At 34.5% G+C, this 144179-nt stretch overlaps 2 protein-coding genes across 2 annotated transcripts; both read left to right on the top strand.

The window, feature by feature from the left end:
• The first annotated feature begins 23219 nt into the window (after positions 1-23219).
• LOC145667801 (cytochrome P450 6l1-like) lies at positions 23220-97895 on the top strand. The gene is made up of 6 exons (XM_081735234.1): positions 23220-23312; positions 39025-39078; positions 44949-45888; positions 47071-47292; positions 66803-67054; positions 97741-97895. Exons 1-6 carry the CDS (start codon positions 23220-23222, stop codon positions 97893-97895), a joined length of 1716 nt encoding a protein of 571 aa, XP_081591360.1.
• Positions 97896-122752: 24857 nt separating this feature from the next.
• On the top strand, positions 122753-140491 carry LOC145667802 (cytochrome P450 6l1-like). The gene is made up of 5 exons (XM_081735235.1): positions 122753-122860; positions 128095-129055; positions 129523-129735; positions 135563-135814; positions 140295-140491. Exons 1-5 carry the CDS (start codon positions 122753-122755, stop codon positions 140489-140491), a joined length of 1731 nt encoding a protein of 576 aa, XP_081591361.1.
• Positions 140492-144179: the final 3688 nt, after the last annotated feature.

Genomic DNA, 144179 nt, shown 5'->3' on the forward strand with positions numbered 1-144179 from the left:
TATAAAAACGATCAAATCACATTAAACCAGGCACAAAAAATTATATCATTATTACCTTTATTCTCCAGACTCCATTAATTATACTTTTCTTTTTCAGTTGTCATAGCAACGTTTTTAAACAAGCAACTATCTGCTGTTAAGGTAACAAAATGTAACAATTATACACATAAAATGAACATATATTTTCAACTACTAAGATTAAATCTTATTTCTTTCTTTTTAGAATCAACAACATATTCTTCTTTCTTCTTCTTCTACACGACAGATTGCGTACTTTTATGCACCGTTGCCCAAAACCATGACATAAAAATAGAAGACATTACAAAAAATATATAATATCGTTGTATAAATGGCTCCTGAAGAGGACTTCTTAAATTGGTTACAATTTAAGAAAGAATCCTGGACCGTTACCTATCTTTACATATAAGGTTACATTACTTTTCGAATGGCCTTTTTTTATATAAATTACAATACATATATATTAATTTCATCTCATTCTTATATTCATTTAACAATTAATTCCATTTTAATTGTTTAAAACTATCGACGACGAGGATTAATACAAAAATATCATCAATTTGTAAATTATTTAGAACATAAAATAGATTCTTAAATCAATGTTATGGGAGCTCATCGACGGACCTACTTAGTATATGTTGACATATTATATAACCTATTTCTTCTAATCGGAGAAAAGTAGAATACTAACAAACAATATTTTTATCAATACATAGATGTAAATTGCATAGAATTCAGAAGAAGTACGAATTACAAAGAAATTATAACAATACTCTAAATGAAATAAAACAAAATTTTATCAATATCATTATCAGTAACAATACAAATAAAGAAATTATTATATTAAGAATCAGCAATTTTTATATGGGTTAGAATACCGTATAACATGTTTTATTTATTCAAGCATATTTATCTTAACTTTTAGTAAACGATATTCGTATTCATATCACAACGTGTTGAAAACTAGTATCCATCATTTTTATTATTTGTATAAAATTCAAAGAAAGTACAAATGACAAATGAAATTATAATTGTATTCAGAGTGAAAATAAACAAAAACCCATTGAATTTATTTTGTCGGACGCCATAACATTAGCTTAAGTTCATTGCCAAAGAGTTCGGCTAAGTTGCATTGTACTGGAACGACATCTTGTATTTTCAGTGTAATTTTAAATATCTTTTCTTATGTTTCCGGGCAATGTATGATTTTAAAATATGCACTAACCAGTTTGAAGAAGAAGAAAATACGAAAAAGAAAAAGAATCAAAATTGATTCTAATATGATGATTTTTGATGAGTTTTTGTCTTTACGTTGTCATAACAACGTTTTGTAAATAAACTATATAATTCACTAACCATCATATAAAAAGATGTACGCATAATCATAAAGGTGTGTACTTATTTCAATAAGTGTGCTACAATAAAAGCCAGGAAAGCTAAACGCAAAATAGACTGTTTTAAGTGATTTTAGTAATATAATCTAGCTATAAATATGATTGAAGACCTGTGTGAAACGCGTTACGTTATAATACGCCACAATTTTGAGTACCATCATGCCTATTATGCACTTCAACAGTATTCTGATTTCTATTTTGCGAATTCGTGTCACCTATGGATGTATTACGAAATCCATTTCGTGGAAAATTACATCTATGCTTCTCTTGATTCCTACATGTATTACAATTATTGTTTCTGTTTCTCCTAAAATTAGATTATGTTGTATTACCGGTACAATTAGGTTCAGTTCTATTATTGTTAGCATGGAATCTGTTATTACTTCTCACATTAAAATCTCTTTCTTCCCTGACACTAAGATTACGAACAGGTGCATAACTAACTTAATTACGATAAGTATTGTTTTGATTACGATTACTATTAGCCTGTAACCTAGATTGACTTTCAAAATTTTGCACTATCATAATCAGGTGATTGAAATTAACGCATTGTGCAGAAATCAACATTTATTGCAACTTAAAAGGTAACAAGATTCGGATTGATGCTATTATTCTTTATTCCTGTTGTTAAGGATTAATTAACTTGAATTCATTTTATATAAGGATATTGCAAAATCAGTTAGACTCTTATCAATTTTCGGATCAAACCGTCTGTTTTGAACCAAGGCGACTCGATTTGCCAACATGAAATCGTTCTCGAAATTAGAAAGGAAAGCATTTTTAAAATCTAGATAATTACGTAAATTGCTTCAGATTGCTTTGAACCATACGGAACACGGTGGTAATAAAATATGAAGCAGGATTTTCAACAATTTAGATCTGTCTACACCCATTAAATCACACTCTTCCTCGAATTTTTCAAAGAAAGTACTGGCCGGGTTTTCTTTTGTACGTCCACTAAATTTTGTCAGGGATCTGATTTCACTAAATCGAAAATGATTATTTTTACCAGTAGGCTTACGATGTTTGGAATTTACGTAGATGTTTTTCCGGCGGTGAGATGAGTAATTTCTTCTACCATGTCTCTCTAGACTAGCTTCACTATCGTCCTTTCTTAATACCCTTCTGATGAATTACTATTCTCCGCTACTCCTCTGCAGTCATATTGTGTGGGTTCAATATTGACAGCCGGAACTCGGTCAACATTTGCCGTACTAAAGTTTTCTTTCATCGCATTTACTTTATCTTGTAATTCCCGTATCTGATTGGTATGCTCATTCACCTGTGTTTCAACCACATCTACTGCACTTTGTACAGTTGTAAATTTGATGTTAAATTGCAGTGTTATCTGATCTAATTTATTATCCATTCGCTGAGTAATAACATGTGTAATTTGTTCAAATCTAGTATTTATTTGTTGAAATCGAGTATCCATTTGCTGAAATTTTTGTTCAAATTTAATGTCCATTTGTTGCATTAGTTGATGTGTTATGGATTGAGTTATTTGCTGGGACATTTACTCTAGCTGTTGTTGAGATGTTTGCTGATCAAGCTGTCTTATAAGATTAGCCACGTTCGTTGAAGAGTTCATACCTGGTAGCTCTACATCACCACCTTCCTCATTCAGATTTTCATTTCCAGACACACTCATTTTTATGTTTCTATAGATTCTTTTCCCACTTCTTAGTAAATTATACTCCGTGTTGAGTTCTATGCTGAGACAGCTTTACTTCACTTCAAACTAATATCAATACACCTGGGCGAAACCACCATCTATAATGTAACGTCGCGGGCGAGATAACACCATCTATATGTAACGTATATTGGAACCACAATTTAAAATATAACGATCAATTTATATTATACATATATTTCACGTTACATTCCAACCCATAGTCCGTGTATTTCTTAAAATACATAAAAACAATCAAATCATATTAAATCAGGCACGACAAAATATATTATTATTATCTTTATTCTCCAAACTCCATTAATTATACTTTTCTTTTTCAGTTGTCATAATAACGGTTTCAAACAAGCAACTATCTGCTTTTAAAGTAACAAAATGTAACTATTATACACATAAAATCAACATATATCTTCAGCTACTAAGATTAAATGTTATTTCTTTCTATTTTGAATCAACAACAACATATTCTTTTTTCTTCTTCTACACCGCAGATTGCGTATTTTTATGCACCGTTGCTGAAAACCAAGATATAAAAATAGAAATTACAAAAATAAATATACAATATCGTTGTACGTGGTCACTTTTTCTTGCCCTGTAACACGGACTTTGCTGTAGTAAAGAGAGCTGTCAGTCGTCGTGATAGAATTTATTTGTCTTTGCAATGTGACGAAATCATCCAAATGACAAGGAAGAAAGATCCACAATTTGAAGTGAAAACAGTAGATATTCAACAAATATTCAGCTACAAGGAATGGTAGCCCTCCATTTTTATGAAACAAACAAAAGGCACGCAAAATCGATCTGACTTTCACATAAGCAAGTTCAGACATCTCATTTACACGAAAGATCAAAGCGGATATGTGAAAGCCTCTGTCTACATTGATGGACTGCAAAGTGATATTTTCCACCTTTACAAGGGTCGCGAGGATGTAATTCTGCCAGCAACTCCTTCATACAATCATGATATTCCTATAAATAAGAAGAAAATACAGGATGTAGGAAAAATAGATAAACACATTCCTCACTAATACAAGTTCTATAACAGAAAATTACTTTGGCCCACAAAAAGTGATGATGTGACAGACAAGATGGCTATGATTGAATGAATGTGCAATGTGTGTGCATTTTTGAAATGTAGTATTTACATGTTAAAATGTATCTAAAAAAGAAAGTAAAAAAAGAAACTCAACAGAAACATGGAAATATTTTATACTATATCATAACATTTGTAACATTGTGTAAACATATCAATAATATGTACCACACAGTAGGTACCAATAGCATTGATAAAAATATAACTTTTATAATATTTTATAGCATTAAATAGCAATTTCAAACAAAAAATAAGAAAATATATTTCCCGAAAAATTAACAGAGATGTAAAAGGAAAGTATTCCAAACACTTCCAGCATTAATTACGGCATAAATTAACATTATCTCGTACTGGAAAGTCCTTATAGAATATGAGGAATAACTAGTACTACAAATCATCAATTGTAAGCTTTTCCTAAATAGCACCCAATTACCGATGCGTATTTTTTTATTATGATTCTCAAAATCACTCGAAGTGGAATGATTTTCTTTTGCATCTCACCGATTCAATTATAAGTCATTCTTGGCTTCTGGGATTTTTTGGGGAAAGCAGAAAAGTAATTTTCCAAACAGTTATTTTCATTAAACGTGCGTCCATTTTAGTGTAAAGGAAAAAACCATGGGTCATTAAAATTTAAAAATTTCTTTCTTTCTTTCTTTTTATTTTTCTCTATTGTTTCCCTTTTGTTGTCTGTGAACAGAAAGCAACACGGAAGAATGTTAATCAAAGGAATTTAGTATTTCGAACAACGGTTCAGTATTTCCTTATGTCAGAAAATAAGATTAACAAAATAAAGTAAACGTAATAACTATACATATTTCATTGTATATTGTTAAAATTTGTGGAGCTATCCGCTCGACCATTTTCAGGAACATAGCGCATACCCACCCTTACACCCTCTATTACACACTAATTTAAGGTGACTATATACGAACTATAAAAATATTTGATGAGTACACGCCGTATTAGCTCTTTTACATTCGTGGCACCAAAAGTAAGTGAGACGTGGATATATATCTTAACGTTGAGTCAGAATCACATCATATCCCACCCAGAATAGATATCGGGTCTCTTGGGCGAAGAACCTGTGAGTAAACTATACAACTTCACGGAGAAACTTTTTTTCATGAAATGAAAGAAAAAGGTACTAATAAGCATGAATCTAAAAACGTCTCCTTTCAGAGTTATTTCATAATTAATAACACAGTCCGATCACGATCGTAATCAAACGAATAGTTGAATTTCAACGTATCATGAAAATACTATCATGTCTTTATGTAAAAGTTACTAAATAAATAACGTATATAAGTAAAGAAAGTACGTAACTTTTCACAATCACTTGGTTTTTCGTATGGTCTTAATAAGTATCTGTATGTATCCAGATTTTAGAACAATTGATTAAGAAACCAACATAAAGATACAAATTAAGCAGTGTTGGAAACATGCATTATTTTCCACTTCTTGAATCGTTTGAGTTCTTTGGAATGAAATGGAATGAAATCTTTAACTCTTTAGTGCGCAGCTTTGCATATATGCAAGGTTTACTTTGAAATTGTATTGCACCATGTAGTTTCTAGTTCGGGCATAGTAAAGCAGCTTTGCGTGTTAGCGTTCGACTCTGTCTTATTTTCTGAACGGGGAGTTGTCATCTTGTCATTTTTAAGATTTCTTCGCTCGTTTAGGTGGACATATTTTGAATTGTTGATTTTTTCTCTGTTAAACAGAAGAGTAATGAGTGCAAAAATGCAAGTACGCTGACAATTCGTCGCGTTTTATTGTTTTTATCTGTTTTTAGTCGACTTTGCAGATGTCATCGCGCACCTTTGCATAGATCATATATGCAAACACCAAAAAATGTCCCATAGACCCCATAATATTTGCATTATTTTTTTAAAGAATCCCCCATTTCCTACACCAAGACTACTACAAATTAAAAAGAAGTCAGTCTGGTTGGTAAAATTCGCATTAAAGGGTTAAATTTTACGTCCCGGCCGGTTAGGTTAAAGAAAAGGTGATGATGAGAAATGAAAGAAATGATGGAATGAAGAAGGTGGGAGGAAACCGGAGAACCCCGAGAAAACAAATGCGCGCATTGTTTGTCCACCACAAGGTTCACTTGGCGCGAGCTGAGATCGAACCAAGGCCCCCAGGTACCAGAGGTGAACGCTCTATCACTGACCCACCGCCGCCTCTTGAATTTTTAGTTCTGAGTAAAAAAAATGAAATTTAAGTTCAGGAATTTCGTACATAAGACATGTACTGGAGATATGAATGGACCCTATGCAATGACAAATTCGTTGTAATTTTTTCTGTAATATTCTTTATATTACATCAGAATTGAAATAATAACTTGAAACTGAAAAATCACGAAAGGCCTCGGAGGTGAAGGTGAAATTTCAGGTTTTCCGCCACTGCCGATGTGACTTTCTTCGCGCAGAACTCTGCAGCCTCGGTCTTGCAGTTTGTGCAAGAGTCTTGAATGCAAGACAAAGACCAAGAACAAGGAATGCAAGACCAAGACCAAGACCATACCTGCAAGACCAAGACCAAGACTCTTGCGCAAGCGTATTGCACAAGTACCGGTACTACTTGATTTCTTTTATAGAATGTAAAAAGGGGGAAAATCATTACATCTTTCACTTGAATTTCTTGGCTTCAGTAAAAATGCTATTGGAGTGAATGTGTTCCTAATAGTTTATGTAATCTGCGCCTGTAGCATATAACTACTGTATGTCGTTTTCTGAATCTGCTATTCGCGTTTTCTGTAGTTATTTCAAGCCACAAAGCCATTCTAATCAAAGCTTGTTGCACACAAAGATATGTGTCATTGGTGCACCGCCGTGCTGCGAGGGAGGCGAGCGGGGCAACGCCCCCGGGCCCCAAGTAAGGGCGAAAAATTCGGGAGGAAAAAAGAAAAGAAGAGAGGAAAAAATACTTGGAATATTTGAGATGAAAAGCATCATTTTTCAATCTAATATTTAATTTGACCAGGATCAAAACACGTATACTTTTTGCGTTCCTAGACACTTGCTAAAAGCGCCCCACCCATTTCTTTACACCCGAATCATTGGGGAGGGGGGAGCTTACCTCATTGCTATTCTTGAGTAAGATTTTGATGGCTGTATTTAATCACTTCTACTACAGCAGAGGCAGTTACTGACAATAATTTGCCTATAAAGGTCTGGGATTTACTGCACATTATGTTGTAAAAAGTAATAAAAAGTGTTCAAAATCAAGGAAAAGCAGGATTTGTTTTTGAAAATTTTCCTACCTTTTGCACCAACTATGGTGGCGCTTCACTGCTCGTCTGTCAACATCACATATTAATATGTACGGAGGCGCAGTCGTATACTCTCGCCCTGGGCGCTGATTTTCTACGGCACGGCACGGCGTTGATGCTGCATTACAATGCATTCCTGCGTTTTTAAACAATGAGGATTGCTTATCCAGAAATCAGCACTATTCAACAGGTGTGTGTTATCTGGAGTAAACTTAGACCTTCGACCTTCGAGCTGGTAAAGTTTTGTCGGCTCGTTCTGGGATAAATATAGCAAAAGAGGGATTTGTTTTTCACCCTTCAACTGCTTTGCATCAGGCTGTCTGCTGATGAAACGCCACATAAGTCCAGTAAGGAACTGAATGCGAAATTGAAAAATCTTTCTCATTCCATACTGAATAGACATACCTACTTCTCTTTAGCTTCGAAACAAGTGCATTATTTTTTTTTCTTTTAATTAACATCTTGGGGGAAAAAGTGAAATGAAATCTTTGAGTTTTACGTCCTACGTTTATGCCGGTTAGGCTAAGGGAGGCTGTGATGATGAAGAACGAATGAAATGGTGGAATGAAGAAAGTGGGAGGAAACGGGAGAACCTCGAGAAAACCCACGCACACGGAGTTTGTTCACCACAAAGTTCACTTGGCGGAGGCTGGGATCGAAACCAAATTCATAGATCGCATTCTGTGATTAAAGATTTCAGCATACAGCTACGGCTGACATCGAATGTGCTGACGTTTGAATTCATGATTTCATCACAATTGCTGACGAAACCAAATTCACAGATCATGCTGTGTACTAAGTTCATATTGATTACTTCGACCCGAGAATCCTTTTTAGCATAAAGATACAGATCCAGTGTTTAAAAATCGTAATAGTTCCTCTTGTTTTGAAGCTTTCATGGGTAAATATCTTGCTGGTAAAATAATATCCTTATTATTTTCAAGCTTCACTACAATTCTTAATCCAAAATTTGATGGAATAATTTGGCTAGCTAAGATTCTATATGGTACATTCTGTTGTAAATCAGTAATTTTGGTGAATGATTTCATCTCATCACGTGAGTTTAGAAACTGCAGACAAGTAGCCATGATGACGTTATGAAGAATATTATCTCGAACGATGATGCAAAACTGATGACGTTGCATTACCATGTTCTGACGTGTACTATTGCATCATGATAAACAATGTTGCCAGAGGTTTGACCGCTGACACGAATATCTTTGCTTTCCGCTTACACCTCAAGTAGATAGAAGACTATGTTCTCCTCTTCAACTCCTTGTGCACGATGGTGAGAAACTCACTTTCAAAGCTTTAGTATGCTCTTCATGGAAAAACTCAGTTCTCGTGGCAGATATCCAATGAACAATCTACGTTCTATGCGAGCCCTAACAGGTCCTTTTGCCAACGTTTTCATGAAATCAAGTCTTGTCATCACTGCGGACTTAGCTTAGACTTGATGCAAGGCATACGCATTGACACCACACGCAACATCCACCAGCATAAAGAAAATTGTCAATGGCTATCGTCTTGTTCGACGACTTGATGTGTAATCTGTACATTTTTTTCTCTAGAGTATCCATTTCGCCTTTACTCGTGTTATAATAAAATATGATTATTTTAGGTTTTCCAGTCTCTGGGTCATTATTTGATGTGTGGTGCAAGCCGTGCCACACGGTAAGACACAAAACTGCTAATAATCAGTAGATAACGAAAGACAACTGAACAGAAAAATACTCACGTAACTACTATAGTACGTCTGTGAGACCGCTCGCCCCCTCAGCGCCGCGCACAGGGGATCAATTATAATACGAACTTCACAATGCGTAACCACTTGCTAGACAGGTAGGTAGACGAAAAGATCCACTTGTAGTAGTGAGACTGTGGAAGATATAATGATACGAAAAGTTGCAGCGGTCTGAGAGACGGTCCATAGTACTTACGGGTTAAGCACCCTCCTTTAATATGTCACATGTTTCATTTTTTTAAATAATCCTATTATTTCTGAAATTATTTATATAGATCAAGTAAGGAAAAGAAAGGAGTAAAGTTCGCCCTTTTCCGTTTGTATTTCAGCTGTTATTTGTGCCTTTCATTTTGACGAAGAATCAAAGTACAGAATTGTGCTGGAAAAATTGCGTTTGACAAGGGAATTAAATGAAGATTGTTTAGAAAATTGAAAGGATAACAATTGCGGTATCGACATTTGCGATACTGCAACATTTGCTGTACTTCGAGTATTGGTATTTGTGGTACTGGGACATTTGCGATACTATTCGAAATAACTTCTCATTCTCCCTGCTGAGAGAGAATATTTTCGAGTGTTCAGTTGGAGGATAAGCACGCAGTATCAACTGCTACACAAAGACCAAATTTTATAACATTGGTGTAGCCAGCACGTTGTTCTAGGGGAGCATAACATGACTTTTTAAAGGAACTCGGGGGATATTTTGCATACTAAAAGCAGACTAAAAATCTTTCACAATATGAAACCAATATTAACTCACCATGCATACATACAAACTCTTCTCAGAACACTAAGAATATGTAAACCCAAATATAAGGATAAATTATACCGAAAATTGAAAAAAAAATACTAGGATATATGGTAGACACATCCGAAAGATGTAAACAAATGCATGTTTGTGATTGGCCAAAACTGAAAAATGTAAACGAATCCTTACCTCTCATTGGTCAAACGCCTGTCCATAATATTTAAAGGGAATTTCTAGAAATACTTATATTTTTGTTCTCTTTCATACCTTTCAGAAAAACTTGTTTTCTAGTTGTACCGCAAATGTCCTGATACCTAGAAAATTAACGCGTTCAAGCAATGATTATCCGGATTCTCTAGAATTTAAGTACAGATAAGAGCGTATATAATGGAAAAGCATTCTACGGTGAAAATGTTGATGCCATTGATGAACCTTTTACGCAGCAGGAAACAGTAATATCTGCATTAATTGAAATATATACTTGAGAAACTCTGCACTGCATAGTGAATTATTTACAACAGTACTAGTGTTTAGTCACCGATGGCTCACCTGAATCGAGCCGAACCGAGTAGATGGCTTATCTGAGCCGAGTCGAACCGAGCCGGCTGAAGCCGATAACTCAGGTGAACCGAGCCGAGCCGAGCCGGTTGGGCGCAACATCGTCCTGTTTAAGAACAAAGAAAAAAAAATAAAGTTCGCTTAGAAATATTTTTCAATTATTGATAAATAGATGGAAGTAATAAAACAAAACAAGTCTCTAGATAAACACAAAGAATGCCTTTAGAAATCTAAATAGATGCTGTTACACGACCTTAACAATAATAGTTTTAGAAGTACTCGAACTTTTACATATTCGCACTTCTATTTCATTAGTTTAATGAATGATATATACAATAGATATCAAACTAGTGCCCACTGATTTAAGAGATTGATTAACAAATCAGTTACTACAAACTCAAGTAAAAAACATTTTGTTTTTGACATAACCCAACTTCGAAAATTGGCCTTTTGTTTTAACATTTCGTAGCAAGTAGTTAGCAACTTTAATCACAAATGTATTTCATTGCAAAACAACTAATTATCTTAATAACCTGCATGAAGTATTAACTTTATAATTGCAAATATTATGACAAAGTAACCAGATGAATTTGAAGACTTATGTCCAAAATACGTATATTTTATATCAATTCTTTACTTGTTACGCGAGCGCTCTATGGTTGAATGTATAACAAACCTATGTTTGACGCAGACGTCCTCAGGTTTCATTCCCAGTGGAGGCGAAAGGAACACACAGTCTTGGTGCTGGTTTCCATAACAAAAATAAAATATAATAATAATAATAATAATAATAATAATAATAATAATAATAATAATAATAATAATAATAATAATAATAATAATAATAATAATGTTGTGGATTGGCAGGTCAGACAGTATAAGAGTATAGGAAAATTAACTTAAGAATCTCTTGCATTGTTTAAAGTCCAACTTCCGTGTAAAAAAATCTGTATATACACATTACTCCATAGACTTCACAATCGGGAAATATGTAAAAAAAAAAAAAAAAAGAAAGAAACATTTGTAAAAATCCAAAGTCAGGTATAAGGAAGTCTTGCCACAAGGAAGACAATTGAGTCACCTACGAGGTAATTGTAACGGTAAAAATTTAAAGTATTGCAAAAACACAAAAAATAATTTTCAACCTTCATATAAAACTCGAGAAGAGCAGTGTTAATTAAGTTCTCGTTTCGGAAAAATTACGCAATTCGGCATTTAAGTTTCTATATCTCTACTGATTGTAATTTCAACACCTCCATGGCAGGACTGGAGTATATCAACAGCAACCAGGTTAGTAATTTCTCTTAAAATGTCTAAGTTAAGGGATTATTAACAAAACCAAACGATCGTTAGCTTCAACTAAAGTCAATTAAACTAATTGGTGTTAAAACTCTAAATTTAAGACTTTATGAAAAAATGAAAAAAATAGCTAATAGCCACACTGCCCATGCAAAGCCTAAGTCATTGTTAGTTTAATTGTTATAAAAATTTAAGATAAACTATTTAATAACATAATTACGTTAAGTGTAGTTATTTAGCTGGTTGTCTCGTTTGCCATCATCGAACCCAGATTGACCAAATCATAATAATATTAGCAGCCAATGATTAACCCTGATTATAAATCATCAACACCGAATCAGACACCACAATAATAATAATAGTTTATTTGTTATGTTTACTACATGCAAGAAAACGCGCTCCGAAGCAAGCGTCTTTAACAGCTACACGTTACTGCTGATTTGCAACGCAAGTGTATCACTCTTTTAGACTTTTGATAAAATGCTTTGATCTCCACATGTGTTTCTTTCCTATGGACCAACAGCCAGTCTCTAATATGTTTCATTCTTAGTAATTTTTGGGCCGATAAACTCTATCATTATACATAGGAAATGCAATACAAAACCCATCATTGTTTCCTCAGTTAGGTTATTTCAAAAGATTACGATTATCACTTTTTCCTGTTTAAGAAGAACTTACATTCACCTAACCCCCACCTATCCGCATAGGTTAAACAGACAACATAATTTAAAAAATCATAATTTCAGACATAAAACCCCTGTATTCTTCGTCTATTTATAAAGGTATTTAAGTTGGAAGACTGCAAGGCTCTCGCAAGTGTGTCTCATTCTTGCAAGAGTCTTGCGGACTTGTTTTTGCACACTTGATCTTGGTCTCGGTCTTGCATATAAATACTCGGTCTTGGTCTTCGAACCAGGGAGTTTTCACCCACGTCAGCACTGTATCAATCAAACATAGGACTCACGATCATATGACCTCAACTTCCAGACTGGAGATAGAGGTCGATTGATAGTTGTAGTTCGAAGGTTGAGGTTGACGGAGATTGATTGTTGGAGTTCGGAGGTTAAAGGGTAGTTGCAGTTCGAAGATTGAAACCGAACCGAGTGAAGGTCAAGGAGCAATCGGAGTGTGAAGGTTGAGATCGTAGTTTTTTGGAACTAGTGTTGTCAACGGTTCGAGTGGCTCGGCTCACGGCTGTCACCTCCTTGCCGAGAAGTGAGCCGAGCCAACAGCTCACCCAACCGAGCCCGCTCGGGCCCTCGGCTCAGTTGGGCCAAACAGCCGAGCCAGTGTCTCACCTGAACTGAGCCCATGGCTCACCTGAGTCGAGCCGAACCGAGACGATAGCTCATCTGAGCTGAGCCGAACCAAGCCGATGCCTCATCGCAACAGAGCCGGCTCGATCCGATGGCTCAGTTGAACCGAGCCGAGCCAAGCCGGCTGACATCACTAAAGAGTGCAACTGCTGACGCATATTTTACCAGAAGATGAAAATGAAAATGAAGATCAAATGTATTCATTTAATGCGCATGATCTTGAAGAACAAAATCTTATATTTATAGCTGAGAAGCTAGCTTTCTAATTTAAAGTCAAATATACACAGCTCTATGACAAAGAAACTGTTCAGGTACTATCGTGCAACTGGACAAAATTCATCTCAAAACGAGGACTAACATTTTTATTAAAGGTACTTCTACACACAATCAAAATAGCTAACGAATATTTTCTTGAATGTAATGGAGAATTTATTCGCATAGGAAAAAACATCATTAGAAAATTAAGAGGTATCATAAAAAATGAATTTGTTAGCAAGTATCAACCGGAGGTTTTAATATTTTATTCGATTTAGAACATACATAAGAATAAATTAACTAAACAAGCAACTGAAAAGTTCTTCCTTCAAAAGAATATTTTAAAAGAAAATGAAAAAAGTGATGAAGCGAGAGAATTAAAAGTACAGAGAAGAAATTCTGATTGACAAACGCAAATTAATTAGGCCTAATGGGGATACCATTTAAGGAAAAAAGAAAAACGCACCACGGACAATACGTCTAGAGTGTGGGGAAACTTTTCCAAATAGACTTTTTTGTTTGCATTTAAAAAGAAATAAAATATATTTCCATGACGGAATAAAGTTCCACTAATATAATAGGTATCTAAATTAGACATACGAAAGACAGCTGAAAGTAAAGAGAAAACAGTAATTTTACATTAGGTTTCAAGGAGAATACACAACAGCAAGCAAGCAAACAGACAACACCGTTACTCCTGCGGTCCTGTCCGAAGCGTGTGTTGAAGGTGACGTCATTTCGCGAGTAGGACGGAAATGCGTTATCTAATGAATTTACCAAGGCAGTAACTATTTACGCCACGGAGTCCGACACTCTAGTGCCTTTTAACAGTACAGGATTATGCGCGATAAACATTATAACTGTTACATTTTTCTTTCTGTTGCAAGAAAAGAATTAGCATAGGGATAAGACCTGTGCTTAAACGCAAAATTACATGAACGGTCTTGTAGTTTTAGTGAGAACGATCCGTCAAGTGGAGGTGGGTAGGCCTAAATTCTCAAACATTTAAATACATCACGTCTTATGCACCACGCAAACAGTTACTAGAGAACAAACCCCGAAGTAGGACTGGTATCAAAACGAGACAATACGAGACTACTTACAGTATTAGTCTCCTTTCGATCGACAAATAGCTGTCTCAGTCTCTTCTCGATAGTCTCGAATAAATTGTGTGAAATTATTCCACACAAAATTTGAGAGTAGTTAAATAAAATATTCCACCCATAGTTCTCCCTATTACTTCAGAATATGTCCTGGGTGCCCCATCTTCTACTAGATAAAGCATGAAATAGCAATTCATATACAACATTCAAAAATACATATGACTATTTCCATTCAATATACTCATTCTTTCTTAAATTATTTGTTTACTAATTGAAATACCCGGTGTTCCACGCGGAGAATGGGTTTATATTTTAAAGATATATTTGTGATTAGCTTTTCCCAGTACAATACGTATTTGAATCAGAATGAAATAGTACAAATTCATTTCTAGCAGGAGCAAATGAATAAACTTGCCGCTAACGAAGAATAAAGCCTTGGGCTTAATGGTATCGGGAATGTCATTATTCACTTCAGCGACTCGGAAAACTATTGAATAGACACTCATATCTTTCAACTAGGAATTTTTAATTTTCACCCATCCCATTAACTTCTATACCGCTAATGCTAAACTTTGATGTGAACGATATCGGGAGTATCATAATTTATGTCACTGACCTCAAAAGCTATGGATTTGATGTTAATATCGTTCATTTTCGATTATTTTTACATGTACCTGGGTTCCCCATGACAGTCGGGTTTCGATTCCCGGCGGGAGTCATGTAGTTCGGGTTTCACGTTAAGTTGTAGAACCATGTCTTGTATAGACTCGCAGCTGAAAGGGACGATAAACTATATATTACCTCAGAGCTCCTCCGTGGCTAAGCGGTTAGCGTACGCGCCTATGGCGTGGGAGACGCGGGTTCGATTCCCGGCGGGAGCTCATGTGGTTCGGATCCCACGTTAATCAGCAGGTCCATGTCTCATATAACCTCGCTGCTGAACTGGACGTTAAACTCAAAATCAAGTCAACTCAACTCTATATCACCTCACCTCGTGAGATATTCTACTTTTCTATAATTTCTACGAATTCTACGAATTCTATATATTCTACGAATCTTTTCAGAGATGACACTGCGCTGGTGCTTCAAATCTGTATATTTACTCCCTATACCTATGTTAATTTCCTAGTCAAAATAAAAACTCTTCAAAATAAATACAAATTGTTATACAACCATCCCTTCCTTGGAGTACGGTCACATACCCTCACGGCGATGTAAAGGCACTTTTGGCGACGAGAATACAAATACGCAAACGTCAGAAGTCCGTAAAGAATATGGAAAATTGCAACGAAACTTCGTATTGGGGAAATTTGCAAAACAATAAATGAAACGTGTTTTAATTTTTGCGAAAAAACAGTGTTGGGATCTAGGCCCGATCCGAAAAAAAAAACAGTAAATAATACCGTAATAGCGAAGGAAGAAGTGCACCGAAGCCAATGAAATTGTGTGTAGATATTATATAGACCCTATGTAAAATAAGGCCTTTCGTGTTTCTCAGGTGCTCCTATCCGCTTAGCTTCAAATTTGGCAGATCAAGAGCAAACTGGAAATAAATCGACACGTGTTTCTGTTTATGAGCAAAATCATTGTAACGGTTAAATGTGCCTCCTGAAATACTATAAAATACGCTATACTGATCGTGCGTGTAGTTGATTCGCCAAATTTGAAGAAATCAGATGAAGACACGACACTTGTGAAACACGAAAGGCCGTATTTTGCATATCAAATATCTACATACAATTTAATTCGCTTGGGTATACTCCTCGCGCCACTCCACGCCTCGGTCCAATCAAGTTTTTTTTTTTTTTTTTTTTTTTTTTTTTTTTAGAAAAACACGAAACACGTATTCTTTCATTTTACCTCTACAGTATTTGTGCACATTTCATTCACTTCGGTCCATTTCTTTTTGTTTTTCGGGGTCAAATTTCAAAATATTGTACGGGGGCTTCTGCCCCTAAAGAGTGATTTCCCAACGAAAATAAAACAACATTCGTTTAATTCTGGCCTATTGTTCATACACAAAGTTATGTTGCAATTATATATGTCCTTTATACCAAGTATTCGTTTATTTTTGCGTACCAAAAATTGCAACTCCATACCCAATCTTTCATCTGACATCCTGTTACTAGCACTTATGATATTTCGTGATCAAAGGTTTGGAGGGGTCCGGCACTCAACCAACCCTTTTTTCCAGGAAAATACGAAACCCATATTCCCTTCTTTTTTCGTAGTGGAAGGAGAGAAATGCTTTCCTCTAATATCTGTTTCTTCCTATTCACCTTGTTTGAACTGCTTAAGTAAGATCATTTTGTAACTTTTGATGTCATCCAAGTCTGTCACAATAATAGAATTGTCATTCTTAACAATTTGTTTCATTGTCTTATTTGCAGTTTGCCACATTGATATATTTGTTATAAAATATAGGTTTGGCCCAATGCATTTTGAATTCGCAACAACCTAACTGCAGAACTTTTCGGGTCGCCTGCTATTGCAGGAAAAGGAGAATTGCAGGTGTTAATGCACTTTTGAAGTCGTGTATACATGGAGTATGTATTCAAGAAAGAAATTGAAATAGAACTTAAAATATACACTCGTTTCAGACTTATTCTAAAAAATTATAATAATTGTTACAGGATTAATTGTTTTTGATATAAAATTAAACTTCTTATTTTAAAGCCTTCAAATGGCTAACGGAGTAACAGTACAGTGATGTACAAATCAATCAGTCGTTTAAGAAACCCGACTTTTAAATAAAACTCAGTTTTCGGTAAACGTGTCCTCAACTAGTCGACATTCCCTTGGATTCTGACATATCGTTATCCGTTAGAGGTATTTCTATACAACGCATAAGTCGGGCTTCTCTTGATATTAAATTTTGTCTTGTGGATGTTACTATATCATAAAATAAAACCGATTTTTCTGAATTACCCATACTTTTCAAACGACTGATCCAATTTTCAAGTAATTTTTGAAGTATTTCATCAATGACAGCCAAGAATGAAAATTGAAAAGAAATCTCTCTACTCTTAATGAAAATCAAACCCTGTGCCAATCATGAAATATTGAAATTATTTGAAGTATTGAGTTATACATATACCTTGGTTACCTTTGTAGAAATAATTGAATTGCTTTCAAGTGCAACATAGTAATATTGATATTTGACAAGAATAACATGTCATGGTCCTTTTCAGTTAGAAAACATAAAAAAGAATGACCCTTTAAAAATATTGTAATATCTGCATAATATAATTATTTTGAAATAATTTCTTGTAGAATTCACTGGAATATCTATGTCATTTGCATCTTAAGATCACACACACACACACACACACACACACACACACATATATATATATATATATATATATATATATATGTGTGTGTGTGTGTGTGTGTGTGTAGGTGCTACTCCTTGGATGGGAAACACTATTGCATCCGCCATACTCTTACGGTACGTCTTAGGTAACATATCGGTTAGAGGGTGGTGGGTGGAAAAGAGACAAAACTTTTTTCCTTACCTTTATAATATTTGTAAATTATAAAATTCAACGAAGAAAAATTATGGTATGCTGCTCTGAGAAAAAAGTGTAAAAATATTGCTTAAAAAAGCATTATGTAACTCAAGTCACCACATATTTATATATCCTTCATACATTTCGATACGTGTTTATTATGTATTCAATATAGGAAAGTATCCAATGAAATTCTTAGATTTAACGTCCCACGGTTATGTTGGTTAGGCTAAAGGAAACGGTGATGATGAGGAATTAGTGAAATGGTGGAATGAAGAAAGTGGGAGGAAACGGTAGGACCCCAAGGAAACCCACGGACACGGTGTTTGTCCACCACAAAGTTCTCTTGACCCGAGCTTGGATCGAACCAGGGATCCCATATACCTGAGATGAAGCTCTACCACTGAGCCACCGCGGACTCAAGGAACTTATTTAAAGAGTGGTCCATATTTATTTATCATATTTTTGAAGTAGTGTATATTTATGTCTTGTATGGGAACAAATAGTGAATTAAAGTAAGCTACAAATGTCTAGGTATTTATACCTATAATGCAATATTAAGAATGAACTCTGTAATATGTGATAACCTAGAACTAACTGTAGAATGAACCACTATGATATTTGAGTTTGTATTTATTAGTTATAGTGTTTCTTCAAACGTTTATTATAGTGCTCAACAAAGCATATTTGTATCGTGTGTTTAGAGCGCAACAGTTTCATGTACAATTATTAAAGTTATTAGAAAAAAGTGACATACAGGTTGCATGTTACACATAAGTACATATCAAATTTCACACTATTTTTTTCTTTTTTATTTTATGAGAATAATTTACAGTATCTGCTCATGGATGTATTATTTTCTGAAAGGAGCTTTAGCCAGAGATCTTGACTCTACAAGTCATAGTGGAACAGATATGGGTCATAGTGGTAAATGTCTGTGCTTTCCTCCATAACAGTATGTAGTTGCTAATGTATGTTGAACCCGATTGGGAACGTTCGAAGGTAGTTGTAATTCCGCAGTTTCTGCATAGATGGAACCATTAAGCGTACCGGTACGTCTGTAACTCATTTTGTTCTCTTGCAAAACTACTTTTTCACAGAAAAAATCGTGCACTGCAAAGTTAAAGATGAAACATATCCAAAGTGACCAAGAATGGACTTGATTCCCTTGTGAACTGAACAGTAATAGAAATTCCCTTCTTAAAAATATTTTTGTAATTGTTGCGTTTCAGTTAACGCACTTTTGTACACTACTAGCTGAACCTGCGCTCTCTACACAGCTCATCATTCGCATATGAGCATAAATATGCTTCTCATTTCTCACAACATCTGTACATGTCCCTTTACACATACAAGTGAAAGGAAGTATTGAAAAAATTCGGCAAGGCGTATCATAAAGGAGAGATTTTATCGATTATTTTTTCTCAATATCTCGCACCATTTGCAAGATTTGAGCCTACTTCCGGTTCGAGTTTCTAATTCATGCATGACCAGTGTTTCTTTCTTCTTGCATGCAGTATGTAATAAGCAAATACATTACATATACAATTAATTATAATGTCAGTTATAATATACAATGAGATCTCGGCAACTACAGGCTCTAGAAAGACCACGTTTTCACTGATCGATTGGAAATTTTGCGTAGATTGTCCAGTTCTAATTGGATATTTAAAAGAAAAACATGCCATTATTTCTTTATTACCTTTTTTAGGGTACGCTGGAAGCGTTGAAATTTAAAAAAAAAAATAAAGCATCATATCCTATGTGTTATACCTTCCAACACTACAAGGTTGTATATTGGGGTTGTATATGTCTCAGGCCAAATAATAGTGAAAAAGGAGGGATAACCATTTCTCGAGTCTTAAGATAAATCTTTATTTTTGAGTGTTTTGCCCAACGAACACCATATATTGTTCGTTGGGCAAAACACTCAAAAATAAAGATTTATATTATATGGTGTTCGTTGGGCAAAACACTCAAAAATAAAGATTTATATTATATGGTGTTCGTTGGGCAAAACACTCAAAAATAAAGATTTATCTTAAGACTCGAGAAATGGTTATCCCTCCTTTTTCACTATTATTTGGCCTGAGACATATACAACCCCAATATACAACCTTGTAGTGTTGGAAGGTATAACACATAGGATATGATGCTTTATTTTTTTTTAATTTCAACGCTTCCAGCGTACCCTAAAAAAAGGTAATAAAGAAATCATGGCATGTTTTTCTTTTAAATATCCAATTAGAACTGGACAATCTACGCAAAATTTACAATCGATCAGTGAAAACGTGGTCTTTCTAGAGCCTGTAGTTGCCGAGATCTCATTGTCGAAAGGATTGACCACAAACATATAAACATATTTTAAAATAACTCGGAAGATGGAAGCAGAGCTCACATGCATTGATTTTAGAGAAGGCTTATTAAAATACAAAGGCTTTGAACTATAATTTTATATCATAAACTTCATGAAAAAGGTATAGTTAACTAATTTATACTATTTACAGTACAAATACTTAAAATGTTTGTCTCTGTTAAACATGAAATCACACATAACCGTAAACGAAAGATTTGAAAGCTAAAGTTATAGGTTGGAGCTCAGGCGCTTTTAATTGCTATTGTATCATTTTAATAGATAGATATGTTAAAGTCAAGCTTAATTAAACGTTCTTCTTGCTCACTAACTCTATGGACTAATGGAAGGAGAAGGTTCACTGCAACACTCAAGGATCTAGTTTTTATTTATATTACTATTTCTGCGAGGTTCATTTTGATTTAACCTCTCATCTGTGCTAAGTATGCATTATCTTAATCTGTTTTATCGTTATTTTTTAACATTTATAAAATATTTTCTCTTTCTGAAACGTCGTGCATAATGAAGTTTCATACAGAAAAAAATGTGCAGATGAATAACATAAACAAAAAAAATCTGTTGTTCGTGAGTTTATTTAGGCATATTCTTTCTTTTCAAATCTCAGTAATAATATGACACACTCACGGTACGTGTGATGTATAGTGTATCTTTGCAGGCAAGGCCAGAATTCTGAATAGGCTAGGTAGACTGTAGGCTAGAGCGGCGAAAGAGCAAAATTTAACATTTTTTGAAGCGGTAAATTTCTTAAAATATAACTCCTGTTCTTATTTATGCCCATAAGACTGACAAAAATAGAAAATGAATAATATATTCAATTATAAGAAGACATTGTCATGTATTTTCTTATTATTGTATTACTAAACAGAAGTAATGTATATTTATTCAATAGACGACCGAATGGAACACTTCAGGTTCATTTCGTATATGCTACCGAAAAGAAATTTGAATGCATTCCTTATGTTTATACAAACCATTTTTGTGCAACCAATGTAACGTATTAGTACAGAATCGCAATAGCACAAAATAACAAATTTGCGTGTTTTACTTTCAGAAGAGGTCACTGACCACAAAAGAAGCAAAAAAAAAAAAAAAAGGACAATCACAGCTGTTATGTCCACCAAGTTATGTCCAGCATTCTAATTTCAGATATATTCATTTGTATTTATTTTCATAAAAGAAACATTATACATTGTGCAAATTTGATTTCATTTTGCTTTATTTCATTTTTATATTTACATACTAGACAGATTTTCTATAGGCGGTTCAAAGTCCGAGAAAGGACAGCAAATAGATCAACAGTATTACTATGTCTATATTGTTAAAATGGGAAAAATAAACCAGGTGAATGTTTTGTTGTCTGTTTCATAACCTTGAGCCGCCAGTAGAAAAATACTCTCCTATAGTTAAACTTGCTTACCGTGAAGTGATCACCTTTAAAAGAAAATGATTTTCTCATAAAATATTAGATACTTGAAACATTCTTTTGAGAGTTAAATACAGTGAAACCTGTTTATATTGGCCACCATCGATTCAATTGAAAAGTGACCAACTTAGACAGGTGGCCAATTTACAGAAAATAAGTGTGATTGATGTTATTTTTAAAATATTATTTCTAGTATAACTTGATTGTAAAATTTTAATCAGCAATGGCACGATAGCTACTTTTAAATAATATATACAAAGTAGTCATAACAATATACAGTGCTAGAAGAAATTACTAGAGTATGTTTAGTATACGTACCTTTCTCTTCCTGAAAACTAGTCTGGTACACTCAGTTTTTCGGATTGAAAACACAACACAAACAACCATAAAATAGAAATGTATTTAAGCAGTTTATTGAAATTGATATTGTAGTATAGGGAATTATTCAGATTGGAAACAAGAAAAGCAAAATTATTAGTTGAGCAATTTAAGTGCAGATTATATGACTTTTCTTCGACAGTGACAAATATTTTCTGTAGATATCCTTCGGAAAAAATAGCAAATCAGTTATTATATAAATTTATTCATGATGGTTCATTCTAAACGTACTTCTTTTATTCTTTTTTTTTTTTTTTGGCACATATGCACATTCTAATTTTGTAGTTAACTACCTCTTGTTAATGAGCTACAATTGTTTCCCTAGGAGTAAAATATGTTTTGAAAAAGACAAAGACCGTGTGCGTGGGTTTTCTCGGGGTTCTCCCGTTTCCTCCCACTTTCTTCATTCCACCATTTCATTCATCACTCATCTTCACCGTCTCCTTTAGCCTAACCGGCATAACCGTGGGACGTAAAACTCAAAGATTTCATTTTTCATTTTTGTTTTGAAAAAATCTTAAGGGAATTCATATCTCGAAACCTCCGATAGCTTTGGACAAGTCGTCAGGTGCCAATAGTTGACAATTGACATGGTTAGCTTTAACCTTAAGATTTCCGGAATTACTAAAGCTCACCACTGATGAAAGGAGCTGATATAGCTAATGATTTTACTAAAATAGACAGGGTGAACAAATACGTACAACCATTTCCTGAATTCCTGTACGTGCTTTTTCACATTCACATCTTCCTTAACCAAACATTTCTGAGGGTAGTGTTCTGGCCATTGACCTCCAAGAACAAATCGTGCGAGTCCATGCTTCTTAGTGTCCAGCCACAAATACAGAACATCTGCATCTCATATGAGAATATGAAAGAGTTCAGAAAAATAACAAAACGGTATTTTGCGTGTCCAGGGATTGCAGGTCAATTTATCATTATCATCATAGGGTAAACATTTCTTTAATATGGCCAAATTCCAAGATAGACAGGTGGCCAACTTACAGAGTAATAAGTAACGAATGTCTTATGGGAAAATGCAGGTTCAAGACGAAACAGGCTATGACGAGCAGGTGGCCAATTTAGAGAGGTATCCAAGTTCACAGGTTTTACTAAAAGCCCGTTTTCAGGTATTATGTATTTCCAGTTTTCGGTAGAGGACAAATCACTCGGCACTCGGTCGGGGTCGGCAAATAGAGGCAGAAAAGCCTTAAATCCAGTCCCAGATGTAGCTTTATATTACGACTAGCCTTTGACTAGCTAGGGCTCCGCCCCTAGACCATCTCGTTCGCTCGGCCTACGGCCTCGCATCTCTTAAATCCACAATTCTACCGAATTAAAGTTTCTATTCCTATTTCAAATATCTAAAAGAAAAGATTTTGTATTTAAAAAAAAAGGACCACTTATATAAGATGGAAATTTCTTCATCCCCCTTTAGACCCCTCAAAAATTAAAAGTATTCACTTTTGGCAACTTTCCTGTAGATTAGTTGCGGAAGGCTACAAACATGTCAAACTTCACCATTGTAATCCTCTCGGAAGTGACTAAAATTTAAGCGTGTAGAAGACATCTCCTATAAATAACATGGGAAAGGTTTTTCAGTTCCCCATAAAACCACTCTAAATTTGGAACTTTTTACTTTTAGTGATTTACTTAGGTAACGCTAACGAAAACGTGCATTCATACCGAATTTCAAGTTTGCATTCCAACTACAAGTACCTAAAATATGAGATTGTAAGTCAAAAAAAAGTTCCATTTAAATAACATGAGGAATTTCTTCATCTCCTCCTTACACCTCCTAAAAAATTAAAAATATTTACTTTTGGCAATTTTTCTGTAGGTTAATCCCAGAAGGCTACAATCATGCCAAATTTCATCATTGTAACCCTACAGGAAGTGCTCAATAATTTTGGGGTGTAAAAGGTGTCCTATATAAATAACATACGAAATATTTTTCAGTTCCCTATAATATCACTCTAAATTTGGAAACTTATTTTTACTGATTTACTTAGGTACGGTTAACGAAAATATACGAGTATAGAGAATTTCAAGTCTTTATTCCAATTCCAAATATGAGATTATAGGTCCAAGAAAAGGTCCGTTTAAATGACTTGCGGAATTTCTTTATCTCCTCTTTACACCTCTTAAAAATTAAAAATATTCACTTTTGGCAATTTTCCTGTATCGTTAGTCCCAGAAAGCTACAATCATGTCGAATTCCAACTTTTCAAGTCAACCAGAAATATCCCTTTAATTTATGGCAATTCATGTAGTTTTATATATAGCTAGGATTGCATATTAAATCTGTGTCAGTGTGTGGAATTACAAGTTGTGGTTGAATAAGCAGGTTTTTTTTTGTGTGTGTGTGTGTGTGTGTGTGTGGTAGAAACTTAAATATTCTGGCAGTTCATAGGGTTTGTTAACCTTACAGTATCATTTAGAAGTATACAATTATGTTGTATTAATTTAAAATTTCACAACTTCTTGGGTTGACCGCAGTGCTTAAACGACCTATACGGAAACGGGGTGACCACCGTGATCCATTGCTATGAACAACTACACTATTTCCACAAATCTCTCTCAAAGCATTGTAATTTCATGTGAATTCTTTCCACGTAGAGTTTCGATTTTGCTATAGAAACGCTGGTCACTATGTGTAATCCGACCAAGCACATACCAGAGGAGCTAGGTTCACATTCAATTTTAACACTGAAATTATCACAACACAGTCATGCAGCATGCTAGTAGTCAGGATGTGTGTGCAAAAGGGAAACAAACTTCTGTTGTAGAAACGACACTTACTAGAAACACTCTTCATATATTACGTTTTGCATTATATGTCTTTGACTATAAATAATATCTGCGAAATTTCTTATTAAACGTTTGAAATGCTACAAACGTTATACACGAATAAAAGTAATTATCTTTACTACAGTCGTATAATATCAATACCGTGATCATGAAACACTTTAATGAACATAAAACAACTATAATTGCAAAGTTGTCTTTCATCACTGGTTTTCAGGCTTGATTAGGTGCACTAAGAAAACATGTCAGAAATTTCAACAGATTTATTACTGTAATGCGAATAGTCACAGATGACACGCATTCTTTGCAATAATATTTGTATATGAAAACTTTTAAACGAAATGAAAATTCCTATTATTTAGTTTAACACATTTTTATTATTGTTATTTAACAGGTCGTCAACTCGCTGTGATGGAGTTAAAAATTGCTCTTATTTACATTCGGGTTCATTTTGAACTGCATCCTTGCAAGCACATACCAGAGGAGCTAGGTCTCAATCCAAAAGGACATTTTGCTGCTCCGAATGAAGATTCATGGATCACACTCTCAAAGAGGAAGAATAATATCGAGCCAAAAATATAAAAAGAATAATTATTGTTTGTAGGAGCAACTATTAATATGATTGTTCTAAACAACAGTGTGTATATATACTTCCTGAATCCGTAGTGATGTAGACGTTAGAGTATCATTATTCATTATTTCGTTGAAAATCGGGTGTTTAGATCGCAGCTTTTCTTCTTTCATCTAATTTTGAGTACTGACGAAAACTTTGCTACCATGATTTCCGACAGTGTAGGACTTTTATCTAATGAATACTGTAACATCTATATTTATGGTAAGCAAATTGTAATAGACAAATAATATAGTCAAACTATATGTTGTGAAAACGTCATATTATAATGTCAGAATAATGTTTTGGACCGTTGGGGGTCAAAGATGAGAATGCGTTTATTGTTATTTGGAAAGAAAATTATGAAGAAACATATCCAGTTTCTATGCGCTATAGAAAACACAAAAATCTCATCGCTGTACGACGTTTGTGATTTCTCGTCAAAAAAGCTGTGAAACTGAATTTCTACAGTCCTTTTAAAACCAACATAATATTATTCAGGGAGTTCTACCCAGATCAAAACCAATAATAGTCTTACCGTACCAGGTCTGGGCTATGTTGTAGATGCATTAAAACTTTCCAGAGAAATTCTTTCAAATTCTAGTGAGTTGCTAAAGATGTATCAATATTGTATTGTTTGTGGTGTACTACACCCTTTCTGCTAACCAGTTCCGACCGTTTCTTTTAACTTGGTAGATACACTCCCACTGTTCAACAATGCTTCTATTCGCACATTGTTGTGATTTCCACTTTTCATCACTTGTGATCAACCGCTTCAGTAAGAGCTTGAGATCATTTTCTTTCAGTAGAGATTAACAGCTAGAAATTCGATCGAATATGTTTCTGGGTTACATCATATAGCACCCAAATGTTAAGGTTTCTTGAAAAGCTTTATCGCTATTTGGTGACGTATGTTTAGGTTATTGGAAATACCATGAGGCTTACCACGATCTTGTTTGAGTTTTTCAGAATATCAGCTAGTTTTGTGATTGATAGACTACGAAGAGCATTTCAGACATAGAAATTTCCAGAGTAAAAGTGACTCTATCATTTTTGACTGTTGATCTCCCATAAACAACACAACTTTCTTCATAGGCCTCCGCCGTATTTGTTATTTTATCGAAAGAAAATTGTAAAATGTAGCTCTATTCCTTGGAAAGTTCAGTCCTTTTACGGCGCAATACTTTATGTCTGATCATAAGAATTACATTAGCATTTGCACATCTACAACAAACTAGCTTCTACTGTCAGCTGTCGAATAGCATTATTCCTCACAAACTACGACTCATATAGCCTTTGGCTTGGGACACTAGCGCCATCTAATGAGCAAAATATTCACTGCTTTTGAGGTATCTTGTTTTTGTAATAATATGTAATAGTTGCTATTTCTGAAGGACTTGATTGTAAAATGAATTTCAAACTAAATAAAAGAATAATACATGCAATTCCTTGCAAAGTTTATTGAAGCAGTGGTAAGATAAATCTGACAAAAGTTGGGTGATTTTCCCTCCCTGTGATGTTTCCTTAACATGGGTTTCGCTTTGCTATTTCTGCTTATTTTCTTTCTCCCAAGCCATCTGTAAAAACGCGAAGAGCTCCTTGGATCATTCTGAACTGGCGACAAAATCACAAACGATGAACTAAGTCGGAAAATCTTTTTGGGTTGCATCTTCTTAAAATTCGACTATACTAAATAAAATTTCATTATTGAAAAAAATAGTGTATATATCAATGCAGGGGTAAAAGTGCGGAGGAACGCGGGGGACGCCTCTCCCTTCTCCAAAAATACATATGGCGTCCCCCAGTTCCTAAAAATATACAATGGGCAAAGATAGGCAGGGGGACAAGGGCAGTGTGATGTTATGCCGCTACCTACCGTTCCCCTAAATTTTCAGACCCACTTTTACCCCTTTCAGACCCGTTTTACCCCTGTTTATTAGTTAAGAGGCTGCCGTGAAGAAACATTAGTAAATCGTAAATCAGTTCGACGAATAAGAAAGAAGCATTTATTTTGATTTCCAGTTTTGAACAATCACTGTATTAACGATTCTTTGATTTTTCTTTAAATTGTCCATATTTTTTCGTTCTAGTTACAGTTTCTATTCTTACGTGTTGCGAAATGTATTTGAAAATACATCATAAACAAGTTTTTTTTTTTTAATTTTCAATGATTACATTTTATTGTTATTTTAAGTCTCTATATTAATATTTTATAACAATAACAACAATGAAATTTAAACATGATTTCTAAGGAGCAAAGGCAATTTGAATAAATATTATGTTACAGGTGGATGGAACGATGTTTAAAGTTTAAACCTAAAACTTTAAAGTTAAATTTCTCTGACCGTTGATATATTATTTTTATTATGCTATTGTTCTATAGTAACAAGTTTGTTATTTTTCAAAATTTTAGGGTGTTATAATCAGAAGTTTTTTGGAGCGACGAGTCCCCTCTTACTGGAGTAAATCAATAAAAAACATTTTCAATTTGGTTGGTCAGAATAAATTGTTCTACATAATAATTCAATTTTCATATTTTATTTACTTATGTATTTTTGAGAAACTAACATAAATGTGCTAATTGATCCGCAGGATAAGTTCCAATCTATGAACTTCAAATTTCAGTTCCCGCTTACATCTAAAGAGATATAGAATTGTAAGCTTTCTTCTTTTGAAAATGCTGATGTTGATGTTATATTAAAAGGTATATTTTTCGGAAAGAGCAAAAAATGTGATTTAATGTTAATTATTATATATTTCTCTCATTTTACTAATTACTAAATTCATTACGAGTATTGTAAGTACAACTGTTAGACGTATACGGATCATTATTAGGAATATGTGTGTCACTGTTAGGAAGGTTTGCGTATCATCGCTAGAAGGCAAATAATTTCAGGAGAATAAACATTATCAAAAGGTATAAAATAGCAATTTTGTCAATTTTCTTGAAAAATAGGAATGAGTAGTCGCATTCAGCAACATCATTCTGTTTAATTCAATGAAATCTACCGATAGCATATTTCTTATTTTCGGACATTTTGCCTGTTAAATGTTAGCATTATTGTAAAGTTAGAGCAATCTTTCCTATTTTCCCAGTAAATATTGTCAAAAGCCGTTCTCCTATTTTAATTACACGATTTTTCTGAATGTTACATGCTAGACAAATGAAATGAAATCTTTGAGTTTTACGTCCCACGATTACGCCGGTTAGGCTAAAGGAGGCGGCGATTATGATAAATAAATGAAATGGTGAAATGAAGAAAGTGGAAGAACCCTGAGAAAATCCACGAGCACGTTGTTTATCGAACACAAAGTCCACACGGCGTGAGCTGGGATCGAACCTGGGACCGCAAGCACCGGAGTTGAACGCTCTACCACTGAGCCACCGCGCCCTCCTGTTACATGCTAGAATTTAAACCTTATTTGCTACTTTAACCCTGGAACTCCAGACATATTTCTATAGCTTTGTGTACCAGACGGGTCCGATGGACCCACAGTAATTTATTGAGAATCTCTAGCCATAAAATTAAATTTTTGGGAGAAAATGAACAACGAAATACTAAACAATGTCATTTTTGCAATGTATTTATAACGAATTAATACAATACACTTCGTACTTATCGTGGCTATATTGTATACTAGAAATATGGTAACTTAGCAGTATTACTATTTCTTTATATGAGCTCAAATAGAAGTTCTAATTTTTAGCCATTATGAAATAGTCAACCCTTTACATACACGTAATAACAACATTAGATTACAAGTAGCAAATATTTGCTTCCAAAAAAAACTTAAAATTACGATCCCTTTGCCTTTTCTTTTGCATTTGTTAAGGTAAGTGTACGAAACATTTTTCACAAACAACTCTGCTGTGCTCAGAACACACATTTGACTTGCATTTGGTACAGAAGGTTCTTGTCTTGCTATCCCGTTTTGATGGGCAGATCACGCATCGAGCTTTCTTATTGGATGACTCTTTTTTCCGTGAGCTGATCTGTTTCTGTGTGTGTTCTCTTCTGTGCAAAGTCTTCTCCAATATGGGAAAATTGTTTGCCGAGGGAAATCAGGAAGTTACGGCATTTCAATCTCTGCCTCTTGTCTTTCTTCTGTAGTGACAAGAATATAAGCTTTGAGTGCGCTTATATCAATCATGTTGAAGAGTACTATCAGAGGTCATCTCCTTGTCATTCGTGCTGTAACAGCGGGTCATCTGGTCCATAGTGTCCACGCCAGACTTTGTTTTGTTATAGTGAAGGATTAATTCTGCGTTTTTCTCTGCTGTAGAAGTGTCAACTTCAGGATAGTTATGGATTGTACACAGAAGAGTAACAGTTTTGTACTTTTTTAGACAGTACGAAACTATCATGGCATCCTGTTGGAATCCAAACAAACTGCTTCCATCAGCCCTACTTTTATCCGCTTTGGTAAATGAAGTTGGGAGTTCTGGCTTACTTTTCCGTATAGTTCCGACGTAAATGAGTTTCTGTTCCTTCAATTTACGTGCGAGAGAAAGTCTTTTAAAAAGTTATCCCCAGTAATATTTCTACCACTTCTAGCAATTTCTTCTGTCAGTTGAGGAACGACTATTTACCCTTGATTGACGTCTATTCCCTGTTCTGGACTTTTTGTGCTATATAGTTGCATCTTCCACAGAAGTTTCTGGTGCTATCACAAATAATCCAGAACTTTATTCCATATTTACCCGGTTTACTTGGTATGTATTGCCGAAAGGGACAACGTCCACGAAAAGTCACAAGCTGTTCGTCCACCGTCATGTTATCTCCGGGAATATAAGCGTCCTGTAGAGTTTTAACCCAGTCTTCAATCACTGCGCAAATTGAGAATAGTTTATCATCAAGTCTTCTCTGGCGCCTGAGCTCTGCATTATCAAAACATAGAGCGGAATTGATTTGTTGAAAACGATTCCTGCTCATAATGGAATTGAAGATTGGTCGAACGTTTTTCTTACTCCAGAACTGCCTAGTTTCTTCATTCTTTGATTTGTATACCTCAATAAATATGAGCACGCCGATATATTTCTGAAGTTCCTCAACACTAACAGGTTTCCACTCACGAGGAAATTTTATGCTACCTTCCTCGGTAGTCCACTTGCAAATTGTTTCCAGAATGTTCCTACGAAAAAATAGACAAAAAGCAGATTTCTCACCATCAACTTCCCTGTTAGCATACCGTGTAGGACCACGGTCCTTTCTAGTTACATTGGCAGCACCAGCACGCCCGCGACTGGTAGTGAAGAGTACTAAATTCCAATGTTTTAGACACTTCTAGAGCGGAAAATTGCTTCATCTTGTACATCGCTATCATTATCATCAGAAATATCACTCTCAGTTGCAGATAACAAATAATTCACAGTCCACTTCTGCCAACAGACATTGGCATAGGTCGTTATCGAAAAGTCTGCCAGGTACCATTACCCTCACACACTAAATCCAATGACTGACGTGAAACGTGCAGTGGCTGGTTTAGAAGATATTATAGGTAGAAATTTATAATATGCTCCTGAGAAATACTGTCAGGGAGAAAATACCATAAACTAGTAAACATTAAAGAAAAAGTCACAGAATATTAGCGACCACTCACGAAAACTTACTTTGTAATTAATAAACAAAAAGTCATACGGGTCCAATGGACCCGTTTGGGACTCCCAGGGTTAATTCTGTTTCTTTACGCGAAATTTCTGTACATATTAGAAATCTGTTCTAGACCTAGTTGTAATTCTGTTGATTCAGTTTCTATGGATATAATTACGCAAAATTTTCTGTACATATTACAAATCTGTTGTAGACCTATTTGTTATTCTGTTTATTTATTAATTTTTTAGAGGACTTCAATGAATTCTATTATACAAACCTAAATACTAGCATTATTCATCACCACACTTCCCAATCTCCCATCTCATCACAGAAAACTGCAAACTTTTTGTCTAATAAAAAAATCGAATAAATTACTTACTGTCTGTATTCACTTGATTTATTACCTAATGATTTCTTTATGTTCCCGCACATGATGAATAAGATTCGTAGTGAGAGATTTGTGTCCCATAAACCAACTGTTGATGCATCTCAAACGAGCGGTTTCTCAGGTATCAACTTCAGACTGGAAAATATGGTTTCAAAATTAGTTTGAATGTATGCAAAAGTGAATTGATCTTAAAAGTGTATCGATGTTCTTATACAGAACAATAAAATCATTTCCAGACCTTCACATGTGTTTTTTTATATTAATTATAGAAACGTTTTCAGTAATTCTTCTGTGTTTGTGCAGTATGAATTGTGTTTTGTGATTTCAACATCCTTAACTTTACATGATTATTATATATTTTCATATCTATTTCAATACTCCTGGAGCCAGAACCCCATTTATAGCATTTGATGATCGATTAGTATACGGGAAATGGTTCTATTATATTAGTCATGTTACGTTTTTCGTACGGAGCAATTCAGAGGCTGACTTTTTTAAACAGGATACAGAATGACGCTCCAGTGGTTAGCTAACATCAAGGTTATTTAACGGAAGCAAAAATAAGTAACTACATGAATTACCCTAGTTAAGAAGAATAAAAGTGAGGCATTCACAAGCGAAACCGATTAACTGCATTTTTTTGTTTGTTTTTTAGTTTTACACATTTTTGACTTGGAAAACATATATATTTTTTTTTTTACAGAGGCAAAATCGAATAACTCCATAGTGTAATAATTTGCCTCTAGAATACGTAAACGTTCTGATCACTCTCATGTAAATACATTGTATCTAAGTTAGGAAGATGTTCACTCTCGTTTCATGGAGTTAATCGGTTTGGCATCAGAACGGTTCAAATAGTCTCTTAAAAGTAAATTTATTTCTGCACTCATGAAAAAATTAAAACGTTGTGCATAATTTTATACAATTTTAAATAGTACGAAACATTTAAGACAGATTTTTGGTCACATCTGATAAAGTATCTCGGGTAAGTTAATTAATGGTTATATTTATTGCCTACTATTCAACAAACTTTTATATAAGTTTTGAATATTTTGATAATTAATTCCACACAGGGTAAGCGAGAATTTAAATCTATCAATAAATAAAAGACTGATTTTATTCATGATTTTATAAAAGCATTCTAAATGATATTTTTCAGTATGAAGAAACTAGTTATTTTCATCAGGCGTGTGGTCTGCTTCAAGCTCATTATTCTAACTTATTGTTTAAAGCTGAAATAGATCAAGTCTATACAATGTAATTTCACAGAAAGAAAAGCGTATCTTTTATTTAAAATGGAACAGTACGTATTTTTCTTGAAACATATTGGTTATGTGATATTTCTTTTCAGATCTCTGAACTAACTTTATTATATACTTGCGGTTGAAGCGAATTATTAAACGATAACATAGTTTTACGATCCTTTAAAAGTTTCATAATATTTCTTATGAAATTACCTTGGTTATTCCAAAAGAAGGCTAAATTGCTTCGTAGAAATTGTTCCGAAAAATATCTTTTTTTTTTTTTTTGATGAAGCACTGAGTGTGAGAGAGTGGTTTTCTCTTCAACTTTGAAAGATCCTACAGTATCATATGCCTTCATTGTGTTTGCATTGCTAATGTTAATAATGTTGTGTTGTTATGTGGCATTGCATAAAAGAAAATATTTCACATACGTTTTGACACGGTGAATGTTTGCAGAAAATATAATTTGTAGTGGCCGAAATTTGAGTTTTTTTTTTTTTAACGAGTGCCGGAAGACGAGGCTTAATATACGTTCATTTCGGGTCATTGTAGTCCAGAAAATGGCGGATTTTATTTATCCTGTTTCGGTTTTTCGGCGTTTGATTCTTTATTGATCTTTTTAAAGCTTCTCATAGGTCTTAACGTCTTCCTTTGCACTTTGTCTTTCTATATTAAATTTACTGGCCATTAGCTCGAATCACCACCACCTCTTAAACATCGTTTCTAAAGTAAAGAAAATTCGAAAGATAAGGCATTCTTCAACGACTGGACTGATAAGACCAGTTCTGCAACACTCACAAGTCAGATAAGGAGGCGTAGCAATGTCCTTCAGCAAGGCGAGGTAAGGGTGGGGAAGTTTTCCTATTTTAGTTTGTACTTCAGTTTGTGGAAGAAGGACAGACACTAAACATACCAAAAGCTTGTATTTCTTGAGCATTATATTCTTTAAATATGTAATTCTAATTAAATTGGGTTTTATTCCTACCTATTTTTTAACAGTTTTAGTTACCTTTTTTAAAGATATTTTTAAGTCTTTTTATAGGTCTTTTTTGGTAATTTTTAGGTCTTTCTGTAGGGCCTGTTTTGGCAAATTTTAGATCTTCAACTTCCGAGCCCTAGTAACTAGCAAGAGAAAATTTTACAGAACGCTTAAAAGAAAAATGAATTTATTTCTTGACTGCAAGCAATACAATTTCACAGTATTTTTTATGAACTTCCATTTAAACTTTTATCTTGTAGGCAACCCAAATTTCCAGACTAAACTATCTTGTCAATCATCAATTTCAAGCTTCAAACCTCAAGAAAGAATTAAAATTCAAGCTGGAAGCTGTCTTTCTTATGCTTCTACCTCAGAATTGTAATCATGTCTAACTCAACATTGCTACTTCTTGGTAAAAATAAATCGCGTCACACCTACCAAGCTTGTGTAGATCATTCATATTATTACACCCAAATTTGAATCTAAAACAATTCGTTAACAATTCGTTAACAATAACACATTTGTGAATGAAGATTGGAATGAAAGGTTGAACCAGAAACATATACCTTGTATTGCCAGCGTGTGAGTGGTTAGCTGAACGAAAGAAATGAAAAATCGAAACTACAAATGTGAGTAAAATCACGCACTGTACTTTCATTGCTTAGAGCCCAAAATAAAAATTGGCTGTAAATGCATATCGACATTTAGTAATAGACACATATTGTGAGTAGAAATTTGAAAATATCATAGTAGATATTTTGAATAATTTGGCTTTCCACCATGTAATTCGTTCCTCCTAGACACCAATCGAGAAGATCGAAGGTATCTGAAAATTCAGAATGTTCCACGTAACTCCGACAGATGGTGTTCATAGTCCAACCAATCGAACATCAGATTAATGCTCAGCACACTCATGTTCTCAAAGTCGGTTCCTTTCCTTGTATCACATCACCAAATAGTAATAAAATTCAGCAAATACACGTTTATTCAATGGAAAAAATCCAACTAATAATATATGATACAAGTTACTTTGTTATTATACAATTACAATATCAACTGAAAGTAAAATACAATTTTATAAGATCCGAAGATTTTGTATCTGGACTTCAAAATAGGATACATTTGTCTAAATTTATTGAAGTTAACGATAAAATATAAAAGCAATGTAAATTCATTAAAAAAAAAACAGATAAATTCTGCAAAGTGTATGAGCAGTGTGTTAATCTTGTAACTTAAGGATTAAACGGCCAATCGTTGAGACATGCAACGAGAGTGCAGAGTTGTCTGTAGGGAAGGTTATAGGTAATATACTGCAATCCGTAGTGTTTCAACACTGCAAATATATAAAATGTATCTTTAGTTACATGCTACGTATTACAAAAAAGTTATTAGTACGAGCTGGGATCGAACCAAACACCCCACATGCGCTTACTACCACTTACCTATTTTCTTATTTTCATTTGGAAAAGCATTAACAAGCTGCTATTGGTTCACATTTCATATATTCAGTACACGATATTTGTAAAAATAAACCAAATATTTTCGTTCTAGATTAACAGATAATATATGACAAACATCCACAAGGAAAGCAATATTTCTGTTTTCGCACAGACAACTCTTCATTATATAATACAGTGTTTAACCAGTTAACAATGTTATAGTTACAATAACGATATAAATTGCCGGAAGGGCATGGATATGTTGTAACTCTACCTGTGCAGGAACTAGGTCATTTACGATCGTTTGCCATATACTAAAAACATTAGTAGAAAAAGCGATATTATTAATGTTGCGCCAGAAAAAATACCAGTTCTTGTTGAGTATTGAAAAAAGACTATACTACAAAGGGGTGCGTATAAGAGTCGGGTAAACAGTTTGATATTTTGACATTGGGTACGCTTGGAGGTAGGAACGTTAGACCAGCCTTGAACGTGGTGTTGGATATACTTAGAACTTCGTTTGAAGAATGGCTTATTTGGGGGGTTGTGAGCAAGGATTGATGGAGTCCAGCACAAAAGCCATCGATGTGTAAGTGTGATATTATCCCGTATTACTTGTAATTATTCTTTAAAAAAACTCAGTACATTTAGCTCTGACTGAGATCAACTTTGGTCTCCCGAAAATTAAGGATATCACGGTTGACACGAAAATAGTACCCAACCCAGATACACTAATCTATTATGGAATTAATTGTCCGGACATACCAATCGGAAAAAGGCTAGGGCATCATATTATAATTTTGCACATGAACAAGTGTTTACATACAAGATACGTTCCATTGAGTTTGACCAGTTTTTAAGTGAGGCTAAGCATACACAAATTATTAATTTAAAAAATCGCAAATAAGTGTATATTTTATATCATTTTGATAAGAAAAAGCGTACCTAAGATTTTCAATTGATTCATAATTTCAAATTGACAGAAAGGGAGGGATATTTCACTCATTTACCACTCATGAAAAGGTAATACTTTTGTTTTATGGAAAAGAAGAAGTTCCACATTTGTGGTACATAATTGTTCAAATTGGACAGAAACATGGTTAAATTGTTGGATGGTGATACAACTAATTGTAAATATCGATTGCAGATACGGAGATAGTTTAAATAATAGAAACAGTAACAAGGAATAAGGTTCTCACACCTCTTTCTGAAAGGAAACCTGCGTAGTTAAAAATCAACTGACGCATAGCCGAACAGTAGTTATACTATATCATTGTGAGCAAATGGAGAAAAGTTTGCGGAAAGATACACGCGAGCAGTACACCAAATATAAATTCATTGGATAGGTACTTTAAAAGTCAATGAATAATAGATATATGGGATATCTTAGCGAGAGCATATTAAATACTCTTCTGTTTATGAAGAATTATCTGACAAATACGAAATTTGCCTTGAAATGAAGATTCTAAACATCCATTTATAACGAAAATTGCCTTTTGTATCTTCATTACTGAGCATTTGGTTATTTAATTTCAGCGAAGTGCTTCCAAACGTTGCTGAGACACCTCAAGCATATGTGCACGTCCAGAGAACAGCAGCATGATTACTGATGAGTACATGGCAAAAGTGAATATGTCTGATTGGTGATATTTCTGCGAGTGTCAGATGTCCCGTCCAAGTGACTGCGCATATTGGCGATTTCAAATGTGAACTGAAAATCCTGCCTGTGATGTATTCATACGTGATTAAGGTTTAATGACACAAATATGTGCTGGAATATTGTTAGAGCATAAATGTTGAGAAAGTACCAACTAGTCTGCAAACTAGTTGAAATCACCGGCAACAATAATCTTGTTCAGAACATTTGGAAATAGCGAGAGAATTTTTTCACTGTAAAATTGGTTCCAGGAATTTCTATTATTAAAGCCACATAGATATTAATGAGTGTAATGTCGTCACATGTTATGCTGATACCTCTGCCAGAAAGTAAATAAACAATATTTGTCACCTAAATGTCTATTTTCCACAAAATTCTTATATGTCTTTTGGTCTGAGCCACGTTCACATATACTTTATATTGCTGCAAGAAATCAAATTCAGTAAACGTCACTTCCTGAAGGAAGATAAATGCACAGTTTGTTTCATTCATAAAGCACTTAACAGCTGACAGTTTTTATCAATAGCAATATTGACGGATAATGAGGGATATGTACTATACAATCTAGCATTTACTATTGGAATTGCTGGCATCGGCACTGTGTTTGTAAATATTGAGAAAGGAAACAGAGTTAAGATATTTCCCTGACGGACCACTTTCAGAAGAGACCATAGCAAATGAAAACTGATATATAATATGCGTAAATAAGCTACTCCATTTGACAGTTCCTCATGTGGTTCCGATTCCACGTTAATCAGTAGGTCCACGTCTCAGCATCCCTGCTGAACGGAACGTTAAAATCAACTCAAATCAGTACAAAATGTGCACTAGTTTACCTCAAAATATGAGAAAATAAATCTCTGTAAAAGCATGTTACATAACAGTGGCCTTTATGTAACACTTGATATTTCTCTGTATCTATCTGCGCTTTTAAAAAGAAATTCTTACTAAGTAAACAGTAGTACTATGATTATGCTCCCACATTTTAAAGGCATTCACACACAATATTAGATGATCACACGTTTACGTCCACTGGGAACCGTGGGGGCAGTACTTCGAGGCGGAAGAGAGTCGCCATTGAGCAATAGAAGTAGGTAGACCCGGGAATGATCAAGCTCCTCCGATTAGCCTGTGACTCCTGGGAATGGGTTGGACTCTGCCTGGTTGTGATCAAATCGTGAGATTCGGTAGCGTTTGCATGCAGTTGAGGTTATGAGCTTGATTTATAACGCTCGGGTCCAGTGCCTGTAAACTGGCACCGAGGCTGATTTCACCAGTAGGATAACTGGTAAGCCTAGGAGTTGATTCGACAGCACATCGGTCGTATCCAACTCAGTCATCAATGAATCGGTGAGTAGAAAAAGAAGAACATTCCAAAAATAAAGGATAACATTCCACAATAACAATTTCTCTATAACTAAATACCCAATTCCATTACGTTTTTGCAATTTTGGGAAATGAAAGTTCTTAACATGCGCTACAAATCTCCCATACAGGTATTTTTACGTAAGCAATGGTATTTCCGGTAATCAGTTTTACTTTTCGTTTTTCAAAAGTAACGTCTTGGGGAATATTCTCCTTTTTCTACTCACTGATTTAATTGGGGTTACTCGCTCTAAGCGAACACCAAGGTTGAGGGACAAACTTTGAAGATGGACTAAGTGCACTAATACAGGAGACCAATGACCAAGGAAACATAGATCGGGTGGTTATCCGTAATGGTTTTTTATTAGTTTAGCATCTTACAATTATGCAACGAGACAAAGACAGACGGAAATGATGAGATGAAATGTAATGAGAAGGATGAAACGTGAAAGTCCTGAGAAAACCAACGCACACGGTGTTTGTCCAGCAAAAAATTCACTTCGCACGGGTTGGGATCGAACCAGAGACCGCACGTTGTAGAGCAGAGCGCTCCACCACTGAGCCACTGCAGCTTCTCAAGAAATATTAAAAGGAAAAATATTGAGAGAGAAAAAGGAAGTGTATGTGTAATTTGAATGCTAGAATAATAGTAACCTTAGTAGTAGGAAATACTTGGTTCAACCAAGACGTGGAAATTCCCATAGCGCTCAACAAAAGTGTTAATAGTTTGTATCATAATATTTCAAATTAATTTGCAGATAAAGGATCTCTTAGGGACAGACGTCCCTAATGACAACTCAGATTATGGATGGGTAGATAGAGTGGGCGGTATTCAGAGATAATTCGTTAATCGGTGGTTAGTCAGAGACTAGTTAGTGTCATACTAGCTCCTTACTAAGTAACGTGCACTTTTTGGTATTCAGAGTGTAATTTGAGTACAACTAAAACGTTGATTTGGGTATGATTAACTAACATAAATCCAATGCATCGATTGAGAAAAATAAATATGGCAACTACAGAAAATTAGATGAGTGCATGCGTACTCGGTAAAAATGAAAATACATGAAATACGAACTGTTGTGTCTCACGCTAAACCGTAGGTAAATGATTAGCCTCTACTCTAGATTAATTAGTCACATGTGATTAACTTTGTCAAATACTACGTCCTAATCAGAGTCTCTGAATACAATTTTGATACCCATTCATTAGTCAATCCCGTAGTATGGCGTTAATCAGACATCAAAAGGACTCTGCATAAGGCCCAGTATGTTTAAAGTTGTAACCAAGAATAAAATAATAAAGAAGAAAATATGGTAAAATAATAAAAAATGGAGAATGAGAAAATATTCATTTTGAAAATCCCAAGAATTCATTACATTCAAAATAAATTCTTACAGTTATAAATGAGAGCTAAGAGGAACTTTGCTTATGTAAATCTGCAGATGAAACCTATGATATTAGGATCAAAAAACAGTTCATAAATCATAAGTTACCTTAAACAATCTTGCAGATGATGAAGCAAAGAATGGTATGAGAAGAGGATAGTACCGAGAGAAAGATATTGAAAAAAAAATGGGTCAGATAAATGGAGAAAACTAGTCAAGTAAATTATGGACATAAATGTAAAGAGATAGAAAGATACGAAAAAAAAGAACACGAACAAAATTATCGAATAAATGGATCACTGAAAAGAATGTTAGAAAATACCTATTTAAAGTGGCCTGAGTGTGTAATCTAGATACGTTCTTTTCTTGGGTAAGATAACACGTACACGTAAGATCAGGGGTAAAAGTGGGTCTGGAAAGATAGAGGGACGCATGACGTCACACTATCTCCCTTGCCTATCTTTGCCCATTGTAATTTTTTAGGAAGTGGGGGAAGCCACAAATATTTTATGGGAATGGGGGAAGACGTCCCCCGGCGTTTCCCCACACATTTATCCCCTGCGTGGGATCAATCGTTTCTAATTTCCAAATTACTACTTTGCTTACTAGAGATATTTCACCTGAGTATTTTTCAAAGATATTATTATTTCGCAAAATACTATCCTATATCCATTTAAATTTTAGTTTTCATATTGTCCGATTGCAACTTGTTTATAATAGAAGTCAATGAATGTAAAAGTATAATATCCTTAGCTACTAATAAACCATAGATAGGATTGCAGAATTTTCAGAGAGAAAAAAAAATATGATTTTAACAGGAGAAAAGTAAATGATATTTTCACTAACATACCTAGTTCCTACCACATACTGGGGGCCGCGGTCGCTCAGTAGTAGAGCGTTCACCTCTGGTGGATGGGATCCCTGGTTCAATCCCAGCTTGCGCCAAGTTGACTTTGTGATGGACAAACACCGTTTGCATGGGTTTTCTCCGGTTCTCTTGTTTAGTCCCGCTGCATTCATTTCACCAATCCATTCATTTCTCATCATCAACGACACCTTTAGTCTAGCCGGCATACTCGTGGCACGCAAAACTGGAAGATTTCATTTCATTTTTTTCCCTTTCACATACTAACGCAGAATAATTTTAATTGAAAATTTGTGCTAATTCATTGAAAATAATTGGACCATGTAAAACAGAAAAGGCAAATTTCAATCCCCGGTGCGAACTCATGTGGTTGAACTCACATTAAATTAGTGATTCTTAACCCATTTTGATTGGTGACATTGCTGAACGCCTATAATATCACGACACATTTATTTGATTTTTAATTTTTAATAACAATAAAAATTATAACATTCTAAGCCTATACGTATCTATAAAGTACTGGCTGGGTATAGTATTGAACATTGTAGCTGCTGCTGGGGATATTGACTAGTAGAGTCTGACTCAAAATTGATTTTAACTAATTATTTAAATGTTTCAAAATCTTTAAATTAAAAAACTTCCATCGAACTGCACGATACACCAGTGTATCGCGAAACACTTCTTGTGAAACACTGTGTAAAACTATAGGTCCTTGTTTCATATAGTTTCAGTGCTGAAAAAGAAGCTAACGCAAAAGCAAACCAAGTACATTACTCAAATTCCTTTCAATTGTATGTTAATGGAGACTTCACATATCTTAATAATCCCTCATCCTTTTATTATTATTATTATTATTATTATTATTATTATTATTATTATTATTATTATTATTATTATTATTATTATTATTATTATTATTATTATTATTATTATTATTATTATTATTATTATTAAATATTATGCCTTTTGGCAGGTCCTGGAACGAATGAGTTTTTTTTCTTTTCTTCATAATTTTCAGTTTGGGCCCGGAAATTTTTGTTCCATGTTTCTCGACTTTCAGCTTCCTCTTTTAGCTCCCAATATTTTCTTTTATTTTTCAAATCATCGGTCACTTTTGTTCTTCCTATTCCTCGCTTTCTTTCCATCTTTCCTTCTATGGCGGTATGAAGAACACAATTTCTTGGCATGTGTCTATTCCAATTGGTATTTCTACGAAGGATGGTGGCTAAAAGCGTCCTCCCGTTTTAAAGACGTCTTACTCTTTCTGCCCATTTTACCGGCACCTCTATCTTAGGTAGAAAATCTAATGTAATCAAAACAATATTGCTGGAGGAAATAATGAAATTATTCCTAAACCTAAGAAAGAGGTGCCGGTTAGATAAGAAATAAAAAAGAAACGTAAGGTGTAATTCTTCATTGATTACTAAGATACAATTAGATTGGGTTGTTAGAAGTATGTGTGACAAAATTACTCCTTGTGATTATTGCTTTCACGCACTAACTTATCAAAATATCTTAAAAGTGTGTATAAAGGTAACTAAGAAAGTTTTGTAGCTTTTTCCTTTATAGCCCACCACATTCGAACATCGATATGTCGGCTAAAACGTACCTGGAAGACCAAAAATAGTCTCATCAGTATCGATGACCTTCTGCCAACGTTCTCGACCGCCATAGATTCCATCGAGGTAGAACTTGGTAAGCCGTGCAGCAAAGGAGATATCAAGTGCATTTTGCACTCCTACTAAGAATTTGAACTGGCATCCTCTAAGGTGATTGTCCGCGTAGTCACAACAACCTCAGCAAAGTACTAGTATATCTTTCGTCCTGCTGCAGCTGTGTTTGACTTCAGTTTGAACTTCTATAGCATACACGTCCTTATGACGCTCTGTGGAGGTCCCATGTTAACTCTGTCCTTACGCAAGTTCACGGTGTAATTGAACAGCCACAACCAGGTAGTATGTTGGATATACTCACACCAACAACTGACCTTCGCCTTATCTCACATTCAACTCACGATGTGAGGGCCAATTGGACACAGATCTCCTAAAAAAAAAAAAAGCGACAATACTTTCTTGGCTACCTAATAGGACGATAGTTTATTTATTAAAAGTACTTAAGAAAAATTATGTGATCGAAGCGTGTCAAAAAGACGTAAAGCTTTCGGAGGATAAACGTATGATATGACAATTCTAATCAAAGAGTAATTTATAGGATAGTGACGGTATATACTTTAATTACGTATACCTTAAGGCTTAGTAGATGGGGCTTCGTATTGCACATTGTTTTCTTTTCTACAATTTCTCGCTGACTTACCTCTGTACAAATTACTATTACATTTTCTTTCTGCAAATTATTTGCCACTACAATACTTGACACAAGAGAAGTATACTTTCAATATATTTTACTATTGTGCACTTCTAATATGAAGTTAGTGATACTTTTAACGTAAATAGTAATGTTAAATTGAGTTGACCTTCTCATTAACATGTCGAAGAAGAAAATTGCAGTGTTATTTACAGTAAACAATTTTTAATAAGGCACATTATGGTATACCAGTGCCTTAAATACACTCCTGAACATCGGGCTTAAGGTTAATCTCACATTTACAAAATTAAAGGACATTACAAAACAAAAGAACATTAAACAAATTAACATTGTAACTGCGGAAAATGTGATGTTCACCCCCTATGATTACCAGAAACGGTGACTGAACCCGGCGGGAGCTCATGTTGTTTGGATTCCACGTTAATCAGTAGCTCTACGTCTCATATAGCTTCGCTGCTGAACGCGACGTTAAACCCAAAATCAACTCAACTCAACAACTCAGACTGACAGTAATATTTTTGTCTGATTTGTTGAAATTATTTCAAGTTATAAGGTATCAACACTGTGTTGCCATCTATTTACAAAAGTTAATAAGGAATGGATCATTTCTCACAACTACTTTCTTCATTCCGCTATGTGACAATTTGTTACGGTATAAACAGGGTGTTTCAAAAGAATACCGGCAACGTTTGGGAGGGAATTCCTGATACCAAGATAAGACAAAAAGTGTAACATTCTGGGTGCACAAACAGTTATATCCAGCCGAAAACATGAAAAATAAGTTTTAAACCTACCTTAAGACTATGGAACTATGGAATCTACCGTAATCGAAACCAGACCTCACTTAGGAACTAGTATGTGCCCTATCCAAGTATCGAAGTTTCGAACAATTTTTGTAAAGGTACTTGGTGAGTACATCAAATTATATGCCTGTACCCAAACCGCCTCTATAAAAATTGTTGTATGAGTACCTTAGGATTCTGAAACATCTATTTTTGGATAGCGCACATATTAGTTCCTCAGTGAAGTGTTGATCCGGCTACGGTAGGTTCCATAGTTTTGGAGCTATAGAACTTTGAATTTTATCTTTTGATGTTTTCAGCAGCTAATAACTCCGAAAGGAAGCATTTGTGCACCCAGCTTGGTCAATAATTTTTGTCTTATCTTGGTGTCAAGAATCGCCCCTGAAACGTTGTCGGTGTTATTTTGAAATACTCTATATAGTTCTAGTTCAAATTAACCTAGCGATTACGATATGCTCTTCGTTGATAATGTGTTTCCGGACGATCAATAGGTTAGCGGTTGAATGGGCTCAAAAAAATACAAGCAGCATATTTACGCTTTTGATTCAGAAAAAAATATGGTATATTCTAACTGCGGATTACCTTAAGCTCAACATTTTTCTCATCTTTCATTAAGTGCTGTCAGATTGCATGCATGTACGTTTTTGCCTACGTTTCTCACTCTAAAACTCCCATAGCCGAAATTCTAAAAATGGTCTTTGCATAAGATTAGATGTGGTGAAGATCTATTTATATTCAACTTCTAGCTGACTGCTGTGCATGTGAAAATCTGTCCACATGTTAGGACACAGAGATATATTAATTTATTATTATTGAAGATAAAGATTAAGGTTATAAGTACTTTCTCTCATAAATTAGTCATTTCGTTACAAACAATAAATTCATGAAATTTTATTTCTTGAATTCCTTTAACGAAAACTGGGATATTTTGGCAACCGTTATTTTAACGCTATTAATTATCCTTTTTTTCATTATCTTTCTGTAATGTATCAGCTTCAAAATGGTGGAAATTTTGTTGGTGTATGGGAGGCCTTGCGTTGTTTTCATCACATAATAAGCTGTTAATTCAGGCAAATTCTCGTTGCTAAAGACAGCCGTTACCAACTAACCAATCAAATGTGTTCAACAGACTATATACGAAGTAGAATATTAAATATAACATATTTTCTTTTTGGAAAAGTTAATAAATCAAATCCTTGATAGCTCTGTTAGTTTTAATTAATTAAAATTGGTAATTAAATTATTTTACCTAGCAAGAATTTTATACGGTAATTAATTTCTTAATATGTTTACTCTCATTTCAGGCACTTATATTAGATATCGGTCCTAGAACGAATGTGCTACCAGCGACGGAAATGGTGACACTTATATTATTAGTGATGCTTCTAATACTGTTTTATTTATACATCACAAGGCATTTTAACTATTGGAAAAAGAAAGGTGTCCATTATTTAAAACCACTTCCGATATTCGGTAATTTCCTCAACTTGGTAATGTTAAAAATGAGTTTGGGACAACAATTTGCTGACATTCATGCTAAATTAAATGGATATCGGTATGGTGGATTCTTCCTTGGTTCTCGGCCATGTCTTTTAGTGCGAGATCCTGAATTAATCAAACATATTTTGGTGAAAGATTTCGAACATTTTAAAGATTGGAGTTATCGTCCGGATAGCCTAGCAGATCCTATAGTCTCAAACACACTTTTCTGGATGCAAGGAAACAGATGGAGATTTTACAGGAACTATTTCACTACATGTTTTACTCTGGCTAGAATTAAAGATTCATTTTCCTCAATTTGTGAATGTGCTGAAGTCACGATGGATGATATAATGAATAACAGAAATCCTAACAATCAAGTTGAAGTAAAAGCACTTTGTGAGAACTGTGCGATATATTCAATTTTAACATTTGCTTTTGCACTTGATGTCAAAACGTTGAAAGATTCTGATATTAAATTGTGCAAATGTGCAACAAGGCCAACTTGGAGGAGGATTTTGAATACTTTATGCATGTTTTTTAAGCCACAAATTTTACGACTATTTAGAATTACGATAGCTGAAGCATATTTATACAATGCGTTCACTATGGTGTTGAATAGCATTTTGAATATGAGAGAAAATAATAAAAAAATTCGTAAAGATGTTGCTGCTATTATCAATAAGTTAAAACAGGAAAGAGGAAATAAACACAATGATTACAGGAAAATTACTTATGAATCTCAAGAAATAGATGTTGAAGTTGGTACGTTGATGTGTATTTTTATTTCTTAAAATTTGGAAAAATAATTAATATAATATTATTCTTAAGAACAAGAAGAATGTGAAGCAGGTAACAGCCCTACACTGGTGGTAACACGGATCGTCCAGAAAACAGAAATAGACTAATTAAATCCAACGTTTGTTTAAGTTTGCTATGACATGTAGTTTCTGTTCAACGTTTCGCGATCTCAGTGTAGTGTAGGGGCTAGGCGATTAGTATCAAATAACTGTAGATGTTAAAACTAGAAATGTTAATCGTAATTATAAACGATATAATATCCAAAAACCCATTTTAACAACATTTACAATCTCTCTTTTCCTTCTCTTCATACATAGTATCTGTCTTATCAGAAACATACACGACCGAACTACTAGTAATTTACAAAAATACTGTACCACTTAAAACAGTGAAACTACACCCATATAGCAAGATCTTGACCCACATCATCCAACCCAATGCTAAATCTAAAATGACGCTAACTGATAGTAATTAGTTTTCCCTTTAACCTATACAGTTGTGACTATGCTATAATTATGCTTCTTGCACAATATACATTTAAGCTTTGTACTATTTAATACTTCTGTTACATTAGTATTCAATAAACTTTTCAATTATTTGTTGAGACCAATTTAATATACATTGATTTATTTTCCTAATATCAATTTTGATGATCAAACCATATTTAGATATCCTGGAAAATGCCTTTTCATATAATAAAAGAAATAACTTCCTTTAACTTAGTGTTAGACATGCTATGTAGGTGAGTTTTGTTTAGTGTATACAATAGCTGTAGCAACCATTACACTATTTCTTTTTTCTCTCTTTCTTTTCTTTTATTTTTATTTCTTTCTTTTTTCTTTTTTTGTTTTTCAACTACTCACCCATGATAATAATTTGTGTAAAATTAATTCCAGTGTGTTTCTTAGGAATAAGGTAGATATGACGTAAGAGTTAATATTTTATGAGTTAAATTTTTCAATTTTGAAAACAAAAATAAATTGTTAATGTATACGTATACGCTAAAGGGAAACGGGAAACTTACAGTTTGATACAACAGTCATGAATTTCACAAAAGTATTTTCGTGAAATGAGCGCTGATTGCATTAAATGCAACAATTATAACAAATAAAAGTTCCTTTTGTTTCTTTCCAAATTTTATTTAAGATTTGTCGGACCCAGTTCTATTAGGATTTGGACTTGGAATACTCCTAGCTGGATTCGAAACAACTGGAAATGCTTTGGCTTTTACTTGTTATCAACTAACAAAAAATGAGAAGATTCAGGAAATCCTACGAAAAGAAATAGACACCTACCTAGAAGAATGTGATGGTAGTATTACATACGAAGGAGTACACAATCTTCCTGAGTTGGAGAAAGTCATATCAGGTACACATTTTATTGGGATTTTTGTAAAGTAAATAAATCATTTTTATTAGCTGCGATCACCATCTCGTTTATCTCAAACGTTTTTGATTTGCTTCCTAGGCAAAGATCAAACTCAGAAAGGAATTTAGAATACTGTCTAAAAGAACCTATATAATATAGTTTCCAATATGGCACACTTTTTAAATTCGGTAAACAACCATTTACATTTTATATACACTTGTTGTTCGCTACTAAACTACTGCCAATTACACTTTGCGCAATATACATTCAGTACATAATTTCTTGAATGCTACAGCAATGGATACATTTAGCAATGGATATATACTTTCCTGTCGTTATCCAATTAGCAATTGTCAAAATCAATAAAGGACCAATTTCTTCCCAAGTAAAGAAACTTACTAGAACTAATTTATTAATCACAATTTTTATATAAAAAAAATTGCAACCAATAAATTTGGAAATTATGCGTAGGCATAATAGTGTTTCCTTTAGTTATAAATAAATAATTATCATCTTCAACTCTACACCTGAAGACCTATAATTGAGCAGATTATACGTAGTTTATGAGGGTACTTTGATGACTAGTACCTTCAAAATCATGCAACACTATGTGCCAACGCAGGTGAGTGAGATATCTCTAAGTCATTCACTACCAGCTTGATTTTGCCTTTGTTCCTGAATCAAGCTGTTGTAGTAGTGCTGTGGAAGAAAACTGATTGGGGGAAATGTATGATTAATGCGAGATTAATAATATGTAATAACTCTTGCCAAACCAAGTATTAAATATATAGATTATTAATATGAATTTATTAACGAATATAAAGATTGTCCCCAAACACACTGATAGAGTATACACAGAATTTACTAATTTGCAGATAAAGAGAAAGAGAGAAAAAGGAACTAGAGTAAATATGACTTCAAAAGACTTCCAATTTTATATCAACTATATACAGGGTGTCCCATTAGGAAGGGGCAATACTTCGGAAAATGGTAGTATGGGTGGTTCCAAGCATAAAGTTCTTATGAACATGGATCCCAAACTCAACGGTTTGAGAGTTACAGATTGTGAACCATTTCTGACTGTATATTGCATATTGCTCACCATGCAGTTATTCTACAGAGCTAAGACATAGCGGATTTGAAAGATGATGATATGGTCTTTCGAATGGTATGCAATATGTGTCAATGGTGTCTTTGGAAGAGAAGTTATTGATGTATATTTGGAAATCAGTGTTGCCATCCAATTTCTTTAAATAGCTTTAACTTTCCCAAATTACCATCAATAGCTCCCATTACAAAGATATTAGTGCCTCATAGTAGAGATCGAATGGGGATTCTGCAGACAAATTTATTAATAGCCCATTTTAACTATATGTCACCCTATCATCTCTAATAACTTCTAATCTACCCCTAATAATTTCTAGCGCACTCCCTATCCCAAATAACTTCTATCACATCTTAAATAACTTCTATCTTACTCATAATAACTTCTAATGCATTCTATCACTAAATTTAGTTACAAAAAATCACTAAATCTGGTTACAAAAAATTACTAAATCTAGTTACAAAAACAAAAAATCACTAAATCTAGTTACAAAATCTGGTTATAACCGGTTTTGACTTCAAAAATCATTAAATCTGGTTACACAAAATCATTAAATCTGCTTACAAAAAATCACTAAATCTAGTTACAAAAATAAAAAATCACTAAATCTAGTTACAAAAAGTCACTAAATCTAGTTAAAAATAAAAAATCACTAAATCTAGTTATAAAAATCACTAAATCTAATAAAATAAAATTAAAAAACACTTCTATGATATTACCATAAAAGTTAACTAAATTCTACATAATTACATAATAGTTACAAATTAGTATATTGATAGTTACAAATTAGGATATTGATAGTGAAATCTTCTGCTAACTTCATTCTCTATTGAAAATAATGATTTTTTAAACTCAGTCCATTGATCATAGTTCAAACTGAATAGACAGCCATTAATATCAAAAACTACTTGAACTTCGGTTTGCACATTTTTTACAATTACATTGAAATTATTAGTAAGTATAAATTTCTTTTGAGGATCCATTCTATTCACTCCATTTTTTTTACTTCTGACGACATATTTTTGTCCATTTTTATTATTCTTTGGATTTACATACAGAACTCAACAGTTGGATAATTATCTTTTAAACCAGTGTATTTGATTTTTATTCCATCTTTAACGATCTCATCAATCATTTTATCTGTTAAGTGTTTTGTAAATCTAGGTGGAAGAAATACCTTAAACTCTTCACACTCAACTAAATATTCTTTCCAAACTTAGTTTTAATCTTTTCCATTTTCACAATCTTATATTCTGTATTTAATTCTAATTCTCTTAATCCAATAACCTGTTTTTGTTCAAGACTTCCAAGTTTATTTAAAAAATCAACGTGCTTTGCCATATTTATTACATAGAACTTTTTCTAATAGTCTCGAATTTCGTTAAGTATGTCATTGATTCTGTTAACAATATCTCTTACATTTTCATCTGTTAATTCACCATTCATGAGCTTAATTACATTAAGCTCATCTTTAAACAGCCCAATTCGATTCACCATATTTATATAATATTCTTTCTTTGAAGCTATATTAAACCGTGTTGATAGACCAGTGATAACAGCAGAAGCCGAAGCAAATGCAGTTGTAATAATTGAATATACTGTAACAGGAATAAACACATTGATGAACCCTGTAGAAGCTGATAATAGAATTGATAACGTAATAAGAGTAGTATAAACACATTTTATTCTCTTGAACTTCCTTTTGTTTTTTATTAATAACTTCTCAAGATTTAATATAGTATCTTCAATTAACGCAATTAAATTCTCACGTGGAATGTTATCTGGAATAGCCATTTTATTTAATAAGTTTTTATGATATTGTCATAAAAACACTTACAAACTAAACAAATATAATAAACATATAATTGGTTTATATCTTCTCAATTATTTTTTCTTTCTCAACATCATACTCTAAATTTTTCTTACCAATCATAACAACATAGCAAATTGTTTTATCTGGTACATCGCTTTCAAAATTAACAGTCAGTTTCAAATTAGTTCTATCACTTACAGTTACTGATTTATGCTTGCTTGTGTTAATTACGAACATTGGTCTATTTTCTAAAAATTCTTTAGGATAATAAAACATCTCAGTATTTCCAATTGTAGCTCGCTTATATACCGTATACATTTCATAAACTTTCAAATACTTATGTTTTGCAAAATCTAAGTTTAAAGATTCTAATGGGAAAGATTCATTTCTAGAATTACGAAAATGGATATTCTGAACTTTACAATGATCAAAATAGCTTGAATCTCTTTCTTGATTATCATTTCTATTTGTTTGGAAAAAAGCAATCACAAAATTAGGCATATCAAATTCACTTGAGTTAAATTGTGTGGTTAAATCGAATTCTAAATACTTTCCACTAACTGATTTCTGCAAACATTTATATGTGTTGAATGAAATAGGAATCTTACCTTCTTTTAAGATATTAGATCTTAACAAGGTGGCATAGTTAGGTTCATAATTAACAATAGGCATTCTTAACTCCATATTTGTAATCTTAATTTTACCTGGATGTGGTTGATTTTCTTCATATGTTCCATCCTGCTTTTTTGTTTTCCAAATAGCAAATGCGCTATCATCAGAACCACTTCTTTTAAATGTATATTTCAATCCTCCTTTCCACATAATATCTTTAAAATCTCAACAAAATCCTCGCAAAAGTCTTAGCAAAACACTATTTCTTCATCTGTTCTTGCCCACGTAATTCCTTCCCATCCACATTCATCATAGTGATTTGCCTCTGGTTTTGAAATCGTACATGTGTTTACAGCTGTTGAAGTTAAACCAGGATAATCTATAATATCCAATATCTGTCCATGCTTACTAATTTGAATTTGAGAAAACAAATGTGGGAAGAAATTATTAATAAGTCTAATATTTTGACCAGTAGTATATTCTCCATCAGCATCCCTACCTCTAATTTCAAAAGTTACATAAATATCAGCATAATAAGGATGTATGAAGCCATCACCTACGTCAATATCAAATTCAATAGACCTGTTTGGCTTATTTAAATTCTCGATTGTTTTTTGATTAGGTTTAAAGGATTGTAATTCATATGATTCTATCTTATCCATATTTATTATAAAAAAATATTTGTAATCGTTTTATGAATTAAGCTCATAAAATAAACCCATAAAAACTTAAATATAACTTCTCCAAATATCCTTATTTCTATTCACCTGACTAATAATTTCTGAAAAACTATACCCATCTGTAAACATTTTTAACACTGTAATGCATAAATGTCCACAAATTACCTCGTTAAAATGTTGTATACGGCTGCTATTGTACTCTATATTATGACCAAGATATTTTACGAGTGTTTTTGGCGGATTACCTCCAAATGAATCAAACACATACTTGCTATTTCCTTTTTTCCAATAACAAATCCAATGTGTTCCTATATTATTAGACATATCAAAATTAACAATACCACGCTCATTCTTCCTTGGTTGTTTAGGCAATTCATCCCTCATAAATACACCTCTAAAGTTTCTTATCTTAAGTTTTTTAACAAGTTGTATTAGGTCTAAATTACTTAAAGGTTTAATTTCTTCTTTTTCTTTACTGTTTTGGAGTTTACGTTTTTTTGAAAGCTTACCACCTTGTTTTTCTTCCATTGTTAAGTTATGTCGCTTTTGTTCCTCTAATTCCATTTTATTCTTTTTTGCATCATCTACAGTCTTAGCAATAGCAGCCGCACCTCCAGCAACAGAACCTAGAGCACCTATTAAAGCTAAAATCGTTGGAATAGTAAATATAAAACCGCCATAATGAACTTTATTATCATTTGCCTTCATTTCTTTGTTTATTTTCTTAAGTTGTGGTATAGAAAGAGATAGAGACATACATTGCCCTTTACTTAGTTTTGCTTCCTTTTGTTTGAGTTGTTTGTTAGTTAAAATGTGATCTATATTTAATTGTTTAAGTTCCTCATTAGGAATCGTAAATGTAAAACCTTTTAACTGCATATTTATTATATAATTAAAAGTTTTTTTTATGAAAAATTTCCATAAAAAGTACACATAAACCTAAATCTAAAAAATACTTATAAACCTAAACCAAATATTACTTTTGTTACTTATAAACCTAAACCAAATCTTACTTTTGTATTCATCACTAAAACAGTTCCAAGAGCAGGTAGTTTTTCAGTTATTAAATTAGCAATTTTAGCAAAAACTCTTTCCCAAGCTTTATTTTCTAATTCCTTATCTGCAATATGTCTTGATTCTGTATCTTTATTATCCCTATAGTATATATCATGTTCTTCACAAGCCTCATCTAATGGGTTAATACCTTTATCACCTCTTTCTAATCTTTCTTGAAGTTTTGTACCCGGACCACAATATTGAAATCCTGGAATATGCAACTCAAATGGAAGTTTATTAATCAAATCATTTACTAATCCTTTTCCATACTTTTCACTATTCCAAAATTTTGGTGGCAGCGTATTCAATATCTTCAAATAACCTATACCTTTTGAATCATTAGGTATGAATTGTATGAGTTTAGAATTAATCATATCCATAATACCTACTTTCTCATTATAAAAGTTATCATTTCCAGATTTTTCTTCCCCATCATTAACAATCAAGCGATCAATCAGTTTTCTCACATCATCCATCCATATGTATTCTTTTGATAATTCGTTATATACCTTTATTCCTTCTCCAGATTTTGGTGTCCTTTTTGAAGGTGTCGGTTTTATATATTCATCCCAAATAGGTTTGATAATTTCTTTATATTTTTACCTTTACTAGATTTTTGTTTTCTTGTACTTGGATCATTATTATGAAATGCAACACTAGAATCAATTACTATTTGTTTATATTTTTCTAGATCATCATCATTATAATTTGTTGGATTATGTTTTGTCAATAATTCCCATAAACCTTCTGTTCCGGTATAATGTCGATTATTAATAACTAAATCATCACCATGAATTTTAATTTCTGCATTTCCTATCATATGTATAATTTTCCCATCTTCATCATATGGTTGTATTCCAAAACTTTTATCATCTCTAGTTGCATAATATCTTGAGGCAATCTTACCAAAATGAGTTGTTGCTAAAGATTCTATTCCTTCTACTTTATATTTAATTTGTTTTTTCATGTGTTTTATTTCTTCTGTTATAGGCGTATCACTTTCATTTATAGGACTATCATACATAGGTGGTGTTTCTAATAAGCTTGAATCCACTCTCGCACTTTTATACACAACTGGAACTAACTCTTGAATTAGATTTTTATTTTCTTCTGCTACTTTTGATATATCTTGCCCTAAATCTTTAATTGCATCAATAACAGGCTGATCTTGTTCTTTAAATTTCTCATACTTACTTCGATTACTTTGTTTAATTTCCTTAAATCTTAGTAAGTTCTTCTTTTAACTTAATATGCTTCTTAGCTTTATTAACATCCATTTATTATATAAAGAAAAAATAAAAACATAACACAACATAACATAACATAACATAACATATACGTTCACCTGCATTCATATACGTTTTGTTTACACTTTTAGAAATTCTTTAATTTTATTTCTATATTTACCATTATTCACCTTCCTAGTCATATCTATTGTTAAGAAACCACGTTCTTCACTCCAACACCTGCTACATAATAATTGTAATTTTTCAAACGACATATCAGATGCAACAAATTCATCATATATATGTTTTAAATTTACATTGTCCTGTCTAAATATACAAAGAAAGTTTAAGTTGTCCCTAATTAATTGTTTTGGTACTTTAGAATATGTTTGTCCAAGATAGAAAGAGTTCAAACCCTTATGACGACCTCGAGTAAAATATTCTCTAACGTGATTTTGTTCTTCTAATATGAAATCATCAAATACTACCACAGAATAGTCCTCACATTCATCTAATGGAATAATCTCTTCATTGTTTCCTTTTATTATTGCTACTGTATCTTTAGTATTACGTTCTATATCTCGAAAAAGTTGTATTAATTGTTGGTATTTAGGTTGATTTAAACTTTTAGAATAGATATAAACATTTACATATTTTAACCATTTAGGTGCCAACAAAAAATTATCAATCATTAACGTCGTTTACCACAACCACTAGGCCCAACTATTAAACATCTTATATCATCAGGTAACAACTCACCATTCCTCTTCCTCTTCGCCGTTTCTTCTGTTAACCTTACTTTAATATCCCAATTATCCATTTTAATTATTTATTATATAATAAATGAAAGTATTTAATTTAAATGGTTATTCATCTGTATTAAACATGTATTTGCACTACCCATTTGAAAACGATTTAGAAGTAGCTGTTGCAGGATTTTACACAACATACTTAACACCAAACATTACAGAAAAGAACAACAAATTAACATTTTGCAGTGAAGAACCTGAAGTTACAAGACAAGCCATAGTTCAACCTGGTCAATATAGTTTAAAAGAATTAGAAGAATATATTAAATCAAACCTTCCATTCTACACTGATGAATTCAAAGATACTTTTGAAATTACGGAAGACAGGAAGAGAAATAGAGTTAAAATATTTAGTGAGGTTTGTGATATAACCTTAGATACCATTAATACTGTATTAGGTTTTAGTGAGAAAAAGTTAACTAATAATATAGAACATGTTGGAGATAAGCCACCAAAGTTTCATCCGTTTGATACTATAAATATTCACTGTGATTTAGCAGAAGGTATGATTTTAAAACACAATGACACAACACACAACGAAACAGATTTAATTGCAACATTTAGAACAAATGCAGAGTTTAGAGAACCAATTATATACGAACCTAATGAAAAAATATTTTTCCCAATACATCACAATAAATTTAATAATTTCAAAGTTTCAATTAAAGATGAGAATGGTGATTTGATTGATTTTGGTGGAGCTCGTATAACTGTTTTACTTGCTGTTAAATAATTCAAATTATTATATAATAAACATGGATATTTTTGGTAATACTAAAAGGGGGACTACAAACCTCAATCATGTAAGTGAAGTTTTTACATCAAATAATATAACATGGGTTGATTTCAAAAACAAAAGACTTATTAATGTAGGTGATGCAATTGACCAACATGATGTAGTAACTTTACAACAGCTAAATTTAATAAATAGTAATGTTAATAGTCAATTGGAAGGTGATAGAAACAAATTTGAAGATGTATTAAAAACATTACAAGACACATATATAAAGAAAGAAGATTTTCAAAAGGTTAGGATGGATACTACTAAATTGATTATGCAGAAAGAAACTGTACCTCTACTATATCGATTAAGAGCTAAAAATGTTAAGGATCCAATCTTTAGAATATTTAATCTCTCTAAGGGTTACAAATTTCTCTATAATGGGAAAATAATGCACATGGAATTAAGTTTGGATAAATACTTTCTAGAGATATATTTGGGTGATATTTTGATTGAAAATTTACCTTTTAACTTTAACAAGAACGATATAATTACAATTAAACCAAATAAAAATTCAGCTATGGAAGAAGGACAATTATTGTTTGTTGTAATGTACATAGAAAGAGAGCTTTCATAAAACCATTTGCTATATTCAATCTATATAACAACATTCTAATTCAATCTATATAACAACATTTTAATTCAATCTATATAACAACATTCTAAATTGAATTATACAGATGAATTATAAATTGTTATATAGATTGAATTATTGTTCGAATTATACACTAAGTTATAGAATGTTATATTGATTAAATTATATAGATGAACAATGTTTGAATTGTAGAAGTTATTATATAGAGTGATTATAGATTGAATTATAGATTGAAGTTCATGATCAATTATAGTATTAATCAACAAATACCAACAACAGCATTAATTATAGTATTAATCAACAACAGCATTAATTATAGTATTTTTCATCAAATACCGACACCCGTTAATTATAGTGTTAATCATCAAATATCGGCAACAGCATCAAACAAACATATGCTTGAATTATAGTTTGAATTAGGTCGATCTTTAGAATGATGTTAGTTGAATTATAGTTTGAATTAGGCCGATCTTTAGAATGATGTTGTTAGTTGATATAGTGTTTGAATTATAGATTGAGGTTAATAATTTTCCATATAATAAATATTATGATGTATTGTGTTAAGTGTAAGAAATCAACAGATACAGAAATAGATAACATTAAAGTAGAACAGACAAAGAATGGAAGATATGTTAAGAAAGGTATATGTGTTGTATGTGGTACTAATAAATCCCAATTCATTAAAAAGTCCGATTGACTATATGAAGATGAAGGTATTAGAGAAGACATTATAGAAGAAATTCATAAACCATCTAGAAAGAATTATTCTAGGTTAAGTGTTATTGTTAAAGGTATAGATGATTTATGGCAAGCAGATCTTGTTGAAATGGATAGTGGTATGTTAAAAGGTGTTTCAAAATTAAATAAAGGTTATAAGTATTTACTAACCATTATAGATGTGTTCTCTAAATATGCGTTTGCTGTTCCTGTTAAAGATAAGAGTGGTAAGAATGTTACAGAAGCATTTAAATCAGTGTTAAAAGTAAGAAAACCTAGTAACTTACAAACTGATCAAGGTAAAGAGTTTTACAATAAAGAATTTAAGAAGTTGATGGAGGAAAATAGGATTAATCATTATTCAACCTATAGTGGTAAAAAAGCTTCTGTTGTTGAAAGATTTAATAGAACACAAACAAAATATGTGGAAGAAATTTACTGTTCAAGGTAATTATAAGTGGTTAAAAATATTGCAAGGTTTGGTTGATGAATATAATAACAAAGTACATAGAATAATTGGTGTGAAACCTGTAGAAGTGAATAAGAAATATGAGCATGCGATATTGAAAAAAGGTATAAGAAAGAATATGAGACTGTTAAGTTAAAGTACAAGATTGGTGATTATGTTCGTATAAGTAAAATTAAAGGTTTGTTTGAGAAAGGGTATACATCTAATTGGTCAACAGAAGTGTTTGTTATTAATGAGGTTATACCATCTAATCCACCAACATATAAAATTAAAGATTTAAACAATGAAGAAGTTAGAGGAAGATTTTATGAACCAGAATTATTGAAAACTAAATATAAGGATGAGTATTTGGTTGAAAAAATATTGAGAAAGAAAGGTAATAAAATGTTTGTTAAATGGTTAGGGTTTGATGATTCACATAATAGTTGGATAGATAAAAGTAATGTAATATTATAAATGTTATATTTTATGGTTTAATAATTCACATAATAATTAAATAAATAAAAGTAATATAATACTATAAATGCTATATTTTATGGTTTAATAATTCACATAATAGTTTGATAAGATAAGGAAAATGTTGTAGTGTAAATTTAATGTTTAACTTTTATGAATATTTTCATAAAAGGTAAATAAAGTATTTATTAAATGGTTAGGGTTTAATAATTGCATAATAATTAAATAAATAAAAGTAATATAATATTATAAATGCTATTTTTTGGTTATTTCATAAAAGGTAATAAAGTGTTTGTTAAATAATAAGGGTTTATTAAATGGTTAGTGTTTAATAATTGCATAATAATTAAATAAATAAAAGTAATATAATATTATAAATGTTATTTCATAAAAGGTAATAAAGTGTTTGTTAAATAATTAGGGTTTATTAAATGGTTAGGGTTTAATAATTGCAAAATAATTAAATAAATAAAAGTAATATAATATTATAAATGTTATTTTTTTTGGTTATTTCATAAAAGGTAAATAGGATAAGAAGGTGAATGATAATTATGATGATGAGTAAGTTTATGAAAATGATTCAGTTTTTATCATATTAATAATGGCTTTGATGAGGTGATCACATAAAAGCCCTATACTAACACAACATACTAATATATGTAGACAATGGTAGGAGTGTACAAGTATTAGCAGTTGTGTTAGGAAAAATAAGTATGCTAATGTTGGTATATATAACATGAAAAAAAATATTATGAAAATGAACTAAAAAATTTGGTAAATATAAAAAAACGATACAGTAATTTTTCATATAAGATGAGTATAAATAATGTTAATTTTACTGGTGAGGAGATGAAGGAGATGTCGATTACAAAACTAAAACTAATATGTAAAGTCAAGAAAATCTGTAACTATACATCTTTAAATAAGAGTGAATTAATCAAAAAAATCGAACAATATAAAAATGAACCAGATGAATTGAAAGTTATATACACAATGAAAGTTGATGAACTAAAAAACATTGTAAAGGAAAGGGAATAAAAGGTTATTCTAAATTAAGAAAAGCAGAACTTATTGATCGTATTAAAAAATATGAAGATGAACAAAACAGATCACAAATTAGAAACATATTTCCATTTAAACAAGATGTTTTTGAAGAATCGAAACCACAACGAATACCAATTAAAGTAGAAACAAAGGAAACAGCAATACAGAAACGATTACAAACTATCACAATTGAAAACATAGGAGGATATAAAGATCCAGTGAAGTTTTTAAATATAAGTGGGAAAGTAGTTATTAACAAAATCAAGGAAGAATTAAAACACCACCCATTAAAAGTCATCCTTGTATTCATTTGTGATTATATTAAAGATAAAGAAGTACAAGAACACAATTTTAAAACTATGAATGAAAGAATATTACAATCAACTGACTTAGACGAATATATAACCCATGCTAAACAAAAACTATGTAGAGAGATGGAGGAATTTCAAGCTAGAGGATCAGGATGGACATTACATCAAATTAAACATTTAGAAATCAGACTAAATAAATATGTACCATTACGAGCTTCTTCCTATATTGACCTTCCTAAACCAATTAAAGATAAGAAAGCAGTAATCAATATTAAAAATCAAGATAATAACTGTTTCTTATATTCAATTGCAAGTTATTTAAAACCTATTGATAGATGTTCTCAATATCAACGACCTTCACACTATACAAAAATTGTGAATGAGTTACAAGATAAATATTGTAATGGTATTGAATTTCCTGTACAATTAAAAGATATAGTAAAGTTTGAAAAGAGAAGTAACATATCCATTAAAGTGTATAGTTATGATAATGAATATAATATATACCCACTTCAAATCACAAAAAATAAGCAGGACAAACACGTCAATTTATTATATGTAAAAGATGAAAATAATAGTCATTTTTGTTGGATAAATGATTTATCGAGATTAGTAAGAAGTCAAGTAACAAAACATAAGGAGAAATTGTACTTTTGTGATAGATGTTTGGTAAGACATTTTAGAAATGAGATGCAATTACAACAACATGAGCTATATTGTAAGGAGCATGAATCTGTTAGAATAGAACTTCCAAAACCATATGGCAATCAAATACAGTTCCAAAATTATAATAGATCATTTAGAGTACCATTTGCGATATATGCCGATTTTGAATGTTTGTTATGTAAAATGGAAGTAGACCATAATTGTTCTAAAACTGTGAAGTATCAAAAGCATTTACCCATGAGTTTCTGTTATTACATCAAATATTCAAATGGTATGTATAAAAGTCCTGTTAGTTATATTGGTTGAGATGCTGCAAAGGTGTTTGTGGAGAATTTAAAACAAGAAGCAATAGAAATAAAGAAAATATATAACAAAAAAGTTGAAATGAATGGCCTAACTAAAGATGAGAACGAGATATATATATAGTAATTCCAATAGTTGTCATATATGTGAGAGAAACTTGAATGATTTACCACCAGCAATTGAAAAACAAATAAATATGTTAAATAAGAAAATACAATTCGCTAAAGATAATGATAGCATGATTGAAAAGTTAGAAGAATGGAAACATGAATTAGGAAAATGTTTAAAGGATATAAATAAAAATAAAGCAAAAGTAAGAGATCATGATCATTTAACTGGGAAGTTTAGAGGTGCAGCTCACAGTTATTGTAACTTAAGCTATCGAAATCCTAATTTTATTCCAGTATTTATTCACAACTTAAGTGGTTATGATACTCACCTGTTTGTTAAAGAACTTGCTTATGATAAGAATGAAATAAAACTAATTGGAAATAATGATGAAAAATATAGAACATACTCAAAATATGTGAAGGTTGATAAAAAGAATGGAATTAATTTACGATTTCTAGATTCATTTAGGTTTATGCCAAGGAGTTTAGCAGAACTAGCAAATAACCTTACAAAAGAACAATATAGAGAAACGTCAAAGTACTTCCCTAATGATTTGTTAGATTTAGTAATTAAAAAAGGTGTGTAACCATATGATTATATTGACTCAATTGAAAGATTAGAAGAAACAAAACTACCTTCAAAAGAAATGTTCTTTAATAAACTTACTAAAACCCACATCAGTGATGAAGATTATGAGCATGCGAAAAATGTTTGGAAGTCGTTCAATATTAAAAATCTAGGTGAATATACAGAACTTTATAACAAGACAGATGTATTAATATTAGCTGGTGTATTTGAAAGTTTTAGAGATGTGTGTTTAAAAGCATATGGTTTAGATCCTGCTTGGTATTTCACTGCTCCTGGTTTATCGTGGGATTCAATGTTAAAGATGACTAAGATCAAACTAGAAATGTTAACTGACTATGACAAAATATTAATGATAGAAAAAGGTATAAGAGGTGGAAGTTCACGATGTAGTAAGAGATATGTAAAAGCAAATAATAAGTATATAAAATTATAACAAAGACGAACCTTCAAAGTATTTAGCTTATCTAGATGCAAATAATTTATATGGATGGGCTATGAGTCAATACATGCCTTACAAAGACTTTAAATGGGTTCAACCTTACATGAACATAATGAATATTCCAGATGATTCAGAAACTGGATACATATTAGAAGTTGATTTAGAATATCCAGAATACTTACATGATAAACATACAGATCTACCATTAGCTCCAGAAAATATGTGTCCACCAGGATCGAAACATTCAAAATTATTAACAACGCTTTACAATAAAGAAAGATATGTTATTCACTACAGAAACTTAAAATTGTATATGTCACTTGGGATGATATTAAAGAAAATTCATAGAGTATTAGAGTTCAAGCAATCAAACTGGTTAAAGGAATATATTGATCTAAATACAAATATGAGAACAAAAGCTAAGAACGATTTCGAGAAAGATTTTTACAAGTTAATGAACAATAGCGTATTTGGTAAAACAATGGAAAACATTAGAAAGAGGCCATCTATTACCTTAGAATGTGATCCAATGAGGGTGGAAAAGTTAATAGCGAAACCGAACTTTGATTACAGAACAATATTTACTGAAGATTTGTGTGCGATACATATGAAAAAAGAAAAATTGACCTTCAACAAACCTATATATGTTGGTATGAGTGTGCTAGATTTGTCAAAACTATTAATGTATGACTTCCATTACAACATTATGAAACGTAAATATGATATCGATATAGACTTATGTTACACGGATACTGATAGTTTTATATATGAAATCAATACAGATGACTTCTACAAAGACTTAAAGGAAATGGTTGATCTATTTGACACAAGTGATTATGGAAAGGATAATCAATATGGAATACCACTAGTAAACAAAAAAGTATTAGGAAAGATGAAGGATGAAAACAAAGGTAAAATAATGACAGAGTTTATTGGGTTAAGATCAAAGATGTATGCCTTTAAAGTTGAGAATGAAGAGGAGAAAAAAGCAAAAGGAATAACGAAATGTGTAGTAGCAAAAGAGTTACAATTTGATGATTATAAGCAAACCCTATTCAATGATGTGAAAACATACAAAAATATAAATCTAATTCGAAGTTGTAAGCATGATGTGTATACCATAGCTGTAAATAAGTTAGCATTAGATTCGAATGATGACAAAAGATATATACTAGAGGGTGGTGTAAGTACATTAGCTTGGGGGCATTATAAGATATAGTTAAAATGTATTTATGTGTAATTTCATTTTAGGTCATATTTAATTAACTTTTATGTGTGGTTTACTTTTAAGTAAAATTTAATTAACTTTTATGTGTAGTGTAGTTGATAGGTGTTAGTGAGTAATTGTGTGGTTTAGTTTTAAGTAAAATTTAATTAACTTTTATTTGTAGTGTAGTTGATAGGTGTTAGTGAGTAATTATGTATAGTTTTAGTTTTAAGTAAAATTTAATTAACTTTTATGTGTAGTGTAGTTGATAGGTATTAGTGAGGTAAAATTTAATTAACTTTATGATATTTTTAAATTATAAAAGTGTTTTTGTAACTAGATTTAGTGATTTTTTATAACTAGATTTAGTGATTTTTTTTGAATCAGATTTAATGATTTTTTTGTAACTAGATTTAGTGATGGAATGCATTAGAAGTTATTATGAGTAAGACAGAAGTTATTTGATATGTAATAGAAGTTATTTGGGATAGGGAGTGCGCTAGAAATTATTAGGGGGTAGATTAGAAGTTATTAGAGATGATAGGGTGATATATAGTTAAAATGGGCTAATAATAAATTTGTCTGTAGAATCCCCATTCCCTATCTACTCCTCATGTTGCATATCGTTCAAAAAGCGATTCCATCACTTTTCAAATTCACTATGTCTTACCTCTGTAGAGTTAATACAGGGTGATCAATACGCAACATAAAGTCAAAAATGGTTCACAATCTGTAGCTCTCAAACCGTTGAGATTAGGACCTATATTCATATGAACTTTTTCCTTACAATCACCCATACTACCATCTCAAAAATATTACCCCTTCCTCCTGGGACACCCTGTATATATTGTGCGGTTTGTAGAAAGAAAATGTTATGTCGTATTTTGTAACTTGTAAGTAAACTGGAAAAGAAAGTTCAACATGACGCATTCCAAACAATCTTCCCCTCCCTCTGCAGGTAGTTTTCTGAAATTAAACTACCTACTTCTTTTCTGTTGTCCAATTTTAAGGAAAGTGCCATTTTAACGAAAGTGTCTTTCTACGAGTTTGATATATACACTACTCGTGATATTTCAGATTTCTATTATATTTTCTATGCCTTAAAAGTAAGAGGCGGGAAACGAAAATGCACGTACTAACGTGATTGTTTTTATAATGTAATGTAATATAAGCTGGATTCATATTTGAACAATATTTATGCTACTTTGTGTTCTCGATATTCATTTTTGCTTGGATTTATGACAAACCTCATTGTGATTATTATATGTCAACAATTATTGTGAAGCAATAAATTTACCACACAAAAATCTAGTTTTACAGCCAGGCACAAACGCTTTCTTTAACAATGTCATGGAGTTAATCTAACGGTCTGTGTCCAGCATGAGTCGTGGGAAATATATGCAATATTACCTATGATGTGATTAAACGTGGACATGTGACAAAAAGAGAGCGTATTCTTATTACTTAGTCTGAGTGAAGAGATGAGTATTAAGTTTTATAGACAAGTACATTTAACATAAAAATTTAATCTAATGATCGTGTTGTATTAATCATCTCGGTCCCGGCGTCCCCAACAGGAGATATAAAATATGACGATATTATTCTTTATTTACAACTTTAAAATCAGACTGGCAACATTGAAAACTGTATACAAGGCATTACCCATTTATGGTCATCCCCTGTAAACGGTTTTCACTGTTGCCAGTCTGATTTTAAAGTTGTAAAGAAAGAATAATATCGTCATATTTTATGTCCTCTGTGGGGGACGCCAGGATCGACATGTTTAATGGTGAAATATATAATGTTTTTGCTAATTTTGTTTCAATATCGTAGTTTCTTATGCACAGCAGAAAAGGAGAGTGGCTTGTCTGTTTTCTGCTTATTCTTCTTGTTTGCACTTAGCTCCATACACTCTATTGAGCGTTTTTAATTTTGAAATCACCATGGGACATTAGGCAATCTTACCTGTGACGTATCGCATTCGTCATAAGATAAAGTAGCTCATATGAGCAAAATATAGAACTTGTTAAAGAAGTTACTAAATAGCTTATTTTCTGTTAAACTGTTCACAAGTGAACAGAATAATAGAGCCGTGTAGAGTCAAGTTTTTATCTTACTGCCATTATAATATAGTCGTACCGACGGTTGTTGATGTATACATTTATGACACACTTGATACAATACTGTTTAACTTTTCTTTACAAGCTCTTTGAGTTTTAGAATATTTAAGATAAATAACTGAATTTAGGTTTCAGAGACGAAAGATTATAATAAATACATTTAGAGTAACACAAGCGCGCACCCAGAAACTTTTGTTTTGAGGGGTCCAAGCTTTGTGGGGAGATCCAATACTGGAAGCCACTGTGTCTATGTAGTGCTGATTGGGAATGATTCTTCACCCGAAAAGACCATAAGTAGTCGTAAAATAATTCCACTTATGTATATATATATATATATATATATATATATATATATATATATATATATATATATATATATATATATATATATATATATATATAATTATAGAACTAGATTGCTTTCATAAAAGAAAAACTACAGATGAAGTATAAGGTCAAATTTTCATTCTACATTACCATTTCCCAGTTACACAAATATAGTTTTATTGAGAAAATTTACAAATTCATATTGAATTAGGAAATTTGGGAATTCCACCCGGTGAACCCCAAGCGTTGGTGCGCCTCTGTCTTACGTAAAATAACCTTTAGGTGGAGAGTAGTTATAACAGTAAAATCTGTAGTTCTATTTAGGAAACCACAACTATTCTTATCTATTTAAAAAACAAAGAATGACAACTGTCATCGAAAAGTCAAAGGGTATTTTAGATTAGCATAATTTCATAACAAAGGATTTGGCTTCCTATTTAACTTACATTCATTTGCTTTTGAAGTTTGTTGTATTTAGTGCATTTGAAAATTCATAGCTGACTGCATACGATCTGTTTTCTTTTCATCGACGCAATATATTAGTTTAACACGATCTTGATGCTTTTTTACGTGTTTACAAAAAAGTTTAATAACGATGTTTCAAAACAATATAGAATCTGAAAGATCCCGTTTAAAGTAAAAACTATTTCTTACTCGTGGACAGTTTTACGATTTGATTTTAAAAAGTCTGACCTTCTAAGACATGCCACGCATGTTAATATGATCTACCGAAGAGGTCCAACAGTGCAAGAGAACTTGCATAAGTCGATTGGAGACGGTTTGTTAATAGACGTCTGAAATTACTCTAAACGGAGCAGACGATCAAAACAAAATCGAAAACCAAATCTTAATACCTGCTCTCCAGTCATACCATATAGTGAATCTGCGTGTCCTATACCTGCGTGAACCTGCTACGCTATCCGCTTGATCTGCAAAGGAAGGTATCTCCAGAAATCTAGATGTTGTGTGGTCTGCCGAAGAGACGAATCATATTTCGTTACACGCTCCAATTTGGAAAGCCAATGGTGGAATAAATTGTTGATTGGAGGTTTTTTGAAACGAATGTAGTACATTCTTCAGAGTCAGGATTTTTTGCTAAGTTTTTATTTTGAGAATTGAATTTTTAATTAAGATATTAATATATATACAGGATGGGACATAAGTCCCTTACCACCCCTTGTAAAATCCGTGTTCGTGGAAAATAGTGAAAAACAACCATGTACTAACATAGTAGGCCGAGGGGGAAGTCGGATTGTGATGGTGACCAAGATGGTGGCCATCTTGAAAGCCGGCATCTTGATGGATGTACGGCTGACACCACATTCCATGGACACACGACAGGTACTGCGGTGTGGTGATGTAGCAAATGATGCCAGCACTGCTACTGATGTGGCTTCATCTGTTTCGGTCGTGGGTCTTCCACACCTGGGTTTATCTGCTATGGAACCGGTATCCATGAACTTCCGGAAGAGTTGGGTGACACTAACATGGGACACAGGATGTCGATCTGGGTGCCTGGCATTGAATTCAGCTGCTACAGTCCTTGCACTCCTTCCTCCCCATGCCCTGATCAACTCCATCCTCTCTGCTGCCGTTAGCGGCATAATTATTCACCTGCAACAACAGAAACAGTACGGTAAAATTAGCAATTTGAAATGCCCGTAACTTTTGAACACATTAAGATATCAACAAACCGATTTCACCATTGTGTTTATTTTTAAATTCTAGCTTAAAATGATGTGCTTCATGACCAAGTTCCTATTTTAAAATCTTGACGTGAATTCAAGATGGCGGCTTTCAAGATGGCCATCATCTTGGTCACCATCACAATTCGACTTCCCCCTCGGCCTACTATGTTACTACGTTGATGTTGTTCACTATTTTCCACGAACACGGATTTTACGAGGGATGGTGAGGGACTTATGGCCCACCCTGTATAACATTCTTAAATACAAAAGTATAGTCAATGGCGTTTGGTCTGCTTGTAATTTGATGATAAATACACGTACATTTTCAAATGGAATCATAAATTGCACGATTTTTTTATCAGAATTTATCAAGTGCTTTCTTTTTAGAGACCCTTCGAATATATCCACCTGTCAACTTTATAGCACGAACTTGCAATAAAGAGTATACAATTCCCGGAGAAAACGTAACTGTTGAAAAGGGATCACAAGTATATATTGCAATACATGGTATTCACAGAGACCCGGAATACTATCCAGAACCAAATAAGTTTGATCCTGAACGATTTGCTGAAGGTAATAAGAAAGATAAGCAGAATTTTACATATTTGCCTTTTGGAGCAGGACCAAGGATGTGTATTGGTAAGTACGAGATAGAAATTACAATTAGAACAAACGTCTACTAGCTTTAAGTAAATTGCTTGGTTTAGTTGTTTTAAAACCTTATTAACAGATAATCTTTGGTAATTTGTGTTGTTTCCTTTAGTTATTAACAATGTCTACTTCAGTACGTATAAAGAGATTGCTAATGTTACTAGTTATGTGATGATGCGATATTATATTAGAGTTTCCTATAATAAAACGATTCATTAAAAGTAACGTCTTTCTTATATTAGAGATACCCAGACATCTTAACTAGGGAGAGTAACTCTATCTGTAAATGAGCTATTCTGGCCTCAAAATTGGATCTAATGCAATGACACAAACTACATGGGGATCAAACTGTATGTGTTCCCAAAGAATTCGTCTTTATGGAGTAATTGCCCTCTAGAAAAGTGTCTGTAATAACGTTGCCTCACTGGAAAATCTCAAGGTTGAGGAAGTATAATGTAAATAGTTAAAGAAAAAAGACATCCATTTTACGAAAGAACTTATATTTGTGCGTTGCTGCAATTAATTGAGTAATTATTCGAACTCTATCCACAATTACATTTCAAAACCCAGGAGAATTAAAATTTTAAATTTTCGGTAATATTTTAAGCTCTTCTATTAATAAATTATATTCATACCTAGAAATTCTTGAAAGCAAGTGCTGCATCTGTACAAAGTTTTATAGTACTCTCTCTTTCTCTCTCTATATCTCTCTCTCGGGTTCAAATTACATATACGTTTCAATCTCTATTGAGCATTTGAGAATTAAATGCTACCCATGAGATTGCGAAATGAGTGAAAACAACGAGTGGTAATGAGGGGTAACGAAAATTAAGCAGTTCTCACGATGAAGAGCGACAGGTAAAAAGGTTGCGAACTACTGCTTTAAAGAGATATAATCTCACTTTTTCTCAGTGAGTTCTCATAATGGGGTGCTCTTGTGGATTTATGAGGAGATCCGTTCATTGCGGGCAATAAAGGAACAGCTGTGACATATTTTGACGTTTTACAGTGTAGTACGTTTCTTAATGATAGAACGTACAAACCTCTGTCCTATCGGAAGGCTCTTCCGGAAGGACTTTGGTACACGAGCCCCTGTCCTGCCACCAATGGAAAGAATGTGAGTTCATCCTTCCGGAAGGACGGAACCCTTCAGGCTGTACGAATTTTGAAATATGCAATAGACAATATAAGAGTAGATTTAATGTTTCATAGTTGTCACCGAAATTCGTTCTACTCCAAATATTATTGGTATTTCGTGGATCAAAATCAGGAGCGTAAACGTACACATGATCACCTTTAGAAAATATCTAGTCATTATTAAACTAACAGTCGTACTAACATGATTCCTTTTGGGGATAAAATTAAGAGTTCGTACTCCTTCCACCTGGAGAACTTTCTGTCCTGCTGGACGTATACAAAGTACTTTAATTTATAGATAAATATGGTATCACTTTTAAGACGTCACATCCAGCAGGAAAGACGTGGTACGTTCTAAGATTAAGAGTTAAGTGGGTCGGTCAGAGTACAAGGGGATCAAGTGTAATTACCAAGATGTGAGAAAAATTGATTTAAAATTTCTACGGTACACTTTAACTACGTGGAAACGTTGCCTTGCCACTAGCTTTTACATTATAAAAGTTACAGTATCTAGAAATTATTTTTTAAAGCTCCGGAAGGAGCTTCAGATAAAGACTTTAAAGTAGAAATGATTGAAAGGGGACTTGATTCCTTTATGCACTGAACGCGTCAATTAGAGATTAACAAATTGTATGTATAAATTTTATTCAGACCTTCTTTTTCTTTAACAATAACATACATACTTCCGACACAACATTCTAGTTGTTCATATTGAATATTTGATACATAAATAAGTTTTAATTATCATCACAGTGTGGAAAGTATTGGATAACATTCATATCCAGATATACGAAAGAATGAATTTAAGAAACTCCAAACCAAAAACTACAAGTGTGATCTGATTTTTTGAACAAATATCATCATGAGTTTCATAAGTAAACGAAGACGTACTCGTTATATAAGTGAAGATTTCTTCGAAAGAACGTATTTTCTTATTACAGGCTATCATAATAGTGGTTGAACCGAGAAATCAAATTTAGCAACTTTAATTTAACTCATTTCCCATCTTCATACAATGCTGAGATTTAGCACACCGCAAGAAGTCGGGTAACAACACATTACATTGTTATTTTTATATCATTTACATTCAATTAATAATAATTTTAATTGGACCGTTCGCACCGATTTTCTAAAATTAATTATACTCATTCTACAACGCAATACAATGGAAAAATTTTGGACAGTGATGGAAGTCAGGTGACAATATAATTTTCCATTGTTTTATTTGTTTATTTCAATATACTTATTTAACTATTATTAATTTTTTTTCGTTGGACTGTAAGGAGATATACAATACTTTGTTAACTATAATTGTACTTGAATAGAAGTGATCTTTCTTGTGAGTAAATCAGGGAAAATAGCAGAACCACTGAAATAATATCTTGAATATAGTTGTCAGCAATCTCGGAACTGGTTTTTGTCATGTTACTTTGATTACAATACATATTCTACCTAAGGGAAGGCGAGGCTCATAACTAATGTGACCATTTTGGTAGCTCACGAACCCCTTAAACTATAAAGGTAACGAAGAAAATTCTGTTACTTTTTCATCCACCACCTTCGAACATAGATATGTCACCTAAAACACACCTGGAAGTTCAAAAATAGTCCCCATTAGCATCGACGACCTTTCGCCAGCATCGACGACACGGTAGAACTTGGTGGGTCGTGAAGCAGCGAAGGTATCAAGTAATTTTGCACTTCTACTAGGGAACTAACGCCCTCTAAGTTGATTGTCCAAGGAATGGAACAGGTGATAATCAGATGTCCGGGGAGTGTGGTGCAACGTTCGGAGAGTGTGGCGGATGCAATAGTGTTTCCCACCCAAGGCGCAGAATGGTGTCTCCCGGGTTATCCTAGTCATGTGGCGCTCAGCGTTGTCCTGTAACAGGAGAAACCCTTTGCGATTCACAAGTGCTGGCTCCAGAGTTTTGAGTTTTTTTCTTGAACACGGCTCAACTGCTGACAGTACACAGTAAAATTAATGCTCTGACCAGTTGGTGGCAGTTCCCGATGTGCGATGCCGCAAGAAGTCTACCAAACACACAGAAGAACCTTTTTCTGATGCAGTACTGGTTACGGCTGTTTTGGAACCGCCCTATCCAAAAATGACAAGCTTCCTCAGACGAGACAGCAAACAAACACAGGCGACTGTTCTTATTGCCTTCTGGAAAAAGTCGAATCATGTAGGACCCATCGATCCAACTTGTAGTGCTTACCAAGTTGATGGAGGTGCTGCCAAATGGTTTTTCGACGCACACTGAACTGTAGTCCCACTTCCTCACATGTCTAACCACTGTTCGTCTCAATTGCTTTATGAAGATCTTTATTTTGTACATATGTTGCTCTGCCGACAAATGGTGCGCCTTCGAGTATTGCGTCACCGTCCTTAAACTTGTTAAACCACAGCTGCACTGTCTATGTAGTCACGACACCCTCACCAAACGTCTGGCATAACTTCATCCCCGCTGCAGCGGCATTTGACTGAAGTTTGAACTGGTACAGCATACAAGCTCTTATGACGCTCTGTGTAGGTCCAGTGTTCACTTTGTCCGTACCCAAGTTCACGATGTAACTGAACTGCAACAACCGGGTAGTATGTTGAATATATCCACACCAACAACTGAGCTCCGCCTTATCTCCATTCCCATTCAATTCACAGTGTGAGGGCCAATTGAACACAGACCTCCACAAAAAAAGACAGAACAGTCTTGATTACCTTTATGGAAACATGAAATTTGATATATAAAATCATCATTTATAATAACAGGTTATGTCTAAAACGTATTATCGATAAACATTAACTAAAGTGTACTAAAAAGAAAAATGCAAACTATATCAAATAAGTAAAAAATGATCTTTGTCTCAACAAAATTACTCTCTAAGATTATATCTATCCATAATTAATAAGAAAGGCATTGGAGTATTACATACAATATTACAATTTACTGTAGCTCTCTCTATATAGGAATAGCATTTCCTAACATGAAATAACATTCTGCACCATGTTATATATTTTGTTTGTATATAATTCATAATTAATGAAATATTAAATTTAAGTATATTGTGTCACCATAGTAACCTTATTTTATTATTCGTACACAAAACAGTTTATAGATACATATCTTCATATACTAAGTCAAAAATAATATAACAGTTTTTGGCTATCACTTAGGTTTCGGGGATTGAGTACAACAAGCCACGAAACATATACAATCTATGTATCAATCGATTCAACTTCACAAAACAAATCAATCAATACTGATTTCGGCTACTTCCGGTTATCCACTTCTGGTTTAGATATATAGCCTAATTTAGTTAATGACTGTGAAATATAATTAGCAATGAATCATATACAATCTATATATCAATCGATTCAGCTTGAAAAAACAAATCGATCGGAGCCAATTTTAATTACTTGAGGTTACCCACCCTCAGATTACAGAGCCTAAATAAGTTACTGGGAGAGGATATAATTAGCAACAAAACATAAAATAACATAAAATCTATATATTTAGCTTGACAAATCGATCGATAACAATTTATCTACTCCCGGATACTCACTTCCGATTTTAAGATGAATATTTTAGTGGCCGAGGGAGTAGGATAATACTCTATATACCACTCGATTCAGCTTGACAAAACGAATTGATCGATAACGATTTAACGTATTTCCAGTTACTCACTCCCGGTTTACAAAGTAATTTAATTATCGGGCGTGGGGTATAATAAGCAACAAAATATATTCAATCTATATAGCAATGGATTCAGCTTGACAAACCAAATCAATCGATTCCAATTTTAGATATTAACTAGATGGAAAAGTAACCAAGAAAGTTCTGTCGCTGTTTGTGGAGTTCTGTGTTCAATTCGTACTCACAGCATGATTGAATGCGAATGGTGATAAGGCGAAGGTCAGTTGTTGGTGTGGGTATATCCAACACACTACCTGGTTTTGCCACTACAGTAACACCGTGAACTTGCGTAGGTACAGAGTTAACATGGGACCTCAACAGAGCGTCATAAGAGCTTGTATGCTATACGAGTTCAAACTGGAGTCAAACTGCGCTGTATATCAGGCTTGGGAGAGGGTGTCGTGACTACGCGGACAGTGTAGAGGTTGTTTAACAAGTTTAAGGACGGTGACGAGATACTCGAAAAGCCACAACGTGCCGGGAGAACGTGCGGATCTCCACATCGCTATCATTTCAGTATTTCATGAAACGGTTCCAAAACAACCGAAACCAGCACTGCACCAGAAGAAGGTCCTCCTGTGTGCTTGGTGGACTGCACGAGGCATTATGCATCAGGAACTGCTACCAGCTGGTCAGAGCATCAATGCAACTGTGTACTGTCAGCAGTTGAGCCTTGTTCAAGAAAAACCCAAAAGTCTCGAACTAGCACTTCTGAATCGCAATGTAGTTCTCCTGTTATAGGACAACGTAATTCCCACTTGGCTAGGATGACGCGGGATACCATACTACGCCTTGAATAGGCAACACTATTGCATCCGCCATATGCCCAGGACATTGCACCGTCCGACTATCGCCTGTTCCGTACCTTGGACAATCACCTTTGAGGACGCCAGTTTAAATAACTAGTAGAGGTGCAAAATGCACTTGATACTTTGTTTGCTTCACGGACTACCATGTTCTACCGCGGTGGAATCCATGGCCCCCCAGAAGGTTGGCAGAAAGTTGTCGATGCTGATGGGGACTATTTTGGATCTCCCAAGTATGTTCGAAGGTGGTGGGTGAAAAAGCGAAAGAATTTTCTTCGTTACCTTTATACGTCCTACTACTCACTTCCAGTTTAAAGTGTCTAATAAAGTTAAAGTAGGTAGCGTATAATCAGCAACAAATCATAGATAATCTATATATCAATAGATTTAGCTTGATAAGAACAAATCCATCAAAGACACCTTTAACTAGTTTCGGTTTACAGAGCCTAATTTAGTTACCTGGATGGTCTATAATCAGCAATAACACATAGAGATTCTATATATCAATAGATTAACTTTGACAAAAGTTGATAGATACTGATTTTAACTACCTCTGAATATTCGCTTCAATTTAAGGGAGCCTAATTTATTTACCAAGAGTGGGGTATAATTAGCAACAAACATATTAAATGTATATATCAAACGATTTAAGACAGAAACATAATTTATCAATCTCAATTTTATAATAGCTCCGGTTACCTACTTCCGGTTTTCAGATAAATATTTTAGTTACTGAGAGGGGCGAGGGTAAAATTAGGAACAAAACACATTCAATCTAAATATTAATCGATTCAGCTTGACGAAAGAAATTGATAGACACAGATTTTAAGTACGTCCTGTTACCCATTTCCAGTTTACAGATCATTTTTGTTACTGGAGGTGGTATATAAACAACCGCAAAACAGACAATCTATATATCAATCGACTTAGGTTGACTGGACAAATCGATAAATACCAATTTCAACTACTTCCCATTAACCACTTTTGGTTTACCTATCCTAATATAGGTACTGGTGTTTGGATATAATTAGCAATGGAACATGTGTAAAGTAGATGTCAATCGATTCATCTTGACAAGCAAATCGATCGATACTGGTTTTAACTACTTCCTGTTAGGCAATTCCGGTTTACAGATCCTAATGTAGCTAAAAGGGGTGATCAATAACCAGCAACTATTCATAGACAATCTCGCGTATATCCATACATTCAGTTTGAGAGAAAGAAAAACATCAACATCGATTTCAACTATCTACAGTTATCCACTTCCGATTTACTGAGTAATTATTTATCGGGAGTGGTGTATAATTATCAACAAACCATAGCTATAAAATCTGTATTTCAAGCGAATTAGCTTGACGAAAGAAATCGATCGATAGCGATTTTATCTACTTTCGGTTACCCACTTCTAGTTTACAGAGAAATATCTTAGTGATCGTGGGTTGGATATAAACAACCATAAAACTTAGACAATCTATATATCAATCAATTCACCTTGAGGAAACAAGTCGATCGATACCAATTTTTACTAATTCCGGTTACTCACTTCCAGTGTAAAGAGCCTAATTTAGTTACCACGGTTGTGGGTTATAATCAGCAACAAAATATATTCAATCTATATATCAGTCGATTCAGCTTGACAAAACAAATCGATTGTTGGCGATTTTAACTACTTCCTGGTTCTCTCTTCCACTTTACAGAGCCAAGTTTAGTTACGAGGGATGGATTATATTTAGCAACGAAACCCATACAGTCTATATATAATCGACTCAGCTTGACAATATTAATCGATCGATACCGATTTTAACTACGTCCGGTTTACAGATCCTGATTTAGTTACCAGGGATGATCTATATACTGTATCAATAGATTCAGCTTGACAGAAAATCGATCGACAGCACTTTAACTATTTCAGCTGGTTTAGAGAGTTTAATTTAGTTTCCAGGGTGAGTTATAATTAGCAACAAAACATATAAAATGTATATTTCAATCGATTTATCTTGACAAAACAAATCGATAGATACCGATTTTATCTACTTGCGATTTCCCAGTTTCGGTTTACAGAGAGATATTTTAGTGAGTGTAGGTGGTATATAATCAGCAACAAAACATAAAAAATCTATATATCAATCGATCCAACTTGACAAAACAAATCCATCAACACTGATTTGAACCACTTCTGGTTACTCAGTTCCGGTTTAGAGAATCTAGTTTAAATACAAGGCGTGGGGTATAATCATCAACAAAATATGTTTATTCTCTATATAAATCCCTTCAGCTTGACAAAACAAATCGCTCAATACCGATTTTCCCTACTTCTTGTTACCCACTTCCAGTAACAGAGCCTAATTTGATTATCGGGAGTGGGGTATAATTAGGAACAAAACATAGACAATCTGCATATATATCAATCAATTCAGCTTGACAGGACAAATCAACCAATACCGATTTTATTTATTTTAGGCTACTCATTCCCTTGCCTAATTTAATTACACAAGGGTGCTGTATAACCAGCAGCAAAATATAGAAAATCTATATTTAATTTAACTATTTCTGATTTACGGTGCTCAATTTAGTTGCTGGGGTTAGGGCATAATCAGCAACAAATCTACGTAAGAAGAGCCTCTAAGAGAACGACTTGTATATCATGATCCACGAGGGTTTCGTTTATTCCTGGGTTGGGGAGGGGAGGACGTTATGTCGCCTGACCGGGACTCCATTATAGTGGGCGGGATTGCTGCTTCTGTGACGGAGACTCGGAAGTTTGCCATGTGTGGTGACATCTTATAGAACTCGAGAACGATCTGTGGCGGGTGGAAAGTAGGGATGGCCACAAAGTTCCGGTTTCGACGGAATCGGTTCCGCGAGGAACCGGTCCTCGGAAATCCGGTTTTCAGAACCGATCCCGGACCTGGATGCGAAACCCGGTTCCAGAACCTGATCTTAGGAACCGGTTCCAGTCCTGGGTAAGGAAACCGGTTCTAGAACCGGATCTTAGGAACCGGTTGCAGATCTGGATCTGAGAACCCGGTTCCAGAACCGGATCTTAGGGAACGGTTCCTGAACTGGATCCGAAAACCCCAAGACCCGTAAAGGAGGAACAAACTTCACCTTCAAAACACTGCAAAGAGAACTATGCGCTTGTGCCCTACCCGCCCAGACCCGCTTGTGTCTCCAGAAAAAATTGTTGGTCCTATAGTGGTTGTTTAGCCAAATGAGTTTGCCAGTTTGCCTGTTTAGTCAATGAGTTTGCCAGTTACCCAGTTCATTTAGCCAAATGAGACAAGCGGCCGCCGTCTGTACGCCTGCCTGTCGCTTCCACCATTTCAACTAGCACACTGTTCACAGCCTTCCAGCAGCTCGGGTTTAGCGTAGGGATGGCCACAAAGTTCCGGTTCCAGAGAAACCGGTTTTGAGAACAGGTTCCAGGCCTGGATCCGAAGAACCGGTTCCGGAAAAAGATCTCCTGGAAACGGATCCGTTCAGACCCGAAAGCCGGTTCTGGAACCGGTTCTGGTCATCCCTAGTGAAAAGCCTAAGACGTGAACGGAAACGTTTCGTTTTCAACGGAAAAGGGGGAGAACTTCTAGAAGAGGACGCAAAGAGAATTGCTGAAGTTTTACTCTCGGTATTTTTAATGTATTGTGAAATAAAGTAAGTGAATGTAGTTTGGAAATGATCGTTTGCAAGTCATCCGCAGAAACATTCGTCGTGGGTGCTGGTGGTTGAGAGGTAACGCGAGACTAAAGGAGCTCAATCGTTTCGCTGCTAACAGTTCAGCCCTCTCAAGAGTAGCCTGTGAAACCAATTCATCAAAAAATACAATGGGTCGTTGTGCAAGCTCAACCATATATATGGGAAGTAATTCACAATGATATTCAAAAGATGCTCACCTTTGTGGCTAAGTGATTAGCGCACGCACCTTTGGCGTGGCAGACTGGGTTCAATTCCAGGCGGGAGCTCATGTGGCCCGGATTCCACTTTAATCAGTAGGTGACGTCTTATATAGCGTCGCTGCTGAAAGGATTAAACTCCAAATCAAGTCGAAAGTAGGGATGGCCACATTTTCCGGAAAAACCGAAAACGGAAAATATTTTTCCGGTAACCGGAAAATTGAAAACGGAAAACGGAAAAGGGAAAATTTTCCGGAAAATCGGAAACGGAAAATTTTCCGGAAAATCGGAAGGCGGAAAATTTTCCGGAAAACGGAAACGGAAAATTTTCCGAAAAAAAAACGGAAAATTTTCCGGAAAATCGGAAACGGAAAATTTTCAGGAAAATCGGAAACGGAAAATTTTTCGGAAAAACGGAAACGGAAATTTTCCGGAAAACGGAAGACGGAAAATTTTCCGGAAAATGAAAATGTTCACTTGGAATAGTGACATTGGTCGTCTTACATTAAGAAATATAACGAAAAATGCTACGCGAAAACAACCTGTAAATGAGGCAATGCTCTTCACCATCTAATGCTAAAGAAACGCAACTCAAACTTAACATTGGGCAGGAGAGAAAAGGTCGAGTAAATCAGCGACGAAACATTCCTTCCTCCTACATCTATTTGTACACTTGCTTAATCATGTACTTTATTTTTGTTTGCGTGAGGGCTTGCAGATCATTCGTTTGCACCGGGAAATTCCCATCATGCGTGTGTTTCGGGGAATCCCCGATTATGCGTGTACCTGAGGGCAGAACTCTGGCAGTAGAGCTGGCAGTGCGTTATTAATACAACTGGTATGTTTATATTCCAACCATTTCTTCATTGCTTATCGTGATCACGGTGATCTGTCAAGGTCACAGATCCTGGGGGGCCGGGGGCAGCCCCCTCAAAGTTCATGTGGACCCCGCATTCTATTTATAAATATACAATATTTTGCACAATTTGAATTCAGTTTGTCTTAAAACCCTCATATATACCTTCTGCATCTGAATGGATCCCCAAAGTTACAGAGAAATTGGCGCCCTAGATTGATTCTATAGAATCCACACGCAGTAGTATTGGCGGGAGTACACTACGTATTCCAACTGAGCTCAGGCGTTAGAACATCGGATTAACATTCAGGAGGCCGATGTTCGATTCGAGCACACTATCGTCCCGATGTTTTTTTTTTCTGTAAGTTTATTACTCAGTTACATCCGACCTGTGCCATAGACTTTTTAACCCTAAGATAAATTCAATTCTACTGATGTAATCCAATTTTACACTTTACCCTGGTGTTACCATCTTGCAACTATAAGCGTCACAAATTCCAAATACCGGTACTATTGAGATAAATACCATAGTATGTAGCACTACTTGAAACTAGCGCCGGCTATTCATATAATGATCTATTCCACATAATTCTCTTCGTAACTTTTTCCGCTACTTTCTCTTAAACTGAAGGACGATTCCACCTAGTCATCGATACATCAATTCAGTTCTCAATGCTGACTTATTATCTATGATTTTGTATGCATTTGAAAGTTTTACTTATTATTAGAGTAACCCAAAAGCATACAAAAGCATAAAAAGCATAATAGCTATTTACACATACGGTTGGTACATTGAACATGGTTGTGGCTGTCTAAGGGTCCAGAAGAAACTAATTTTAAAAGCATAATTTTAGAAAATAAAGCATAAAAAATAATTTAAAAGATATAGCACAATTCTTTAAAAAAATCTCTTTAACTTCAAGTTTAACATATTGTATTAATATTTTTAAGAAACAATATTTACAGTGCAAAATCATTGAGAACATAACAATGCAACAATGAAAAGCTTATTTTTATTTTTGTAAACTTTTTGGTCTAATCTTTTGACGTGGAGAAAAAAATAAAGGACAAAAAGAAGAAAACTTCCACCAACAATGAATAGTACACAAGAACTCCACACTATAATGTTACGTGTACCTCTTGAAGTTGAGCACTTTCTGTACTTATTGGTGGTATCTTTTACTTTCCCTTTCTGTATATATGCACCTCTAAGGCGCACACAAGTGATTAAAAAAAACTGACTCGAGTAAAGCCTCTCTTTACAGTGCATTAGGTAGAAAGTTCATTAAATATGAAAGAAACTGGTTGCATAAAATATTAATAAATTGATCAAGATATTTAGAATATTTAATGTATAGTAAATATTATACGTTATACACGATTGATGTAAAACAATGATTGAAATTAATAATAAAGCATAATAAAGCATAATTTGAAAAAAAAATAAAGCATAATGTGGGTTGCTCTACTTATTATTTTACATTCATGTTTTGTTACTAAATTGTGAACTCATAATGCAATCAAAGTATTTTTATTATTATTATTATTATTATTATTATTATTATTATTATTATTATTATTATTTCATAAACGTAGAGGATAATCTAGGTGCTGCTACTTCTATATCTCAGATTATCGCTTCACCTGGCGCACGCTCATATGCATCTAAAGTAACAGAAAGATAACAGAAAAAATGTTTTACAAATAAGGGAACATAGTAGTACGTAAGAAACAGAAAATAATTCTGTCTGATCTCAGAGACCCTAAACCTTGTTCTTCCGCAAGAGCAGAGGTGCTTGATAGTAAAATAAGTAATACGGTACCAAAGGATTCTTCTTCCTTTGTCTTTCGTTGAAGCAATTCGGTTTCTTGAATTTATGAATGAAGTAGAACCAAGTTACGACTCACCATCCAGGCAAACTGTAACTCGCCGTATTGAGGCCTTGTTTTCTAAGGAGAAGTGTGGCTGCAGAATCGATTGATTTGACAACAGATAGCTGGGCTTCGCAGGCTACGGAAAGTTATATTACAATCACAACCCACTATATGCTTCCATCTAAGTTCAATAAGTTCAGTCCTTCAAATAATTGAAATAGAAGTGAGGCACAAAAGGGTAAACCTAATTCAGCACTTAGCCCATGTTGCAGAGTAGTGGAATATTTTAGATAAAATACATGCAATTGTCTATGACAATGCTAGTAATATCACAAGTGCGGTACGAGAACTTCCGTATGCAAGCATATGTTGTTTTGCTCAGACCCTAAACTCTCTATAATTAAGGGACTTGCAATAGAGAAAATCGAGAAAATGTTAAGTGTTGTTAGTCGGATTGTTTCCCACTTTAAATATAGTACGTTGGCAACGTCAGAACTGGAAAAACAGTAAAGGTTATTAGGATTGGAAGTACATTTCCTTATACAGCAAGTTAAAACTCGGTGGAACAGCATACATGAAATGCTTGAGAGATTGATAGAACAAAGGAGAGCTCTTAACAATGAATTATCAGATAGAAATGTAACAAAGACGTAAGATTGCAAGAAATTTAACCCTTTAAGGATGTCCAAAATGTTAGACTTTCACTCAAACAGCTACTGCTTCCTTACTATTTATCGTAGGATCATGGTTCATACCTCGTTTCTCTCACGATAGAGCATACTTACCAACGATACCACGTGTCGGTATCATAAAACTTAACCGGAAAATCGAAAAAAACGGAATTTTTCTGAAAAAATAGCCCCTTCGTAACACTTGCGCCCCTGGTGCCCGTCCCCGGTTTCACGTAGGGATCTAAAAAATTGATAAATACCCAAAGGTAGGTCCACACATAATCCTTATGCAAGTTTCAATCTGATATCTTGAAAACTAAAGGCGTGAAGAAGTTTTGAAATTTGCCTTAAGAAAAAAGTCACGTCCCTTCGCACCACTTGGCACCGCCAAGTTGACTATCCGGTTCCAAAACGCATCTGCGGTGTTCTTTGGTCCATCCTTGACTTGAAAAATAAAAAAAAATCCCGGCTTAAATACCTGTTATAGAACCTAAATAAGCGGTCAAAGACGATAGTACGCCATGGTATATAAATATAACAGAACTCTTTAAAAGGTTAAACTTCCTACAGACTAGGGTTGACTACATTTTCAGGGAAAACGGAAAACGGAATATAATTCTTCCCGAAACTGGAAAATTAGAAACATGGAAAATTTTCCGGAAAAACGGAAACGGAAAATTTTCCGGAAATTCGGAAAACGGAAAATTTTCCGGAGAAACGGAAAATGTGATTTCCGGAAACCGGAAAACTCTTTTTCCGGAAATGGCCATCCCTAGTCGAAAGAAGCTCTGTAAATGAAAGTTCTCGAGAAAGTTGTTTACTCAAATACTGCTTAGCATAGATGTATGCAAGCAAGGGTTCATGTGGAAATTGTACACGTACTTTATACTTTTCTGCTATTGTTAACTGAGGGTCAGAACTAGAAAACTAGGCAAAAAGATTTTCTTTAAATCCGCCCAACTGAACGTGGCATGCTCATCCCCAGGTTGGTCTATACTTTTTTGTCTTATCTTGGTGTTAGGAATAACCCCCAAAATGTTGTCGATGTTGTTTTCAAACACCCTGTACATATATTTGATTTTTGCAATCCCTTAACTTTTATTCAGTAGGATCCTTCCAGACTTGGCATTTTTTCTCACCTGTGTAATAAAATTTTAGTTCGATCGGAAGAATAGTTTCTGCAGCAGTGAAGTGGGTTGGTTATATTCGTCGTTTTCTGAGAGGATTCTCTTCGAATCAATAATATAGTTATAGAATGCATTTTTGCTCCCCGTTCGGATAAAGTTAAAAATCACAAATACTGGGAAACGTGTTTATCTTTTATGGGTAGTTAAGGTGCCGCGTTATGTTTCTAGCAAGGCTTGTTCAGGCGATACTAAAATATTCGTATAAATATGGAATCCCCACTTTCATAAGTAACACGATAAAAGCTAGTTCAAAGTATAGGATAAACATATCCCCCCAAAAAATCATTTCAGTCGGTCCAACCGTTTACCACGTATATTACAAACTCAGGGCCATAGATCAATTCCATTGTGGATGAAGATAAGAAAGGAAGAAAGTTAAAAATTGTATTGGATATATGTAGTTTTTAATTCAAAATAGTGCATTTTTTCTAACCACACCCAGCGTTGGAGCCCCACAGTATAAGGTGTAAGGCGTCCATTGTTAAATAAAAATAGTAACGTTTACAGCTCTGCAGGCTGTTTTCCTAATAAACTTAATAGTATACAAAAATGAGACAGTAAATGTGCACATTGTTCTGTTATGGAACGTGGTATACATCAAAATCTATTTCCAGCAACTCACTGTGGCATAGTGTAGGTTTACGGGAACAGAGTGCTGGACAGGCAACGTTGCTTTTTCACGTTACGTAGAACGCCTTAGAAGTGTGGGGCCCAAACGACTGGTGAGACTTTAAACAATCCACTATGTTAGATTCAAAACCACTCGGATTTATTAAGTACGGCTTCGTACTTGTATAGGGAAACTTAGGACATATAGCAAGGTTGCATTACAGGATGTCCTGGAGGTTTCGAAATGTTACACTAACCAGGTGGACTATGCTAATAAGGGACATCACCCAAGTGTCCGGCTCCGGTTTCAATGAAATTTTATTTTCTGATACAGGGCATGTATGCATTATTTGCGATGACGGAAATGTTTGCCATGGTGCATGGTTTCTATTTCTTAAATAATTTTTAAGAGTTGTGATGTTATTATTAGAGATTACTGTAGAAGTTTCTTACTACCCTTTGTAAACGGAGTGTTAGTGAAAGAACAATCATGTAGATACATATAAGGCCTAGAGGGAAGTCGTATGGTATGTATGGCTTTGACAGCAGCCATCTTGGAATCCCTTATTTTGAATTAAGGTAAATTTTTTAAATGGGAATTGGGTAATAAGATACATAGTCCCGGGCTAGAATTTAATCAGGAAAACAATGGTGAAGTTAGTTTTATGATACGCACATTTGGGGAAAAGTTACAGGAATATGAATTGTCTATACTTGCTATGTGCGTAACAGCGTTTGCATACGTCCCCGGCAATGCCGGAACCGGAACCGGAGCTGCTTTGCACACACGGCCGGCGAAACCGATGCCGGATCCGGCAATTTTCACCGTATGTTTTAAGATTCCAACCGGAACTTTGCAAATATTGCCATGGGTCGTGTTTTCTAAATTTATTACGTTTGTTAAGAGTTGCGATTTGTCAGTTCATGAATTGTGTTGGGATAAGTATTCAGCAATCTTTCTGGATTTTGAAGATTTGCAATGTAATTATTTATTTCAACCTAGAATACATGAGAAGCCTATGAGTCTATGTGACGTAAAGAAATACAAATGAAATTATAACAAATTTTTGTTATTTGAACACAAAATTATCAGGGAATGTAGAGAACATGTTAAATCATAAAACATAAGGTAAAAATTAGGAGTGTTGCCAATTTGAAAAATCGAATAATGGACGTTTGGTGAACATTAGAAGCAGTTCTAAATTCATACTGGTTAACTATAGAACAAAAATAAGCATACCTATGGCTTTTTGGCAAAATGTGCTTTAAAATGAGGTGTCATATGCTATGGTTTTCATTTTTACAAAAAAAAAAAAAAAAAAAAACACTGTAATTCAAAATTCAAAATTCCTTCACTGTAATTTCAGGATGGCTGCCGTGTATGTTACCCTTACCGTACAACATACCTCTAGCTCTAATATGTATTACTGAAGCTTTTGTCCATTTGTTATCATTAATACGCGGGTTTAAAGCGGAGGTAAGGGACTTACGCACATAGTAAGTATAAACAATTCATATGCCTGTAACTTTTTCCCAAATGTGCGTATCTTAAAACTAACTTCACTATTAACTTCTAACCCGAAATTATATTTCATATTACCTTATTCCTTTTTTTTAAAAAAAATGACCTTAATTCAAAATGGCAGATTTCAAGATGGCTGCCGTGAAGGTCATAGCTACCATACGACTTCCTTCTAGGCCTTGCATATATCCACGTGGTTCTTCTTCACTTTTTCATTAACACTCGTTTACAAAGTGTAGTAAGGAACTTCTGCAGTAATCTCTAATAACCACATCACAACTCTTAAAAATTATAAATAATAGAAAACATGAACTATAGCAAAAATTTTTGTCATCACAAATAACGAATACATGCCCTCTATCAAAAAAAAATCATTGAAATCGGAACCGGACACTTGGGTGATGTCCCTTGTAAGTATGTAGTGGCGCATTTTTAGCTGGTATCATCCAGCTTTCACAAATTCTTAAATCGTTGATAAGCTGAAGGTAAAAAACAGGACTGTATTAAACTTAGTTCACCTAACAACTTATTTTTATTCGAACTACTATAACTATATATTGGTCTGGTAACTGAGATTTAATCTCCTTGTTTTTTCCGTTCAAGAGATCCCAAAATGATATTACTCCGGGCTAACATTCGGCAGTCAGTCAGACTCAATTGAATTTCGAAGTTTTACATTTTTATCTAACTTAAGTAGCTTTTCTGTTTGTTAATGATCACTTGTTTCGACCAACAATTTTCCATTTTGTATCTTAAAAATATTTTCGATCTTATAGACTATATATGTAACAACTTCGTTTATTAGCTATACAACGGGATAGGCCATTACTATGACTCAAACAATTAGATTCAACAGCTGAACTTTCCTTGTTATTTCCTGATACCATAAGACACTGTACAACAAGAATCGCGATACTCATTTTTTCAAATTAGCTACATTCGGGACATATCAGTTTTGGCGTTCTAGGAGAGGGTGAGTCCGAATCTGGAATTAAAGATTATTTACTCATAAAAGTGTTTCAATGTTAAGCATTATAAACGAAAACTACATGAGGTCAAAGCAATACAACAACGACGCGTTCATTAGGAGAAGTAGCGCTCCTTCCCTAGCAATTTTGTACACCGTTCCTCACCGAAGTTATCAGCGTAGATCAAGAAGAATAAGAAGTGTACCACATGATCATAGTCAACAAAACACACGGTCCTGCAGTGATAATAACTAATAGAAAAAAACAATAGAAACACGAATTAAGTAAGCATAACACTTACAGACTCAAAAGAAGTTACTAATAAAGGGATAATTTTTTTTAACACTTTATATTTTTACACAATTTTTTGAGTTTTAAAATTCATATACAAAAATACACAAAACACTGGATTCTCACAAAGGGCAGGGTAGAATTATGCACATCCACATGTGGCAGAGGAAGATTTTTTTTTTTTTTTGTTCATCCTTTGCATCATGTTTCCCATAACCACTCCATAAGTCCAACGATCGAATTTATAACTGCAAGGCCAAACGAAAGGCAAGTGAAAGGTGATCAAAAAATGGTAGATGAAGCTGCCCTCTCACCCGTTTTAGACATCGACAGTATACCGCACTTCCGATGAAAGAACATTCGCTTACTAACCTAAAACATTAGAAACAATTTATTTTTAATTTCTTACTTTTCTACTTAATTGCATTCTGATTAAAACTTGTCCAAATTTATGTAAACAGTACTTATTAAAATATATTTTACTATATTTCAGGTCAGCAGCTCGCGCTATTCGAGTTAAAAGTCGGCATCATTTACATATTGAGCCACTTTGAGTTACGGACGTGTGATAAGACTCCAAAGGACGTCGGTCTTCACCCCAAACACCTGTTCGCTACTCCAGACAAACCTCTCTGGTTGACCATTATCCACAGAAAGGGGAATATAAAGCCAAGACCAAAGGAAATTTAAACATTTTTGCACTTCACATTGCATGTTTTGCTTCCTTCCGTTTATTTTTTTATTTTTGTTCTTAAGTTTAATGTTTAATGATTATGCACCAAGACTAACACGTGAGAAAGACTGTGATAACGATAATAAATAGAACGGAAGAATGAAGAAGGTAGTACAAAACGAGGGAACCCATTTACACTGAGGTTGTCTACTGCAAAGCTCACTTGTTATGAGCTGTAATCGAACCAGGGACCCTATACAATTGGTGTTTGTGTATCTGGCGCGTGCTTTCATGTGTGTACTAAAGAGAAGTTAGCATGGGTTGTATAACTTAACATTGTATATCTTAACATTACAAAATTAATTATAACATATTATTAATTATGATTGTAGTATCCACATCATACAGCTGCAGTATATCAATTTTAGGTAAGTATTTGTAAAGACGTGTGTATTGTAAAATACATGTTTCACGAATGCTAAATAGGATAGTGTAAAATGGAGCTGAAGTATTGTAATACAAAATTGCCCAAAGAAATTCTCCATAATATAGCTATATGTTTCTCTTCATCGTAAAATTATTTCATCACATGGGAAAATGGGAAGTTCTAAGATAGGTAAGCCAATAGATATTGAAAAGGATTCTTCACACTGTTTGCGTTTGAATACTTCTTAGAGTAAGTATTTATTAACCTTTCTTTACCTTATCCTTAAAAACTATATATCACATAAACATTCATAAGTTACATTTAAATTTTGAATTGGGTAACTGAAATCTACTGCACTATTTAACATTCAATCGGAAATAGGTACCATGCCAGTATGCTAATAAGCTGCATCCTGTTTAAAGCAATTGCTTCCGAAAGTATTTTCCAAAGAAAATACAAGGTTGTAAATTTAAATGAGAAGGTTTCATTTAACAATTATCTTCATAATTGAAAAAACAACAACTGTTTCATGTCACCAGACTTAACATTTCATTATATGGAGCTCGTAAGTGAAATATGTGTAAAGTTCAGTCCATAGTTCTAATTTCCTAAACACAACATACCTGAGACCTATATATAAACACTATGAGGTCCCAAACAGATCTATGTATGTTTATGATACAGAAAGTTGAAAATATTCACAAATAAAATAGAGAACATATTCTCACAGAATCGTAAACACTACTGGAAATACATTTAGGTACTATTAGGTAATGGGAGAGGTGATAATGATGTAGTAGAAACTCGTAATAATACTTGAATAGAAAAGAAAACAAACAAGGTCTGGAAAATTTTATTTTTACTATATCATAATTTTTAAAATATGTGATAGGAAAGTTTACTTGTCATGTCAAATTCCTGATATGTAATACTTTTTCCAGATGACCGAACTATTTTCCTACTCTTATTGTGTTAAATATACAACAAAGTAACATTTCTTAAAAATTAGCTTCCCTGCACAAGTAAAATCTGCATGCATCAGTTTGCCTCATATGTTTTGGGATTAAACCTGAAAGGTATATATTAATGACTATGTCAACATGGCACAAATTGCTACCTAGTGTAAGTTGCTACAGTTGTTTACATAATTAACCTAACAAGAAGTTGATTAACATTAAAATTTTATTCTTTTAAATTTTTGTGTGGAGGGAAATTGAATATTTAAAAAAACAGAAACAGAGGTTTTTCAGAAAAAAATAAAAACTTTTCTGGAAGCTATTTGGTACGAAAAGATGTTAACAGACAAGTGAGTGTACAAAGTTACACAAAACTGAGTCTTACGGTGTAAAGAAGTCACTGGATGTCATTCGGGTAAAAGAAGTGTAAGTTGGAAGGACATGTATTATGTGTAAGATGTTGGCCAATTTCTCGTCAGAACACAGGAAAGTGTGAACGGGGCGAAGACTTAAAGTATGTGATGTGAAAAAAAAACAAATATTTAATTACTTTAGTAAAATGCTAATGTGGGAGGAGACATCACACACAAGCTAATAATTACGTTAATTATGCGTACCCTTCCACTCACAAAGTTCAATGCAAATGCATTTATGTCAGTCGGTAGAGTCTAAACATTGAAAACAAAATTTTGAAAATATAATTTAGAAAATATGAAACATGAGAATCTTGATTACATTTACGCGCGGTTTTAACAACCAACCTGAGTTCGAAACTTACTCACTCACACATAAAACGTGCCCAGCAGATTCACGTTCTCTACACAATCCTGGCATCTGGCCTGAAAAAAAAACATAAGGACTGAAAATTCCAACATATACCTGACGGCAAAGATGGGTGATGAAAAGGGAACACTCTCCAATAATTCTGTTTCAATCCTTTTAATGATGTTGTTGAGAACTCAAAGTGTTATAATACATTCTGACAATTCACTCGCGCGCAGATACGAAAAAGAAAGAAGAAAAAATAATTTAATAAATTTTGAATTTTGAATAAACCACTGATATTTTAGCGGAGCTCTCGCCTACGATACCGTTCGTGCGCGCTATTCCTTCACACTTTCACTGGTGTCTTCTTTCTTGCAGTGTCCATATATATGCGTTCTTGAACCTTCTCCTCATCACCGCTGATTCCTGCCAATTCCTACAGTTGACGGGGGGACTCTGGATTCGGTTGCCGGATCATCTCTTTCTCTGGATCCCAGGATGTCTGCATTCCTCGCTTCCTTAGGGGTTTGTTATTCATACCCTCTGTGTTGCATTACACCAGTGGCGGTTGTACTCTCGAGCATAGTGCTATTAATCGGACTTCACTAGAAAGTCGTGCTCGACTGCAGTAACAATAAATCACATAAATAAAATTTCTATATTCACGAAGCACTAAAGAATGAATATTTACACATGGTGACGAAGGAAATAAATATATACAATTTAATATGTCGTAGATTTTAACTTAGTCCCTACGTGTACAAGGCTATTTTGTACTCAGTCTCTTGTACGTGGGTACGACGCTGGAGATTCTATTTGTAAATTCACTAAATCGAAGCATTGATTCACTGTGCATGAAAGTTAACTGACGCACTAAGTTTGTGAGCACCAATGGATCAGTAAATAATCTATAAAATTCACTCTGAATAAAATAACATGCTCATCCTGAGCTTACCCCGCGATCACCATGTTACAAGTTTTCAGACACACTTCATTGGTCAAATAAACACTGTTACTTAATACTCAACTTGTGGCACACGATGTGTGTCCCACCGAATCTATCAAGGAACTGCCCCTTAAATATGAACTTGTGGCACACGATGTGTGTACCACCGAAGCTATCAATCCACTGCCCCGAGTCCCATGACCTCTTCGGTTTTATTCAAACGGAAGTTCATTGTTCGTCCGAAACTCGCGTCGGGTGCATCCACTTTCACAAAATTCAAAAAAATAGGTAGGTGGAAGTTCCGCCCTCACAGGGAGGCTACCTGTAACCTACTTATTTTAAGTATCAACAAGTTTGCCAGCATTTCACCACTTTATAGCTCACAGCAATTAAATTATTTAGTGTCACTATACACATTGCATAGCTCGTTTAATGAGCTTTAATTTGATATATTTCACTATCAAGCACTGTAACGTATTAATTCATAATGTTTAAATAAACACACAAAAAATAACATTCTCGTCACTTGCTATGCACTCCGACCTGTGTCGTGACAGGTGCTGCCACCTAGTGACCAATCACCCAAACTCTTGTCCAAATGACGTTTGGGGTAGCATCAATCTACACTGTTTACTTTCAATGTTTCTTTGCTTTAAAATTGTTTATCAAAGTAAATGAGTTAAAATAAACAGAATATACATATTAATTAAGCTGTGGACGGCCTCTCAGGGGCTGTCATTAAGTGACCCCTGAAATCAAGGATTGTGTTTCCTGGCGAGCGTTTCTTTCTTAGCGCCCAGTAATAGCATATGGGTGGAGGTTTAAAAAAAATTAGGTTTGTGTCTTTCCCATATGTTACCTCCCAAAACCATCAACCAGGCTTCTGTTTTTTTTATTAGTACAAGCCATTACTTTACTGATAACATAGTAACGATCTAAAATATATGTAAATAGTTCGGAATCATCCAGAAAGTTTATTTTACAACATATCAAAACATACTCGAGTAGCGGGACATGCTAGGGAAGCAGACGAAAAATTCTTAAACGACAGAGACATCTATCGTGTGTTTCTGACTTAGTACATCAAGGACCAGGCTGGACTCTTCCAAATTTCAAAATTTTCAGCTTCTCCAGCCAGGCAGGAGTTCGTTAGCGAAAAGGATGCATACCCTATCTAGGGCGCCAAAAGAAGGAGGAGTTATCCATATTCACACACTATTGTGTCGTCAATTTGCCATGGACACGTTAAATTTCCGTGTGCTGCAAAGCCATTGTGTTCACTGACTTGGTGTCTACACTGAAACAGTGTACGCTACTAACATATAGCACACTAGGAACTGTACCTATCTCTTCTTATAAGAAAGTTTGAAGCTCTTGGGTTACTATTCCAAAACAAGATGGATACAGTGTATAACTGTACACACCCAAGCTTCACTCATACAAAGCAACAGCATAGAAGCAAGCTTTCTTCAAGTTTTTTTTTCTGAGGGCTTCTCTGCCTCGACGAAAAGCAAATCCAAGCGTATTTCAAACTCAACTCCTATGTCCTTCTAACTTATCATATGCAAATAGTATCAATATATCGATGTTCCTAGTATCTTGTTCTGTCCTGATGTCCAATACATATGATCAAATCTGCTACACAAACAATATATATACACAAAATACCAACATTAAGTCTGCTTCCTCTGCTACGTATGCAAATTATTTACAACTAATATAAAAATCATTTTAATTAAAAGATTAATTATTCCTATTATATTACAAAAATTTGGTATGCAAATTAAATATTAAAACACTTTTAATGTGCTGATTACAAAAGTGACCTTTGTATAGTCCAATGAGAAAGTAGACGTATAATATTATAACGACTTACCAACGGTAGTCGTCAACCTGGTTCGGCTAATAATATAAGTAGATCTTGAGTGGTAGTATTTGTTTACACATTAAAATATCTTCCGTGATTACATTTACTAGTATTCTCACCTTTTATATTGAAATTACAAAACGATGATACGTTTTAAACAATTTTATTCGTTGATTCTCTTTGAACGAATATGTACATAGACTGTATTGCAATCGTACATGTTTGTTAGGTATCTATCAACAACTACATAGCAACTAATTATACAATAATGTATATATCTTATATATTTTGAAAACATTCTTCTTTTGTTATTTTTAAATTAACATTATATTTGGTATAGTGCTTATGTAGAAGCACTTTCTGCCCGATAAATACAAGTAATTATCAATTTATACAAAGTATCTCGTTGTAATATGAAGCAGAACTTAAGAGAAATATGATCATAACAACACTGATTTGATTGGATAAGCACAGATACGATCCAATAGAAAAGATTTGTAGCTGTGCCAATGAACGTTCAAGTCATAGTGTTAATGAGACCATAATGGAATTCATTTTTAATCACATTTACATACTGAAAAATATAATTATCGATGGGTTTGTTAGTATTTGCCTTAGAAAATTATGACTAATTGAGTTGACAATTTTTAAGAGTTCTTTAGCTATTTATTATTCTTTAAGTTAAATACCATTTTGTACCAACAAAGAGTGTGAAAAGCACATTATATTATTTAGTAAAAGTTTTCTTTAACTAATAAATGTGCCTAGTTGTAAGTTAAATATTAAGAGCAATAAGAAAAATTTTGTAAAATAAGCTTTAGCATTACTTAATAGACCAGTAGAAGTAAAGATGTCTCATTTACACGAAAGTAACATAAACAAAATTATTAATTTTAAAACAACAAGACAGTCTTTGAGTGCACAAATCATTCAATCATTTAAATAGAGAGGAGGCTTTCAACATAATTAAGACATATTATACAATATGCTTTCAATAAAATGTATTTCATTGTATTATTCTGTTATTTAATTGTAATGGGTTATTAGTCATTCGATATTGCCCTAGTGCTAGTTTTTTTTGTTATTATTAAGTAAATTCCCTACATTCTGCTTACCCTAATCTATTTTTGTAATTAGAAGCTTTGTTTCTTACATATCCCTATGATACTTGTAGGATATATGAGTAGTGTACCAGTATTTATTTTAAGATTTCCTCCGTATGGTTGCAGTGTTGCCAGCTACAAAAATTCCCCATTTTAGGGAAAATTTTGGAAATATTACATTTTTGTCTCTTTATTTCCCTCTTGTTGGCTACATTCCAACAAACGTACTACTGTCCGAAAGCCTACCCTACAAAACGCACAATACAAAGTTTTAGTAGGATAATGGAGGGAAGTACAGTTGAGGTTTATAATAAACCAAGTTGAGAAAAAAGGTAAGAAAATGGTGAATTTCTGAGGAAGAATTAGATTTTTTTTAATTCCATGCTTACTTTGTTAGTTATCGCCATGATACTTGTAGGATATATTAGCGGCGTACCCAGGTTTAGTTTCAGGTAGTTTGCGTCTGTCTGGGGGCAGTGTTTCTAGCCAAAAAATAATTCCCGATTTTAGGTAAAAATTTGGGAAAATTTCTCTTTTTCTCCTCTATTATTACCATCTTGCGGGCTACATTAAAACAAACGTACCAGTATTTGAAAGCCTCTGATTTGACCTACAGAACACACCATAAAAAGTTTCAATAGGGGAATTAGGGAAACCGTAGCCCGGCATATGTGTTAATTTTTGGTTCTGAGGCATAAAAAGTGTCAAAGTTTCATGTATATGATGAGAGAGAATTTTTATTTCTCTCTTTGTATGGCAGCCAGCGACTTCAGGTTTTCATTGTACCTTGTCAACACACTCAAAAAATTTAGGTAACTTGGACACATATGGCAACAGTGGTGTCAGCTACTTAAGTTCTTGAAATTCGGTTATGAATTTTTAGTAAATTTTAACCCCTACATTTCTTTCAATACTTTCCCTCCCGTTAGCAACACTACAATGTAACTTACACCAAAATATAGCCACATAGATCTTATAAAATCAAGACCTTAACCATATCAATCGTTTAAGTAGTTTTTGAACAATAAGTCAGTAACTGAAAATGTAGGAAAACGTCGAAAATGACCTGGGTCCGAAAAGTAATACAGAAGGAAGTTAATCAAACAGCTATGCAGTATTTTATCACATGAGAAAGAAAATGATCACTAAATTATATTTACGCAAATATTAAAGGTTACTTTACAATTACAAAACTTGTCAGTTACGTTTGGTAATGGAACATTGACTATACTTGCATTCTCCTAAATTCTTGTAAAGAGAACATACACTTTGGCTTAAAATTCTACATGCAGTAGTAATATAATGTGGTTCTTTATATTGATTCACTACTAATAAAAAAGAAGAATCAATAGGCACCATTTCATTTATCAATGATTATTATTGATATTATTATTATTAGTAGTAGTAGTATTACTAGTAGTAGGAGTATGGAATGAAATGAAATGATATTTTTAAGTTTTACACTCCCACGGTTATGTTGGTTAGGCTAAAGGAGAAGGTGATGATGAGTAATGAATGAAGTGGTGGAATGAAGAAAGTGGGAGGAAAAGGAAGAACAACGAGGAAACCCTCGCACACGGTGTTTATTCACAACAAAGTTCACTTGTCGGGAACAGGGTTTGAACCAGGAACCCCATGTACCAGAAGTAAACGCTCTAGCGCTAAGCCACCTCGACCCGAGTAATAATAATAATGTTAATAATAGTGTTTGTAGATGAAAATAATATTAATATGCCAGAGAAAAATCAAAAAAGATCATAATCCACCGATATTATTCAATAACAACAAATACGATTAGTTTCAGAATGTCTCCTTGTTCTTCTTATTACCGGCATCCGTTGATGAGTGGTCTCTAGTATTTGACTCCAGATTACAAAGTGAAGTTTATCCTGGGTTCGAGCTAAATTGAAAAGCACGTGCATTTTTTATTTTTAACTGTTCTCGATGATTCTGGGTGAAATCCTCTTCGTTTACATCATATAAAAAAGTAGAGCAAAGTTTAGTAAAGTCCAGTAGCGTAGCGTGATATTCCGAAAGGGGGATGCCAAAGTTAGCCATTTGTGCGATATAGTACTACTGCAAGCAGCAATACATAGCTATTCCGAATGGAAATATAGGGTTATACAAAATTTAGGAGGAAGCCCCCCTAATTGGAGGTCTAGTGGGGCATAGAGAAACGAATGCGTGGATTACGTTAGAGTTTAATAACCAATTGTCTCAGCTCCTTCTTGCCACTACCGTTGTGACGAGAAAACTAGGCCCCACTTTTGTATGAACATTGTTTCCAGTATCGTTCCCTTCATTTCTTTCTCGTGGGCGGCTTTTTTCTCCACATACCACACGTCAATCTCGTTCTTTCAAAAAATATATATATATATATATATATATATATATATATATATATATATCGCCCCTAAAAATTTGTCATCTTGGGTCCGGAACTCAGACTCCCGTTCGTGAATATGGGCCTGAGTGTATATATCATTTGAAGATGTAAATACAAAGCACTTAAACCAACTCTGGGGGCCTGTTTCTGTATCCAGATACTGAAGTCAAGGGCGCAAATCTGTCATCAACGTTCGTGGGATGGGTAAGACTGTTCCCATAATCCTTTCCTTTTTTTAACGATGTTCAAAATATTTATGAAGTTGAAAAAAATGCAGTGCAGGATTAGGGGAGCAGAGTTGTCTATAACATCGGCGGGAGGGCACATTTTAAGGCTTATTGTGGGGGGAGGGGAGAAGAGACTCATATTACAGTAGATGAATCAGATTTCTGAGGTACCAAATGATGTAGATGAAATAGTGGTACATATCATTATTACAACTCAGTGCCGTGAGCACATTCTGAAATTTGAATATATGCATAATAATAATAATTGACGTGTTTCTACTTACGCATCCACAATGATCCACATTAAAATTTTAGGACATTTGTTTTATAACAATACAAATAATGACTTCCCCAAAACTATGAAAGAAAATCAATCAGGCCTATATTTGGCGGAACAATACTCTTATCTGAGCAAAATTATGATTACCACAATAACATTATAGGAATTATTACAGGAATTAAACAAATAGTTGAAAATAGACTACTAATAATTAATGACAATGAAATATTAAAGAATACGATTCTTTTTTTAAAAATGAAACAAGTCAAAGGACATCAGTTTCCTTTGTGGCAGTTGGATAGAAATCATCATCATCACAATTTCAAATCGGATTATTGGGGGGGCAAGATTGTAGGGAACATGTTCCCCTTATGTCCCCGAGATTTGTGCCAGTGACTGAAGAGCCCTGGCACAATCTTTGCGAGTGTGGCTCTCTTGTCCTACCAGATCGGTGACCGTAATTCTACAGAATGCTTTAAATTTATGCCTGTGTCTGTGAGCTCCTTTGCGATGAAGATTACAATTACGATGCATTTAGTTACGATTAAGGCATAACTATTTTAATACTATTATTTACATAACCGGCATGCTTCAAAAATGCGTTGAACTAACCATTTCCGTTTTGTTCTATTTCCTTTATATTAGGGCTCGTACGTTCTGTTCAGAAACTATGGCTTAGTTCAAAATATATGCAGTTGGAAATACTTGAATATGCCAGCGTATATCTAAAGCAAATGTAGGGTTGCAAGGGATGAGGAGGAGTGAGAAGGGAAGTATTGCGCATGCGCATTCAACAGAAAGCAGACGAAAACCCCGATGCTTTCAGTAGGCCTGGAAGCCCGAGGAAAATAGCATACGACAGGAGAAAAGACAGAAAATGTGCATCTGAGCGACGCGCATGCGTAGGTTCCTCTTGTCAAAGTAAGTCGAGAGAGCGCGCCAGAAGATTGCAGTGAAAATAAGTGTGATAATTACAAGCAAACAATTTATATATAATGAAATACGTACTTTTTCTTATTAACAGGGGATGCCGGGCATACCGGCGTTCCCTTACGCTACGCCGCTGGTAAAGTCACTGTATTAAAAGAAAATGTGAAATATTTTTTTTAAAGAAAATAAACATAACAAAATAAGGAAGGTATATTCAATGCTTCAGATTTACCTTTTTTAAAAAAAAGTAATACAGAAATTAGCTAATCTGCATATTCTCGGTGAACGAGGTTGTAAGTCCAAGTCCCGTGGCTACATTGGAGTGTAGCTTTTCTTTTAGAGGCAAGCGTATGGGTAATGTGGATGTACAATACCCATACGATGTGTATGGTTATAGTGTAATCCGAATCAAATAAAATTTCTTCGGGAGTCGACTTTAGCACAAAGGTACATATGCAAACCATATAGTCACAAGAAAACTCTATTCGTAGTGAGAGAGCACCAATCGCACTACGCTCCTTTAGATCCCTCCTAAAAATTTAGGGTTCGTTCCGTGTCACTTCTCCTCACTGCTAGTTATAAATATAAATTAACCAATTAATTAACCAATAACCATAAAGGAGCCACTACTGCGAAAAAAATTCTGTCACATTATACATTTCTAGCTAGCTCCCTCGCGGCTATATAGTTAGCATAATCGTTTTTGGCGCAAGACCCTAGAATTTTTATTCTCGATGGAGCACTTGTGGTTCGAATTTCATGTTAGCCTCTAAGAACACATTTCATAAACCTGTAACTTTCATAAAATAAAATAATAATAAATGTATGTGAAAAATGATGTTCACTTTCCTTCGGAGCATGGACTGTGTAAATGTATCACAGACTGGTGGTCGCGAACCTGCTGGGCCCGGTGCAGGTATGCTACCAATAATCACCGATCCATTCACCAAAACGTGGTCACATGTAAATGGAACTCAAATTTGCGGAAAGAAGATAATTCCCGAGCCTCTTCAGTCACAACTCACAGCTCGGTATCCAGGACTGCAGTGCGTCATCCGCAACCCCTCGTGAAAAAGGTTTCAAACCGCAAATTACCGACACAGAATGTCAACCTCCCGTTAGCAACCTCCCAGGATGTCAACCTGCCAAGTTATGCTGACAGTGAGGACTACGGAAAACCTGATGTTTGTGTTTAAATACCGTACACAGAAAAAAAAATACACAACATCCAAAACAGAATTTCTTTTTGCGCAGCGGAAAGAAAAAAAATCATCCAAACTGAGAATTTTTAAAAAAAGGTAGAATGAACATAAAAAATCACAGTATTTGGTCGTCTCTTATGTCTTTCACACCAAGAAATCTTTTACTCGAAACTTGTAAAATCTCACCTTCCACTAAAATACTTTTAATACTGCTCATGCATTTAGTAGCTTGACTACATGTCTAAATTTCAGTATAAATGTTATTCGAGATTACTGCATTTTTCAAATTTCCAATTCTACTCGAGAGAAAAAGTTCAGATTACAATTTCTACATTTCATTAAATAAAACCTATTGTTTTGTTTACACACATGCTATAGATCCATCTTGAGCAATACGAACATTTTTAAAAGAAGTCATTTCTTTCAATGTTTCTATAATATTCGATTTTTCAGTAGAACAGGAAAACTCTGACAACATGTAAGTAATGTTTCATTTTATCAAAATTTGTTATTGCATGTTTTTTCATGAATAGTACTCCTAATAAGACTAATGAAATATGTTGACATCTGAGAGTCTTATGATTCTTGGTATGAACTGTGGGCCTTGGTCGCTCACCAAATATTTAGGGTATGGCAGGTTATAATAATATCTTTTCTCCAGGACTGCCGTGCCGTCCGTAATGGGAAAAACACACAAAGCGACTACGTACGTCCAAGATGGACAAAATATACTTATAACCTTGGCTCTTAGGAAGAGGTCCGACCAGATCGAGACATTGCTTCTAATAACAAGAAGACCCCTCAATATGGCAGGGCTTCTTTCTAATCACCATATATGAATATTTAGTACCCGCACAAAGAAGGCATTCCTGAATATACCTTGTAAATGCTTCACGCATCCCCTTCCAACGAAACATGTTCTTAGCGAAAGACAAACATCGTTTCATATTTGTGAATTGTCGAGACGATGGGTTTTACCAAACTGGCAGGAATAACCAGGAGCCAAAAATAATTTTGCGAATTTCTAACATAAACCAAATGATTATCCGCACATATCCTACTATTGTTTTCACAACCCTTACAAATGGTATACAACTTTTTGCAATCTCTCCTCTGTTCTCGTCTCATTTCCGTCATATCCAGGAAGTCTTTGTCTTCCGTAGTCAAAAAATTAATGAAATGACCTTCCTCTGATTGAGGAATCTCTGGAGTATAACGACTCACTAAGTCTGCGATTTCATTGTCGGAACCTCGGATATGTACAAATTGAAGATCAAATCTCTGTAATTTTATTAAAAGTCGAGTAGTTCTGGCATCTAAATTACGAAGACTGAAACATACGTAACTGGTGCATTGTCGCAATGGACCGTAGTTAGAAAATGAAATATGTGAATTTCTCACAAAGAAAAAGAACAGCTAGCAATTCTAGTTGGAAAAGTGTCGGAGAAGCTTCGTGAGGTTTCATTCGTTGACTCGCATACGCAACAACTTCCGGATAATCCTGTCCCGGGGGATATTCCGCAGCATAACCAGCCAATGACTCCGCAGAAGCATCACTGAATAAATGAAAATCGAGATTGAAATCCGGTTGCACAAGCGCGGGGAGACTGCTTAAGAGTTCTCTTAGATGATCGAATTTTTGAAGTAACTCAGGGGAGTATTCAATCTTTCAATTCTTCTTTGAAAGATCATAGAATGGAGTAGTCGAACCAGCAAAATCAGGAAAAAGTCGCTTTCGCCATCCCACGAGACCGAGAAATCTTCGCACAGCTTTGTTGGTCCGCGAAAGAGGATTGTGACGGATAGCCCCATTATTTTCGGATTAATTTTTACGGAAGATATTGAGATGAGTCCTAGAAAAGGAATTTCAAACTCAAGAAATTTACACTTTTGAAACTTTAGAGAAAGGTTAGCCGAACGAAGAATTTCAAAGACCTTTTCGAGGTGATGGAAATGTTCATCAATTGATAAAGAAAATCATAGAACGTCATCTAAGTACACAATGAGATGATTTTTGAAGGTTTCTAAGCCGAAAAAAGTGTGCATAACAGATTGAAACACTGCGGGTGAAGATTTCAAAACCATCGTTAGACGAATCATTTGATACTGACGTTCTTTATAGATGAAACTAACGTACTTATAGGAGTGTGGATGAATTGGTGCACTGTGGTAGGACTGTGTACAGTTTAACGACGAAAAGATGGCAGCACCACTGACCCGTGCGACCAGATCAGCAATCGGTTCGACCTGAATATTTGGACTTATCACCTTCTCGTTGATCCCAGGGAGAACCATAACCGGTCTGAAGTCCCCAGACACCTTTTGCACCACATGCACAGGGCATCGGTATGGAACAGGGCCTTCTATAAAAATCCCAAGCTTTAACCATTTATCCAGCACTTGCTCAAACTGCTTTTGAAGATGAATCGGCACAGGATACAACTTTCCTTCCACTGGAATGTCGTCAGAAAGCTGTTTCCTATACGGTTCAACCTTCACAACTCTTAGATTCTCGGTGAAGAGACTACGATATTTAAATAGCAGACAAAATAATCGATCTCGATCCTCCACGCTGAGACCTGTCCGTTTTGATACATAATCCTGAGTCTCCTTTTTCTTGACTGAAGGACAATGCATAGAATCTTCAATTGTACCGGATGATGATTCCGCGACAGCTACTAAACAACAATGCTGTTGCTCTATCTATGTTAATCAAAATTTTCTGAGACAAATTTGGTTCTAATGCAATTTATATAGATTTGCAATTCAAAGAACATTGTACCTGATAAAAAATGGAAAGCCTAAAATACAATCAGTTTTCAATTTCTGGACAACATATACTGGAACTTCAAACACATGATCCTGAATAGTGAAATTTAATATCTGGAACCCTTTCACTTAGAAAGATTCATATCCTGCAAAACCTTTAAGTGAGATATTGATCTTAGAGCGAAGCTTAGCCGAAGGATAACTTTCCTTGATTCTCTTCCAAGCGTTTCCTAACAACAAATTTATATCTGCTCCAGAATCCAAGACACAAATTAACATTAATCCCCCAACCGCACAAGTTAACTTAGGTGGAGGATAAGACAAAAGAACAACTTTGTTTGGACTAGATTCACACTACCCTTCGTCCACGACGAAACGAACCGAGAACACATTATTATTATTACCCGATTTATTACTTCGATCATCCGAATAACCGAAACCGTTGATTTTGATTTAGAGAATCGGGGTGAGAATCTAAAGATGTTTCTTCCAATCTACAATTTTCCGATAACACACTCTTTCTGGGGAGTTGAGGAATCCATCTCGCAGTCCACACCCTCCCCCAATGAGGGCTGCGATATGCAGTTCCCAAATGGTTCCCATTTTTTCCGACGGCTTAACAATCAGTGAGACGAACGTCGAATAATCCAGTAGTCACAGTCATGTTTACCGCTGGGGAAGGAGTGGTATTGCGAGTTGCCACTCTCCCTTCAGAAGGCAAGTTGAGCGCAAACACTGGGTAAGCTTTCGTTCCCGCTTATTGATAAAATTAGGTGCACACAGTAGGGGTGAGGCTCCATAGACGGCTGAGTCAGCAAAAAATTATATTGTTTTCCTAGAATTTGATATTTTTCCTAGAATTCGAAGACAAATTTCAACAGGCCTTTAGTTGTTATGGTCATAGCCTTTTAGGGCTACCACCAGCTATAGGTTCATGAAAAAACATGCATTGTCGTCTTTTTTTTCTAGTCGTCTTGTATTGGATATCTAGTTTGGATACCCCTACGCCCCGAAACTGCCGCGAAGAGCACGTGGGAAAATTTTGGTCCTGGGAACCCGTTGTTGCTATGCTCATACTCTTGGATGGCTACCAGATTTTCATAGTTATTTTCACACAGTTTTTCAGTCAGCACACAGCTTCGTCTTTTCGTTTTGTATTGAATAGCTATTTTGCATAGCATTTGGTAACTATTTTAGACCTTCGCCCCAATCTTTTGATATTCAGTAATCGAAGCATCCCAATTGATTGGTCTTCGTCTTTCCCCGCCCCGTTCCTCCTAGGAAGCCGACGAGCATAAGCGATTTAGCCCCTTGGTCCTATTTCCACGAAATGCCTGTAGGTTACGAACTGAAGGCGTGATATTCAAATGATCGAAGCTTCTCAGTAGATTATATGGAATTGGTCTTAGTTGCTAACATAGACCTTCACTACCAATGATTTTATATTCAGTAATAGAAGCATCCCAATTGATTAGTCTTCGTCTTTTCGTATTGTATTGTATTGAATAGCTATTTTGGACCCCCCCTTAGCCCTCTAGTAAAGAATATGCTTATATCTATATTGATTGACGTTAGCCCCCCTGTAGCGTAGCATATGATATATATCGTTCGAAGCTCTTCATTTCGAAGTACTATAATGCTTTCAAGTGTTCAATGCTCTCTTTCTCTCTCTCTCTCTCTTTCTCTTTCAACGAGAATCGAATTCAGACCAAAGTGGTATTAAAACGTAAATAACAAACATAAAAATTAATTTAAAAAATACAGCATCACATTATTATTATTATTATTTTGAGGAGAGTGAAAGTGAAGCAGACAACTAACCTTGACAGTAGCTTCGCTAACTTACGATATAAAGGTTCTGTACACAAAAATCCACTTTGTTAGGGAGCTGGGATCGAATTTGGTACTTCATGATTTTAGAGTTGAACTAGTCGTTGAATGAAAAAAAAAGAATTTCACGTATAGAGCACTTCGCATTGGTTTTCGTTTTCACGACAGAAAGAATCGAATTAACTTAATGCCTTAAAATATTTAATGCTTCCTCACCGACGGTAATCGAACTCAGGACCACGTTCACCACATGTCCGTGTTAGCTATTAGACCAGCTGGGGATGCTAAAAGAACTTAGTAACGGAAAGATGGCCAGATGGTACAGCGGGAGAGCGCTTAAATTTGGTGTATGGGGTCCCTAGTTCGACTACCGAATATATTAGCTCATGGTGCCCTTAGCATAATGGGCATAATCGTAGGACATTAAATAAATTTGAAGTGGACAACATCGTGTCCGTTGATTCTCATGGGGTACTTCCGCTTCATCTCATTGTGTCATTTCATTTACCTTAATCATCCTTTCATCTTAGCCTAAAAGAGATATTTGTGGGCCGTTAAACTGAAAGATTTCATGTTTATCGTTGCACACAATTGATTTCCCGTTCAACGTTAGTAACATTCTATAATTTAGTCGTGTTTCTATTCTTATGTCTAGCTTTGGAAATTTTGATTTTAATAAAAGTAAAAGAAACAAACAAATGACTTATACTTTCCTTAAGTAGAATTACTTCGAACATGAAATCCTAATTCTGTGGCTTCAAATTTTGTAAGAATGTTTTAAATACACATTGGCATTCTACGTAATGCTGGTGTTTTTTCAAAGCAGATAAATTTTGTAAATAATGTCTCTAGTTCCTGTCCCATTCTCCTTATCTGAAACAAGGAAGAATTGCCACAAGAGTGGAAAGAATCAATCATTGTTCCATTTCACAAGAAAGACGACAAAACTGACTGTAATAATTATCGAGGCATTTCTCTTCTCTCAATATCCTATAAAATCCTTTCAAATATTCTATTAGCAAGACTCACCCCATACGCAGATGAAATTATTGGAGATTATCAGTGCGGATTTAGACGAAATCGATCAACTATCGACCAAATATTTACCATTCGCCAAATAGTGGGAATACAATACCCCGGTACATAAACTATTTATTGATTTTAGAAAAGCGTACGACTCGGTTAGGAGAGAAAAATTATACAATGTTCTTACAGAACTTGGAATACCGAGAAAGCTAAATAGATTAATTAAGATATGTTTAAATGAATCCCAAAGTAAAGTCCAGGGAGGAAAATTTTTGCCCACGAGCTTTCATGTCGAAAATGCCCTGAATCAAGGAGATGCGTTGTCGCCATTATTATTTAACTTTGTTCTGGAATACGCTATAAGGAAAATCAAAAACAGCAACCAGGGCCTAGAGTTGAACGGTATTCACCAGTTATGGCACATTCTGATGATGTAAATTTAAGAGGGAATGATTGGAGAACAATAGAAAGAAATGCAGAGATCTTATAAAATGCTTGCAGGGACATGGGTTTAAAGTAAATGCAGAGAAAAGTAAATACATGCAAGTGCCTCGGGACCGGAATACGGCAAATTATGGATGCGTCAAAATGTTAAAAAATACTTTTGATAAAATGGATAGTTTCAAATATGTAGGATCAGTATTAACATAGGAAAATCATATTTACGAAGAATTTAAATGTCGACTAAAAGCATTGAATTCGTGTTACTATTCGGTTCAAAATCTCTTGTCGCGCATTCTATCGAGCATTCTGAAGCTTAAAATATACAAAACGGTAATCATGCCTGTTGTTCTATATGGTTGCGAAACATGTTCGCTTACTCTGAGGGAAGAATATAGACTGAAAGTATTTGAGAACAAGATCCTGATACGAATATTGGGACCCGAGAGGAACGCGAATGGGGAATGGCGGAAACTTCATAACGAGAAACTACATAATTTATACGGTTTACCCAACATTGTTAGGGTCGTCAAGTCTAGGAGCCTTAGATGGGCGATTCATGTAGCTAGAATGGAAGAAAGTAGAAACTCTTTCAAAGTCTTAACTGGAAGACCAATCGGAAAACGAACATTAGGAAGACCTAGGCGCAGATGGGAGGACAATATTAAGATGGATCTCGCAGAGAACGGAATTCAAAGTAAAAACTGAATGCAGTTAGCTAAGGATAGAAGTCAGAAGAGAGCTTTTGTGAACACGACATTGAACCTCCGGGTTCCTTAGACCATACAGTTAGTTAGTTAGTTAGTATGTAGTTCCAGTTCATTTAGTACGCTATATAAGACATGGACCTACCGATTAACGTGGAATCCAAACCACTTGTCAAGATGGTAACGATATGTGAGTCACCAGTCCAGCCTTAACCAAATGATGTCGAACAGTCGACGTAGATATGGCAATACCACTGACAGTGCTCCACAATTGAGCCAACGCTGTGTATGCTGCTATCCTCTCCGTTATGGACATCCGGACAACGTGTGTGCCATCTCGTTATGTGGCCACATTGGGAGATCCAGTTTCTACTCATCGCTTTGTACGAACCTTTTCTGTCCACTGCTTTCAAACACGCATCAGTGTCGTATAGGCACGTCCTGTACGAGCAGCAATTTCGTAAAAAACACTTCCTGCTGAAAAATCATTCTGCCCTGTTCGAAACCACTCTACTTGCCTCGTTGAGATTGTGCCGTTTGGCTGTCAGTAAATGAGGCATACTGGCAGTTGCCCATGTGTTTCCACTTTAATTTATCAATATCCACTACTTCCGTGCAACAAGCACTGACCTTGTGTGGTGCCATTCCGCTCACAGGCGAGAGGGCAGTGCTGACCATACGTTTTAGCCATCTGTCTGAAATTTTAATGACTTCTTCCTAGAACATCATTAAACATATTCTCAGAATTTGGATTCATTCGGGCCACTCGCTCTGATGTTGCAATTTTCAAAAATGGAAGTATACATTACAGAAAACTCGATCAAAAATATTAGAGTATTTCCTCTTACCCGACTTCGGTTCTACATAGTAAACAATGTAGATATCGCAACCATCTTACAGTAAGCAAAACGTCAATATCAGAAGCATTTGAAAATAATGTCCTCACTCACAAACCTAGGGATTTTCAAAATAAAAACATGCGTTTGAATGGTAGTCTTCATCTCATTATTACAGGAGAGCATAAACGGAAACACAATAAAGAAGTTCGCAGCAAGTAGCAATATTCAATGAACTTTAATATATATGCTAAGAAATCGTAAAACACCAGAAGTTCTCTATAAGCCCACCTCACTCAAGTGTATTGTAGAAACAAGTACTATTCATGGCCTTACAATGTATAGCAGTCTTCATACTCCTAGCAGAGTCCAGCTACTGAGACACATAGCCATGATCCACAGTTTTCAAGAAAAAAATATCTCATATTCCAAACATTTAATTCCAGATATTATGTCCTTCTGTTTGTGATGAATCTACGGTACCTACCTACAGAATAGAAACGGTTGGCTGATGTTTCTTCTGAGTAATAGACTGTTTTTTATCCAGACAGAACTTTAGTTAACTAACACCTTTTTTGATTTGTCTGGATAGTCCAACATTTTTAGTACATTTCCCTGATTTCTTTAAAGTTTGTGGTTTATTATAGAATGTTTCCCCAATTCCGGTTCTCGAATCCCGAATTTTCTTCAAACCATTAGACACTGAATCGTTGGTGCTGACAAAACCTTAGTCACAATCCTTTGTCTGAAAAAGTTACCCTGGATAGTTTGTAATGATTCCCGATGTTTATAATAATGGGTAGGATTCTGAGCTGGAAACATATTTAGCAGCTGAACTTTTATTTTACTGGAAAGTGGAATCGGTAAGTTCTTTCCAGTTACAGCATTGATGGCATATTCTGATCTCTTGGAAATTAAGGAGCAGCAAACAGATTTTGGGACGAATTCCTGCCCTATACTATGGTCTAGAAAAATGTTTCCCAAACATTGCTTGTTTAAAGATTCCCAAAATATATTCTTCGAAATGTATCTGTGGATTAATTCCAGAAAACTTTGAGATATTCATAGAACCCCATAAAAAGTGGCTGCAATTCGTAACTGAAATTAGATATTGTCTACTGACACTGTTTTACTTATTCATGCGTATTCCCGGAAACGCATCAGCGTGCCAACAGGCAACCAATAAAATGTCCACAAACAAACAGTTCTTCAACAGTGTTAGTAACTTCTCAAATTAAATTTATGCGCTTTAGCGGCAATATTGTTAACATGGATGGAGATATATTCGTCTGAGTTATCCTATTTTGTTCTCAAACCGTTTTATCATTTCTCTCTGTTCAATAGTTTCGGCTGGAAATAGTACCGAAAGGAAAGTTTTCTTCACCCAGCTTTGTATATACATTTTGTCGCTTAGCCAAAGTTGACTATGTTGTTGGGAAACGTCTGTTATATACGAGTATACACTGAGGAAAGAACGTATGTGCTGTACTTAGAAACATAGCTTACATGTGTAAATTCTGAGCTTTTGGATTTAACGTGCAATAAACGTATAACTGAAAAAGTATATTTTATACCTACTTTTCGTATAAGTGTCGTCACTCTAGGTACGAACGAAAGAATTGTATATAGGCTGTCAGGACCTCACATACAGATAGACGTATGTAGCATATTGCTGAAGTACAATATGTAATATACGTACACGTATGTGATATATAGAAGACTGTTAGATGTCAGACATATTGCAGCGGCATGATGTAACATCTAAGGGCAGTGCGTATGTAGCATATGGATAACGTATGATCCGTACTGGTTCTGTAGCAAACATAAGGATATCATATATTTTACAATATATCGCTGTGTGGATAACACTTTTCTCAGTGTATTTTTCTGTAAGACGTCATTCATTATACAACCACTAAATATACAGGGTGGTCGTGCATGAATGACGGAAAATTCGGGAGATGAATCTACAGGTTAAATCAAGCAAAAAATACCATATGAACATTGGGTTAATGCGGCTTCGCTTGGATGCTAGAGGCGTCTGAAATGTTACCTTCCGAGGCGGCAACTTGCAATATCGCAAGAACGGAGAGAAATACGACTGTCGGGTCAAAAATATCATAGGAAATCCCACCCGAAGAATCCAATTATGTATAAGTGATGGCGAAACAGTGACGGCGCTAGTGAAAGAAAGTGAATAAGACATGGACAAAAGTGAACAATTTACACTGAAAAGTTGTAGGAGGGGATGTTACTTGAAACATGTAGCAACAAATGTTAATGAACAAAGTCAGCAATGGCTACGCTGTAGGGACACTATCGGAGACGGAATGTAGGAAGAAGGTATCTTTATAACGGAGAGAAATAGGAATGTCGGTTCAAAGCATATCAAGGGAAACCCCATCCAAATAATTTAATTCTGCGCACGCACTGTGGATCATTGGCTGCGCATGGGAGCTACAAAGAAACTGTTAAACACAATTAGTGATAATACGTGTAGATCGTACAAACCACGTACGGGAGATGAGGCCCTGTGTGCTGTAAAAAAAAGGTATTGTACTTACCGTGGTCAACATAATGCTGTCTTAAAGAAGGTGTTCAATATATCCTCTTGTTCTTCGAGACAGACAGTTACACGATGGCGTAAGAATTGTCTGACTTTTGACAATAACGCAGCGTTTGCCGTAGTCTGGCAAATGCATCTCATACGCGCTAGCGAAGATCTTCAATGTCATGCACGGGCCGTGTATACACGAGACTCTTCACCTAACCCCACATGAAAAGATTTAGAGTATCAGATCGGGTGAACGTGGAGGCCATGCTACTTTGCTTCCACGATCTATCTACCTGGAAATGTTTCGTTCAGATATGCACGAATAGTGTGACGTGAGTGTTAAGGGACGTCATCATGCATAAACCACATACACTGTCGTGTCCTCAGTGGTACATTTTTAACTAGAATAGGTAGGCCCTAGGTCAGAAACTGGAGATACGATATTGCTTGCGTTCAATCGCTGGAAAAGAAGGGTGGTTTCACAACGTCGTCATCAATAATACCAGCCAACATATGTAATTGGAAACGCTGATGATGCTTCGTCTCTACAATTGCATGTGGGTTGTTAGGTGTCCATCGGTAGTCATTACGGACATTTGTGTTGCCATCCCCTATGAACACCTCATCCGAGATCAACCTCTGTGCTAGAACTCTTCTCCAAGTTTCATTCACTTTCTTTGTGCCCCTTGAACAGCGACTGTCTCGCCATCATTTATGTATAATTGGATTCTTCGGATGGGTGTTCCTTTGAAATCTTCTTACTCGACATTCCTCTTTCTCTCCGTTATACAGATACTGTACTCCTACATCCCGCCTCCTGTAGTGTCTCTACAGCGTAGCCATTGTTGCCTTTGTTCATTAACATTTGTTGCTGCACGGTCCTTCCTAAAGGTTGTCAGTGTAAAATATTCACATTTTCTCCGCGCTGCATTCATTTCGTTTGTGCCCCTGGCGCTGCCACTGTTTCTCCATCACTTACGCATGATTGAATTCTTCGGACGAGGTTTCCTTTGATACCTTTTGCCCCGACATTCCCATTTCTTTCCATTACAAAGATACTGTATTCCTACATTCCGCCTCCCATAGTGTTCCCACAGCGTCGTCATTGCTGCATTTCTTCATTAACATTTGTTGCTGAATGTTCCAAGTAACATCCCCTCCTACAATTTTTCAGTGTAAATTGTTCACTTTTGTCCATGTCTTATTCACTTTCTTTCACTAGCACCGTCACTGTTTCGCTATCACTTATGCATAATTGGATTCTTCGGATGAGGTTTTCTTTGATATCTTTTGACCCGAGAGTTGTATAACTCTGTTCTTTTGATATTGCAAATTGCCGCCTCGGGAGGTGACATTTCAGACGCCTCTAGAGTTTAAACGAAGCCGCATTCACCCAATGTTCATATGACATATTTTGCTTGATTTTACATGTAGATTCATCTCCCGAATTTTCCGTCATTGATGCACGACCACCCTGTATATTGTATTTCTTTACTATTCTTAGTTACTTGGGTCATGCTATGCAAATCTTCTAATAATCGTACAAATTAGTTATTTCTATTGTGAAACACATACTTGTAAATTATATTAATCACTTTGAAGCCGGGATTCCTGTTACTTCTGGTTTCAGTACAGAAATAAGGACATATATAACAGCTATTACTCTGACGATCAAACCATATATAGAGAAAGACTGCAACAGAAGTTAGCATTCTATAAAACTTCTCATCTTATTTAATAGCACAATTAGAAGTCTAAACTTATAGGTTTGTAATAATTAATTTTAAGATATGAATACACTGCTGCTGCATTTCTTTCATTCTGTTGCTAGTATTGATTTATTTTCTATTGGGAGGAAGGGAAGTTTTTAAATTCTCAAACCTGTCAATAGCATTCCACTTTTAGCTAAAAAATGCCAGTAAAATGGTGTACGATATTTCTATTTGCATTGTTTCTTTATATATTAGATTATTATATGTATCCTCGTCGCCAGAAGTGCCTTTACATCGCAGCGACGGGTATGTGACCACGCAGTACTCCAAGGAAGGGATGGTTGTATAAGAATTTTTGATTAATTTTGAAGAGTTTTTATTTTGACTAGGGAATTAACATAGGTATAGGGAGTAAAGACACAGATCGTATTATTTTGTAAAATTGTGTCTGTAACCTATTGTCAAAACATTCATCTTCAGACATGATGTAGAGGGAAGAGAAAGAGATAAGACATCTGTAATATATGTATATGTGACTCACTAAGTAATTGTAGAAATTAGTTAAAGGACACGTAAGAGAGCGAAAAGGAGGTCTAGAAGTCTGAACTTTTTAGAAACGTCCTAGATAGGTGAAAATATAGTTAAAAATTGCAGAAGGTATCATGTAATTTATCTTTCTTTTCTTATGTCCTAGTATACTTTTTCTTTCACATCCAAACATCTCTATTCAGAATTACTATTGCAAAAGTCTCATTTCTACAACTACCGGTTGCTGAATGGTGTGTATTAACGAAATTGGCCGAGGTAATTGCTTCATATAGCTATTGCAATAATAATAATAATAATAATAATAATAAAGAAGAAGAAGAAGAAGAAGAAGAAGAAGAAGAACAGAATTTAAAAAGTCGCATTGTTGAAAGTTTGGTGTGCGAAGTTAGTCCTAATATGAGATTATATTTATTATATATAATAAATGTAAGCGTGGTTTATTCATGCGTGCTACTCAAACTGCGTAACTCACTACCGTAGTCTCATAAGGGTTGTACGCATATGGTACAGTAGCCTTGTGTCCCCCAACCGTGAAGAAAGTTTCGGTTTGAACCTATGCGTTCTCCCTAAACCTATGCGGTTTGAACCTAAGAGGAAGGAGGAGATTCAAAGAAAGAAAAGTGGTTTAGAAATTATGCAAAAATATAATATCTCTCGAGGTGAGGTGATATAGAGTTCAGCGTGTCTTTCAGCTGTGACTCTATACAAGGTGTGCATCTACGACTTAACGTGGAACCCGAACCACACGACTCCTGCCGGGAGTCGAAACCCGTATCATCTCTAGCTCAATCATGAGAGACACACAAGGGCGCCCATATTGTGGTTTTCAAAGGGGGCAAGTATAAGCGACATTTCAAATATAGTTGCAAATTTTGGGGTAAATATTCAAACAATTTTATTTGGTTTTCGATCTTGCAAAGTATAATTTCCTTTAGATTGGGCAACGCCCCCTCTTACCCCCTTAATGGGCGCCCCTGGAGACACAGGGACATGCAAAAATAATCGAAAATAAACGATATTAATGTTAAATTAATAGCTTTTGAGTACATGAATTATGAAACCTTCTATATCGTTCACATCAAAGCTTAGCATTATCGGCATGGAGGTTTAATAGGAGGGGTGAAAATGTAATAATTCTTAATTGAAAGATAGGAGTGTCTATTCTATAGTTTTCGGGGTTGCTGAAATTAATAATTACACTCCCGATACCATTAAAGCGCAAAGCTTTACTCTTTCGTTAGCAGGAAGGTTATTCATTTACTTAACTCAGGAGACCTTAAAGTTAAGGATATGAAACTCGATGCATGTATTTCTAATTCAAAATTATTATATACGTATTGTAGCTTAGACTTCTAAGGAAGGGAAGGGTCAATTTATGCAATGATTTCCTTCACATTCGAATAAAATACTGTTCCATTATATTGCGAAAACTCATTTCGAGTAGTGTCATTGTTAATAGTTTTCCGTATTTGTTAAGACCCCTACTCATTTATAACAGAATCTCACTTTTCCTGTGACGAGAGTAACACCTAAGCAAGCACTCAGTAAAGTAAATGCCATTCAAATCTATATTCATAGGAAAGTGGTGCAAATGCAGTTGAGCTCTTTGGCAATCGTTAGCATGGAAAGCGAAAAAAGCCACCACATTGATATTGGAAAAGTAGCTAATGAATTCCTCCCCGAAAAAGATCACTCGCACATTTATTTTACAGATGGTGGTTTATAGCTATACGTAAGTTAGTTGAAATTGCTCCATAGTTGTGGGGGCGAGACACTGAAGCCATCCGTAATAAGAGGGGAAGTGGCATGTAAAAGTACTCAATATGAACAATATTAATATCGAAATCGTTATGGTATTAGTTTTCGTGGTCTCAGATGAATAGTGACGCTGTCGATGTTGCTTAAGTTCAAGTTAAGCCTTGGTTGGCATCGAGGTCAGAGTGGGAGGTTGACAGGCTAAATAAATAAATAAATTAATTAAATTAAATCGAAAACATTCTTTAATTGTGTCGAATATATATTTTTCGGGATATCTGACATAAACGGTAATATTCCAGATGTGGTATATGACCAAGGTTGGCCCCATTCGCATGCGGTTTCAGAGGAGAGAACCGGTGAAGATTTCAGAACAGTTCCTTTGACTTAAGTTTCAATACACTGAGAGTGAGGAGTGGTAATACACAGATACTGGTGTCACATCCGGACCTATCAGAGGTATGATTTCTGGGGAACTGTCGTTGCTCCAGGGAGGCATTACCCCAAGATCAGTCCCTAAAATTCTTACTGCTTTACAGGAGCGTAGGCAGGAATTTATTTCAGTGATCGAAAGCATTTTTAGGGTTAAATTGTTCAGAGGATAATGTATACGTATTATTCGTTTGAAATCCCTCTGTACTTTTTTCTGAGTCAAAACTTTCTCTCTTTCTCTCTCTCTCTCTCTAAATATATATATATATATATATATATATATATATATATATATATATATATATATATATATATATATATATATATATAAACAGTAACAGGATCGGTTGTAGACATTTTGTAAGTGTAAATAAACAATATTTAGTCGCCCCCGCCTAAATGATGATAAAAGAATAGAATGGTCAAAAATTTTTCAGATAATTGTTACAATTACAAATTTTTCAATCTATAATAATTCAGTCTTCCTGTAAGTATTAAAGGAAAATGGCGAAATTAAACCTAATTAATTGTGGATGAATCATGACCAAAGTTCCAATTTTAATAATTTACATATTTTTTTTATTAAATAAGCACAGGAAACAACTAAAATGTATACCTAAGATGTATTTTGACAAATATAGTTGAAACATAAAAGTCGAAATAGAATAAAACTCATCAGTTTCAAGTCTAAGATTATCACAAGTTTGATTTTGACAAAGAGATATCCTCTTACACTTCATTAAAAGCATATTTAAATAGTGTTTTCTAGTGATACAGATATGGTAATTAGCTTAATTTCTCGATTTCTTTGTTACTGAAAAGTTCATGCTATAAAGACACTTTTCTGGTTTTCAATTTGGCAAAATCTCTTATTATTGCATCAATATAAATTTCATTCAGAATGTAATTTTCAATGGCCATCAAAGCTAGTCCATTTAATCGTTCTTGAGATATACTTGATTTCAAATAATTCTTTATTAATTTTAGTTAAACTAGTTCAATACACAATAAATGACAAAAGTGTCTGTCTTAATTGACATTGAATTTGTCCTCTATCCAGTGGCAGAACTTTAAAATCAGGTTCTTTTGCAAAAATTCTTTTCAAGGCCCCATAGTCCTATAGAACAATTCAATTCTTTCATGTTTATTCCAACATAGACGTACGAAATCAGGCAGAAACACAATGTAAACACAAGCAAAGATGCACCCAAGATTTATCTTTGGGGTCCGAAGATTTTTCGGAATAGCCTATAAATGCAAATAATTTTGTGTATCTGCCCCTGACATTGTGCTGATTGGGGGATCCAGACTCTCAGACTACCTGTGTAGTGTTTCGTCCACACATATTTTTAGGGGGACACTTTCCCCCGGGAGGAGATCAAAATGATACGTCTGTAATATAATAATAAATAAAAGAGTAGCAGCAGTGGCCCTCTGAATACTAAGTGTACCCCCCGGAATATTTTTTCTGAAAGGAACACTGCACCTATTAGGGATGCCCACGAGACAAGATGTGTAGCTGTCTCGTCTCGAAAATGTGCTATAAAAGTGATGTCTCGACTCGGAAAATGTATATTTCTCTATTGGAAGAACCGTGTCTCGACTCGAATTTTGTCTGGAAAATCCTGTCTCGAATCGTCTCGTGCACATCCCTAGCACCTATGTCGGCGCATCCCTGAACACAAGTAACTAATAATCAAAACTCTACTTTGCATTAGAATTATTACTAATTTAAAATATCGCTCCTTCTAAATTTAATACCAGAGAATGGATTAATAATTACTGTTATACTGTTATAATTAAAAAAACATTGTATACGCTGTTATGATTGGAAGTGAGGGTACTGAAAAAAACTACTTGTCATCCAAATGACCTTTCATCGCTTTCAATTATATCCTTTCAAGTTATATACTTATATGCCGCGTGAAAACTAATTGTATTCGAATATATTTTGAAATACATGAAACTTAATTCAGACCTGTAACCGAAATGACCGTATCGTTCCATTTTAATTCAACAATTAAATTACTGCAATCAGGTAAAATAACCTTACAGTTTCAAAAGAATGTCGACCTGCAAATGCTTCGTTAACAGTGACTAGTATTGACAAATCCCCACCTCAACATTTGTATGATTTTGTCCAGAACGCGAAGAAAACCTTTTAGAGCCTTCGGTTGCATCTTATCTTCTTTCATGTTTTGTAGCTTTCTTTTCCGATAAAATGGTCACTTGGTTTTATATCGTTGCCCATTATTATTACACGAAAAACAAAGTACTATTAAAAAGTGAAAGCGCACATCATTATAAATTAAAAAAATAAAACAAAAACGAAACGACTTAGGATATAAATGAAAATCTTGACCAATGACAAAGGAACCAATAGATATTAACAAAATGAGCATTAAGCAATGGACAGCGATTTGAGCCATTAGGAACTTAAAATAAAATTTCCCTCAGAAATGATTTTTTAAAAATCCATTTGTACCGCCCGTCTTTTCTTAGTATTCGCTCCACTCCCTGGGCGAATGGATAAGAAAAGCCTACTTGCTTGCATGGGGGCCCGAAAAATTTTTTAGGGGGGTCATCTCCCTGAACCGGGAGACTCTCAATTACGAAGCGTCAACACCAACCAGTAACCTACGTTCGCTCAGTAAATGTCATCAAATTACTTTTCTGTAATTACTTTTTAAAAATGTTTATTTTCATGAAGCAAAGAGTGCATCTTCTACTTGGGTTGAGAACCATATCTACTATACTTCTAACAGTCAACTAATAGTTGATGTTCATTATTTCTATCGATTTTCTACGTCTACTAAGTTATTTCAATTTTTTATAAGTTTTCCCTTCCGGTTAAGACAATGATTAGAAATGAAGGCTCCTCATCTTATACAAATCTTGATCATTGTAACATTTTTTTAGTCAAAATTCTGAATTATTGAAAATATTTAAATTAGTTAGAATGAAGAGGATAATACTAAGAAACATGGTTAGAAAAAAAGAAACATTGTTGTTTAACGAATTGATAAAATCAAGCTTTTTCAAAACATAAACAAATACTGTATGGTATGGGATGATCATGGAAAAAGTAAAAATAGCCATCGAGGACACACTAACCAACTACTGTACGCAGATAAGTCAAGGTTCGTTAACTTGGTAGACGTACGTATATCAAGAAACCACTAACAGAAAATAGCTGATAGCTTTACGCCTAAATATTATAGCGACCTCGAAACTATGAACTCTACATTAACATCGGTTGTCGTTTTCGATCATTTTATATGTTACTTCCATTGCCCCAAGGTATGCAAGGTGTCTTACCCCTTATCCCAATGCATGAAAAGCAAATAATATTTTCGCAAACAGCCAGGGACAGGGAGGAACAGAACGCACACAGCTCGCTGTATAGCTTTAGGGCAAATACCTAAAGGCATAAGCAATAGGCCACTTGACCAAGAGCAATGTTGCCAAACGTAAGATAAGATAAGCCCACGCGCAGCCTGTCTCTTCGCGTGACATTACCTTCGACACAAAATCACTGACCCTTCGAAAAAGATAACATTGTTGCGCTCTCAGAGTCAGGTTTTAATTGCATTTGTGTTAAAGAAATGAAATGAAATTTTTAAGTTTTACGTCCCACGATTATGCCGGTTAGGCTAAAGGAGACGGTGATGATGAGTAATGAATGAAATGACGAAAGTGGGAGGAAATGGGAGAACCCCGAGGAAACCCTCCCACACGGTTTACGTCCGCCACAAAGTTCAATTAGTGGGGGCTGGGATCGAACCCGAGGCCCCAAGCACTAAAGGTGAAAGCTCTGCCACTGAGCCACCGCGGCCCTAAAGGAAAAGAAAAGAAAAGCGCACCCAAGACAATACCTCTAGAGTTGTGGAGAAACTTGTCCAAATGGACTTTTCTTTTTATTTACATTTAAAAAGAAATAAAATATATTTCCATGATGGAATAAAATTCCACTAATATAACTAAATTAGAAATAGCAAAGACAGCTGAAAGTAAGGATAAAGCAGTAATTTCACATCAGGTTTCAAAGAGAATAGACAGCAGCAAGCGAGTAAGCAAACAACAGCGTTACTCCTCCTGTGGTCCTGTCCCGAGCATGTGTCAAAGGTGATGTCATTGCATGAGTATGACGGAAAAAGTTCAGTGATGAACTTACCAAGCCAGTAACTACTGTATTTACTTCACGGAGTCCGACACTCTATAAAGTACCTTTTATCTATACAGGATTATGCGCGATCAACATTATAACTGTTATATTTTTCATTCTCTGTTGCAAGAAAATATCGCAAAATTACATAAACGGTCTGGTAGTTTTAGTTAGAACGATCCGTCAAGTGGAGGTGGGGTAAGTTCTCAAACATTTAAATATACTACGTCTTATATACTGTAGGTGCAGTACGCAACCAGTTACTAGAGAACAAACCCCGAAGTAGGACTGGTATCAAAACGAGACAATACGAGACTATTTACAGTATTACCTAGTCTCCTTTCAACCGACAAATAGCGGTCTCAGTCTCGTCTCGATAGTTTCGAAATAAATTGTGTGAAATTATTCCACACTAAATTCGACAGTAGATATAATAAAATATACCTTCGATAGTTCTCCCTATTGCTTCAGAATATATAATGGGTGCACCATTTTCTACTAGATAAAGTATGAATTAGCAATACATATACAACATTCAAAAATACATATATATGTTTCCATTAAATATACTCATTTGTTTTTTAAATTATTTATTACTAATTGAAATACCCGGCGTTGTACGGGAAGAATAGGTTTATATTTCAAAGATATATTTGAGATTAGTTTTCCCAGTAGAATACATATTTGAATCGGAATGAAATAGTACGAATCCATTTCCAGCAGGAGCAAAAGAATCAACTTGCCGCTAACGAAGAATAAAAACATGGGCTTTTATGGTATCGGGGGTGACATTATTCACTTCAGCGATCCGGAAAACTATTGAATAAACACTCATATCTTTCAATTAGGAATTTTTAGGACCTCAAAAGCTATGAATTTAACATTAATATCGTTCAGTTTCGATTATTTTTACATGTCCCTGTGTCTCCCATGATAGAGCTAGAGGTGATACGGGTTTCGATTCCAGGCAGGAGTCGTATGGTTCGGGTTCCACGTTAAGTCGTAGATGAACATTTTGTATAGAGTCACAGCTGAAAGACACGCTGAACTCTATATCACCTCACCTCGAGAGATATTATATTTTTGCGTAATTTCTAAACCACTTTTCTTTCTTTGAATCTCCTCCTTACTCTTAGGACACGCATAGGTTCAAACCGAAACTTTTTTCATGGTTGTGGGAGACAAGGCTACCGTACCATACGCGTACAACTTTGAGTAGCACGCACGAATAAACCAAGCTTACATTTATTATATATAATAAATAAAATCTCATATTAGGACTAACTTCGCACACCAAACTTTCAACAATGCGACTTTTTAAATTCTGTTCTTCTTCTTCTTCTTCTTCTTCTTCTTTATTATTATTATTATTATTATTATTATTATTATTATTATTATTATTATTATTATTATTATTATTATTGCAATAGCTATATGAAGCAATTACCTCGGCCAATTTCGTTAATACACACCATTCAGCAACCGGTAGTTGTAGAAATGAGACTTTTGCAATAGTAATTGTTAGCTCAATTGGTAGAGCGCAGACTCTTGGATTCAAGGGTTGCGAGTTCGAATCTAGTCTAAGTCAAAAGATTTTCTTTCTGATACATTTCTTGAGATGGAAACGTTTCTTTCTTCACCTTTATCACGTAATTCTGAATAGAGATGTTTGGATGTGAAAGAAAAAGTATACTAGGATATAAGAAAAGAAAGATAAATTACATGATACCTTCTGCAATTTTTAACTATATTTTCACCTATCTAGGACGTTTCTAAAAAGTTCAGACTTCTAGACCTCCTTTTCGCTCTCTTACGTGTCCTTTAACTAATTTCTACAATTACTTAGTAAGTCACATATACATATATTACAGATGTCTTATCTCTTTCTCTTCTCTCTACATCTTGACTGGAGATGAATATTTTGATAATAGATTAGAGACACGATTTTACAAAATAATACGATCTGCGATATCAGTGATACATATTGTGGTGTTTAACTTAACATATAAAACAATAATTAGGAAAACTGAGAATACGAATCTCTTCGTGCACTGATGCTTCAAATCTGTGTCTTTACTCCCTATACCTATGTTAATTCCCTAGTCAAAATAAAAAATCTTCAAAATTAATCAAAAATTCTTATACAACCATCCCTTCCTTGGAGTACTGCGCGGTCACATACCCGTCACTGCGATGTAAAGGCACTTCTGGCGACGAGGATACAATTAAAGAAACCATTGTATGGTTGTAAACTCTACACTACTGATTCATACATGTTGTACTTCGACTTTTCACATTCTTCTTTGAATAATTGTTTGAGTATATCGAGAACGAGACCTAAGTTTAAGACATTCGAAGAGTGCTAAGTCAAATGGAAAATGATATTTAATATTGTGTAGTTTATCTTTTCTTAAAACGATTTTTTAATGCAGATCAGATATCCATATTTTCCAACCAGTATATGGACTGAGTATTTATGATTATACAGTGTCAAGGTTATTTCAAGAAAATGTTATGTAGCGTGACTTTCTAGTAATTAGCATAAAGAAAACTAAAATATAAAAAGATTTTCACATAGTTATGAGCCAAAATAGTACATTAGGAAAAAATACATAGTTATTATATTTGTTTGTTCCACCCATGATGAAAGAGGCAAAACATTGCGTGAAATAGCAAAGTTAATTATACATTGCATATAGTATGAAGCGTTTAATACAATTGTTTAGTTGCATTGGATCCAGGATCTCGTTCGCAGGTATAAGTTCTAGGTCTAGTATTGGATTACTTTTACAGAAATTACTAATGATAATGTGGGCTATTTTTATTATCATTTAACAATCATGAACCTTTATACAAAGATAATTATTTAAGAAATGATGAGAGAGATTTGAAAATAGACAGAGAATAAGAAATTGAATTTATTTTATAAGAACATTCCTAATTAAAGACTTTTTTGTAAAAGTTGATATTTATGTTATTTATACAAGCATTCTATGCTTGATTTTATCGTGCATGACCTTGGAAGTGATAATACAAAAATATATATTTGAAATTTTTTTCTCAGTAAAATTATAAGCGTTATTTTTAATTTCTAAGTTCCCGTAATTTTAATTTTACTTATTCCTTGCCTCATAAAGCAGAAATATGTTATCACTTGAAAGTGAAATTTCAATTGATTAGCATCAGCACAGCGGCACCATGATTATATGGAAACCAAGGACGCATGTTTAGGGGTAGGTTGATCATTGGAAAATTGATGACTTAAAAATGGCTCGACTGGCCAGTGAAGTTCACGGAAAATCCTTCACAGTATTGTCAAAAACAGACAAGAATTGCTAGAGTCGTGGTATGTTGATAGGAAACATGGGAGATCACTCCAGTTGTTGCGACGAAGAAAAAATTGTATTTGGAGCATGAACGGTTTCTTGATGATAAAACGGTCCAGCCATGGTCAATTCTCGGTCGTTTTGCTTGCAAGGACTTGGAATAACTTATATTTCAAAACATAGTGCTAAGATGTAGCAGCAAGTCCAGAAGTCTCTGGAACACAACAGTGTGGATTATATGTCTTCACTGTTCCCAAACATATTTCCGTTGTAGCCGTAATCTAAAATTTGTTGAGTAGGGAGAAGTTTATAAGCTTGCGTTGTGTCACTGAAGTGTTGTTTGTAAAGTGAGTAGTGGTTTTAATATCTCTGACAATTCATGAAAAGCAAGCGCAATTCATGCCGTCATCATGTGTTGCCATTAATTGACATATTGTTATTTGCGCAGGGTGCCTTCGGGGAATTCATCTTAAAGAAACTTTCGCGTTTTCACATCTTCATTTAGAACAGTCAAAACAAATCGCATGGAAGTGTTAAATCCTAGGATAATATTAAACACATCTAATTGACGGTACTCAATACCACTTTTATGCAGTTCAGGGACACGTAGTTCAAACTTGTCGGTGTTCGAGTTAGTTTGTGTTTGTTATGAGACAATCTTCGTCCTTTCTTAAAACTCTTCATCCACCACGTGTGACACAGATAGTGTCTGATGAAGCTAATAAGTTCTGTTAGTTATCGAAACTGTCACACATTTATTATTTTATAAGTAAACTTTGATTTGCTCAGCGATTTCTATTTTTAATGTAAGTTATCTAAGATAGAAAAGCTAGTATGAACCAGTTACTTAAAAACTGTTCATCCTTCAAGTATAATGTGTGCTTATCCAGAAAATGTACTTACGGAGGTTATTCATCAGAATATTTACTTACTGGTCAGATCAAAGTTGAATCTCTATCCGTGTTTCTCATATATTCGGAACATTTCAGATATCAAATTCCATTAAACGACATTATGACTTTTACCTTTATTGCAACCAACCTTGACAAATATTTGATGTTTAGAATGTTCAGCGTGAGAACAATATAAACTTTCGTTTGTCAATCCTATATAAGTGATCATCGCAAATGTGTATATAGGTACAGGACAGTGGTTTGCGTCAAAGTTTGAAATGAGCAGGAGACAACGAGCTATTTTTCTGAACGCTATTTTACATTCAGTGTCATCTTCTCTTTGCTATTAAGGTGATTAAGTTAGCTAGTCGCTCCATAACCACCTAACAGGCTGGATCGCGCTAGGTTAGGCGAAAAAACGGTGCCCAGAACTTACTTCACTACAGGCACAAGTCACTGGGAATCGTAAATTGTTCCCTGAGTTGACAACTGTAGGCTAAACAAGAGTGCAGCGGAAAATGTATTGTTCATTTGGGAAGAGGAACAAGCCCCACGTTGGACTGACGTCCCACTAAATGGGAAGATAGTGGGGCCAACGCCTAGAAGAGGAGATGAGATCATAGGAGACACCCAGGATTAGGACAGGAGACGCATCGTATCGTGCACGGACTCTCGTAATAAGTGAATCAGGCCTAAAAGAAAAATAGGAACATTTCTGCGAAACAACTTGAAAATTCTAAAATTAAAAGTATTTTTTTCTTTTACTGTAAATTCAGTGTACAGTGCTTAACGTGTGTTTACACCACATTAAAATTTATTCATCCAATGAAAGCCGTGTTCATCATTCTATACAGAAACTCTACTAAGGTATGTAACAAGTGTTCTAGTATTGTGTATTTCTTTAAGCTGTCCTGGAATTGTCAGAGTTCGGTACAATGCGGTTGAACAACAAGCAGATGTTGTTGTATGAGTGGGAAATGGTATTTTCTCTTAATACCTGGAATAAAATACGTAGACTTGAAAATTAGAGTCTCTTCATTAGGTAGAAACATGACCACAAATGACCGACCACAAAAGTGTTTTCTGCTGTTGCTGAGGGACAAGGTTGTCACATTTTTTCTTGGAAATGTCTGGACACCATATGTTCTTTCTTCTGGAGAAATACATTGAGAAAGCCGTAGTAGAAATGCATTGACTCGTGAATTGTGTAACAAAGAGTGATCTAAGAAAAATGTTAATTCATCGAATGCCAACAGGATAATTCAAATAAAGCGAAAATACCAAAACTGAACATGAATTACTTATGAGTTTTTAAAAATATATATGCACTATTATATTTTTAAAAAATAAAAAGGATTATATCTAAACTGACATACTCATCAATACCTTTCTCAAACTATTATAGTTAGAAACATGGATTTGTACAGTATATTTCTTTGTCAAGAAGATTGTCTAGGGCTAAGATTTTTAAAAGATAAGTCCTATAGGAGAGTGAAACAGAGTTCTTTTTCTAAGAGACTTCTCTTTTAGAAATGGAATATATGATAAATCCTCGAAGTTAAGAAGATAGAACTAGGAGATAAATTCTTCATTAAAATTAACCGAAAATACATTTCAACGATTTCGAAAACTTCGCTCCTATAGGAGAAAAGAGGGAGTTTGTATTAATACTCAAATTTCCGATTATTTGTTCAGAAAATACCGAATGTGAAGATTCGCTTAAGAAGACGTAAAATTCGGCACATACATTTCTCATTAAAAATTAGAAAACGCGACCCTCAGATTTTTTTTTAAAATTCCGTTCCTGAGAGGGGAAATGGGGTCAATTTCTATAATATTCTAATTTTAGTTTTATAAAAGAAATATCCACAGGTCATAAGAAACAAACATTAGTGCAATATGTCAGCAAAATTGTAAATTTGATAAGCACTCGGTTGATAAATCTGTCAGTACCGAAACTTAAAATAAAATTGAAAACTAGCTGTTGAGAATATCTGTAAATACTTTACTTTTGTATTGAAATCAATGTAATTCAATTGAGTGCAAAAATCTTACACGAAAACGTATCGTAAGGTTAGTGACTTGGGCTGGGTCTATGGTTTCATCATGGAAGCCATTAAACTGGTGATATTAAATAAATGTTGTTTAGAATTATTTTATATTATTCCGATATGTGATCTCCTTTGATTAAAGTAAGGCACTGGTTTTGGGACGCGCAAAAACGATTTAATTCAGCCTTGACTAGCGTTGTCCATGAGACGTCTTGATAAGTTTGAAGAAGTCTCGTCTTGTCTCGATTCTGAAATAATTCTTTATCCTTTCTTTCGAAACTTTTCCCGATTTTTAAGTAATTTTATCCTTGACTTTTGAAAGTAATGTACGTCAATGTTTGCACTTGGTAATAAGAAAATTAAATGATTTATGGGAATAAATGTTGAATTATTAGCATTAATTTAAAAAGATACATATCGTCGGGATTTCTTAACCAATGTTCATATCGAAACCAGACCCTAGCTAGGAGTAGCTAGGAGTTGAGCCCCCTTCGGCCCCTTCAGGCCCCTGAAACTTTCATGATTTGTTTCCTCTGCTTTGCTCCACTTCCAAGTACACGATTCTTCTTTTTGTTACTTTAACTTCTCTGGTCAGAAGGACCAGGGTGCTTATCATCTGGTACCGCCGAAAGAAATTACACGGTTCTAATCAGCGATAAAATACGTAGACACCACCAGCATACTACAATATCTTCGAACAAAATGTCGAGCGAAAGTAGAGGACTCAAACTTACGGACTGACAACCGTTGAAAACCATTGTTGGTCATAAACAATAAATTATAGCGTTCTATAAGGAACGAAATTTATTGAGAAAGCTGATTTTCACTTCTTTCTTTTCGTTTCTTCAATTTTCAAAACGATACAAAAAAAGTTTTAGCTTGTAGCTCTTTTATGTGTGTGTTGCTATTCAACCGTGGATGAAGACATAAGTCGTACTGTCTTTGTTTACTTTCTTTATATATAAATTTCAAACGATTCATGCTTAAATTTACAAATATATGATTCGTTTTATTATGGTTTGCAAAAATCGGAAAACTATAAAGGGAAAAAAGGAAAATCACCCTACCACCTACTTGAAGTTATAAACTATAGCGCCAAAGGCTAGGCTCTTCCAGAAATTGAGAATAAATATCTACCTTTTAAGTGCATACATTTTTCGGTATCCATGCTTTCTCTTTGAAAAACTGTCATCCTGAAGAAATTATGATCCATTTTTAAAAAATGGGATTCCTCTTTAGCTCATTTTCCTCACAGATCTTTTAATTGCAATAAATAAACATATCACTTTATCGAAAATTTTCGAATATTAACGTAATGCAAGTTGGGTCTAGGTTGAATAAAAAATAAGTTTTTACTTCTGCTGTTCTCATATGACAATCTGGAATGGAAACCAGTTCATTCAGTTTAGAAATCTGACATCATTGAGTCCTTCGCGACCTCCAGTGCAGTTTGCGGTTGCTAAGCCACAGGGGGTAGAGGTAAACTTTTCCTCTTCCAGGAAAAATAGTCTTTTATCCACGACCCCGAGCTTAGAACCTTTTGTAGAATGTAACATTTTCAATCCCTTCTAACATTATTAGTACTTGTTAAAAATCCATCATACTATGGCCATGTTAAGATACATCAGATACGCTTTGACATGCACATATCAATTGCCTTATTACTGTTGTAGAGGCGTTCAAAATTAGGACGTTTATGGATTTTGTGATACTATACCATTTTTATAACACTGTATGTTGTGAATTTTACTATAAGTTTTTTTTTTCTGAATATGTAGATTCGAAGTACATAATAGCTCGATGGATAACTTGAAACCCGAACAATATTATGTGGGGTCGGAAACACTGCTAACCATGTAGTATTGTAGAATGTTTCCAACAATACCTGCTCTCGAAGATATCTATCTTACGATCTTGAATAATTTTTGCTCTAATAGTTTAAAAGTTACGACGGTGTTTCAAGATAAATGGTCTACTCAGTACATATACTCAGATTAGAACATTTACCTTAAAACACGTTTGTAACATTTAAGCTTATGGATAAAAAAAAAAAAAATACCATGAAATTTTGTTCCAAGCAAATACTTGTAGGAGAACTTCATATGGTGCATTCTGCAATACAATTGAGTTCATTATGATCTGTGATATAAGATATTTTCAACCGCTTTTCTTTGTATTTCTGATACTATTTTTTTACCGTAAATTGTGCTGTTGGTGCTGATACATGTTAATCATTGTAAGTATGACAATACTTAATAATTAATAAAATATATATTTTGAGTTCTCGATATTGTTTACTACGTTAATTTGAGTATAAGGTGTGAAATTTCAGAAATTTTACTGTGTTGAATGTAACATTTTCCTTATTATCTAACGTTTTCGAAGTCTAGGTTAACCGAATGGCATTATATTTACTAATACACGAGGGTAATCAAAAAGTTTAAGTCAATCTGGTGCACAGCGTTCACTGTTGCCCTAGCTACATGAGGTTCGAAATCAGTTCTGTTTATATCGGGTGTGGCAAAATAAGTGTTACAACTCTTGGGAGGTGACTCCCGACACTGAGACAAGAAAAAAAGTTCTCTTGAACTTTCGGCTATCGGACATAGTTTCAGATCTACAAGGTGCCGAAAGCGTGGGAAAATGACTTTCGGACGCCAATAGTTCGGAAACTATCCAACGTAAAGAGGGCGGGTAAAAAATTCACTGAAGAAGTCATACCTGCTGTATTGAATTTTGGATGTTTCACAATCCTACCATGCACGCGCAAGGGATTCCCCAAAGGAACGTAGGGAGTCCCGTATGATCTGCCAAATGAAAATTGGTCTAAATGGATATGAATTGATAGGGTTTCTACCAGGTAACATTAATTCGTTTGTATTAAGTCGATATCTGGAACAAATACAAAATGGCGGACACCTTCATGCCCGTTGTGTGTGGTTGCATAATCGCCAGGTACGGATGCTGGCCAACAGTGACGTTCTGAGTATTAAGTGTAACGAATTTGTACTCAAATGCTCTAGAAAGACATCTGGAATATCGGTAGAACACAACAGATGAAGCAGGGTGATGCACGACGAAAAATGCCCAGAGATGCACTCATACTCAGTAAACGTGATTTCAAAGCGTCGGAAATGTAAGGAATGGCATCAAGAACATGAAAGCCATTCTCAATTCACCAATAATATTTCATCAATGCGATGCAATTAGATCTGCACGGTTGCATACCAATAAGGATGCAACAACTGAGGCAAAGTTGAAATTGTGCAAGGGAACTCACTAAGAAACTGGGTAAACTCAAGGAATGTCAGTAGTGGGATCGCATTAGCGATGTTGAAATGTGGCCAATATGTGTGTTGATATCGACAGGTACCTAATGGACAAATGTCAACATGTCGCACTACTGCTGCTACACCGTCCCACGTACGAGAAATAGGAAAATAACTACTCAGGTCTTGAATCTGAGGTCTTGGGCCCCAAGTAGAATTGAAAAACACGACCACGGAAGCGAAAGCGAGCGCTCTAGCCCTGAGGCTTCGACGGAGCCTCACTTTTTCTGAATTCATTTCTTTCAGGATTACACACTTTATTTGGCAAGTGCTCTTGTACAACCTCCGACATGCTTGTGTGTTTCATTTTGTTACTCCTACTGCACAGTTGTAAACAATCAGAGTGGTGTAAAGCGACAAGTTTTGCCAATAGGTGTCACTACAGTCTTCGTATCTCTCTCGTGTATTTTTTACCTTTCACGAAACTTTACAATTTCTCTTGCAAATTTCAACCTAGAGACTTCAATTTTTTTAGAAAAGGAACTTCATACCCTATCAAATACAACAGTCCGTGCCGATTTTTCATTTAGAACTTTGTTCATTGTTGAAATAGTTATATTGTTAAAGGTTTGGATATACATTCAACAATCCAGCCATTTCAACAATCCGGTCAAGTCTCTAGGCTGAAATTTGTACATTTTGGGAAATTGTAAATTTTCGTGAAAGGTAAAAATACACGAGAGAGATACGAAAACTGTAGTAACACCTATCGGCAAAACTTGTTCCTTTAAACCAACCTTAAGACGTTTCTTCCTATTTCTCATGTCGTTTTGTTTTCCATATGTATGGTGTTCCAGCAGTAGTGTTACATGTGCCAAATTGGTTCGTTTTCGTCTTTGTCTTGGCATGTGCACTGTATGTAAGATATGAATTTCTGGAGGTATTTTCCTATATTTCGAGTACGTCATATGTTCCAGAAGGCTTGGGACATGATACAAGTTTGTTATATTCACGGTCTATCAGATTTTGATCAATGGGTTAAGAGATATCTTTCATGTGTCGACTGTGGGACAATGTCCCAAACAAAGAGGGACATTGATACAATCGGGTTTTAGTTACGTTCTACCAAAAAGTGCACCAGATGTAATAGCAGAATCTACAACGTTATTTTCCTAATTTTTGCACGTGGGACGGTGTCCCAACAGTGGTGCGACATGTTGACATTTGTCCATTAGCTACATGTTGATATCAACACACATTGGCCACATTTCAATATCGCTCATGCGATCCCACTACTGACATTCCTTGAGTTTACCCAGTTTCTTAGTGAGTCCCCTTGCACAATTTCAACTTTGCCTCAGTTGTTGCATCCTTATTGGTATGCAACCGTGCAGATCATATTGCATCAGATTGATGAAATATTATTGGGAATTGACAACAGCTTTCATGTTCTTGAAGCTATTCCTTACATTTCCGACGCTTTGAAATCACGTTTACTGAGTATGAGTGCATCTCTGAGCATTTTTCGTTACGTGTTTCCACACATGTGAATCACCCTGCTTCATCTGTTGTGTTCTACCGATACTCCAGATGTCTTTCTAGAGCATTTGAGTACAAATTCGTTACACTTAATACTCAGAACGTCACTGTTGGCCAGCATCCGTACCTGGCGATTATGCAACCACACACAACGGGCATGAAGGTGTCCGCCATTTTGTATTTGTTCCAGATATCGACTTAATACAAACGAATTAATGTTACCTGGTAGAAACCCTATCAATTCATATCCATTTAGACCAATTTTCATTTGGCAGATCATACGGGACTCCCTACGTTCCTTTGGGGAATCCCTTGCGCGTGCATGGTAGGATTGTGAAACATCCAAAATTCAATACAGCAGGTATGACTTCTTCAGTGAATTTTTTACCCGCCCTCTTTACGTTGGATAGTTTCCGAACTATTGGCGTCCGAAAGTCATTTTCCCACGCTTTCGGCACCTTGTAGATCTGAAACTATGTCCGATAGCCGAAAGTTCAAGAGAACTTTTTTTCTTGTCTCAGTGTCAGGAGTCACCTCCCAAGAGTTGTAACACTTATTTTGCAATACCCGATATAACCCAGATTCGAAGAACTGATGATAAACTCATTCAACAGTCATATAACCACCATGTTTCGCATTTCTTTACAATATGTGTCTAATGTAACCATCTATACGCTAATTCAATTTTCTTTTTCAGTTGTTTCTGAGGTGTTATGAACACCAAATAATATTTGCAAGATCACTTTTTCCTTTTTGGCTTCACATTTCTTAGAGCTCTGTTTCACTGTCATAAGTATTACATGAAGACGATTCCTACATTATGTTAATTTTTTACGGCTAATAATTTTGGAGATATCGCGAACGGCTAGAAACAGAGTTTTTGCCTGGCCAGAGACCGGTATTATAAATGTCAGTCTTATAAGCAAAACTGATATATACAGACCGTTTTTATTAAATTTCAAATTTCAATACCTAATTGTACCGGAGATTACTACATATAGCGGACATGAATACATATACCACATGTGTAATTGCCGGTTTTAATTTCTAGCACGCATAAGAAGAGTAAACACCCGCCGTTGACTGCTCTTAACTCACTACCATGATTAAAAGAGAGGATTAAATGTCCTTATCCATTTCTACTTTAACCTATGTTGTTATGTGGGATTGCACAACCACGACGTATTGTGGAATGTTTATAGGTAAGATGTTCTTTAAATCTGCGGGAAACGCGCGTAAGTTTTCATACATTTCTTACACCCACATCTGCCAAGCCTAAAATCTAAAACTGGGAAACACATGGCACTAGGTGTGTGGTAAAGATCAATCTCTGTACAACTTAGTTTACGTAGTTAAATCCTATATATCGAACATCTCTCCATAGACACACACACACACAAGCACACACACATACACTATTAAAGATAAAAATTAAGTTTATACTTACTATCTCTCGTAATGATAATTTCATTAACAAAAAGAAATTCATAAAAATTTAATTTCTTGATTTCGTTCAAAGAAATACCGATGTTTTATGCAACCGTTATTTAAACACACTTAATTGATCAGATTTTCTTCTTTCTGTATTAGGTATCAGTTAACTTATCTCACACTTCAAATTGGTAGATTAATTGTTGGTGCTGTGGGAGGCCTTTCGATGTTTGCATCTCAAGATAAGCTGTAGGTTCACTCTAATTCTCGTTGCTAAAGACACACACCATTCCCAGTAACTAATGGAGAACAAAAGAAGTGGAATATTAAGAGATTTTTTCTCACTATGAAAGTTAACAAAAGTCAAATCCTTGTTGGTTATATTAGTTTTAATTAACTAAGATAGGTAATTAAATTATTTTATGTAACAACACTTGTGTAGTAAATCTTTTATATATTTTACTCTCATTTCAGGGCTATATTCTAGATCATTCTGATTTCAACAGCGGTTCTACAATGAATACGCCACCAGCAAGTGTAATGGTGACACTTACAACTTTAGTGATACTTCTTATAATTTTCTATTTATACGTCACGAGGCATTTTAAACATTGGGAAAAGAAAGGCGTCCATTATTTAAAACCATTTCCGATATTCGGTAATTTCAAGAACTTGATGATGTTAAAAATGAGTTTGGGTCAACAATTTGCTGAAATTCATGCTAAATTAAATGGACATCGGTATGGTGGGTTCTTCCTTGGTTCTCGGCCATGTCTGTTAGTGCGAGATCCTGAATTAATCAAACATATTTTGGTGAAAGATTTCGAACATTTTACAGATTGGAGTTATCGTCCGGATACCATAGCAGATCCTATAGCTTCCAACACACTTTTCTGGATGCAGGGAAACCGATGGAGATTTTTCAGGAAATATTTCACCACATGTTTTACTCTGGCGAGAATTAAAGATTCGTTTTCCTCAATTTGTGAGTGTGCTGAAGTCACGATGGACGACATTGTGAATAATAGAAGTTCTAAAAATCATGTTGAAATCAAAGAACATTGCGAAAACTATACATTATATGGAATTGTAACGTTCGCATTTGGAGTTGATTTCAAACTTTTCACAAATTCTGAACTCCTTGAAATGGCCAAAGATGCTACAAACACATCTTGGAGGAGGATTTTGCCATTCTTTTGTATGATTTTCATTCCGCAAATTTTACGAATATTTAGAATTACGATAGCTGAAGCATATTTGTATAATGTGTTCACTATAATTTTGAATAAGGCATTGAATATTAGACAAAATAATAAGATATTTCGTAAAGACGTTACTGCTATGGTGAGTAAGCTACGAAAGGAAAGAGATTACAAAAATAATGATTACAGGAGAAATAATTATGAATATGAAGAAATATTAGATGTTGAAGTTGGTAAGTTGCTGTATTTTTTATTTCCTAAAATTATCAAAAGAAAATAATATAATATTATTTTTACGAGCAACTCCTTTAACTTACTCTTAGAGTTGCTATGTTAACGATTTTGCATCACTGAAAGCATTAGCTACAGTAATCATCACGCATACTACGGTAGTTTTTGTTTTTCGTTTAGTCACCGAGCATAATAATCTGTGTCAAGTTAATTTCAGTTGGTTGCTCGCGTCTGACTATACATGTCTCGTAAGATTTAAAAATTTATGATTTAAACTTTTCAGTTATAAAAATAGATTGATTACTTTATACAATTACGTTAAAAGATAACACTACAATTACAAGTTGATGTGGTGTACAAACTTTACAAAACTATTTTCGTGGTTTGAGTAGTGATTGCATTATAACGAACAACTCTAACAAATGCTAATTTCTTAGGTTTCTTTCCAATTTTTTTGTGGATATTTCAGACCCAGTTCTAATAGGATTTTCAGGTGGAATACTGGTAGCTGGATACGAAACAACTGGAAATGCTTTAGCTTTTACTTGTTATGAACTAGCACAAAACAATATGATTCAGGACAACCTGCGACAAGAAATTGACGACTATCTAGAAGAATGTGATGGGAGTATTACATTCGAAGGAGTAAACAATCTTCTGGGTTTGGAGAAAGTCATATCAGGTAAACATTTTATAGCGATGTTTCAAAGCACATAAATCAGTTTTAGTAGCTGTGATAACACTCTCGTTTGACTCAATCGTATTCTGATTCGTTTTCGATTCAAAGGTCAATCTCATAAGAAAAGCGAAAGTACTATTTAACATAAAGACTATAATATTTTCTTCAACATGTGGATAACTTTTTTGTTTTCGACAAATGACCGTTTAAATTTGTTTCGTGCTTGGTTTCCATATTAGTTATATTGTATTTTATAAATTACACTTTTGCAATGTACATTCACTACTTAGCTTGTTCAAGGCTACTGCAATGGATACGTAGATTTATAGAGAAATGGCCCGTTGAATTCTCTCTCATATTGTATATTTCAAACAACTGTCCTGGTTTATGTTACTTTCTACGTTTCTATAAAATCAAACAAAATCATTTACGAAACTTTATGTAATATCCCTTTGGTTTGGTAAGGAACTCCGCGTATTAGAACACCGTTCATAGAAGTTACTCAAGTTTCTGTTGGAACACCCCTTGTCAAAAATCAAATTTTGATTAATTCACATATAACGTTACTGTCACTTATAGTGGGAAAGCTTTCCATATTTTCTATGCTTTAAAGGTAATAATCAGAAAACGAAATATACGTACTAACGTGATTTTTCTTATAATGTAATGTAACGTGGGTTTCTTGTTTAACCAACATTTATTCTGCTCTTATGTTCACGATTTCATTTTTGTTCGGACTTACAACAAACCTAATTATGGAAGTGAAATGTTTAAGTTTTACTCCCAATAATTTTGCCAGCTATGCTAAAGAAGACGACGATAATAAGAAATGAAGGAAATGGTAGAATGAAGCAAGTGAGAGAAAACCGGGAAAACCCACGCACATGTTGTTTGTCCACCATAAAGTTCACTTGGCCCGAGCTGGGATCGAAGCAAGGACCCCATGCTCCATAGGTGAACACTCTACTACTGAGCCATCTACCCGAAACCTGATTGTGATAATATTGTTGTCAATTATCGTGATGTTATCAATTTACCACTCAAAACCTAGTTTTACAGGCAGCATGAGTCGTGGGAAATCCCTGCGAACTCTCCCATCTTGTAATTAATCATGAGTAATGTCACAAAATAATCCGTCTTCTTAATAGATATACTGAGTGAAGAGATAAGTAGTAAGTTAAGACTGGTTAATAGAAGACAGATTAATAGAAGATAGGTTAATTTAACATGTTGGAGACGATTGAACATATGAGTTTAAATTTAATGTTCTTGGTGAGGAAACCACTAGATTGTGTTGTCAACTATATTGTGTTCTCCCTAATTTACATTAAATATTACAGTCTCTTATGCACACCAAAAAAGGAACTTGGCATGTATTTTCCTTTAATTCTTGTTCTTCTCCCTTTCTGCTCTTAGCTGCACACATCCTATTAATCGTTTCTACTTTTGAAATAACCAGAGGACATGAGTCTAACTTATTATAACGTGCTTCCTTCGACATAAGTTTCAGGATGTCGAGTAAAAAATAAAAATAAAGATTGAGCTTTCTAAAGAAGAATTCTTAATAACATATGTTCTGTTAAACTGTTTAGAAGCGAGACAAAAAAAAATAGTACTGTGCATACTCAAGTGTTCTTACTGTCCTCATAATATTGTTGTTCCGTACAGTTGTTTATGTAAACATTTAGGCTACACTTGATACGATAATCTTTAACCTTCTGTTACAAGCTTGTTGAGTTGTAGAACATTTAATATAAATAATTGAATTATGGTCTCAGATATGAAAATATACAATCCATATATTTTGATTAACATCAGTTAACCTCTAGATAAAGAGCACCGTATAACAGGAGAATCCGTAAAGTATTTAGAAAATTCAAACTATTCTTACCTATCTAAAAAATAAATAATGATAATGGTCATCAACAAATCAGATATCCGTAGTGTATTTTAGATTACCATATTTTTTCTCAAAATGCAGAATTTACATTCGTGCACTACTTAAATTCATCTTGCTTTTCAAGTTTTTGTATTTAGTGGACTTGAGAATTCATTACTGACCACATACAATCCGTTTTGTTTTCAACGACAAGCTTCATTAACTTAACTACCGATCATGACTTTACCTGTCTACAAAGATATTTTAATAAAGAAGTTGCAAAATAATATGAAATCAAGCAATCAGAACAAAATCTAAAATCAAGTCGTTGTACATTCTCCCGGGTGGCAGGGTATAATAAAGCAGCGTGTTCCATAAGCATTACTACGTCGGATTTATCTGTATAAGTAGATATATCCAATAATCAAAGCGAGTATGGTATACCTAAAACAAAAGTCACATTTCTTTATACAATACTCGGTGATTATAATTAGAGCAGTAGAGACTCAAATTTCTATCTGTTCAACACAGCACTATTTATATAGACTGCGCGAGCTAACAGAAATCTTAACAGGAAACCATAAATTAACAGACTATCACTAGTAAGTTGCCAGCAAACGCTGGACTTTTTTTTTATTCTATTTTTGTTGGAAAGTTTTGAAAGTATCTTGGTTATTTCTTACTAAGGTTGTCATGGTTTGCATAACAATTGTGTGCTTAAACTTTACAATTGACGGTCGCATTCCTGATTCCATTCCCAGTCTCCTCACTGTCAGTATGAAGGTTGAAAGAGAAGCAGAATCTAATTTTTGGTACTGTCTATCGATTTATGTTTCTCAATCTATTTTCCAGTTCCTATACTCACTAAGTTAGTCTACTAGTAACATACAGTGTCGTAATTTATTAATTTCTGCCTCCTAGCATTCGCAAGAAGCTATCTGCCAGAATTCTGAAATAAAACGGTAATAATCGGCGACAAATAGCAATAGTAAAGGGTCTTTCCCGATAAGATAGTGAAATCGGCCCTTGATCCAAATTGGGTCGCTATTGACCCAAAAGATTACCCTTCACTTAAAACTACCTCCCAACAAATTTTGACTTCCCTTAACGAATTATCCTATAATAAATGTTCATTATTTTAGTGGGGGTTGTCAACAAATTTTGAAAGTTTCACAGTTTGTAGATACTATCTAGATGTAAATGTGCAGTTTTTTCAAAACCATCGATGCGTATTTTCTTTAATTTTTGCTTGTTGAAAATTTTAAAAGAAAAATGGGGGCCACACGTCGCTGATTTTTTGGTTAGAAAATTTGTTATATCCTTAGGTACAACATATATTATTTTCGGGGCCTAAAAGTGATGGCAAAATTGTCAAAAGGAAACAAAACTGAAAACAAACGTGTTATTTGCACAGTTTTCCCACCATTTTAGAACTCTCAAGTTGAGTGCCCCTTCAAACAATCCTTACCAAAGTTCACAATTTTCATTTCTCTTGTGTCCTTTACGCTTCTGTCGTTCTTCGGCTGCTTGCTTCGATTGTGTCCATTTCGGAACACTAAAACCAAATATATATCCGCAACAGTGCTTCCACTTCAAACGATTCTTGCACAACAAAGTTACACACAGTTCGTGGTAGAGAGCGCTACCGGTAAAGAGCGCCACTGTGTGCGGAAAGTGAAGCAAGCACTGATAGATACGAGGAGCCGACGCGAGGTGTGTGTAACATCGTTGTGCAAGAGTCTGTTGCAGTGGAAGCACTGTTACGGAAATATATTTGATGTTTCTGTTCCGAAATGGACACAATCCAAGCAACCGAAGAACGACAGGAGCGTAAGGGACACAAGAGAAATGCAAATTGTGATCTTCGGTAAAGGATGGTTTGAAGGCTCCCTTGAGGGTCCTAAAATGATGGGAAAACTGTGCGAATAACACGTTTGTTTTCAGTTTTATTTCCTTTTGACAATGTTACCGTCACTTTCAGACCCCGAAAAATCATATGTTGTACTTAAGGGTATAACAAACCTTTTAACCAAAAAATCAGTGACGTGTCCCCCCCCCAAAAAAAATATTTTTTTCTACATTTTTTTGAAATTTTGAACACGCAAAAATGCAAAGAAAATACGCAGCTATGGTTTTGGAAAAAGATGCATATTTGCATTCAGATAGTATCTACAATCTGTGGAAATTTCAAACTTTTTCTAGCACCCGCATAAAAATTTAAAAATATGCTATTTTGAACGTAATTCGGTAAGGAGAGGGAGTAGAGGGAAAACATTTATCTGAGGTGGTTTTAGGTAAAAGGTAACCTTTTGGATCAATAGCGACCGAATTTGGATCAATAACCGATTTCACTATCTTACTAGGAGATACCCTTTGGGAGTGTGTAAATGGATAAAACTCACCAGTCTGAGATTATCATCCCACATTTAGATTCTATATTTAGAAAAAACTGAGATGCATATTTAAAGGTCGGAGAACGAACCAGAAGAACTAATCCCCTACTGTTAGCAGTTCAGATTGATCATCGATTGGACCTACTACTGGACAGGAATAGAAGTTGATTTACCAAGCACTGAGACTACGTCAAAACCAGTGCTGGAAGTCAGGAGAAGGTGCGTTACAATGATAGGTTGTCAGATAAGTTCCTATTGGTAGGAACTAACCGTGCACATGCAGTATTTTTTAATTACTCAAGCAAGCCTTGTCTTTTAAGCAGCAGATATAACCTTCAGGTTCTTTTGTTCTTAATAGGACCGCTTTACTCTCAAGTTGGTGAAAGCTATAGTGTACACCGTTAGTGTGTAAGTGTTTGCAAGTTAACATTTTCCTAGGATTTCGATCATACTACCAAACGAAGTATTTGGAGACCACAACAGTCATCAGTCAGCAAAATTCCCTCCGGCTACAAGTCGGTAAGTATAGACAATTAGGCAGGAGACCTACTCCGTCGCCAGAAGGACATCACCACACCAACTACTACTGGTCTTGAAAAGAGTTAGTGTCCGGTGGAAGTTTGTGATCTACTTCACAATGGGACATGTTTGTAGATTCTATAATCTCTGGAAGCAATTGGCACGAAAGCCGGCATAAATTGTGCCTTCAAACGCCTCCAACTACTTCAATTTACACTATTGCTTCCACAACAGCTGACTGTCTTGTCCTGAAGTCTGCCTGTCCCAGGCTACTTCCATCAATAACCCGGCGGTTGCAGCCGGTAAATGAATAATTTGTGGGCCTTGTTAAATAACTATAAACTCAGGACGTTCTTCTTAAGCACACTTAGGATTTGTTACCGTGTGTTTGAGTTGCAGACCTTATTTATCATCAAAACATATTTTCTATACGCCGAGTATGTTCGAACAGAACACAATCTGATATAGTATCTCCTTGAGGACGAAGGTCCTCGTTCTTTCTCAACACGAGTTTGTGGCCGACTGCGGCACAGTTTATGAAGATTGATACCACGGCATTAGTATTCGTATGTAGTCGCGAAGTTAGCTGCACTCCGATAAATTCATCTTCTGGAATCAGGATTATTTCCTGAAGAATCTTTGTAAATTAGTGTGGATTGCTGATGTGAAGTTCTGAATTTAGAATATACGGTTTCAAATGGGTTGTGAGGTGTTTGGAAATGTACATGATGGACTGCTTATGATAGTGATAATCGTTCAGATCAAAATGTCTTTTATATGTACCTCGGTATGCTGTGGATCTTCGGAGAAGCCACTCACCTTGGGAAGCTATATAAAGGCGATAGTGGAATAAGTAGCTGATTTGAGGTTTGTGTGTAAAATGCATTCTCCAGAGTTAGGCTTTCTTAAATACATTCCATGGTTCAGTCTATGACTTTTTTGTCTGTTTGTAATTTAATTTATAGTGAATTATATTTTTAAATAATGGAGTCATTGATTGAATGATTTCTAACATATTGTATCAACTCTTTTTTCTCAGAGATTCTAAGAATGTATCCATCCGTTAACTTTATATCAAGAACTTGCACGAAGGATTATACAATTCCCGGAGAAAACGTAACTATTGAAAAGGGATCACAAGTATACATTGCACTGCATGGTATTCACAGAGACCCGGAATACTATCCAGAACCAGATAAGTTTGATCCTGAACGATTTGCTGAAAGTAATAAGAAAGATATGCAGAATTTTACTTATTTTCCTTTTGGAGGAGGACCCAGGATGTGTATTGGTAAGTATGAAATCGAAATATTGATACAAATGCAGTATTGATTAAAATACTTCTTTAGTTGTTTTAATACTTGTTGAACATATTTGGTAACTTGTCTGCTTCCCTTCAGTTGTTCATAATGTCTATTTTTGTATATATAAAGGAACAAATCATGTAACTAGTTATGTGACCATCTGATAAGATTTTATACTGGAGTTTCCTATAGTAGAGTGATTCGTTACACAGTGCAGCAGAGAAATCTTCGCAAAAGTAGGTTCTCTTATGTATTTCGACCTCCTGAATTCGAAAACGACACTCAAAGCATCCTATCACCCACTGTTTTGGCACAAATCATATACGTTTCCAATATTGTTAACACATGTGAAGCACATATATATGCAACACGAATCATGCTAAAGTAGAATATAAGTTTAAAACAACAAAATATTGAAATAGGCACACTGTGAACAGATGTATACAGAGGATGTGGTACAAAACGTGCATTAAGCTCATTCATTTCGTCCTTTCTTAGTGGTTATGGCGTGGCCCTGCTTTTCCTTTTATGTGGCATTTCCAGGTGCTCACGGTGAAACATCCAGAAGTAGTCGTCCATCATTGGAACATCCCATGTGCCCTGGTATTGTCGTACCATGCCCTTGATATCCTGATGGAATCTTCCACCCTATTCCTCACTTACAACACTGAGATTTGGAAGGAAAAAGTCGAGATGCGAATGTAAAAAGTGTAACTTCAAATTCATTGACCATCTCAGGATTTTCATTTTGGTGAGCATGTTCTCAATTATGTCTATATAATCTGGGCTACGATTGTTTCCCAGGACATCTTGAACCACAACCTTATAGGCAGTCCAGGCTTCTCACTCCACGGTATACATTTAATGATGGAAACTTTCATCCAGCATTAGTTTGCGAATATCGGAACTAGTAAACACACTTTTCAACTTAGCGTCTGACAGATTGAGGAACTTGTTACATAGATATTTGAAATATTTGCCACACTGAGGTAATGAATTGGCAAAATGTTCGTTTGATATGCAGAGGTGGCAAGAATATTCTGTCTCTTTCCACTAGAGGGTCACACTTCATATTTTTGTCGCTGGAACCAACTCCAATCTTCGGGGCCACTGTTTTTGCTCTCAATGCTTGTCACGAGTCCGACTGTCCCATTCACAAGTGAAACAAGCGAACCTGGTATATCCTGATTGTTGTCTCAGAAGCATACCGAACACTTTCAAATCACCACACACCATCCCATTTTAATCCTCATAATGTATGGTAGTAAGAAGCACCTTCATATTGTCATATGCATACTTCGGGTCCAGAGACTGGAGAACAGGTATTAGGGGCATTCATAATACCAATGTGCAGCAGAACTGCCTTAAGGCTTCTTTTAGATGAGTCAACAAACAGTCTCCAGTCACCTGGCCCGTACGGAATGTTCAACTGACCCATGAGACCTTGTACATCACTGCAGTATACTAACAAGTCCTTTTGAGCAAAATATTGTGTGAATCTCATGCCCCTCAAACAGAATAGGGTCTTCATCTTTGCCTATTTCAAACTCGGTATCTTCCGTCTCCTGCACGGTATCTATGTCATCACTGTCGTCAGTATCTAATGTCTGCGGATGTTGTGGTATAGGTATATCCGAGCCATGTAGAACAGGACGAATCGATGAGCGAATGTTGTTCGGAAACTCAATAGTCTTTTTGTTTCTCTTGTTGAAACCAGTAATCTTACAAGAGGAAAAGTAGGAGCCGCCGATATGAATATGTTTCTCCCGCCAGACCATAGGAATGCCAAATCGTAATGATTTCTTCTTCTTTCCTGACGCACACACAACACACACGACCTGTGGAGTCCATGGTTTGTTGATGTAAGCCTAGTTTTACTTTGAAATAGACTTCGTAGACCTTTTTCACGAAATCAGTAATGTTTCTTCCGTCTTTTTCACCACAAATATTACGAAAACTGTTAGCAGAGTTTACACAGCCTTGAATATACATTGTACACTAATGCTAACACGTACTTCCTTCCTCAAACAACACTGTGACGAACAGGAAGCGCCATTTCCAATATGAGAGTTTGCTGTATGCCACTAGGGGTCGAACTGTTGAACAGTTGAAAGTGATGCTCTCTTCTGAGCTTCAATGATGTTTTCGTATATATTGTAATATCATTATATTGCATTGTCATCAATCGCAAATGGAAGCGATATTTGCCAAAACTGTGGGTAATACGATATTTTGAGTGTCATTTTCGAATTCAGGAGGTGAAATACATAAAGAACTTCCACATTTTTGAAAACGTTTTTGTTACTTTGCAATTTGTTGCATTGTGTTATTAGTAATACGGTATGTTTTCCAAATCAGACATCTGAACTAAAGAAGGGTAACTCTAGCTGTAGCTGAGCAATTTTGCAAAGAAAGTATTGAATTACCTCAAAATTGGATGTAGTGCAATGTCTCCTAGACTTTGTCTTCATGGAGGCATTGCCCTCAAAGAACTTGTCTATAGAGACAATATTACACTCGAAAATCTCATCCCTGAGGAGAGTATAATATACATACTTCGAAAAAACGACATACACTGGATGAAAGAATCTATAAAGTGGGTGTATCTGCATGTATCTGAGTAATGTTTCCAGTTCTTCAGCCTATTTTTCTAATAAACGTTACAGCACAACAAAAGTGACACGGTGAATGTACACATTGTTTTGTGCGGGGACCTATTATACCTCAAATCCGTTTCAACAACTCACTGTAATACAGTAAAGGTTTAAGGGAACAGACTGTTGAACAAGCAAAATAGCTTTTTCACGTTACGTAGAACGCCTCACCACGTGGTGCCCAAACGACTGCTCAGATTGCAAACCATCCACTTTTCTAGATTGGAAACAATCTATTTCCAACAATTTTCTTCCCTTTGCATTTTTTCAACTATAAACTGCTCTCGGATTCGTTTAGTAGGACTTGATAGCTGCAGAGTACATACACCATGGCTTTTTAGGCACAGTAATGACACATAACAACGTTAAATTACAAGATGCTCTTTTGCTTTCGAAATGTTACACCTAAAGTAATGGAGGTTGGTAAGTATGTAGTGGCGCACTTTTATCCCTCAGCTTTCAGAAATTCTTAAATCGTTGATAAACTGAAGGTGAATTACAGTAGTATGTCAAAATTAGTTCACCTATCTATTTACTTTCATTCGAGCTACTGTAACTACACACTGGTGTGCTAGTTGAGGTTTAATCTCTTCGTCTTTTCCATTCAAGAGATTCCAATATGATATTACTCCAAGACTAACATTCAGTAGTCGGTGAGCCTCAACGGAAGTTTGAAGTTTATCTAACTTAAGTAGTTTTCTGTTTGTTGATCATTATTTGTGTCGAACAACAATTTTTCATTTCTTATTTTAATAGCAGCTTTCATCTGCCCAGCTGTATATGTAATAACTTTGTTTATTATAAGAGGAGACAGGCTATTATTATCACTCGAACAATTAGATTCAGCACTTGTATTTCCCTCACTATTTTCTGTTATCACAAGACAAGACAGGAATCCAGGTACTTATTTTTCCATATTATCTACATTGGTATCATATCAGATTTGGAGTTCTAGGAGAGGGTGAGTACGAATCTGAAATTGAGGATTATTAACTCATAAAATTTTTATTTTTTAACATTACAAATGAAAACTCCATTTCCAACAGCACAACGAGACGTTCATGAGAACTAGCGGTTCTCCACTAGCAATGCTGTAGACCGTTCTTCACCAAAGTTATCAGCGCGGTTAACGATGATCAAGAAGATAATCGGCAAATTACATAATCCTTAAATACTACTACTGCCCCCACTACTACTACTACTACTACTACTACTACTACTACTACTAGTAATAATAATAATAATAATAAAAATAATAATAATAATAATAATAATAATAAGAAGAAGAAACAATGGCAAACGAAGTAACCAAGCACAATACTTACAGATTTAAAACAAGTAACAAACAAATGGGATTAGACTTTTTAACACTTTATATTTTTATACACTATTGTGTTTTAAAATTCCTGAACAAAAATAAATAAAACACCGCATTCACACAAATAGCAGGGTTAGATTGTTCATATCCACCTGTGACAGAGGAATAATGTCCATTGTTCACTTTCAATATCAAGTGTCTCATAACGATTCCTAGAGTCCAGCAGTGGTATTTTCATCGGAGAGGGCAGGGAAATAAAAGGAGGGTGAAGCGTGATCTAAAGAATGATAGATGGCGTTGCCCTCTCACTTTTTTTCGGACAACACCGGTACATTGCATGATATTAACCGATAAAAGAACATTCGCTTACTGACAATAAGATATTAGAAACAATTTATAATTTCCTTTCTTTTCTACTTAATTTGTATTTTGATTAAAGATTTTGCGAATTTATGTAAAATAGTACTTATTAAAATATATTTTAATATATTTCAGGTCAGCAGCTCGCTCTATTGGAGTTAAAAGTCTGCATCATTTACATGTTGAGCCACTTTGAGCTACGGACATGTGATAAGACTCCAAAGGATGTGGGTCTTCATCCCAAACACCTGTTCGCTGCTCCAGACAAACCTCTTTGGCTGACTCTTATCAACAGAACGGGGAATGTAAAGCCAAGACCCAAGAAGGTTTAAACCTGTTTCTACTACACATTTCGTTTATTGTTTCGTTCTGTATCTTTTTATTTTTGTTCTTAAGCTTAACCGCTAATGATTATGCACCGAGATTAACAAAGACAGTGATGATGATAGTGAATAAAGTAGCCGAATGAGGAAGGTGGTACAAATCGAAGGGTCCCATTTAGACTGAGGTTGTACACCACAAAGTTCACTTGTAATGAGCTGTAATCGAACCAGGAGTCCTATTCGATAAACGTGAGCACTCTATCACTGTTTACGAGTTTGCGTATCTGATGTGTAATTTTGTATGTGTACTAAAGAGAAATTAGCATTCGTTATATATCACAACACTGTAGGTTTAATTATAACGTCAATTTAATTCACATCATGCAAATACATTATATCAATTTTAGTTACGTATTTATAAAGATGTATGTACAGTGCAGTATATGTTTCATGTATGATCAATAGGATAGTGTAAAATGGAGCTGAAGTATTGCAATACAAAATTACCAAATATTCTTCGTAATATGGTTAACGTTTTTCTTAATTGTAAACGTTTTCATCACACGGAAAAATGCAAAGTTCTGAGACACCTGAGCCAATAGGTACTGAGTAGTTTTCTTCACAATGTTATGCGTCTGCATATTTCTTACAGTAAATATTTACCAATGTCTCTTTACTTTATCCTAGAGAATTATATCACACATAGACGTTCATAGATGGCATTTAAATTTTGCATTGGGCAACTGAAGTCTATCGCACTATTAAACATTCATTCGGAGAAAACTACCTTGCTAGCATGTTAAGAAGCTACATCCTGTTTAAAGCGATTGCTTCCAAAAATATATTCCAAATAAAATACAAGATTTTATTTAAATGAAAACGTTACGTTAACAACTATCTTCATACTTAACAACAAAAACAACAGTTTCAAGTCACCAGACCATACATTTCAATACATGGGGTCCATAAGTAAAATCAGTGTAAATTGCAGCCCGTATACTTGTACTTCCCTCTACATTGAAACGTGTACCTGCCTCAGTACGGTACAAAATCTGTAAACTCCCACTTGTTACACTATTGATGCAAATACTTCTATACAGAATATGACATTCTAAAAGTTATTAAACCTTTAGGAGTCACAATTGGAAGCACTGTACTGACAGATCCAGTTGTATGCATATATTTGAAACACTCGCTCCTTCCATTTTCTAACCTCATCTTTTCCCCTCTTTAGTAATTGAAATTCAATCTGCTTTTTTTCTAAGCGTCACTGCGTCATACATAAGCGAATTGAAAATGATTGTGTAGAATAAATAAAAGCTTAATTAATCAATACTAATTGTGAGAACATTGTGTAAACTTCTCTAACAAGGAGTAGGTAGTTCTTATTCACACATAACATTTGAAAAAATAACTATTTAGAATCATTAAAAATCATATTTGGATAAGGACAATGATAAGAGACTTTAGTGATGGTGATTTCAATAACAAATTGAAATGTTGTTGTATTAACGTGGAGTAAGAAAACAAAACTACATTCGTTCTTGTTTAAAGTTACAAGGACAAGTCACTGTGTACAAGTGAATGGTACGCGTTGACTTCACTAGTCATTGCTTCACATATCAAACAGAAGTGTCTACACCTTCCTATAAACTTAAGTTTTAAATTTCATTAGGCAGGTATAGTTAACAAACTGATGACTCTACTTAATTTTTATTTATCTATCAAAATTAGATGAAACATTATACTTCATCTCAAAATTACTGTATGTTCAAATTTCTTGCATATTGTAAGTCACTAAATCTCATTCTGATATAAAAAGACTTAAGTTTGAACGACGCATATTATGTGCAAGACGTGAGCCATTTCTCGTCGGAACAGCGAAGAGGGTGACTTGCGTAGTTCAATAAGAAAGTAGAAATATAATATGTAGCAGAACGTGAACGAAATATGACCATAACAATAAAAATATGATTGGGTCGGCACAGATATGAAAGGTTTTGTATCTGTGTCAATGAACGTTCAGGCTCCTACACCTTAAAACTAATGAGTCTATGATTGAAATCATTTTTAATCACATTTAAACACTGAAAAATACAATTATCAATAGATTTGTGCATATTTGCCTTATCATATTATGACTAATTATGTTGACTATTTTTAAAAGTTATAACAACAAAATTATATCGTTTTGAAACAACAAAGTGTGTGAAAAACAGGCTTATATTATTTACTAAACTTTTTTCTTGAACTGATAAATGTGTTTAATTATTACTTAAATATTAACAGCAGTAAGAAATATTGTAAAGTAGGCATTAGTATTACTTAATAAACCTGTAGAAGAGTACATGTTTCATTTACTTGAAAACAGCAAGCTCAAAATGATTAATTTTGTGAACAAGAAAGCAGTATTTGAGTACAAAACACGAAGTGATGTTACTAACGTGTGGACTTTCAACATTAGTAAGATAAACGATATGATCACTATAAAATACGGATGAATTTTTTATTAAAATGTGATGGGTTACTCATTCTCTTTTACTCAAGTTGTGTTTCCTTAAATTTATTAAGATCTGTTTATAAGTAAATTCCATTATGTTTAGTTAATTACTCTACCGATTCGCTAAATCTCTAAATTGTATTAATACAATATTTAAGAGTAATTAAACTAAACTATTATTTTCTTCCAGATGTTCTATTTGCTAGTAATACAAGAAATATATTTATTTTCCATGTTTACGTTTCTAAGTACAAATTATAACTTCTACTAATACAATGTACCTATTAGCTGCTAATTAGAGATTATATTTTAACTTACTACTCTCATATACACGAACTACCGTATACTTCATATTTAATGTATTACTTTACCATTAATAAGCAAATATACATTCATCTGTATTTTCCATTATATCTACTTGTATAGGGGCGTGTGCATTTGTATTATTGCTCAGCATTTTATATGGCTTTCCACAAACATCTCTTCAGTGTTTTGTTTTCAAATATCACTATGGAAAACAATGTACACATATTTATTATATTGTATTGATATATTTTTCACCATTATATACACAAAGAAATTAAAGTGATAAATGAAATTATCTTTTAGTATGTTAATGTATTTCCTTCTTTCCTTTAAGTACATATGAGTGAGATTAACTACTAGTATTTAAATCCGTTTGATATTTGCCAAAATTAGTAACAGTAGCATTCGCCAAAGTTCATTCATTACCTTTAATGATTTTCCTTATTGAACTTTTGATAGAAAACACCAAAAACTCAACAATTCTTTTGATGTTATTCTTTCGATTCCTCAGAGGTACATCCATTTGTGCAATAATGGAATATACAATTAAACATTGTGAATATTCCCTTTCCCTCATTTCGATATCTCGTTTTGCAGCTATAGCTATTTTTTGTCTTCCTCGAACAAATTTTCGGGTACTAATAACACCGAAAGAAAGTTTTTCTTTACACACAGCTTGGTACATACATTATGTATATACGTCTCTCGCGATCTATGCTCGCAGAGGAATTTATTTTTCCTTCATTCTTACAGGCAGTAACATTCGTAGCTTCACAACGAAGACTAATCACGTTGCCGCCAAGGATATACAGACCTCTATATAATAGACATACAGAATACAGTCATATTACCTTACAAAAGAAAAAAATATATAAAAATATATAGGTAGAT

This window comes from Thermobia domestica, chromosome 13 (assembly GCF_964235325.1).
Source record: "Thermobia domestica chromosome 13, izTheDome1.hap1.1, whole genome shotgun sequence".
NCBI classification, from domain to species: Eukaryota; Metazoa; Arthropoda; class Insecta; order Zygentoma; family Lepismatidae; genus Thermobia; species Thermobia domestica.

Coding starts and splice junctions, on each gene's coding strand:
- LOC145667801 (XM_081735234.1), top strand. CDS start 23,220: ATGCAGGTTCAAGACGAAACAGGCTATGACGAGCAGGTGGCCAATTTA. Junction 23,313..39,024: donor TACTAAAAGCCCGTTTTCAG/GTATTATGTATT, acceptor ATTAATTTGCAG/ATAAAGGATCTCTTAGGGAC. Junction 67,055..97,740: donor AGGACCAAGGATGTGTATTG/GTAAGTACGAGA, acceptor TTTCTCACAAAG/AAAAAGAACAGCTAGCAATT.
- LOC145667802 (XM_081735235.1), top strand. CDS start 122,753: ATGACAATCTGGAATGGAAACCAGTTCATTCAGTTTAGAAATCTGACA. Junction 122,861..128,094: donor CTAAGCCACAGGGGGTAGAG/GTAAACTTTTCC, acceptor CTCTCATTTCAG/GGCTATATTCTAGATCATTC. Junction 135,815..140,294: donor AGGACCCAGGATGTGTATTG/GTAAGTATGAAA, acceptor AATATATTTCAG/GTCAGCAGCTCGCTCTATTG.